We start from the raw sequence: 110,350 nt of genomic DNA, 5'->3' as shown, positions 1-110,350 counted from the left end.
TCGGTTACTTATGTGATATTAATTAAAAAGTGTTGTTTGTTATTTATGCGATTATATTATCATTAATTGGGAGAGATTGAATTTTTTTCTAGAAGTAATGTTCGAAAGTTATGTTTACCTTATTATCCAGCGTCTTAGTAAAAGCTCGATTTTCAACAAATTTTGAGCATTTCAGGAAACTGTGGATATATTTCGTTAAGCTAAAGCGTGTGCAAAAATATTTTTTTTATAGTTATTATTTTTGAGCCAATTATTATACAATTCAAAACTTACAGGCAAAGAATAATATTAAATTATGTTATGTAATAATATATTAAATTATTCTTTTTTTCTGAACTAAATTGGACAACATCGGTGAGTAAATTAATATCTAAAAATAATTAATGAAATTCTATAACTTTTGCGTTTTGTTTTAATCAAGTAGTTATATAAAAGAAAAAATAAATTCAAGCTTTAGTAGAAATGTGATTATTACAAGTTAAGAAATATTTTTTAAAACGGAAATTGTCCGGTTGGTAGAACAAACATAACCTAGAAAAGATGCTGATAGTTCAATTTAACAACTAAAGAACACTGAATATTTTTCTAGATGGGCAAAATAAAGACAATATTTTAAGTTTGCTGAACTAAGTGTAAGAATACTTGTACACGTAAGACTAAACGGGGCGATAAAATCTGTATCGATGAAAGTGAAACTTTAAATAGTGATAGTAAAACAAATATTATGGAGACTGCCTATGTTCATTTACAGAATTTCCAAATTGCAAAATTAATTTTCAAAGAACCAATACCAAGAAGCGACGTAGGGTGATAATTTAGTAACGTATATTTTTAACGAAAAACTGCAAATGCGGAATTGGTGGATAGAAGGGGGCTTGTGTTTTCACCCAAATCAGATCAAGTATTCTGGTTTTGCTGCAAAATATTTAGTAATGAGGAAATTGCCTTAGCGAAACCAGGTACAAATGACTTCAGACACATGACGTTAATATAAGTGTAAGTCGGTGAACGCCATGGCTTCCAATTTTTACACACATACATTCGTTAGAGCCAAGTCACAAGAATAAAGTCATATACGTCACACGAAAATACGACTGTGTGTTGTTTTTGCTTCTACCTGCACTGCAATAACGGTTATTATCGGGAAATCGGCATATTTCGACGGGTTTATGCAGAAGTCATAACAATTTTACACGTATGATATATTATTTAAAAAATGTAATTAGAAACTTTGGGCAGTTTTCTTTGGTTTCGTTCCAACAAGACTATCACTTTCTTATGATACAGAAGAAGAAGATTGACAGTTCATTTTCAATTTTTAAAAAGTCATTATGAAAAATCGCGAGAGTACCGAATCTAAAGACAGTTTGCTGTTAACTAATACGTCAAAAATTCGTACTGCAATAATTTTGTGAATGCATTGTCTACGTATGCAGATGTATGCGAGAGAGAAACGATACATGTGCGTAAGAATATTCGTTGTCTCGCTTGTTCTTGTTGAAGCGGCAATGCTTATTTTAAGGTTTTTCACGTGTCACATCCGGCTATAAAAATAAATATTTCAGTCTATTTCACACAAAATAAAATATATGTAATATCACAGTAGCTTGTGTAAGTCCAGCGTCTGTGTGTTTTGAATAAAAAGTGGAAGATGTGTTGTTCACTTGTGTAAGTATTATTAATCTTAGTTTTATACACATTTTTTAAGCCAACTTATTAATTTATGGGGTAAATTGTAAAATTTATTATTATTTTCTTTAGCGAATTTATTTGTTTTTGAAAGCAAGCTTTTAAAATTTATCGTTGCGGCAATCAATCAATTAAACGTTAGTGCGTTTAGTAGCGTGCAAGTGCAGTATTTTTTCCAGAAAAGTGGCGTCACATAGAAAATCACCCATTTTTAAATTTTAGAATTATGGAAGCCTATTCATAAAAAAATGGTAAAGGCGAGCCGGCTCTGGTAATAATCATTTCATCGTTTTGATATTCTATATTTTAACATGTCAGGCACAAACGTGTGTATAAAAATGCGTGGGTTAAAATTCAAATTGTTATTACAATACCCATCGTCACAATCTGGTCTTGAGGCATCTTCGGCGCCCCATATATTTTTTATAAAATTAGTACATAAAAAATAAAAAATCTTTTTATATGCTTGAAGGAAATGAACTAGGACGTGTTTCTTCCTTCATTTCCTTTACAAACGATGACTTGTTTGTAGAAGAAGTAGATATACACGGTAGCAATGTTGTAGAAAAAAAATATGATAATGAAGCGTACAAAAATAACTGTATTATGTTGAAACGTTTGAATTTTAAATGTGTACATATTTTTGAGCGTAAATTCTAATTAAATATATGTACGTTATGTAATTTTTTAGGGTGGAGGCCATTGCCCCCACTTTTGATCCGCCAGTGCATTGATGGATCAATATTGGTGGTTTTTCCGGTTGTATTTTATTCTACATATTATTATACGTGGGCTCGCTACCGCGTCCGCGAAGTTCTCGCTCGTCTTGGATCAATTGTCCTTGACAATTTTTGTATCTCCATCAATATTAATTAATATCTTTCTAGTTTACTTTTTAATTATTAAATTAAAAAGTTCAAGTACTTAACGATTTTTAACCGATAACAAATCTCGGTTTTAAATTTTAAAACGTATTTATGTTACAAAACGTTAGCCACTTTCACAAACGTCAGGGCCAAAACAGAACAAGTTCCAAAGCTAGTAAAGATTAAGTAATGGGCACACTTATTTTCCGTTTAGACCAAAAGCTCAGCTGACGTTTGTGGACGAGCTCGAGATTGTTATTATTTATCGTAATGGAATTTTCAATTAAAACAGGTCTTTTTATCGGTTTAACTGGCCGCGATAAAATCAAATAAGCCATTATATAACCGCATTAACTGTATTGTAGAACCTGGCGTCGAGATCGAACAAGAAACTGTCGACTGCCATTATATTGAAATTGATTCCACGGTCAAAGTAAATTTTATTTTAATTATAATCAAATGTATTTTAGTATAACGACTGATTTTTTAATCAAGAATGAACTCGTCAAGATGGAATGTGATCATAAGAGCTTGGAAAATAATACCCCATTGGACGGTGAAGTGGAAATAGGTAAGTAAAATATAAATAGTTTATTATATTTTATGTGCTTGTTTATGTACACTTTTTTAGAAATGCACGACGTCAAAGATATTCTTGCCGAAAATGCATTACCTTCGTACTTAAGTCATCCGCTGGATCGTGATTTGAATAACAGTAAATATCGCACGTATTATAACAAACGAAGACCCCGAGGCCGAGATACTTGAACGCACTGGTATTTACAAGAGAAAACTCAATTTTATTTTCTATGGAAATTTTAAAGAAAGACATTTTACTTTTCAGATCTCGTCTTGTGGTCTTCATATAATAACACGTTTTGTATACAATATTAACAATTATGTATTTTTCAGAAACACCTAATATTAAAATCGATGAGAAAATAGAAAATAAAGAAACGAGTCTTTCCGTCGGTTTTAATAAATATAAATTGGAATGCGATAAATGTGGAAAATTATACAAGTCCAAACATACGTTAATACGCCATTTGAATCTTCACAGCGGCTTCGATAATTTCGTATGTAACATATGCGGAAAAGAATTCAAAGTGTACACTTACCTCGTACAGCATATTAAGAATATCCACTCCGGCTCTAATAACGGATGCGACAAATGCGGAAAAGCGTTCAAGAGTAGGCAATATCTTCTGAGTCACATGAAGGTTCACGGCGGCTCCGAGGATTACCAATGCAACAGGTGCGGAAAAGCGTTCAAGACCAAATTTTATCTGACTCAACACTTGAACATGCATTGCGTCGTTTCCGAATGCGGCAAGTGCGGAAAAGAGTTCAAAACTAGACAATGCCTCTTATCGCATATGAAGGTACATAGTGATACCTACCGATTCGTGTGCCACTTATGCGACAAGGTGTTTAAAACTAAACGTAGCCTAGCCGGACATAATAAAAACGTTCACTCCGACTCCGACCCGTTCGAGTGTGACAAATGCGAAAAGGGATTCAAGTCTAAAAACTACCTAGCGCAACATAATAAATTTGTTCACTTTGATTCTAAAAACTTTGAATGCGACACGTGCGGGAAAACGTTCAAAACTAAACATTGCCTTTCGAAACATTTCGACGTTCATAATAATTTTTACCAATACGATTGTGACAAATGTGGAAAATCGTTTAAAACTAAACATAGTCTCTCCGGACACAATAGAAACGTTCATCCCGATTCTGACGTTTTCGAATGCTTAGACTGCGGAAAAGCGTTCAAGTCCAAAGATTACCTTTCGCAGCACTATAAGTTTGTGCATCTCAAATCTAAAGGCTTCGAATGCGAAAAGTGCCAAAGAGCATATAAGAGTAAATTTTATCTTTCGCAGCATATTAAGAATTTTCATTCTGTGGAAAATTTAGTATTAGAATAAAAAATAAATATGAATCTGTTGACATATAAATTATAATCGTCGAAATTTATTATCAAAGGAAACACATAATTATAAATAAATCTAAAAGATAATTTTTATTATTTATTTCAAAATTTTCATTTCATAGATGATTATTAAATAAATATATATTTTGTATATAAACAAATAAAATATTATAAAAATGATGGCTTTTTATATTAGCTAGAATTACTTTTAAATTACATAGAAAAATATATATTTCTATATGCGTCGATGCAGTTGTAGTAATCGTTTTTTTATGCATCGCTGTTTCGATATCAGCGAAGACTACTATCGTGTAAATGTTAACAACCAGTTAGATCTAGAATCGAAGGGGAAAACGACCGAAGTTGGAATGCTATTTTCAAATTCGCTTTTGGTAGCGATTATATTTTTGTATATACAGGTATAGTTTATTGGAAATTTAGATATTTCATACTTTTTGGAGAGGGGAACGATACTAAAATTTGATAATGTATTGCTAACTGTGCGCGATTAATTTTTATTTTTTATTAAAATCGTTTTTTGGTGTCAAAAAGAAAATGCGGGGCCCGTCAAAAATCTTAGAAAAAGAGAAAAAATAATAAAATTAATGGTAATAAATATTTATTCGACTATAACATTTATTTCACAAAAACTTTGCGCGCTTTTCCACTAGTAAATTCGGATATTATTTTAAAATATATAGGTGGAAGAAGGGAGAACTTTGAATTTGGTTAGAAATATGCATGTCATTTAACTACTAATTCTAATGAAAGCAAAATATTTAAAAACGATCCCCTTTTTCCCCCCACCTCTCACTTTGGAAAAGATAAAATGACGTTCCGTATTCTAAACCAGAAATTATGGAGTTATCCTTTAAAGAAAATCTAAAATAACGGTGTCGAATCTATCGCGATAATATTTTTTTAAACGTCATTTCGGTAAAATCATATCTAAATACATTTTTATTAGTAAAAATATAGTTTAACTGATAGGCGCTAATGAAATTATATGCTGCTCTAAAATGTCTATGAAACTCAATTTTGTGGCAATTATTGACACTGATTGAGCCGCTGTAATAGTATTTTATTGAGTATTTATACAGTTACGTGTTAAAAGTTAAATGTGTAAGCGGACGGTGCACGAGGCACGCACCGACATGCGAACCCGCCAGAGTTGCCACGAGAAGAATATCCATCACGCAGTGCTACCAGAGTGTTGCCAAGTTTTGCCCATAATAAACCTAAATAAATACATATATAAATAGGCCCCCTATCCTACTTCGGCCCTAGCAAATTACAATTGCGAAATTCAACTAGGAAGAGAGAATGGGGGCCTTGGTGTTGCTGCACTACACCCGGTGAGGTTGGTGGAGCTGGTTTTAAAAAAGAAAAATAATTAAACGTTGGAGGCACAAAGGTAACAAAGTCGTGACGTATCGTGGGATGTAAAGTGACGATAGGTGACGTAGACGTTGCGGCGGTGCAGGTCTCAATTATCAGGCAGCTTACCACGCGCGTGCTTAATTAAATGACGCGCGTGGCGGAGTTTGTAGATTGGGGCGCAGACTTTGTTTGAAAGGCTTCAGGGGCGCTGCTTCTGGGAGCACATCTAGGGCTCCATGAGGCGTGAGGGCGCAGCTTTGAGCAGCGCTTAGCGTGTTTTTCTTCAAGCGGCGTGGAACCAGCGTAGACCCGGGTGGCGTATAGGTCTCCAAGGGGCGCGAGCAGAACGCGCATGTCCGGGAGCGCGTTGGGGGTTGCGTGTCGCCAAGTTTTGGCCATAATAAATCTAAATAATACATATATAAATTAAAGTTCAAACAACATAATCGAAAGAACGTCGCATCTCGCATATTGCTCCATAGTTTGTTTACCTTTCAACATTATACTAAATTTTAAAAATTTTATGACGGGAGGTGACAGGAGGTGGAGTATGTTTTATTAAAAAATATAAGTATAGAGTTGCCACGAGAAGCGCGTTCGTTACGCTAATGCTACCAGAGTGCCGTCAAGTTTTGGACATAATAAACCTTAATAAATACATGTATAAATAGGCTCCCTACAATATGATAGCTATCCTTACCGATACTGGCATAAGAGTGATGGTCAAAGTATATTGAAACCGAATTTTGTCAAAGTATATTAATGCATAGAAGGAGCACCAAGCGCAATTTAGTGTGCGGATAATTTCGTATCAGTTTGTAAAATGTATTTATTTAAAAATATATTGTCATAAGAAGAAGAAAAGAAATAAATGGTCGAAAATATCGGCGTTACGGGCAAAAAGATACGACGAACGAAGACCGTTTGACGTTCGGCTGCTCGATATAAATAAAATAGGATTTGATAAGATTTGATGGAGGCTGCGGTTACCAATCTCGAGAAATCGGTCAATTTTCGTTTAATTTTGGTTGCATTTTTTCATTTGGTCTTTCAGACTACAATTGTTATGATTTTCGACATCAGGTGAAGAAAACCGACGAAAGACTGGATATGATGGCCTGGAAGATAGATACGGTAGAGCGGCACATAACCGAAGCCGACGAAAACCCCGACGACTCGGTGTTGAGGCTTTTGGAGTCCGTCACGGAGGTAAATCAATGTAGCAAAAACGGAAGCATAAAAATGAACCCATTATTATTGGTGCAACAGGTGCGGAACGACTATCAGAACTTACGACGCGAGATTCTCGAAGTGCAAGAGCTCCAAAAGCAGGTGAGCGACCGTCTGCGGAAGCAAGTGCGCCAGGTCCAAGGAAACTTCTCCCATCTGAAGGAACGCATCGCGGCCGTGCCGCACAATTGAACGTTGCTCCTATTCGTACCTTTACCACGTGCACAATAATTTTTATATGCAACATTTTGTAAACTGTTACTTCCTATTCACACTTTACATGTGAAACTTAGGTTTAGTCAAATAACAATATCACAAACTCATCGCATGATTATGTTTGCTTTTTATTTTTTAACCTTACCTCTTAGCGATAATTCAAAATACATTGTATTACGTGTAGTTTGCATCTTCCCTTAGACTTAAGCCACAAAGAGCAATGATATAACCACATGTCTGATCTATGTATAAGCATCGTTTCTTTATTACATATACAATAATACGGAGCTTTCCGTTTTCTTAGTATTAAATCGCTTTTTATTCCATTTTTGCAATATCGTACGTTTGTCAATTCTTTTCTATAATATATTAGGATACGTTCGGGTCGACGTCTTCCAGATTCTGACTTTTCGCTCATTCTCTATTCTTTATAAAACGCCGGTAAGTCTGAATGAGAGCGGAAGACTGATTGTTCAGTGGATTTTTTTACTGTCGATTTTCGACAAGGTGAGTATAATGGCAAGTTGTTTTTCATTTTTTATTTTAACTTTTACTATTATTTTTAATTTCTCCTATTCGCTAAATGTCTGTAAATTATTAAATATAATTTCCATCGTATCGATGGGTTTATACACAATTGCGTTATTCGTATTATCTATATTATACTATATAGTTGGCGAAAGTTGTGCTGTCGATTGAGTAATCGTAAGAATTTGGAGACAATAAGATTAAAATCGACGCACTTCTAATTTAACTGGCAGTTTCACACGATACAAAACCTAACGAGAACGAATCTGGAGAGCGGTATCGAGCCCCGACGCACCGAGGTTAATATCAGTATTGAAACGTATCTTATAATTATCGTATAGTTAAGTGTATTAGTTTAATTAAGTGGAAAACATGTCTGATACTGTGTACTTATATACGTGTAAGCGTAGCTAAATGTGTGAAGCGATCGGTTTTAGTATCCGTATTAAATAGGATATTCGCAGCGATCGCCGATGTCCGATGCTAAATTGATCGCAATCGATGATCGGTTGCTAGTTAAAAGTTGACTCCGGCGTCGACGATCTGTTGGGATATCCGCCCTTATTGCGAGGGATTGCACTTTAGAAATGTAGAACTAATCGCTACGATTGGAATATTTCAAAGTATCCCAATTGCAGCGCCTATAAAACGGCAATTCTTTATTATGCATGAATAAATATAACCAACGATATCGGTTCAAAAAATTCTGGTTCAATTAAAGAATTGCCATAGTAATATCAATGTTAGCGCATCCCAAAACTATTCTAAACATTAGTCGTTGTAGTTGTTGAAGTATATTTCCATAGTGAAATTTGTATCTCATATATACTGTTATGTACTCGCATATATACACACACACACACAACACAATACTAACCTGATATATTTTATATTTTAATATCTATAGCTGTTATTCGGCAATTTTTAGAGTACATCGTAAAACGTAGTACAATAAGTTTAGGTTAATTTAATCGAAAGCAATTTTCGTATATAAATTCTTATACATATGTTATGTAACTTATGTGCCAAAATATATGTTAACTAAACAATAACTCGATGCCTAATTATCGTGATAAGGAGCACTATTGTTTTTTAAATAATTCAATGCAACTAGAATTAATTTATTCTCGTAAACGTACGGAGTAGATCCATTCGTTTATGTTTATCTCGAAACTATTCTACGTTCCTATCGTACCATCGATGAAGTAATATGACCAATTGTAATTTTCGCTCCAGTTGTTTCTGTGTATTTTGTTATTAATTAAATACGTTTGTGTTAGTTTCAGTGTTTCATTATATCCAATTTTCAGTTAAAATACAAAATTTGCCAATATTCGGACGATTATCGGCGAAACATTTCCTCCAAGCGGTGGTGAAGCTAACGCAGGTGATGATCCTCAGGGTTCTTGTGGTTGTCTGCAGCGAGTGTCAGGATGTAGTTCTTCTTACGGCGATGGTCGCTCGGGAGTTCCAGGTCGTCTCTTCGCGTCTGTCGATGGGTCTGCTGGTCTCTTCGGGTGGCTGCTGGTGACAGCCTTACTCTCTGACCGTGTCTCTCCCCATCGGAGTCCGGGCTTATATATTTTAAGGCTATGTGCAGCGATCTTCCAGCCAATCGTTGCAGTCGCTTCGTAGAATGGTGAAATATGTCTACGCCTTTAGAAAGCTACGTTCGCTCGTCCAATGTCGTATTGCATTTTTCGGAAATGTCACGGATGTGGTGATTTATGATATCCGTGACCGTTTCGTCTCAAAGGGATTCTCTTAACGACGGAGAATATTTACTATGAGCTCGTGTTCTGTGCGGTCTCACAAATCCTTTACCCTAATATGTTATTTATCCCCATTGCTAATGAATGATCGTTTTTGGTCACAGTCATTAACGCGAGTTTAGGGTTTGAGACAATGACCCTTTCAAACGTGGTCGCTACAGTAGTAAAATAAATCAGACCCTTAAAACGTTGAGAATCATTGACTTTTAATATAATTACTATAAATGCAATATAGAATAATAATAAATAAATATCAACAGAATTAATTATGAAAAAAATACGTAAAATTAACTTATTACTCAAAGAGATAAGTAGTGGATCATTACAGTCGTAAGCAAGTGTATGAAACCAGGATGGATACATTGCGAGGGTTACTAGATAATGTTCCGAAACCCTAAACAAAAAAGTCTAGAGAATGTAAGTGTGTTGTACATAGCACCCTTCAGAAACTTGAAGAAATGCTTTACAATTTATGCATAACTTTCTACGAAAACATAGTATTTGGGGAGGATAGGGGGCATTTGCACCGGGGTCCTAAAATACGATTTTATATTATTATTAAAAAAAATATATAAAGAACAATTTTTCTTTCATTAAAAAGAAATTTTACTGTAATTTAATGGTATATTTTCAATGTTAGCATGGTAAAGGGTTAAAAAATATTTTTTTAACTCCCCTTATATATAGTGGAGTGACTTAATGATGGTCTCATAGTAATCATATATTTTACTCTCTGCAAATATTCTTTGTTCTGTGGTTACCATACAGTTGTTTTCAGCGTTGATCTACTATCTTTTAGGTCTTAAACGCGTAAATTTACTTAACAACTATAATACAATAAACAACTACTACCTATGTGGTTATTTTGCTTTACTATAAATTTTAAAATTATTTGCGAAAAATAATTGATGGCAAAGTAGTATTGGTGTATGACATTTGATTGTATATCAGCTTATGTTAATTGTTATGTGTTATTCATATGAGGGGAGGGGCAACTTAGTTTTTGTCTGCAACATAGGGCCGGCTCTGGGCATATCAGGATTATTGGCTTCCATTTCAAATTACTTTCTTGTGAATAATACAATAAATAAACAAAGGCTCTGAATACCTTGTATTTTCACAAGCTTCATATTTTTTTGTTATTTAATTGTCTATTGATGTTACTCACAATGTGCTTAACCTTTCTACCTAGCAACTGTTCGGTAAAAGGCTAATAGATTGAATTATATATACATATATTTTCTCGGAACTCAATTAATACACCATCGATTAGTGGCTTTAATTTATTAGTTAACAAGAGTTGTGAATATTGTATTGAGTGCTTAGTCTAGTAATGACATTTATTGTATTTTTTTAGCACCAGCATAATGTCATCGCACAATAAACATAATGCTTTGTAATTAGCGATTCCAACTATTCCTCATTATCAACTATTCGAATATCGAATAGTATAACTTAAACTATTCGAATAGTTTCTGACTTATAAAAATAATATTTAAAATTCAAATTTATCGTTTAATTTTGTTTAGCTTCAACATTCTGTACAGAACGACATACAAATAAATAGATAAAATTCAGTTTTTGACAGTCCTTTAAAATTGCAATTTTAATTTATACATAATATAAAATCAAACGGCAATAATTAATTCCGCAGTATTATAATATTTAAAATTTGCAGCTGCATCAAATTACTCAAACCATACTTCTGCAATTTCTGGCATTTCTCGGACGCTAGACAAAGGAACATCCGCTCCTGAGATAGGCGTTATCGCCACATATATTCGAATTGGAATCTCTATTTGTAATATAATTCGATAACAAAATAATTCACACTCTACTCGGCTTTAGAAGCATGACGTGCGAAGTACACTAGTCTCTTCTTTTCTGGCTTTGACAGTGACATGGTGAATATCCACGGGTAAATCACAAAAAGCGTTACACTGGGAAGAATAGATGCATAACGTAACAATGGAATGCGAAGCAATAGGAGCACCACATACAGTCATATCTCGCAACTCCTTAACTCGACGGTTCGCCGCATCGTTACGGCGCATATTTTGAAGACGTAAATAAAAGATTGGTATCTGTGAATCGTGTGATCCACTACGATTTTCCAAGAACATCTAGCATAATCCTTTCACTGCGGCTGATATTTTGCGCGCCATTTCGAAATTTGTTAATATGTAAGGGGCATCTATTTGTGCCATATTTTATATTATGTTCAATAAATTCAATTAATTTACAGTCTTAAATTATACCAAATAAGCAGATTATTAGGTTCAAAGGTTTATGGCATCTTTAGGTGCCCAATGAGTACTGGCGATTTTCTTGATGACGTCTATAGAAACCATCGGCAGTGAAAGTGTTAAACAATAGAAATGCAGTTAAAAATTTAAATAAAAAATTCAATCTTTTTAATAGTATATATTTTCTTCTCAACACTGTTTTTACATTAAACATTTTTTATATAAACATTACGGAATGTAATATGAAACTGTTGTATATATGTAATAATAATAATAATATTAATAATAATACAACTCTCGTAATCAGGCTTATATTAATATTTGTGTATAATGAACACTCGTCACGGTATACAAATTATTATTAATAATTTCAACATTTCTACTCAGACGTACATTTATTATATAATATTTATATATATAATAATTAAATCGCATATATAAAGATTCAGCTATAAAAAAATATCACAGGCAAAATTATTAACGGAATTACTATTGAATCTTTATGAAAAAGTTCAACTTTGATCATATCAAAATTGACCAAATACACCGAGAATTTAATATATAATATTTAGCATTATATATAATATACAATATAATTAACAAACCGTCAAATTTGTTGTTAATTTATTTAGAAATTGCGCTTAAATCTCACAACCAGATATTTACTTGAAAATTACAATTTTTAATATATTTATCCAATAATAATAAGCAATTGGGTGTATTGTCCGAATGTCCGATTATTCCCGAAAGGAATAGGAATGCGTATCGAATTTTATTTTAAAGTCAGAATGAACAATTTAATACAGGAAATTGGTCCCATTTGCAAATGGAATGAAATAAAATCTAGTGATTAATGAGTGAATGATCTTTAACAATATATTTTTTAATATATTCGAAGCGATTAACATAAGCAATCTTATCGAGTCGTAAAGCTAAAATTCTAAATTGCAATAATACGACTATCATTAAACACGTGGATTGTAAAAATCAGACTTCTGTAAAAATACTTTAGTTATATATACAGAAAGGTGAAAAAAATATATATATTCGTTTATCGTGTTTCGACAAAATTTTAATAAAGCGTGTCAATCAGAAAAGTTATTAGAAAATATTATGGCAAATGAACCACTCAATAATTTAATATCATGGAAACCTCATTATGTAACATGAGATCCATTCTTCGCTAAATAATATTTTATATGATTTTAAGTAGCTTTTAATTTATTATAAATACATTTCGATGATTTTTCAAAGGGTACGATGCTAATTATTTAATCATAAATTAAATTTTTAAATAACAAATTGGGCACATTTTTACCTTACATCTGTTTTTATAAAATATAACAATATACTTTACTTCCTGACACACTATATTTAAAATACTTTTTTGTACCGATTCTGTATATATATATTCATATATATCGCGTTGTCATGGTAAACTTCTTACATGATTATTGTACGTACGAATACGCAAAAGTAAATCACAACGGAGTATTCTCCAGCTTTTTGTTAATAAGGCAAGACTTCGTATCGCAGCTTGCGTCGAACTTGGATATATTCTTCTTGACGATAGACTCGCCGTTTTGCGCTAGAATAGGACAGTTGATCCTGAGATTCGCGAGACTCACGTAATTAGACGAGGACGCGTCGTTCGTTAGCGACGGAATGTTTTTGAAATTATTGCACCTCGCCAGCGTCGGAGGATTCGATTCTTTACTTTTGATCTCCGGAATGCATTTGATCGGCGATAGACGCTTTTCTCTATAGCTGTACCGTCCGACGCCGGCGATCTCGTCCGCTTGGTGATTGTGTCTCCTCATCAAAAGAGGCGTTGTGGACTTATTTTTGATTTGATCTTTCGAAGTGTCCGACGACCATAGGTTGACTTTGGGCGGTTTGTAATTCGCGGGTTTAGATTTTATAGTCAAGTTATTAGAAACGTTAGGCACTTCCGAAACAGTCGCATGGCTCAAGGTGTACGGTTTAGTTATAAAAAATGTACTTTTCCCTTTCTCTATATTTTTCAAATCTTTCTTTGAATTGCTATCGGTTTGGTTGTGATTGAAAAATTTAGTAAAAGAGTTATTGATCGACTTTCTGCCAAATTTGGGAGACAGTAGCTTCTTGACGTTGAAACTTTTATTCTTTTCATTGTTATCCGCCGGTTTAGATTCAAAATTTTGACGCAGTTGTTTAACAGTGTTCGTAGGATTGCTCGGCGGATTTACAGTGTAAGCTTTCGACTCGTTTTTGAATATTCTTTTGAAGGATTTCGGCGATAAAGGAGACGGTTTTATGTCGTCGGACGTATCGTCCGAATCGCTACTGTAATTTTTACTTTCATCCGCACCTTTATTTGCGATGGAATAATGCCTACTATATGGCTGAACTTCCATCTTCAACTTTTCTTCGGTCTCCAGCTCGGAAACTGATTGATTTCTTAAAAAGGAAGGCGTTTCAATCTTTTCGTTGGTGATCATAGCGCAGTTCTGACTCTTCGACTTCAACACTTTAATTAACTCTAAATTAGGCTTTTTAAATTCGTTGTACGGCTTAGCGGGCGAATTGAAGTGATCGATCTTTCGCGATTTATTCTGAATGTTGAACTCGTCGTTATTGAGTTCTTCGACGGACTGTCTTTTTTCAGCTGTCGCTTCATTTGTGATCTCGTTCCTTTTTAAAATGATTGGATTATCTAGCCATTCGCGTACGTCGTCCACTTTAGTGATACTGATAGTCTTGTTGTCCGTCGTCAATATATAACCGGGCGGAGTGAAGCTGAGAGCGTTTTGACTCTTACTCAAAGTCGATCCGGATAACGCGGGCTTATTTGAAAGGCAAAGATGACTCGCCGATATGCATTTGGGTCCTAAGCCCCTCACCTTCCCGTCTTCAATTGTCGGTTTCGGTTTAAATTTCAACTTCTTCTCCAAAATATCGCCCGATTTAGACTTTGAAAGCGATAAATTTACTTCGTTTTCGGCTTTGAACTTTTTGCTCTCGGACGGAACGGTCGATTCGACATCGTCCGAAGCTCCGTCGTATTGTTTGATATCTATCAGCAAATCGGAGGGTAAAGGCTGCTGAGCCGACAGATGCATGTTGAGAGATTGCAGCCAAACTTCCATGACTTCGAACGGCGGTCTTTTATCCGGATTGAGATTGCAGCATAAAAACGCTATGCTGTACAGCGGCTCCGGACATCCGTTGCAGAATTTATCTCTAAATAACGATTGATTTAGTCCAAAATCTGAGCTACGAGGTAAGAAATCAGGATCTGCGTGGACTCTTCCGATGATCTATAAATGATAAATAAACCGTTAAATCGATAATAATATTAATTCTTTGATTAAAAATAAATATAAACCTCGCATAAGACTATTCCGAATGAGAATACGTCGACTTTCTCATCGTAAACGTTGCCTTTCATCATTTCCGGAGCCATCCAATATGGATTTCCAACCACCTATCGAAATATAAGATTTATAAAATTATTTATTATGAGATATTGAAGATTCAAACACTGACCGTATATCGCTTTTTTCTTTCTCGCGCCGAACCTCTTTGCGAGCGTTCGAGACTTCCGGAAACTCCAGTTCTTTTGACTATCCTTGCCAATCCAAAATCGGCTACGATAACAGTTTTATCCTATAATAAAATTATAAGTTATGGAGCATTATGTATAAGTTTCCTAGCGCTAGTAAATCGGAGACAGCATCTAAAACATTTCAGATGTTTTAGATCGAATTTTTTCCTTAATCTGGTGGCTATATCATTCGTCGTTTTCTTTCGCGTCTGAAAAATACAGATATCTTCAGTCTGTATCTGCTAGTGATATCTCCACATGTGAGATATCACATCTATTTTCTAGCAAACGGTTGAGGTGCAAATTCAACGTTGGATTTGTTACGAGTGAATCAAACTAAATGCAATACCACAACTTAATAAGATTATACGAAACTCTCGGGAATAGTAATTGAAGGAGAACGTTAGACTTTGTAACTCATTTTTACAATTTGCCGTCTCCGATTTTACACAGATAATAATACCTCTCGAACTAGACAGTTGTGTGAATTCAAATCACGATGGATAATATTCATTCTATGTAAATATGCAAGTCCGGCTGCTATGTCGCGAGCGTAACCGGCTCGTTCGGCCCAGGGTGGCGTTCTCGGAGCTTCCAATAACGATCGCAGAGTTCCACCGCCTATGTACTCAGTCACCAGATGTAACCTCTGTTCTTTATATAGAACGCCGACGAATCGCAGAACGTTCGGATGCGACAACGATCTTAAGACTGCGACCTGCAATTTAAAACACAAACGTATTCGAAAACTTGTAACGAAAGGTTCTCGTTATATTTAAAATTAACCTCTTTTAAGAAATTCTTCTGAGCGTCTTCGTCCACCCTATACAGCTGTTTGAGTACCATGACTTCATTCGTATCTCGGTGAGTCACCTTAAAGACTTGACCGAAAAAACCGCTACCCAATAGTTCTCCCTGGTGAATTGAAATATTATATTAAAATAAGAGAGCGTTTGTCGTTAGATAAATTATATTACTTGTAAAAGATCGGCGGCTCTGAAAATAGTCGGAGGCGGCCTCGGATCTACTCTGAACGATCGAGTGCGCGCTAGATCGCAAAAAACACCGCCTTCTTCGCAAGATTCCGAATGTTCGCAAGCAGATCTAAAACGAGAACAAAGAATTAGTATATCGACGAATTTTACGCTCTATCGTTTGAATATAATTTTATCAACCCTTCGATCAGCTGAGACATGCTGGAACTCCGTTCTTTTTCACCGAGCGGAGGCGGATGATGCGATCTCGTCAAACCGGCTTTGCGCCACAGTTGACGAGCTCTTGCACCGGGTACGACGTTACCGTCTTCGACCCGCTTCTTGAAAACCCTCTCTCTTCCGCCGTTCAGCACCGATCCTTCGGTTAGGTTCTTCTCGATCGCTTTCTGCACTTCGTCGATCGTGTCGCTATTGTCTTCTTCTAATTTTACATCTTTGCAATTTGTCATATTATCGTAGACGCAAAAATTATCAGAGTTTGAAAAACCGTTCACGACAGACTGATCAGTCTCGTCTTTTTCTTCGATTTGTTTCTTGCTCGAATTGTGCGGATCGTGTTCTATAGTTAACTGAAAATAAATCATTCATTAGTACTATATATAGATCAGTGACGGTGGGTCCATATAAACAGTGGAAAAGCAGCTTTTCTTATTTTATTTCCTGAATTAAAAATACTGTTTAAATTAAAATTTATTAAATGGAAGCCTTTATGTATATTAAAGTGAATATATATTCCATAGTGAAAATATACTTTCGACAACTCTGTCAGTGAAAGCATAACACACAATAGACTAATAAATTCAATGCTCAAAGTCAACTCAACTGTCAAAACTTAGATTTTCACCAGCGTATACCACTGGAATTGTATATTCGTCTATAATAATATACATCCATTGGCGAAACTGTATTCGGAATATGAATTCCCTGAAACGTCAGTGAAAGTATACTTTCACTGCTAGTATGAAATCATTGTAACATTATAAAATTTAATTCACTCAATCGCAATATTCTGAAGTAATAATTTATTTAAATTATATTATCAGTATCATCCGATAGAACGCGTATCTTACACCAAGCTTATGCTTAAGAGTTCCCGATCTGTGCTTCAATTATCATCGTCGCGTATTGTATTGTGTGCGTTCATTAGGCCTGCACTGGGTACCTAATTCAACAGCGATTTCCCCGTTGCATTTATTACTGGATATGACGTTTACTATTTTTATCCACAGCTTCCCCCCGAGTCGACTTAGATCGTATCAAGTATGCAACTTACTTGTAAAACGGTATCGGAGTAACATATCAGATTTTCTATTTGGCCTATCGGTTGATCTTTCACTGGCGTTCCGTTGATTTCCAAAATTCTGTCACCAATGTGCAGTGCCATTAAACCGCACGATACATCGACACTACAATTTAATATCGTTGTTATTCGTACATAGATATAATATTAAAATGCATTACATTATAGCAATAAACGAGCAGTTTTAACGATTAAAGCTTTAAGATATCAGCATTACATTATACGGTTTTGTAGTAAGAAATGTTAGTTAAAATGTTTTTATAATAAATTAATATTTTTAACAAATAACTTATTGACGAGTTACTTTAATTAGATGTACAGTAGACTCCCCAATAATACAGTAAATTGGGGACGTGCTATTTGGATGTTTCTTTATTTGTGAGATGTGCCAAAGGGAGGATTCTCACCACACGTGCCTGATTCATATGTACGTATTGCAAAAAATTGTATGAGTATTTTCTAGTACACACCCAAATAGCACGTCCCCAATTTACCGTATTATTGGGGGGGTCTACTGTATAAATGAGTTTTAGTCACCTATTCTCTCTCTATAAACGATTATTTTTAAACAGCTCTTCGACTAAGAAGATTATAGAAGGCAACAAATTAAATCAACATTGAGTCAGAATTTTATTAACAGCCTAGTCATAATTATATTATTTAGGATTAGAATAAAAATAGAATACGGTCAGTATAAAAGTATAGGACGATCATATGAATAAAAAATATTTTAATGTTTATAAATATAAATGGGCAATAAATTATTTATTTTATAAATATATTATAAAATATCTCACTCGCCTGTTGGACATGTTAGGTGCAAACGAGCATTGGTCAGAACAGTGAACACCCCATGAATAACTTTCAAGGAATATATTTAATTGAATGTAGGATGCAAAGGTATTCACAGCGAAGAACAAGAGAGATTAATCATGTCCGGGATGAAAGAATGCCTAAGGTCATATACAGTGGCGGCCACCTAAATAAGACACTTTTTACAAAATCATTTTTTTGCTCGTAAATGTTTAATTACTGCGTAATAAAACATGGGAATGGAAAAAAAATTGTTTAAACTTAAAGGGACACTATCAGTGAACAGTTTGATGTGCTATACCTGATACATCCCCCTAAACCCTTGATTTATTACCCTTGCCTTTCTGTAAAGTCAAAACGGCGTATTGTACACATGGTCACTATTCAAAGGGAATTATCGTCTAATGGATAATTTTTGCTTTTATTTTCATTTTGAACGCCTTGATATCGATTTCTTTCATTATAAGGATTATTTAAAATAATTTAAATTAATAATAAATAGTGTATTTACCTAGAATATAATTTTAATTAAATAATAAATTTATTATGGGGAAAAGTGCACATTGTGATCCTAAAAAACGAGAACTAATTGTGGATTTAAAAAATGACAAAGGTCGGTCAGTGCAAATAATATCAGAATATCTAAAAAAATCAAGATATCAAATATATAATGCGTTAAAACATTTTGAAACACATAAAACCTGTGAAAACCTTAAACGAAGACAACGTCAAAAAAAACTTCCACACTTGTGGATCGAAAAATAATTATAATTTCCAAAGAAAATCCACTAAAAACTGCTGTAGATATTAGAAAATAAGTAAATCAATTAAATGAAAGTGACGTAAGTGTTAAAATAGTGCGTAGAAGGCTGTGGACCAGGATTATACGCCACCATTGCTCGACGTAAACCATTAGTGAAAAAAAACAATTGCATATTACGCGTTAATTTTGCTAAAAAATCATTTAAACTGGACAATATTAGGCTGGAAAAATGTTTTCTTTAGTGATTAATCTAAGTTCAATAGAATAGGCTCTGATGGAAGGCAATATTTTAGAAGATATGTAATCGAAGAGTAGAACCCCATAAATATCATAAAAACAATTAAAGGAGCTGGTGGAAGCATTATTTTATTGGGTTGTATGTTTTGGCATGGAGTCGGTCCTATCCATTTAATTTAAGGGATTATGAACCAGGAAGTATATGTTAATTTTATGGAACCCGTTATGCTGAAGATTTCGGGTCATTGTCCTGTTTATCAATAGGACAATGACCCGAAACATATTTCACGTAGGGCAAAAAAATTGTTAACAGATAATATTATGAATGTTTTGGAATGGAAATCATGCAGCCCTGATCTAAACCCTATTGAACACTTATGGAGACCTTTAAAACACAAAATTAAAAATTCATTTGTCACAAATTTAAAATAAATAAATTAAAATGTAAAAAACAAGTGGGAACACAAATACCCCCCCCCCCCTCCCAAATGACGTCCCTGTTTACCTTTCATCTTCAGTAAATATTCGACTCAAAAATAGACCTTTCTGTTTTAGAATCATTAATTATTGGCATATTGAGATTCGTTGTGCAAGGTTTTCCTCGTACAATTATGAGATACCAATATTCTGCAAATTGAGACCTTTCCTAATTGTTTAAATGTCTGTAAACTGATGTAGGCGACACGTTGAACTTTTGTATCGTTAATCTTGGACCTGCTTTGATGGTAGCCCTAATATCCTCACTAACAACCTGCTCCTTTGTAGTTATACAATGTGAAAATTCTCATGACAACATTTGATACTTTCTAAATTGAATGGCATCTCTGCCCGTTGCATTACAGATGTCTTGTCGCATTATGACCGAGTTGAAACTCATAAAGCATAATAAAGCTCAACTGAGATCATTGTTGATTTAGATAATTTATAATTGAAAAAAATGATTCTGACCATTTAATACAGATTGTGGCCGCTTATATTCTGACCCAAGAAATACGAGCCATTATAAAATAAAGTGTCAAAACAGACTCATTTTTACATCTATTAAAATAATATACGTGAACGACTATTTAAGCATGCTTAGCGGAACATCCTCGATTTATGAGCGAAAGCTTCTAATTTAATCGATATTAAAATGAATATTAATTTAAAGGTAAAACCTTCACTAAATGTTAAAAGCGTCGGTTATTGGTATTAAATTATTTAGTTGTTTCATAATTTGAGGATTGTCCGTATACGAAATGCGAATTAAAATACATTTTGACATAGAATACGGATGCAGCGCATACACAAATTTTTTGTACCTATAATTGGCGATATGAACGCAGAAAGACAGCGTCGCTCGCAAGAGCGACCGGGCCAACGCAGCCAGTTTGCCTTGCATCGCGTACAACAGTCTGCGAAATTGATTTCTCATCAAAAAGTGCAGTATTTCGACCGTTCAGTCGTTAGTCGTTAATGGTTGTTACGGACGGTTAAATAAATAAGGTCAGTTTAATAGTCTCACTGTTTGATGGTGACTCCGCGGTGAGGATCAGGCGTCAGGCGCAGGAGCGGCACTGGCGACGGACGGTGCGGAGAACGTCCCGGAGCTCTCGGAGGCACTTGGACCAATCGGATGGCGTGTCGGTTGAATTCGCTCAAAGGCCTCATGAGTCTTTCGTAGCAACCTCCGCTGTGAGCGTTGGAAATATTATTAGTTTGTTTATAAATAAACGTTTGTTTATAAATAATATAACCAACCAGTATAGCTTGGATCTTTCGATCAGAGCGTACGCTTCTCCGTCGCCTATGAAAGTAGCGCACAGTTCGCATCGAAAACATTCGGGATGGAATCGATGGTCGCCAGCCGCCATCACCGGGCCGGTGATTACCTAGCGCAAAAATATTACGTAAAATATGTTTAAATAGAAAAAAACGTTTTAAACTTACTTGCGAACATTGTTGGCACGATTGTCCGTATTTAGTCCAATAGTCGGTCTGGCAGAAGAGCAGACCGTCTTTTTCGAAATACCAGGAAGACAAGGCGACGTCGCAAGCGCAACATCTGCAACGAAAACGTCGAGTTATGGGGTGCAAAGGTGCAGACCGAAACTGATAGTACCAGTACCTGAAACAGTCCATGTGCCATACTTGCTCCAAAGCCGATATATAATCTTCGTCCGATAAGCGATTCAAACATCCCGCGCATTGTCCGCCGCCACCACCGCCGCTTTCTGGATACAGAAAGTAAAAACGATTGTGACTAATTGTGACTCGCCCACGCACTTTGCGCATTTCTCTCGTAAACCGAACGATAGTGAATATGCGCCGCTTTCGACAGTCTACCAATTCACAATCTACAATTTGCAATTTGCGCGCGTGCCTTACCGCTACTTTCGACTCCTCGATCGTTACTATTCACGTCTTCGGTCATTTCGAGCGCGACTCTCCACCATGTTGACAAGCCCGACTGTCATGGCCACTGTTGCCTGTCGCGACTCGCGATTATGTCAAAATATTGCATAACTGTTGCGGCGCTTAAAATTAAACAGATATAACTAGTTGTCATTTAACTCGATTAACTTCCACTAAAAATATTTTATAATAAATATAATACAGAGAGATATAACATTTTGTGGGGTAATACTGAACAATTATTTTTTCTAAAATCAGACTGGCTTTTGGCTTTAACGTCTGCGAAAGTGGCCAACAACGTTTTCAAATTCAACACTTACTCTTTTATTCCCCAAGCATCTGTTAAAATCGCAATTGTTATTCAGTGTTATTAGGGCCGAATTAAGATATTTAGAGACTCAAAGCACTTGAAAGATATTGCTACTTCTAGAGTATGTTTATTATAGTTGAAAAACAATCTAGATATATTTATTTTATGTGAGCTATATATCTAGCTAGAAAAAATACGTTTTGAAAAGAAATAACCACAATCTAAAACATTATATTATAAGATTAATATGTCTTGACAACTTTTCGTCTCGGAAAGAAATATATGCGAAATTTTCTCAAAAGTAGAATAAACCATAAATTGTAACGTGGCAATGCTTATATAAATACTATATATATATTTTTTTTTGAGGGGGAGGGGGTACCATAAAAATATGACATGATACGTCATTAATTATTTGTAATGATATTTTTTCAACACGAAAATACTATTTAATTACAATTTTCATTTTTTGCTGTCCCACAAAGCGATCGCCGAAATTTTCAATATATATTTCTATATGTGTGTGTCAACATAAGTATGCTTTTAGGTGTGCTCTAAATCAGATCTTTTTACAGCGGTGCTCTGTAAATATTAGTAATATTACTGCGAGGGCCCCGAATATTAAACAAAACTTCATATTTGAAACTGAAACTAAAGATACAAATCTTTCATAAAGAGTTACAAAAGTCGTGTGTGGCCTGTTTATATTTATATATAGACTTTTATTATGGTTCAATCCTTTCGGAGTAAAAAGGATTAGTTTGAAATAAACACAATTCCAATTATAAATCAGATCGGACATTTATAATGCTGACTAGGACTGGCTCTGGCGAGTGCGGGGCCCTCGCAAGAGTAAAGCCCTAGCCCCCCCTCCCTTTAAAAACGTATACATTATTACACCATCATTAAAAGAGTTTTTTGCTTTCGCTAGCTCCAAATCTACACTGTAGCAGAAACTTTTCTGAAAAATATAGTTTGCTGCATCAGTTTCTTCTTAAATTCTGCAATAATTGTACTTCTTGCATCTCCATTATAAATATTAACCTCTTCACTATGTAAAATAGTATAGTGTCACAGAAGAACCTATCACTATTTTTTAATACTTTTGAGTGTCCAATAAGAATCAGATGATTGTAAAACTCCAATCCCATTAAATATTTCTATCCAACTATGTGGTTCGCCATTTATGATTAATGACATGAATTGATTTTGCGTAAAAAGAGCACTATATGCTTCTTTAGTATTCGCTGGTTAACACTGTGAGATGTGCCATGATATAGTAATATAGAAATTAATGACATTCAGTATAAATGGAAAACGTACAGTAGTGGCAAAAATAATGAATTTTACTTAATCATAATTCTCATTTAAATCAAATCATTTTTAATAAAAATATCTATATTGAAAGCATCTATGCTTTCATCCAAAGCAGTTGAAAATGATTTCAATTTAGCACACTTTTTACTTAAGCTTGTTTTGATGGAATCCGCTATTATTTTGATTCATAGAATAATAATAGGAAAACCACGTGATCTTTTTTTTCTTTCGAGATACATTAAGTTTGTAACATATTGCATATATTTTTTTATAAATGCACTTTCATTCATCAAGTCGATTCAAATATCATAAGAGTATTTAAATTATAATTAACGATTAGCGGTAAAAATATTAAATTTTGATATTGTATTTTTTATTTATAAAGATATAAACACAATAATCCAAACATGAAAAATAAGGTAAAATAAAAGATAAACACAGAAATACAATAACATCATTGTTTCATCATTCGATTCATGAACATCCTCAAGTTGTTAGGTCCTGCGGTGAGACTGTTCCAATTGTTATGATTACTTCCCAACTGAAATTAATATAAAAGTATTTTTTATTGTATAATAAATAGCCATTCGCAACGTCGTGAGATACTTACATAGTTACGGACCCACTTTGATATATGATTGGTGTAATATGAATTTTCAAACCGAGAATCCACCATTATAATTGCGCCCCAATCGTCTTTATGCCGTATGCATCTACCGACAGCTTGGTTTAAAGCTCTAATTTTATACAAATTGAAATTAATATTTATTTATAAAATTATAAATTGCAAGTATACAATGTAACAACCTATATGCTTGAATTTGCAACCAATCCCTTCCTGACATTAAGCCTTTGAGTGTCCTAAAAGCATCGTTGTATTTCATTTTGTTATCGACTAACGAGTCTTTCACGTTTGGATACGGAATGCCGACCTAAATTATTATAAAATATTGCTTAATATTGATATTAGCTATTGTTAATAATACTAATTACCGTGATAACTGCGCGAGCTTGATGATCTCTAAAATCCATTCCTTCCGAGACTTTTCCTCTATAAACGGCAAATAATAATCCGCCTCCGTCGTTATCTACGCATGCATAATATTCCTATCGAGTTGAATTAATATATTAAAATATCAGTTAGAAATTAATAGCATATTATATTTTAAAATCATTCACAGTCATAATTTCACCGTGCTCTCTCATGTTTTTACTTTCAGTAAAAATGCTCTTTTCATTCTCGATCTCGTCCCACATACCCGTGGTTCTCCATCTAAAAAATTATATTATAAATAAATTATAACGTAATACTTGTATTAATATTCCTTCAATATACATACCTATTTGAAAGCGTGTCTAATAATCTGTACGAAGAGAGAAAACACAGCACTCCGTTTGGCACATTTTTGCAAACCCACAGCAGCATCTTTCCCAAAGAGTCTTGCCATTGAACTCGACTAGTGTTGGCGTAAGTGGCTTCCATTTTAATATCGTTAGGACCGAAACCGACGCTTCCGACCCAAACCTGATAATAAAAAATGAGCTTATAACTCGAACGGTGGGTTTACGACTCGAGCGAAAAATTAAATAACCTGGTCTGCCGATATAACGTGATTCGTTTGAACCGTGATCGGAAACTCTGCGCTCAATTCTATAGGAAAACTAGTTATCGGAGTGAGAGTTCCCGAACATAAGATCACACTTCGTGCGTTTTGAGAAATCGAATTGAAGACGATGGCCGGATTCAAACATTTTACGCTGAGACTCATCGTCGAACCAGAGTTTGTTTTCTATAAGCGTAGTTAAAAAATTAGTAGCTATGTCAAAAACGTGAATATAATATTATATATACTTTTTGTGAAGTTTTAGATAGCCACTGAGATGAAGATCTGTATTCAAATTCTTCCTTTTTCACAAGAATCGATATGTAATCGTCTAAATATACACATTTATCTCTAAACACAAAGCCTGAAAAAATTTAACCTTTGTTAAAATCGTATGATTTTTTCATTATTGAAATTGTAAAATGATATTACTAAAAATTATCGCAATCGATTCCAATAATACGCTAGTCGCCGTTGAAACAGTTTTCTTGAAAGCCTTTACTTCTTCGGTCTCTTTGGGTTCGAATCGTTCCTTCACGTCGGTCAGAATGTTTTTAGTTAGGTTAACGAATCCTATTAAAACATGTTTTATATTAAAATAAATTCTTGGAAATATCGGCAATATGCAAAAATGGAAATATACCTGAAAATTCTCTATGGCCAATATTATGGTTGTTCAACGACTGTGTGAAATCTTTTCCTTTCATAGTATATTCCGATTCAAAGTTAGATTTCTTTTGAATGAGAGGTTCGTGATTTTCAAACCTGAAAGATAGTATATTTTCAAAACGATAATAAGAATAGATTTAATTATTGAAACATACCAATCGTGCCAATTTTTGAGATGCACTCTCAACGAACTGAGATCTGAAAAATTGTGGTTGACGAAATGTTCGTCCAGTTTTAGTAAGTCGTCTAAATCACCGATCGCAGCGTCGATGCTTTTCATCTCGAACGTCAAAGATGCCGATTCTCTACAAACGTCTTCAATATTATGAGCTTCGTCTAGAATAATTATGTTGTTCTCGACCTCGATAGAAGTCTGAAATGAAATATACAGCGATCGATTTTCAAGTCATTAAATAAGGCGATTGAACTACTGCCAAAATAGATACTAACACTACTTCTGATGAGCGGGTCTATTATATAGTTGTACGGACAAAAAACTATATCGGCGTTAATCGCAATGTCTCTGGCAGCAAAGTATGCACAAGCGCCGTATTGGTAACCAAGTTTAACAAATTCTTCTATGTCCCACACTAGTTTCGAACCCCTCGATACTAATATTTGTTTTTGGTCGAAATGTTTGCAGCCGGTGCACCTCTGGCCGTTCGAGTCGATCACGGTCTGAAATAAGTAACCGAGTAGTGACTAATAGAGAACGCTGATTTCTAACTTGAGCCGGAGTCGATTTAAACCTTCTTTCTGTCTAAGAGTTCTCTGCACATGTCCGTCTTGTTCTTGTAACTCGGCATTAAGGTTTTGATGCAAGTGTGCTCTCGGCTAGACAGTATAGAGATTTTTAAATTCTTTGCGTACACTGTCTTCTTGAGTTCTTTTATTATTTGTTCCAACTGTTTGTGGGTGCGGGTGCCGAAGTATATCTTTGGAATTCTAAAATATAAAGCAATTAAGATTTTTTGGACGGAATATATGTACATTAGATTTATATACGTACAAGTTGTCTTCTATTTGACAATTGCTGTCATCTTCGGGTTTATCGAAGCGTTTCTGATCGGAGAGGTCGTCATCTATAAATTCTTGAAACTTGCTTTTTGTTTGAGAATCTTCATCGTTGTCGAATGACGTTGACATTTTCTGACGCTTATGGATCTTGACCAAATTTACATCGCCGTCTAGAGATTTAACTGTGAAAAATGTAAATGTAAGAATTAATATAATAAACGTATACATTTTTATTAAAAGATTACAATTTAGTCACGCATTATTTAATGATATGAGTGATAGGCGGACGAGGCTCTACCGGTCGTTCTCTTCCTGTCGTGGTTCGGCAAAAAGTGCCTTACGCTGCCGTCACGTCAATGTTACTTGAGTGCCGCCAAGTTTTAATCATAGCAAAAAAATAAATAGACCTACAGTATTTATATGATATTCTCTAAGAGCTAAAGTAGCTGATTATTAATACATAAAAAGGCTTTTTGGACACATATATAATTAGGAATAATACATAAAAAGGCTTTTTGGACACAATCGTGACGACAAAAAGTTGCCAGAGCACAAACGGCGTCGCATTGCGTCATCATTGTTTCGTCTCGTATGTAAGCCGGAGACGGAAATTACGAGGAAAATGCATTCATGCAAAAAAACATGGCAATCAGCAAATGGATCTGTTTTTTTTATTTATTTTTTGTTTAAGCTTCTCGTTGGTTTTTGCGAATTTTCTCGTCTCTTGGGCTCGACGAACGATCCGAGCGCTAATTAAAAGTTGTAAAATAAATATTGACGATAGAGCGGCTGATAATCGGACGTGCGATCAAATTAAGAGCGACACTAAAAATATGAGTGCAAAAAAATATATTAAATGGTTTAATTGAAAGCATACATTGACATAATTCGAAAGTTTAAACAAATATTGCACCTGTAACATATTTTATATTCTACATCTAGTCTATTTACATACATCCACAACTATTTTGAGAATATATTGTCATATTTTATGCGGTGTATTAATCCTATATTAACCGAGAAGATAAAATACTACGCAATAAATTTGTGCACACCTTAAATTTAAAAATAATGGTTATTATAGTTGTCTTATTTCCATATTGGGCGTTTCAAATTGGCCTACATCAGAGAAAGAGTCGCAGGATGAAAAATTAATTGAACGAAATTTGATAAAAAATAATTTGTGAATATTTAAAATATATTCAATTAGTAATTGGACTTCACTAATATGTATGTTCACGTATTTAAGAAATTAAAAAAAATAAAATATGGATTTTTTTCTTAATTTTTAAAATTAAAAATGGTTTGTACAAAAAATAATTTATAGTTTCTTAATATTAGTTATTTTAAACTATTTGAATTTCGAATAGTAAAGATAAAATATTTGTAAAGTTATGAAGGATCCTAAAATACAACTTGAATAATAAATACAGGTCTATACACATACTTACACAAAAAATCAATTAAAAGTATAATAAAAATAATAAAGAATTGAATGTATCGAACTTTAAATCAGTGCAAAGTTTTATTTTAAGTATACATGTTATATGTATGTATTAAGTATATCTAATACATATAATAAATTATACTTAAAATGAAATATTATTCAATTTAAAAGATATAAAACAATTTATACCACGCATTCAGAACGTCCACAGAAGCAAAATATTAATTTAAATATGAGTTTTTTCTGGAATTTCAGCGATTAAAAACTGCATTTTAAATTATTTTGTATATCAACTATTAATTATTATGGACATAGTAGTTATAAATAACATAAAGATAAGAATATAAATTTTGTTAAACAAAAAAGAGCGCAATTGGGGTGTAGATAATGCAGCGGTACATAGCGGAAAAATATGACTACCTTCGTTTTTGTATTAAATAATATTATATTAAATATTCCAGTATTTCAATATTCGAATTGGAGTCTCTATCCTTTTTTCTAGTTGTAAATTATGTAAAATTATTAATTTATTTATTTTATTGGTCGATCTTATGCTTTTGTACGGCTACTTGTGAGGTTAATAGCTATAATAATATTTTAATGTATTTTTGCCACAACGATTTGATTGTTTAAATATTTAAAGTAATAAATACGCTAAAAAGCTTGTGTAAGATAATAATACATACATATAAATAAAGTTGGATCAAAAAATGATTTCAATTATATTATTATTTGTATTAAAATTGATATAAAAATATTATTTTCTAAAAAAAATATATATCATTAGTAAAAGTGGTTTTATAGCATTTATATTATATTTTTATGGTTTCTTATCAAATAGTGCATATTACAATATTATGCATTACTTCATAAGTTATGTTTATTTATTTTATTAATTTATTAAGGTAATGTCGCTAATTATTTAAACACTTAACAAATACAATCAAAACATATAAAGTAGACCCCCAATAACACGATAAATTGAAGACGTACTATTTGGGTGCCCGTTATTTTATGTGTGAGATGTTTCAAAGGGAGAATGCGCGCCTGATTCGTACATAAAAATGAAATCGAAAAAAAATGTATGAGTATTTTCTAGTTCCCCAACTACATGCACCCAAATAGCACATTCCTAATTTACCGTGTTATTGGGGGTCTACTGTACTGTATAAAACAGTTACTCATCACAAGAAGATTGCTCATACGAATATTACTCACATGGAACATCACTCACACAGTTTAAGGAAAGATACGTTTTTTAAACGCCAGCGACTCACAGGTACGTATTTTGATGATTCTTTTTTTAAAACAATTTTTTTAAAAATAAGTTTACGATTTAATTAAAAAATATTTTTTATTAATTATTAAATATTATTGTACTAGCTTCATTATTCAGTAAACCAAGTACTTTATATGTATTTAAAGAAAGAGACGCGTGAAGAGTGATTCACTAAAAATTCGCTAGCGTTTAAAGGGTTAAGGAAAGATATTTAATTTCAATACACGTTCATTGGGTACAAATTATTAAGACATTCATGACGAATTTTTCAAATTGTAAATACATAAAAAAAAAAAAATAGAATTAAATATTTTGTAGCAATTTGTTCATGTCTAAAAATACTTTTTCCCTTCGATTGAATGTGTATTATTTACATTTATATATTTTTATGGAAATAATAAAATTATTTAAAAATAGTGTATAAATATTAATTAACTTATTATTTCAATCAATTACATTTTTTTGCTTTGTGCCCTGTTAATTTTAAAATACTTGGAAAACATTATTTTTTACTATAAAATAGCAATTTAGTTATTAATATTGAATATCTTCTTAAATCTCAGTATTTATGATTATATTAATTACTAATTATAATAACGATAGATAGGATGGTTATATAGTATTATTTAAATATCTATTTGAGATATTTTGGATTTTATATGTCTATGGATGTTTTTTTATATAGCTATAAATTTGGGAAAAGTATTTATTTAGTTACGTATTTAAACATTGTAAATAAAAGGAAATGCTTGTAAGAAATATAGTGATTGCGTTGAAATACTTTTAATAGTAGTTGGGAATTATGGTGAGAGTTAAAAAAACATTTTTCCTATATTGTAAACAACAATGGTCCTAATTTGGACCCATGTGGTACACCGTGAGATATTATTTTATCTTTTATTTTAACTTTTTCTTTTCTATTTTTCAAATAATTATTAAAGCATTTTAAAATCTTAAATTTCTGTATATTGTTTTGAAAACTTTCTTGAAATTCAAGAAAACTACTCAATGATTTAAATACATATAGACAAATTTATGTATTATATGTAGATATAAGTATCTTATTTCAATGTCATATACATATATTGTTTATATTATGTAATATAATTTTAGACAATAATTCCAGAAATTGAGTTGTTTATATTATATAATACAAGTTGAGAAAATAATTCCAGAAAATCTGTCTGTTGTTCAACGCTGCCGATAAACATATAAGCTATATGTCGTAGAACGTTATTAATTATTATTTTAATAAACACGAAATATATGATAAAACACGAATTATTACTTATATTTTCTGATATAATGCATGTATATCGTTTTTCTCCAGTAATAGTAGATTTTATTTAAGTTTCTGTTTTTACCTATATACCTATGTATATGATTTTCATAACTGAGATTTTTAATATAAAACGCGTTGAGATTGTAAGTTTTGGATAATAATTTATGAAATTTCGGCAGTTACAAAGTTTTTTTTCTTTATTATTTTGTCAGCTATTAAATGTTATCATCATAACTGTTATAAATAACATAAATAATACATTTAAAAATAACTATCTGCGTTGTTGTAATACATAAAAACGATTATGTTTTCAGATTCTACGGTCAGGAATGGCAGAAAAAAATAAGCATTTACAATGTTTAATAATAATTAAGATCTATGTAGTCATAAATAAATCTGTAAACAAACTCTTTTGATCGTATTATAAATATTATGACACGATTAAAATTCATCAGACGCGTACAGTGAGATACATTTCCTTTCGCTCGCTCGCGTGTTGAGTGACGAGAGAGAGAGAGAGAGATAAGGGCGTGCATTACATATGTTACGCACGCCCACTTCTTTTCACTCACTCTCGTCACTTAACACGCGAGCGAGCGAAAGGGAATGTATCTCACCGTACGCGCTTGGTATCCATACGTACAACCAAAATGCGCAGGGCTCGCACAAAACGATATAACATCTTATTATTATAATAATAATGTGTTTATTACTCTTATGATTACAATCGATGTTACGTGTTTGAATTATTTTCTCTGCCTGAAAATTGATCAATTAGCAACTTTTTTTATATTTATAAAAAATAATATAATAGAGAATAGAATAGCAAAAAATATAATAAAATATAAAATTGAATTGAATTGTTGAAAAACAAGTGAATATATTCGGTATTTGAATATTAGAATATTCGGATTGGAGTCTTGATTAAGAGTACGAAATAAATTAACATGACAAAAAACATTTTATATTAATTTTATAAAAAAAAATTGAAAGCCTCTGTATTGATATAAAAAATACACAAAAGCTGAATAATTTATAATGAATAGTAAAATAAATCTGCTAATCGCTAATTTTTTTCTGTAATTTAATATAAATGCAATATAACAATTATTAAAAATACGTAAAATTAACTCACTCTCAGGTGAATATTATCAAATTAACAAATGTGCATAAATTAACTTACTACTCAAAGGATTACGAACCTGAAGGCTTGAATGGGTTAGAAAATGTATATATGATTAAAATCATCTCATTTGATAAATCAATCTGCTGCAGAATATTTTAAGAATTGCAGATGACAAATATTAGATCAAACGGAGTCATCTTGTATAATCCATATATTTTTTTAAATTACATGGATTAACAATATGACGGTAAAACTTATACATACCTGGTGATACGTCTTGCTTTTTTTTGGTTGACGGTCCAACTTTGAACAGCTCATCGTCGTCGTCCGAATCCAAATATATACATTTTTTGACGCTCTTCGGATTAGATTTTTTTTCTGAAAAAAATATTTGACTATAGTAATTTATTGTGGCAAAAAAAAACAATTAACCTTCGCGGCGCCGGCGGCTCGTTTAGAGTCGAAAGCGAAACGAGAGACCGAACAATTCCCAGTAAAAGCGTATTTCTCGCGAAACGGTCCGGGAAAATTCCGAGTTTTTTCACGTAGGTACCGCGACAGACCCGGACCTCCCGCGCGCTTTTAATTTAAAACAATTAGTGCCAGTTTGAAGCCATAAACGCTCACACGCAAACTATGCTCGAATTGCGCTCTTAATTACTGAATAACCTAGTTTTAGTTAGTTAGCGAACGGAGTGGAGCGTTTTGTTCGAAATGTAAGTCGTATCTTACTACAATCGTTGTGACAGCAATATTCATCTATGTCGAAGCTTTTTGTTCATTTTCTGATAAAAAAGAGTGTCTCTCGAAAGGTGTACATTTTTAAATATTTAGTAACGGGAAACAGCAATTTATTATATTTCCAAAGAAAGCTCGTTTACCTCGGTATTCGCAAAACCGAAGTACACGATGAAAAGAATTATCGTTAAAAAATTGCTAAGCAAGTACTAATTACGTATTAGGTGAAAACTTTAAGAAAGTAGATAACGCAAGATTAAGACCTCGCAGAATTAACGCAAAAGTTTTAATTAGACATTTATTTTAATATAATGAATTTCGGTTTAATTTTAATACGTTTCATTCATTTTACGGTAATTGCTATAATATACGAATTAAACGTCTCGAAAGATTAGACTATCGTTCGAATCCGGTAATTGGTAATTTATTTAAAAACTAATATTATTAGCAAATAATAAATTAATAAATCGAAAACCAGGTCGATGGCATTGGCGAGGAACTGGTACATCAAATGTTAGTCAATGTATAGCGAAACATAATGATCTTTAAATATATAAATATAATCAACACTAATTAACTCTTTCCACGCTATGCCTACCGCATGTTTTTTTAACGAAACTAGAGAGAAATCATATAAGTTTTTAAAAATATAAATGTAAAGCATTTCAATAAAATCGTGAAAAATATATATTTTTTTAAATCATTTATTAGTAATTATTAAGTGCAAATTTATTCATGGTTATTTTAATAATCACAGCTAATTCGCCATATTGTTTCAAAATGGCAGCTATATAAAAATATATAAATCTTAATTAAATTAAATATGATTAAGATGGCGTATAATAAATATTAACAAAAGTAGGTGCGTTATAGCATTTATGAGCTTAAAGTTATATTCAAATATCATTCGCTAGCTCTACGAAATAATTTTGAGTGTACTCTAAACATAGTGGTTTTTGTTCGCGTGCACACCGTTGCGCGTACAAACACGTTTGAACATTTTGGTATTCAATCTGAATTTTCAGATCGAATACCAAAATTTACACCTACTAATTTATATTTATTGAATATGTCCTCTCGTGTCTAATATTTTTTAAATGTTCAAAAAGCAATAAAGTAAACAATAATTTGCAAACAAATTTTAACACACACGGAGCCGCGTCAAAGAACTACAATCTGTCCTGTTAAATAATAATGTTTATTGTGAAAGTATTACCTAAAAAATGGGTGCTTTTGAAGGCAATGTTCCGTTCCTTTTATTTCTTATATATATAAAATGAGCTGAAGGAACTTATACTTGAAATACATCAGTATATATATATTGCAAAAAACTGTAGTTTAGTTTCATTATTTGAGGTCGGTTTTTACTTTTTTTATAAATATATTTTTGCTATCCCCCCTCTCCCCCCCTCTGGGAAGGCCTGTTCCTAGTAACTGCAAAGCTTATATAAGACACTGTATAGATGTGTGTCAACCCTGTATGAATCGCTAGTCGGTATTATTATTACTTTTGCACACATACGATTCACTAAAATTAAGTCACATGGAAATAATCGAGAGCCGAAATCAAGTGTGGCGTGGAAAGGGTTAAAAAATGGTTGAACAGTCAATGCGCATAAATAGCATATACAAATTTAATATAAATATAGGCAAAAGAGCACAAAAACAATACACATGTTATTATCCGTAATAAAAGAACAGATATTATCAGTGACTTATCATGATCACGTTCTGGCGAATAATACGCAAGCGCTGATAATTATGCGGCACCCGAAAATGAAGCATATTTGGAATCTAATCTAGATATTTACGTTGACGCGATTCTGGGAATTCGCACTTTGTGTATTTCGCCGGAGATATAATTATATTTATCTGAAAAAATAGCGTAAAAATTCCATCGAAGAAACGATGGTGGTGCTGTTTGGTCCGAAGATGTCGAGTCTGTTTACGACCGGGCACAATGGCGAATCGTCCCTTAGGACGGTGGCAACAGCGTCGACGGCGGTAGGAGGGGTATGGTGGCGAAGCACGGGGTGAGAGGCTTTCGGGGGCGAAGGGCGAAGAGTCAGGTGGTGGCGTCGCCATGGCGACGACGCCAGGAGGTGTCGGCAGTGGCGCCGGCGACCGACCCCTGCGCCCCCGCGCCCCCAATCGATACGGAAACCGAAAACAAGCGGCCGAGCGGGGCGCGCAGGCTGAGGGCGCCGCGCCGTAACTCGCCGGGTAAATAAACTAGATTCGCCCCCTCCTTCATCGCATCGGGAAAATCTTGGAGAAAAGCGACGACTCAAGGCCGCCGAGATAAGAAAGAAAATGGATAAAACATTGCAAGCGAAATGGACAATTATGAAATGATAATCGCTATTGTATTTTTTTGTTCACCTGAAACTCTTGATACTATATAAGGGAAAGTTGCCACCAAGTGATATTATAACTATTTGCAAAACAATGTAGATTATATTCAATATCCGTATAGGTATTCTACCTAGTGAATTTTTGAAGTTGCTAAGGGGCGGTGTCGACAATCTGTCGATGCTCGGCGACTTTCACATGCGAGCTTTCGAGTGCCCTAGACAGTGGCGATCGCGTCCCTTATTCTTGATCATTACGGCCAGGACGTCAGCACTCGAGAATGCTCTTCTCGCACGACTATATTTGAAAATGCAAAGATGTTTTCGGCGATAATAATGAGGAACTGGAAAAAATATACGGAATGGTGCTAATTTATTTTTAGGTGTACATCATAATTTGTTTTAAAATATTTACTAATATAATTATTGTTTGTATAATGGCTATATTGAGGAAATCTGTCTAAAAATAAATGTTTTTGTTGACTTTGAATTTGTGTCACTCTAAGGTGAATCGAATAATGTTATTATTATCGCAACAAGCAATATCCATTATTTTCGAACTCTTAATAGTTGAAAATGTCTCGTATGTTCTAAAAACACAGTATGTACTATCAATTTAACAAGGTCAGTTGTTTAATCAGAGCCAATTGAAGATACTAGTTTTGGGTTTCATATTAAGTAGTAGCAAAACAGAAACAAAAACGATATTGGTAATACCGGTATTATAAAATTAAATACCAGCAGTATCGAAAATTTTTTTTCTAAAGTCCCATTTTTTGTTCCCATATTGCTTGAAAGCAGAAGCGGTTATAAAATAATGCTCATTATAAGGGATCAACCTAAGTAGTGTTATCGGCGTAGGATATCAATGTAAAAATTTATTATGCAGTATTTACATATTGACTGTATTATATAATATTTACATTGACATTTATAGCTAAAATTTAATTTATGTTCTTTTTTACTTGGGTAGAAATATATAATATACGAGAAATATATCTTTCGAAAATAAAAATTATTGTGATTTTCTAAAATAAATATTAAATATGCAATAATTAAAATAATATTATATAAATAAATCATATCTCAATCACATAAATGTTTTTAAATTTATCAGATTTACAATTTTCTACGTATTACTTTATTACAAGGTTCTTTCGGAAAATCGTTACAGACAAAAAATAATATAGGAATATATTTCATAGGAATAAATTAGCTCCTGGTATAAAAAATAGGAAGCATTCAGAAGCGGTTGATCAACAACGAAGATTTTTCTGGACATGTTCCAAAAAGTGCCAATTAGTGCTCGTAGACAACACAATAAAGAATCAGCGTATAAAGTATTCTTAAAAGAACCTGAATGCTAGGAAGATTAGATAAAAGCTTACTATTGTTTGAAATACGAAATATGCATAAACAGACAGACGGATAATTGGTCATGAATGTCAGCAACTTTGATAAATAACTTCAAAGAAAATGTCCCAACTCTTGAATTTTTCGCAAAATTCGCAAGTATATAAACTTAATAATAAAGAAATTAGTTCGACTTTGAATGAATGGACATTATTTTTTCGTACTTCTTAATTACCAATTTTATTTTTTAATAATGTCAATACCGATATTAAAAAATATAGTATTATTGCAATCCCTACATGCAAGTATAAATAAGCTAACATCAAAAGTTAAAAAGGGTTTCAAACAAAAAATTCAAGAGTAATGTTAAGGTTTTACAAAATATATTTCCGGTGTGAAGTAAAGGGTACGATACAATGGATTATTTGTAAGGCCTGGTTCCGCATTAATGTTTGCGTTAGTAAAAATTAAAAAAAGTACTACAGCCTATATAATAAAATGATTAATAATACTTTTTTACAAAATATCCGATCAAGGAGGCTGTGGTCCAAAGAAGACGACGGCCAAATAATTGTATTTTTGTAATAAATGCTCAAAATAATAACGTGTAAAATACGCCGAAGAGAAGTATTGATTTTATTTTACTACTTGATATTTGATGAATAACACAAAGTTAAGTGGTCTAATGATAGAAATCTCACCCTATGTCGAGGCTGGTCAGGAGGTAAAACGTGTTAAAATATACATATATATTACCTATAAAAGGTTTTGTGTATCTTTACTAAAATTTAAATATAGTTAGGAATATTTTTTTTATATACACCAAATAATAAACACTGGAAATGTTGTGCATTTTTATGTCTGTATTTATATTTTGAAATAAACTTTTATAAAAAAAACATATTAGTAGAACGGCTGTCGAATAATACTAGTTTACCAAAAGCAAACATTTTCTTTCAGGGAAATAGAATACATAAATTTTTACGCTGAACTATACACATTTTACACAAATAATGGTTCTCGACATTTTGTTTATGGATAGAGAGAGTTTAAGCTAATGTAGCTATAATATATTTAAAACCCTTAATTATAATTATTCGATGGACAACAACATGCTTTACCCCACAGAAGTGGTAACTAAATTAGGTTTCCTATTTCAGGCTGAGTACAAATTCCATCAGCATATAAAAAATATATGAAATACAGCCTCTAATATGTTGGAATTTATCTTATGATACGTGCATCAATTGAAGAGCTCGAGATCACCGTGTATTGTATAATCACCTAGTGCACAGTACATTAAAGCAAGCATCTCTGTTATAATTGTCAAATAAGGAAACTGACTTACTTCCAATATAAAAGGTCTAAAATGGGTTTCTCGGTAATTTGTACATGAAAGAATAAAAATATTATCCATTTCTATTTCCCACAAATTCATACAAGGTATGCTGGAATATGATTTCCTCGAGTCGCATCGACCTAATTACCACAGCTATCTATCACGGCAACGCCAATATATACCTATATATTGTAGATATTTTTTAATTTTTATGTTAGCTGTTTTACATTATTTTTTTAACAATATTACATTATTTTTAGTGGCAAGAGTCGGTTAAAAAAATAAATTTAAATACAATTGAAATATTATCGAACTAAATATAAGCTTTTTAATTAGTTATCGTTACAAAATAAAATCAATATTACTATAAATATTTGTATATACATAAATATGTATGTAAATTGAACATTGAAGGGTATACAAGGAGCGGATATGGAGCGACAGAGCGCCGCGGTAATAATCAGTAATGAAATATTCAAACAATCAACAGGAAACGGCGGGCAGGGGGCGTCGATTTCTTGAGCGTCGCGTCGAGTGTTTTATTTCCGGTCGCGGGCAAACATGGCGGATTGCGGCTGGGGGAAGAGGAGCCTCCTCTCGATTTTTTCATACGTATTACATACCTCGACCGCCCACCCCTTCTTTTGTCGCTCTCCAATTTATCGAGATGACCGCGACGACATTTTAAAAGGAATAATAATAACAATTTCTATAATGATCCACTACAGAATAATTTCATTTGTCTCTATAAAAAATTGTATATGTGTCAACTTAAAAATAAAATTTAAAAACAAGTTAAAAATTATTTTGAAAAACATTGACTCGTAACTACTAATGAATTAGAAAATATTATTAATGAACTTCCTAATCGTAAAGCTCCTGAAAATGACCCAATAAAGCTTGCAAAATTCTTTCACTGATTGACATCGAATATTTTTAAAAATATTATAATCTCTGTGAATCTTTCCTGTATATATTAAGTAGACAAACGCAATAGTTCTTCCTAAGCAGGGTACGGACCCTACTCTTCATTCTATTGTGATTACAGGCCTATAAGTTTACTATCCGTCGCGAGTTGAATTTGCAAAAAAAAACTTTAACATGTTAATAATTATAATATCTTACTTAAGGAACAGTTTGCTTTCAGATGTTTTCATTCCGCCGCGGATCAACTATATCGAGTTGTGAAATATATTCACAGAGGCTATGAATGTAAAAATTATCATAGGAGCAGTGTTCTTAGACATCGCCAAAACATGCAGACATTATATATAAATTAATTAAATTACATTTTTCAGTAACATTAGTTAAATTGATAAATTCGTTTTTAAATTGCAGAATCTTTCGAATTAAAATTGAAATATTTGTCAACTTCCAGACCCTTGCTGGCGTCCCAGTGCAATTTAAGCATCTCATATATTACTAATATTAAGAAATTTTCTAACTAAGCCGCATAAAAATGATATTATCGCTTTATTCGCCGAATATTTTACATTATTATAAAAAGAGGATAATTTAAATTAGCAGTATAAAAAAATAAAATGCGCATCTATTGTAAGCATTTTAATTAATATATGTGCATTAAAATAAATAATTTGTGCATTAGCGTATTATTAAGCCATAATGTTCCATACGTACGTGTATTTATCGAATCATCTGCGCAGTGAATAAATACAGTTTCACTGATATTGACTAGTGGAATAATAAAGCAGTTGATTGCTACATTTTAATTGGCCTAGTTCGTAAAATTATATTTATACTATTGAAGATATAATTTCACTGTAACATTTTAGGCATTTTATATTTATAATGAAGTAAATATTTTTGCATAAAATATAATGCGTTTAGGCAGTTTAGTGGCCGCTGTAATCGTTTTCCTGGTACTTATTGGTTTAGGACCGAACCGTTAGGGTACTAATCATTCTATTTTTTAAATTGCAAATGCTATTTTTATAATTAACAACTCTTATAAATAGTATTTATTATTTAATAAGTAGCAAATATTAATCATATACAGCATTTTTAATTTTATTAGTAGCACTGTAAAAATAGCAAAAAAATTATTCTCTTTGATATCTGTCAATAGTATCGGTGCATTTTTTGTTTTATTTTATTGAATAATTTTAGTCCATGAATGTTTTAGTGAAAAAAAATATTATGGGCATTACTACGTTTATACTTTATTATTTAATAAGATAGAGTTTATCAAAAGTAGGCAATGAAAAAGTTTGTCGTTGAAAAGTGGGCGATGAGAATCTATGAATTTATTTAAATGATATTTCATGATTAAATGTACACAAATGATAAATAAAAATATAAATTATTAAACTTGTTTAGACTGATTAATGTTTTTATTTTTTATATCTATTTGTTTTTTAACATATTGGCAATCGTTAGCAGTATTTTTATTGTTGTAAAGGTTGATTTTACTAAAGTCGTTAAAGTTGGAGATGGTACATTTTGAAACGACTGGTAAATTGTATTTATATTTCAATAATTCAATTTAAGTGTAAGTTATCAGACAGGTAAACCATTCAAAGAAGAGAAGTGATTTTAATTATAAAATCGATAGCAGTAGAAATATTTTTTAGAATCTTTTAAGATTCGTACATAATTTCCAAGGAATCTAACAAGGCACTCTGCGCACTCAAAAAGGGATTTTGAGCTTATTAAATAATAATAAAAATGTCTTGCGCCACTAAGTCACTCGGTGCTGAGATCAGTGGCGTAGAAAGGATTTTGCGAAGGCGGCGGGAGAAGCGTGTTGTAAAAAAAAATAACGAGAAATTGAAAAAAAAATACTATATAAAATCTACTGCGGTCCTATTTATTTACTCAAAATAATTAAGCTTCTTTCATTATAATTTTATATCGCTTATTTAGGGTATATCATGTACTCATTCTAGATGTTGGGTACACTACCTGAAAAAAAAACACACCCAAGAATGCAATGACAAAAGAAAGAACGCTTGTCCTTGTGAATATTATTTAATTAATTGTTCACTATTATAATTCATTTTGATTCATGATTTTAAGTTTTTCTGTTATTATCACGGTCGGCCGTAGTTAATTTATTTAAAGAAAATATGTATGTAAGTTTAAAAACAAAATCATTTTGAATGTGTACCATAGATACAAATTCGCACGAATTTTAGTAATTTAACAATTCAATGTAAAATGGTTGGGAACTATCAAATCTTTTTATAATAATAATAGATTGATCCATGAGTAATTAACGAAATAAAATACTCGAATTTTTAGCACCAAATCATTAAAAAAGGCTTTAGGAAATAGAAATTATATTGGGCATGACAGATGCCTTTGGACTGCAATGATAAAACTATATTGGGTATGACATACATGCCTTTGGAATTCTAAGGGTTAAATTCTATTATAATATATTTCCACCAAATGAGCAAATACATTTTTATTAATATTTAAACAAAAAATTACAAATTTAATCTTCGCGTTTTTAATTATATTTTTAGATATTTTGCCACCTCCAAGGAAGGGGGTTTGGACACTCGAACACCCCCCTTCGTTACGCCACTGGGCGAGATATCTCGCGCGGAGTGGGAGTAGTGGGGGTGTCGGCGTCGTCGCCCGCTGACCAATCGGGCGACGGCGGCTCCCCGTCTGACCAATGGCGACGCTCGACGGCGACAATGCGTCTCGCAACAAGCGACAATCGCGCCCGGAGACCCTTCCGATCTTTATTACGCGCACACTATACACACTTCCTCGTTTTACTGCGTCGCGCTGAAGATGGTTAAAGTTATCTATATATAATATATTTTATTTCAATAGATGCACATTTAAAATTAGAGTTCAAACTCTGATACAATTTATGTTAAATTTTGGTTTGCGCAATAATCAGCAACCACGATAATTCATAACATATGGTGATAACTATTTCGGACAAAATTTTAATGAAATTTTTTTTCATAAATATTTAATGAAGGAATTATTTTTATTGAACTTTGTCCCATACGATAACTAACTAAAACCATAATAAATGGACGGTACAATTTGGTCACATGTTTAAAAAATTAAAAACTCCTTTATACAGACGGTCTTTGCTTTTTACAACATAACATATAATAAAAATGTGTGGTAAAATGGTCAGAAATATAAAAAAAACAGCGTCAAACAATTTGGAAAATGTTAATTCTATACATAAATATTCTTAAAAAATGGTGAATTTTAAATTCCACACTAAATATTATTTAAAATTATTTTCATTATTTCTTTACCTTTTTTAAAATATAATATTTGTTTTTTTTGTAAGCTACGTTATAAAAAAATAACATTGATCTAATTAAAAAAAGTATACTACATTTATTAATGAAATAAAAAGATCTCTGATATAAAATTATTTGACATTTTTATAACAGTGAAATTATTTCATTCATGTAAGTACATACATATGTATAATATATAATATTTGATACATTTATTTCGTTGGATATTTTATTATTAAGTAGTCTGTTTCTAAGTAGCTTATAGTATAATTTTAGTTGTTTATATACATATTGCTATATTACAACTAGAGGCAAAAAATATTTGATATTTGATCTGTTCAATTATCTTGTAGGTAGGTGGAAAATAGATAAAATAATAAAGAATAATTTTAATTTACTCTAAATTATAAAATACAAATTTTAGCATATAAAAATATTTTATTTGATTGAGGTCTGTATTTTTTGATTTTAGTTAAATTTTTAATTAAACGGTCAATAGTTTTATCAATTAGTGATTTATTTTTTTAAAAATCTGTTTTTAATATAAAATAAACAGTAAGTACATTTGGAACACTTTATGCACATATAACTATAATAATCATACATGACAAATAATAAAATATTATTAAATTTCTAAAATAAAATATTTTATTACACCTATACCTAATTAATTATTTTTGATCATTTATTTTTCGACTTTGCAATGACATTCATTTTAAAAAATACACTAGTATAATAAACTAATTGAAAGATTAATACTTTTTTTTAAATAAAATTAAAATATAATTTAATTTAAGAATGACTTTAAAATAAAATTGTAATATCACTCGAATAAAGCAAATAGATACATATGTATCATATAAGTTAGGTATGTAAAACATTGCGATTCACCAAAATTTAATAAAAAAAAGGTATCAGTTAATTTATGTATAGGTACATTTGCTATCGAATTACTGTATAATCTCATTTAATCACGTAATAAGATTTTCAACTGTCGAAGCCATATTACATTATAACCCACCCTTTTTTAATGAACAATGAATATAATTCAATACGTAAATATATATTTAGATATATGTATGTGTGGCTAATATTTTTAATGCACGAATACCGTATAAAATTAATATTGAACATATGTTCCATATACCTACATTTACCACTGTAGGACTTTTAATCAAATATTTATTACTAAAACCGAAATCCCACATTCGATACACCTCTCCGCGTCCAGATTGAATCTTTTCAATTTTTTTCGATCGAAAAAGGGTTCTAGGGATCGGGGGAGGCGTAAGAGGAATAGAGAGGAAGCTCGGCATTCATTCGAGCGGAGTCTGCGGCCAGAAGAACGATGAAAAGAACGAGGACGAGGGGACATCCGAGAGTCGGGAGAACGAACGGCCGACCGGGAAAAATGAATCCGGCGCGTTTTAATTAAGTCGAGTGCGTCGGGGCGCCACTCGACGCCCCCCGAGTGCGACGGCCCACTCCATTTGCATCCGAGTGGCGCACCGCGGAAACGAGGAAAGTCATTTTCATTATTGTCGTCGGAGGGAAATGCGACAGAAGCTGTCGATGGCGGGTTTTCCACCTCGGTCCCGATCGAGTGCCATTTGAGTTACGTTTCTTGGTTTTCTACTTTTTAGGTTGAGTATACCTACGTTTTGTAGAAATTTTAACGAGAAAATATCTACAATATCATACGAAGAACTTACACTTAACGGCGAGAACTTTTAAAATGTAAGAAAATTATAATTAGATACTTGAAAACAAAATATTCGAGCATGCTTATTTGAACGCTGGAGGTCGAATCAATACGATCTACGCTCCTTTAATAAATTCTAAATATTATGTTGGCAATGAAAATAGTATTGATCTCTGCTAATGGCTGATTTATTCTACGCCCTTCAAGGATTCTAGAATATTTGACTGCGTCGCTACAAAAACGATCTAAATGAATCATATCGAAAGTCCGACGCCGATCGGTTAACTTTATAATCAGCTGAAGAGGAGTTATTGAAATAAATGGTTTCTAACACCTAGACACAATTTCATTATATATCATAATTTGTGTAGTTTATTCACAATACACGATAAGAAAAACAGTATATACATATTTTGGGGAAAGCAGGGGGGAGGGGGGCATTTGATTCACCTACAATTTGACCAGAATTAATTAAATATTATGAATCTAAAGGAAATATAAATATTAAATAAAAATTTAAATGACGTCCCTGATTCTAAACCAGAAATTATCAGGTTAACCCTCAAATAAAATCTAAAAACACAGTCTCAAATTAGGGTTCTCAATTACTAATAGTTTTAAATTATTCGAATATTGAATAACAAATAGATGAAGTATTCGATTATTCAAATGTATTTGTGGTCTTAACCGATATTAATTTAATTAAGCAATTAGTGCAGAAAATCAATTAATTGCCCATAAATATTATTTAATTAAAAAATAATTATTGGATAGCAATAATGATTTAAATATTCATTAATTACTTTTTTAATCATTGAATTAACTATTTTGCAAAGCACACTTGTTATAATTTAATATAAGATGCGCTGAGAGTCGAAAAAATTTAGGAACCACTAGGTGAGGCCAAAAAATTTGCTATTAAATTGGCTATTGATGTTACTCACAATGTGCTCAACTCTTCCAGCAATTGTTATTATTGAAATAAATCTGTTTTCCCGGGTATATTTATTAAGCTGTAACAAAAATATGACTTAATTAATTCACTATCGGTAAATCGTATTACCGAGAGAGAAAAATAGTCAATACCGGTATTGAAATTATTATTTTAATTTTTTGACCTACAAATTAATCCGAGTACTGCTCGCTTGATTTACCATGTTTATTGATGAGCAAAACCAAAGCATTCGAATGACATGGGAACTAGTGTTTCGATATATTTAATATTTTTATTTAAACACCTTCATCAATTACAAAAGAAAATATTTTTGAAAATTCGGGCGCAAAATCTTTCTTCTTTTAGAACAATAAATCTGGGACAACCTCGACCGTTTCTGGATACCTCCTAAATTTTTATATCAGGGGTATACAAATTTAGGTAATAAAATGTGTTACTCATTATTTTTTGGCAGCTATTTTATCCAAAATAACCTTATAAGAAAGGAGTGCGTTAAAAATTACTCATCTATTAAAAAAATTTATGATTGTGATATTTTTGTGATTGAATTGTGATATATTTGTATTATTTTTTTAATTATTGCACATTTAATATTAATTTTAGAATATCGCAATAATATTTATTTTCTAAAGATTTATTTTTCATATACTTATTTATTTCTACTCATGTTTTAATTAAATTTATGACTGTTAATCTTTATAATAAATAATATGTAAATACTGCATAACCATTTTAGTACCAGAAAATTTAGCCTAAAATATGCGATTTAAAAAAAAACATTTAATTGTTACAACAATAAAAATATTTTTTTTATATTTATTTACTTAAAAAAATAAAATATAAAGCAAGTTTGATTTAAAAAAATACTCATCAACACATTTTAATTATTACTTATTTTAATTAGTATATCGTCTACTACAACCTATTATATTTTTAGTTATCAACAGAAATAAATAACATTCCAATGAAAAAATTAATAAAAAAAGATATCGCGCATTTTTTTTAAATAAGTTTTTTATTTAAATTAAATTATTGAGACTTACTTATTGATAATATTTAACACCAATGTTAAGTGAAGCATATTTGGGTAAAAATATGTCTGAATGGAAAAAATATGTGTATGTAATACTGTTTTTGTTTACACTTCGCCAGCCATCCCTATCATAAAAAGGCACGGTCATTTCTCTGTTACATAACAGAATTACCATGAAATGCTAGGTATCGTATGATTTGTCTGAAATAAAGCATAAAGGATTTTTCGTATAAGATTTGATAGCGAACGGAATCGAGAAAATGACACAGTATGGCATATAGTATATATTCAAGGGCAAACGGTTGACGGAAGCCCACCTCTAAAGAGAAGCTAAATCACTATGTAAAGAAAAAGAGTCTGCATATAAACAATATTAAGTCATCTGCATACAGAAGAATACTAGAATTGGTATCTGCTGTATTTATGTCATTCATAAATAATGCGAAGAGCACATATATTATTATAAAAAATACACGTCCTCTTGAAGACCGACAATCAATCAAACGCCTGCAATTATTCATTCTCCGGATAGCATTATGGACTCCGAGTTCTTCTCTCTCTCCCTTCCTCTCAATAGACGGTAATAAAGTGTGTATGTGCGCCCAGAGCATTGAATTTCGAGTGGCGTAGTTGTCCCATACAAAAGTCCCCCCAGCACTTAGGAACGAACGCGAGCACCGTCGAAGAGAGAGGGGAGGCGCAGGGTTCGTATAATAAGTCGGAAGCCCCCGACGGGGGGCAGGGGCGCCATTAGCCGTATCCATTACGTCGGGGGAAAAATTCACCGCGAAATGACGGCGGGAGTCACCAAATTAAATCGCACCACGTTTTCGACGTTGCGAGAAAGAAAGCGGGGAGGCGGGTTGTAAAAATTGTACGCCGGCAGGTATAGAAAAGTTGAAGAACGCGGAATAAGCGTTTATGATGCCCATATATAACGTGTAATGTGTTGCAGATGTAGCTACTTCAATACGAACGTATAGCGAACGACTTCGCAACAGCCAGCCCGCGAGCTAGATTAGAAGCACAATTTCAATACGGCGATGTGGCGCTTCTCAAAGCGCGGCTCGAAAGCGCCGAGTGCAAATTCACAAGCAAACTAATGTAGATAATATCATATAATTCGTGTAAATAGAGAGCAACTGGGAAACGAGAAGGTTTGGTAGGGTTGGCACAACGAAGTACATTTACGGAAAGTCGCCTAAGTCCGAACGCGGACACAGCACCTGACGTATATGACGTATATGCTATTATATTCACTTTGGCAATCCAGAACAAAAATATATATTTTTTTGTTATTTTAAGTTGTTTTTGAGAGAATAATTAGTTTTATTGGTAAACATTAATAAATATCCGACTGTTTGACCAAATTTACCCAACGTTTACGTTTCAGTTAGACCAGTGGTCGGCAAACTTATTAGCCAAAGAGCCAAATATGTACATTACAACGGTTAAAAAAAATTGAGAGCCAAATCTATTTATTAATTTAGCAAACCTTTATTATAATTTTCCAAATCAACACAAAGACGTTTGAATTTAGAGCTCCATATTTCCTTATTTTTTAAATCGAATGCGCGTGGATATTTGTGCCAGAGCCGCACTTAAGGGGCCAAAGAGCCGCATGCGGCTCCGGAGCCGCACTTTGCCGACCTCTGAGTTAGACGACTATTGTGCAAAGAAAAATTGCACACAGCAAAAATTCTGATTTTACAGAAAATTCCAGGAATTAAGTTGCGCTTAAGAAAACTAAAAAAATTTCAATTACATATATTAATTGATATGGTTGGTTACGCAGTAAAAAAATGTAGTGATAAAATATAATGTGAAGGCATAATTTCAAGCGCTTCTCAAATGTCACACCAAGAACGTCATTTCAGATTTTCTCCAGGGGGGAGGAAGGGTGCAAAAGTTGGCCAGTCAGTGGTCGTTTTTTTATAATTCGATTTCATTAAAATTCATAGTATTTCATTTAATGACACGCATTTTTCAAGCCAAATTCAAGAGGGCCCATCTTGTTTAGAATCTACGCCAAAAGCACTAAAATCATGCCGTAACACTAAAATAATCAAAAGTTGGTCATTCAGTGGTCGTTTTCTTTAATATTTAAATTTCATTAAAATTTATAGTATTTCATTAAATGACATGCATTTTTCCGCCCAAATTAAAATCCAAGTCAAAAGCAATAAAATCGTGCCGTTACAGTGGAAACGCTCGGTTATCTAGCATTCATATTATGACTTTTCGTAATAATATTACGACTTACAATAAGTGAGAATCAAATGAAGCATCTCTAAACCAAATTTTAACCAATAAGAGAGCGCAAAAAACAATTATCCATTCTCAGAAGTAAAAAATTCACGTCAAAAGCAATAAAATCGCCCTCCTATTGCCCAAAATTCGGTTTGAATATTCTTTAATCAGCCCTTTTATATTAGAAGTGCATAGTAATATCGGTAAGGATGGCTATCATATTTTTAAAACATGTAATATTGAAATCCAGACAATCTAAGAAGCAATATGCGAGAAACCACGTCTGACTGTACTTCTTCGGCTTATTTTCCACTGAGAGTTTAGTCGGCTTAGTTTTTATTTTGTACTTGACCTAATCACAGTTCTAAAACTATAATTAGTTAAAGTGTGTAGGTTAGTTTTTGGTTTGAACAGAAATGAGTTTTATAGACATTTTAGAGCATCATATAATTTCACTAGCGCCTGACAGTTAAATTATATTTTCGCTAGTAGAAATACATATCTATTGGTGAAAATGTATTTGGAACTCACTAGTGAAAATATAACTTCACCGAAAAATATACATTTACTGTAACATTTATACTACATATCATATAATCATAATACTAGCACCTGCCAGATTAAGTATATTTTCACTGGTAGAAATATATATCTACCGATGAAAGTGTATTCCGAAATGATTTCACTGAAATGACATAATTAAAAAAATATATCCGGGATAGATTCGATTGTATTTTAGATATTAGAATTTCTGGTTTAGAATCATTAGGGATGGAGGGAGGCAAAAATTCGCCAGTCGAGGGTCGTTTTTTTTTGATATTTCGTTTTCATTAATATGCATAGTATTTCATAAAAAGACGTGCATTTTTCTGGCCAAATTCTGTTTATGACTGTTTTGTAGGTATTTAAATAACTATAACTAATTTAAACGCGACAAATATGGGTGGTCCTGACAATTATTAAATCAGGATTACTATTTACTTGATGAACTTTTCAGATACTGATTATTGGACGTAATTAAAAAAACGCAGGGGGTAGATAATAAGAATTTCGAATCCTGAAACCTTCAGTTGGTTAAAAAACTAGCTGTGGATATATTTTCATACTTGATGTAAAGTGTTATTTTATAATTAGTACACTTAATTTAATAATAATAAAATAATAACACAGTACAACAAATCAAATTAGATATTACTTCTTAATAATCTTCTAAAAAACAATTTTACTATATTATTCCAGTATAATACAACTAATTTACACACTTAAATAGCTAGGATATAAACGATTATTTTCTAAAATAACCCTAATAGCCTAATCGTACATACATATGTATTTTCAAAAGCATGACATTTGACACTTAGAACACAATAATAGGTTCAAAACTTTAGATATCGAGATAAAAATATTATTAATTAGTCTCTATATTACATAAAAAAATATAATTGTCTAGATAAAATAAATAAATTGGGCATTAAATTTCAGGAATTTGGTTGTATTGTATGACGGATTGAATATTTTTCTTTAATAAACATCCGACTTAGATGCGCATTGGTATTAATTTTTAAGAATCTTTGTAAAGCTGACAGCGACATAAAGCACGCACGCAACGAAAAAGGGCCTCATAATAATATACCCTTGTACTTCAGAACGCGAATTGACAGGCCGATCTGTTAAATCGATGAAGCGATTAATGCATCCGTTCAACCCGAAATCGAACTACCGCTTTTTGAGTGTGAGTACCGAAAAGAACACACGCAATATGTTGTAAAAACATAATATAGCAGGGAGTGTATATAATTAGTTTAAATTAAGTATTCCATAACTATTAACCATAGAAAGTATTTTTAATTATTAGTATAATTATTTTAATTTAAAAAGTATTAGTTCAATATATACAACGTTCTAAAATCGATTAAATGTTGAAACACGTTAATATCATAATAGATATCGTCCAATTTATTTTTGGATATTTTTATGACAACGATCATGTAATCTGCACATAAATATAGTAATCCTATTTTTAATACAACATGTTATACATGCATTGTTATTTAACTGGGCGAAAGTTTATACTCATTAACATGATCGAGTTACAGTACCAAAGTTACGTATACCTCGCGTATGTATTATATAATGATGATACATATACAAAATTGAATTTAGACATTTGAGAAGTACGCGTCCTTATCTAAAGGGACATCTAGGACGATTTCGAAATAATGAAAAGTTTCCACACAAAGTATCCGATCGTGGGTTATTGTGTAGGGTCAATGTTGTGTAAAATTTTGTGAAAAAAGTAACCAACCGAATTGTATTCGGACAGTATTCTAAATTAACTTTTTATTTTGTTATTTACAATAATCTTAGAATCTTATTAATGTACTTTTACGAAATGAAAGCTTTTTATTATTAAAAAATAAAAGTAGAATCATTACCTTTTTGAAGGATGTCCTCCTTGAAGTTCTTTGTCGAGCGCTGTTTCGATTTTGCTCTGGAAGGCTTCTGAGGCGACTCATGAAGACTCTTATATTTTTCTAGCAGTTTTGCGCTCACTTCATCTGCGAACAATGTAAAAAATATGTTGAGAACCACTGCAGAAATCCCACAATTGAACAGTTTAGATTTCCACGTAAAATTATACCGGCCGTGTTCTACTTCTTGCGTTGTACAAATAAGTCGGACGAATTACAAACATATCGTGTTACACGTACACAATAGAAACACGCAGATATATGTATTTAAAGAAACCGGTAGTTCTCAACTTGTCATATTTTTCAAAGCATAAAAGCAGAAGCAGTATTAAAAAAATTTTATTTCAACTATATTTGGGTCGAAATATTTTAATATTACATATAGTCTAGTTAATTTATACATATACAATATTTAAGATATTATATATTTTATTTATATTTTTATGAAAAGCTTGTTTTCAAATATAATTTTAAAATACACAGTATGATCGATTATAATAAACTAATAAATCAATTTTTGATAGTAAAGTAGTACAGTTAAATTTAATGCATTTTTTTATTAAATATTTTTATCGTAATAATGTATGTATATGTTGCAGTGAGTGTGTCCTTTCCAGTGAAAGTATAATTTCACTCAACAGGCAATGTGTCGCCCTACTGTCGTGAAAATTCAATTCGACAGTTGCGAAACGTCAATTTGCTGTTCACATTCAAACTTAACCTAAACGAATAAAACATGCTGGGTTTAATTAGGTTTGAGTTTTTAACATTTTTTTTAATATTAACGGATATCGCTCTTCAAATATTTTTTAAACTAAATTCATCAGGCGGTGATGGTCTATACTCTATAGTTATTTTCATAATTTAAAAATAAGTACTAATCTGTTAATTGGTAAACTGTCTGAATAAAGTAAAAACGACTAGCAAAACAATGTTTATGCAAGTAAATAATTAACAATTTTTATTCTACTTCGATTATATCTTTTCTTATAACACAAAAAGAAATTTTAAGATTATTTTTGTAAAGCGAAAAAAAATAAAAAAAATAAAAATGAATAAATAATGTTATTTAAAAACGAGACCTCAGTGGAAAAAACCATTGAATCTTTTTAAATAAATAAATAAATTACTTGTAAGGGAACGCCAATGACGTATTAACAAAAATCCCAGATTTTTTGGTGTGATTATATACACCTACTGTAAGTGCGAAACATTTGCTGTTCAAACCCAAACCTAACTTAATGAAAGTTCTAAAACTAATTATAATTTTTATACTTTCATTAGATTAAATCGTTTAGGTTTGGGTTTGAACAATAGGTACAAATAGCCAATAATTCGTACATATCACATCCTATTTTATTTATTTATTGAATTAGATCATCTAGATTTTGATAACATCACTTAAATATTGAAGTTGATTAATCCAGGTAAAAGCGCCATAGCGCCATTTTTTAAGTTAGTATGATATCAGTGATTAATACGCGAAAGATTTGGGTTCGAATCCCATATGATTTTTTTGCGTTTTTCAATTTATATCGTATTTGGGAGATCAGAATTAGGTATTATTATATACTTATAATTTCAATCGATCTCGCAAATGAATATAGTGATTACGCATCAAATATGCGTAAAAACATTGTTTTTTCAAAATCGTTCATATTTTAGATGTTATCGAAATGGGAGCGGTAAAATGACCAAAAAGCGGTGGCGAGGCAGTATCGGTTACAAAGGAGGTCCGCCGTTTTGTTTCGTGGATGGGGTGAAATTAATACGGGCAAATCCCCGAGGCGGCATAACGCCGACGCTTCAATGGGGTCTCAGAAGTACCCCCGAGGGGGCGAACAAAGCAGCGAGGCGGAAACGCGGACCACCGTTTAGGTGCAATGTGTTGCGCCAATCAAAGCTTCGAAAATAATAGTAGTTAAGTACCTACGACTAATAACAACGATACCCAGATTAAAAGCTCTCCAATTAAAGCACCAGTTGGCGTTAGAATTCGCTATCGGGTTTTCGCGATATTTTGAGCGATAGTATTAATAGACAGGGACGTAATTTCAGCTTTTTCCAGGTAGGAAAAAGTTTACCAGTCAGTGGTTGTTTTTTTAATACATCCATTTCATTAAGATTCATAGTATTTTATGACATGCATTTTTTTAGTTCAATTAAAATCCACGGCAAAAATAATATAATCGTGCTGTTGCAGTGAACACGCTCGGTTATCTAGCGTTCATATTATGACTTTCTATAGCAATATTACGACTAAAATGAAGCATATTTAAACCGAATTTTGACCAATAGGAGAGCGCAAAAAACAATTATCACTTCTCAGAAGTCAAAAATCCACGTCAAAAGCAATAAAATCGTGTCGGCGCCGTTGCAGTGGGAACGCTCGTTACCGAGCGTTCCCACTGCGACGGCGCCGACACGATTTTATTGCTTTTGACGTGAATTTTTGCCTTCTGAGAAGTGATAATTGTTTTTGCTCTCTCCTATTGACCAAAATTCGGTTTGAATATACTATGATAAGTACTCTCATATCAGAAATTTTGCAGTAATATCGATAAGGATAGCTATAATATTTTTTCCCCTGAGGGTTGAGTTGGCTTAGTTTATATTTTGTACTTGAACTAAAAAGTTCTAATATTTCAATTGCAAAATGTCCATATGCTTATTTTTGTTTACATTTAATATTTGAAACTTCATATGACTCTTGAATAAAAATGTTTTTTAGTCATTGCAGTAAATGTAAAAAATAAATGATAAAGAAACCACAAAAAATAGACACATAAGACGTCGCACTTGATTATATGTATTTCGAAACATTCATGGCATCGATTGAGTTGTAATTTTGTCTTGACGTTTTATTTATTTGTGGCCAGTATTTCTGTGCGCTCGCAGGTGGTCCTCCGCATCAGCAAAACAACAAACAATTAAGCAAAGGTGGACGTTTAATTTGGGAACGTCGCCGCCGATGCGGTTCGGTCGTAAAAAGCGGTTTGGAAGTCATAAGTCATCTGTAAACGATGACAGTAGTCATACGAGCCGACTCGGCATACGACTCGCTTATTGCTGATTATTAACCCGATCGTCGAGATAGCGAACCGCGGGTATAGGGCGGTGAGGAAGTACCGACTCAACCGACGCGAGGAGAAGCCTAATAAATAATCGACTTAATATACATAACACGAGTGTGCTTTTTTGCTTCGATTACGTTCGATGTTCAGCAACCCTTTCTATCGACATGCATCGGCGAAGATGTTACAATAATAGCCATATTTACTATGTTGTAAACTAGCATAGTTATGTAGGTGCACACGTAATGCGAATCTGCATAAAACGATGCATTATAGTCACATATATGTATATTTATTTAAATTAGATTTAGACCATCGTGACCTAACAGGTTTCCCCAATGTGTCACGATGCTCAAAAAACAGTAAATAGTATTATTACAATACATAATAAAGAAAAAATCATAATATATTAAAATTATGTGATATAGCCAGGACCAGCTCCTCGTAGCTGACATTAAAAAGATCAATGTGCAATGCCAGCGTATTAGAGCCAGATGGCCACAGCCATAGGCGATTTTTATTATTTCAAGAAGATACTATTTTTCAGAATTGCTCATTTTATTGTCGTTAAAGATGCAGTTTTTGCGCTCTACAAGTCAAATGCATAAAATAACATACGATGGTTATTTTCGAATGTCGCGGTTTTTCGGGTCGCAGTGTACCGATCGCGAGGCAACGGGTTAGGTTTTATACGTTGTATATTTGGGCGCTCTCATTACCAATTCAATTCGCCACGATAACAAAAAAAAATGCCCAAACATGTCATAAAAATGTCAACGGGATGTAAAGGTTCAATAAAATGCGGCGACAAACAGCGATTGGTGGCGATGTCGCCAGAACCCCCGACCCCCCGATCTAATTCAATTTTTAGATGAGGATTTGTCAAGATTTCGGGGTAACGACAACTTTCACGTTCTGAAATACAAAGCACGAACGTTGTAAAAAAAGATAAACACTCCGGGCAAAGGGCGCTCAGCGCCGGCGGCGAATCGAAGATAAACTATTATTGTACTTTGAAGTTTAAAAATTGAATGGAATATAGCAAATCTGGGATTACATTCTATATTAGTAAGAGCATTTTTTGTTAAAAACTATTTAGGTTTAAAATTACAAATTTTAAAAGCGGCGAATAATTCAATTCATGCAAACAAATTCTAAAACATATGCACAATGTGTATATAAAAAAATAGTTTGCATGTTGAAATTTTATAATTTGTAATTAATGCCATGTTGCTTTTGAATTAGTTAGAATGTTCCAAAATGTGCTTATTGAAGTTAAGCTTGGCGTCCATATAAACTCAGGTATGTAACGCTAGAGATCTATTTTATATGATTACCCTGGTAATTTTGGATAGCCGGTTGCAAAGCTTGTCTACGCTTTGTAAAATTGACTGACTCGGATTTATTTTGATTCTATTAATTTTTCTGCTTCTTGAAATATTTGTTTTCTATCAATCGTAACCTAGCATTAAAATATAGCAGAGTTTAAATTGTATAATAAATGGATGATCGTTAAATTTTTAACATTAGTATATATCAATGAATGTGCATTATCAGTGAAAATATATTTTCACTAGCATTTTAGTGAAATCGTATCGGAATACATTTTCATCAGTACATATATATTTTTACTAGTAAAAATATTTGACAGGCGTGAGATGTCTATTTAAGTGATTATATTTAAAAAAACTTGAATATGTCGATTAAAACATTGAAAAGATATTTAGTTCGAGTTATTGAAGTAATTATTAGAATAGTACTTATTTTTTTTTACTATTTCGAACCAATACAAGAACAATAAAATTTTACCGATGTATTTTTAATTTAAAATTATAAAACTAGCTTTAAACATGAATAGAACCTGATGAATTTCGTTTAAAAAAATACTAAAGGCAACACATCACCAGTTAAGGTCAAAATGTTCAAACCCAACATGAACTAAAACTAATTATAATTTTTAAGCATTCATTAGCTTAATTCGTTTAGGTTATGTTTAGGTTTAAACAGCAAAAGTACGTTGTGTAACGGTCAAATAAGTTTCAACGAAAGTATTACGACATATCACATGTTAAGGGTAAAATATTCTGTACGTACGTGTAAAAATACAGTTTCACTGATATTGAGCAGTGAAATTATAAATCTCAAGTACTGGTTAAACCTGGCCGTATCATTTAATTGTTTCTATTTATAGTATTAAATCTATGTGTACATTTTTAGTATTTTAAAAACATTCACCTTTAATATTTCTTGAATATCATATTTCTACAACTAGTAAATATATTTTTATAATATTTTTTACAACATCGTGTTACCTAATTTATTAAGCATATATACTATTTTTGTCTCCTAGTCTTTTCAATACTCCAAAAGTATATGTAAATAAGCACTCCAGGCGCAAAAATAAATTAAAGTCGGGGTAGGATAAGCAACAAAATTCATTATGCTGAAGACGCGACCGTTGACGACCTTCAGAGATTATAGTAACAAGCCAACTACTCGTGGGTTCTATGAGCTAACAATTAGATGAATATGGATAGTGAAACATTTCAAATACCAAGGTAGTTGAATATTAAAGTTCGCATCTAAATTGATAGAAGCCAAAAAGTAAATATTATGAGTAGACATTTTTAATAATTTTTAATGCCTAATTAAAATATTTCGCATAATACTTTTATGATTTCAGAATATATGTCGCAACTGTGGTTAATTTTTATATTTATTTGTAGCATAGTAAGGGTTAACTCACATATATTAATAGTTATTCAAAAAATTATATTACGATGGTAAAAAATACAGTAAATTCCATTTTTGTCATGGGACCCGGAAGCAATGTTTTCCCAGAACCTGGGTTCGCTCTCGGCGGCCCTGGGTGTATGTTACAAATTCTATGGACTATGAGAGTCTAATGACCGAATTCTCTCAATCTTATGAAGAGATCGTGAACTTCTCTCAAATTTCATATGGAAGAAGATTAAGTACCTCAAACACATGATCCGTGGTCCGAAATATAAGTATTTTACAGAAATAATAAGAAAAAATGGACAGAAAGAAAGAAATTGTCTCGGTTTCGAAACATACGCACATGGACGGGGACATTAAAAGAAGATTTTTGTATTCGTCTATTGTCACATACGGTCTGCACCGAGCGCTAATTTAGGGCAATATGAACAATTCCTGTATTATAGTTTGATTTAACGTTTTTTTTATTATTAACATAGATACACTATTACTTGTGTATAATATCACGCCGATGCTGCGGTAATTCTGAAGGCCAAGGATCTACATTATTGACAAAATATATTAGTGATGATTTACTATGATAATATAATATTATATTCATTAGGGAAAAAATATGTACCTAGGTGCACGAGCATTTAAATTTTCAGCTCTAATTGAGTTTCCGATGATGAAATCCCACGACTCGTTGACTTTCACCCCTCGCGCACACACAAAATCTATTTCAGCGGCGTCATTGCCAGTCCGAAAAAATCCAATTTTCATTTCCTCTCGCGCGTGTGTGTGTGTGTGTTCTGTGTGGTGGCACAGTGTCGCAAATCGGGCGCGGGGCGGAAGCGGGAGAGTGCGCAAACAAAGAGCGGTGGCCCCGGGCGGCTCGCAAATCTAGCGTCAAAATTACAGCTGCTGTTGCAAAACACACCCCCGCCTCCACCCCGGCGGAATCGCCCCCGAAGCCTCCACCGACGCGGCGAGCCCACGCCAGGCTTCCAATTACGCGCCCCACGGCGAACACACCACTTATTTTGCCGGAAGGAGAGACGCGCATCAGCTTCAAGTGACAGCACACGAAACAACCCTAAGCCTGCCACCCCCTAGGCCCATCGTTCCCGTCCCCCTTCGCATCACGCAAGCGGAGCCTCCTGAACGTCGAAAGGTTTGAATAAAAAAAGAAGGCGAATAATCGCCGAGGTACGCGAGATTTTGCTGTGCGAATTTTGGATAATGAGGCGCTTGAAATATCGTCGAGTTTCGAGATCATCTCGAAGGTGGAAATGAAGAACGAATTACTGTATTTTTTCTTCTTATAAGTAACGTGAGTAAGTCTTGTTTCAGAAACTTTGATTGTCAAACAGCTTGTTGGCAGTTTGATTTGCCCGCTGCGGCTTAGTGCCTGTCACGCTGTCGCGGTTGAATTTGTATAATGCGTATGAACGTTATATTGATAATTATTTACAGCTGTTTTTTCCTTCTCTAATTTTTATTATTATTATAAAGAATTAAAAAAAAACAAAAATGTTCAACGAAAAATGGGAATTAGTCTATATTTCGGTCAATATTGAAGAGAATGTTGCTGTTTTGTTGTTTAACGTGATTGACTTTATCGAACGGCTTTTCAAAATCTGTGTATATAGCGTACACTTGTACACAATAGTCCAATGATTTCGAAATAACGTTAGAAAAACCAATAGGTTAGTGACAGTGGATCGAGATATGCGGAAACCATGTTATATTATAAATATATAAGATATAGAGTATAAACGTTTGAAAATATTCTCAAAGTCATTAGGGATTATTTATAAAAAAATATTATATAACGTGCAATACATACAATAGCGATTAATACGTGTCCGAAAATCAGAAGATTCTACAATATTATGAAGACAGCCAAAATCCTAGTACAATTTTTAGCATTAAATTTAAATAATTTTAATATAAACATATTTTTTTTTAGTATATATAATAGAAACATAAGTGTTTCGGAAAATATTAAAAAATATGGCTTCTTAGTAGAAAATCAAAGTAGTATTTAAAAACGAACGAAGGAAATTTGAGAATGATTATTGTTTTTAAACTAGTGAAAACTGTATTAGATAAAATGGTTTATAATAATTATTGAAAAAATAGCAAAAATATATTCTCACAGAGCGATCGTATAAACAGCAAAGTTTTTTTTAAATAAAATGTCAATTTATGTACAAAACATTATCACAGCACGGGTAAATTAATTTACACGTCTAAGAAAATATCATTCTTGCATAGTTTATATTATTATTTGAATAGCTTTATTAATTTTTTTATAGTATTTGGATTATAGGCAAATTCTATTCAAAAAGCAAATATCAATATTTTTTCGGGTAAATTTATGTTGAGTATTTTATTCGTATACTTTTTTGTAATTTTTATTTTTTATTATAAATCGGACCATCGTGACTTTACAGATTTCGAATAATAATTATGCAATTAAACATTGAAAAAGGAACAATTACACACACCTAAAATAGAGGAATGCCTTTTCCAGAACCTCCTAGCTAGCGCTAAAAACATCATTGTGTTTTATAAGCTCGTTGAGAAGCTGGATGGTTCAAGAGCTGGCGTTCTGGCCGCGACGGGTAAGAATAAGGGACGCGATCACGACTCTCTAGAGCACTTTAAAGTCACCGAGCTTTAATAATATTGAACTTAAAACAAATGTCATGATAATTTGTAGAAAGTTTCATTTTGAGAAAATCATTTCCTTTGAATTTCCATATTAAAATAATGATAGGCACTAACTGTATAATATCAGTATTATATAAGATTGCTAGTTTATACTTATAGGAGTTTGAGAATTTGTGGATTCGAGCAATTTTCAGCCCTTTAGACTACTTTATTAGAACGCAGAGCAGGGGAGCTCAACGAGCGGTTCTCCGTCGCGACGTTGGGGAGGAATTAATGAGGGAAGCTTTGGCACTCGAAAACATTTTTTACTCCTTGAATTCTAAAATTGCGAAAGTGCGAATCGCAAAAGTGTATTCTTGTTTTAATTTTAAAAGTACCTGGTTTATTAATAAATATCTGAAGTATATTACGTACTGAATAAACACGAGCAAACCGTAATTAAACAATTGTTTCTGATTAAATTTCCACGCTTCGTAATCGGATACATTTTACACTTGTTGATATCATACTTCCACTAAATAGTATCATAACGCTATTATTCTATTTATATTAATCGGAATAAATAAGTATAGTTTTCATTGCTGGTAGTTTTAAATAAAAATAATAAATACTACGAAACTTCAGAAAAATATTGTTTGAAGATCTCCGAAATTACCGCAGTAATTAATTGTAAGGAGCTCAGAAGTACGCTTATTTCTGTACTGGCGTTTATCATTCGTCCGATCACATGCGCCATTGATGGTAATAGTTTTTTCGCGTGATAGAGGTGACAACGGAACCGCAAGTAGAGGAATAATGATCGTAAAACACACGGTTATCTGTTGATCGTGCGACGGTGTTATTAATTCGCCTCGGAGGGTTTCCGTCGCAATGCGACGCACTCGAAAGTAGGCCTCCGGTCCCTCAGACGGTGGCGTCCCGGGGTGACCGGGTGGGGGCGGAAGCCCTCCGAGTGGGCGGCGGGAGTGGGGTGGCGTTGCCTAGCGACGGCACCGGGCGTGAAGGCCGACACGCGCGGGGCGGGCGGCGCACACCTAGGGGCGTCAGGACGCCACGCCACCTGGACACTGCGCCGAAATTTATTTATTAATTTTAGTCATTAAAAAAAAATTGTAACAAAATTTCTACCTTCGCGGCCCAAAAATAATATCACAACTGACAGAGCCGTAGCAATGATTTTGGCGCCCTTGTCAAATATGAAATATGACGCCCATTTATATTTTTTTTTTAATAGCTAAATAGCATAAACATAATTACATAATTCATTTTATTATGAAAATTATTTATTGTAATAAATTCAAGTACAAAATTAAGTTTTTTTTAAAGAAATAAAAATAGAAAAAAATTACTATATATGTATTGGCAAATTATCGTATATGTATGCGTGCCAAGAAACTATATAAAAGACTGAACGATAAAATTAATATAGTTTTTATTCTCAAAGACGCACATTAACCGTAGAGTTAATAGGGAGAGGGGCAGACGGGGAACTAATACAAGTTTAACTATGTGATTTCTAATGTTTGAGTAAGATAATTTGCAGTCCACGACCTTTTTCAAATTACTTAGAACTTTATGTAATATAATTAATCTATGTTTTTATAATATATTATAATTTACTATTCACTTACATATGTGTGTTACGCTCCGAAACGTTAACAATATGTTACAGTGAATGTAAACTATTTATTGAAATTGTATTTTTACTAGTAGAAATATAATTTCACTAATTTTTTCAGTGAAATCATATTCGAATACATTTTCAAAAGTGGATTATAGCATATTTGTTTATTGAAAATATCATTTAACTGATGATGAAATATCATGCTGCTTTAAATAAGATATAAAACTTAATTGTACAGATATATTTAGTGTTTTTACCCAGCCATAATTTAACGGAATTACCGAAATCCCCTTGACCTAATGAAATTTCTAAAACTATGGTTTTAAAACTTTCACTAGTTGGGTACTGTATTTAATAAATGGCGTTCACAAATTGAACATCACTGCTTACGTCGTTCAATTTGACAGTTGTGGAACGTCCATTTGCTGTTCAAACCTAAACCAAACCTAATGAACATTCTCAAGCTAATTATAGTTTTAGAACTTTTATCAAGTCAAGTCCAAATACAAACTAAGCCAACTCATCTCTCAGGAGAAAATAAGCGGGAGAATAAGTACAGACAGACATCGCATCTCATATATTGATTTATAGTTTGTCTGTATTTTGATATTACACTATATTTAAAAAAATATGAGCTATCCTTACCGATATTACTATGGACTTCTAATATAAGAGGGCTGATCAAAGTATATTCAAACCGAATTTTGGTCAATAGGAGAGCGCAAAAATAATTATCACGTCTCAGAAGGCAAGAATTCACGTCAAAAGCAATAAAATCGTGTCGGCGCCGACACGATTTTATTGCTTTTGACGTTGATTTTTGACTTCTGAGAAGGGATAATTGTTTTTTGCGCTCTCATATTGGTCGAAATTTGGTTTAGATGTGCTTTATCTGATTCTCGGTAAGCAAGCGTTTTCACCGCGATGGCACGATTTTATTGTTTTTTACCTATATCAGGTAAATATTATAAGTAGATATTTTTAATAAATTTTAATGCCTAATTAAAATATTTCGCGTAAAATATGATTTCAGAAAATATGTCGCAACGGTGGCTAATTTTTATATTTATTTGTAGAATAGGAAGGGTTAATTCGTACCTACAATATTATTATTTATTCAAGAAATTATATTAAGATGTTAAAATATATATAAAATGCCATTTATGTCATGAGGCCCGGAATCATTGTTTTCATAGGGCCCGGGTTCGCTTTCGGCGGCCCTGTACGTATATGAAAAATACTGCATATCACACGATGGGTCGTAAACGAAATTTAAGAAAGAAAATCAACATCATCACATATCACTTCTGACGCTGATGACGTCTTTAGCCTAGGCCTTTATTTGGACGATGTTGCTCTGATTCACTGAACAACTTTAGTTTTGTGTTGAGACCCTCAACGGAAGCAGACCCGCCGATGTGAAAAGCTACAAACGATTTACAAACTCATGAAAATTACCCATTACGAATTCTGTCTGTTGGTCTGTATTTCTAAAACATAATATATAAATACAAATGAAATAATGACTAAACGACGAGAGCTGCTCTGTGGTGGTTGGCGTCAAAAAGAGAATGGGATAAAAACCACCCAGATTTAACGGATCGTCGATGATGAAAATTTCATCGTATATATATTTTTCAGCGCAGTGTTCTCGGTGTGCTCACTTTATGTACACAAGTCCAAAAGATGTTCACGCTGTGTACATATCTGGGCTGTTACGCGATGATGCCGGGGTCGCTCGTGTACCGCGGGGGCACCTGCCAGCCGCTGCGGGGTGGCGGTAGCTGGCTGCTTCGCCCCGGGAGGGTTAGGAAGTTGGAAAGCTGGCGATGTCAGCCGAGGGGCGAGCGCGGGGCGGAGGGGGAGGCGCAGGCCGAGCGAGATGAACACTTGAGGGATGAAAACAGAACTGGGGGGGCGCAGAGGGAGGACGGACCCTCCGTGATCGATACGGACCCCAGCCGCGGGGTGAGTGTTTGCCTCTGCGAGTGGACGATATTTGAAGTGGGGATGCGGGGATAGGCCACGGCCAGGACAAAAGGACCAGATAAAGGACACACACACACACACATAGCGCAGCGGAGAATCTCGCCCGAGTCGTTATTCTGGGTTGATCCGAAACCGGCAATTTATAATGGGGGATGTTCTCGAGTGGATCGATATCCGATATAGCGCCAGCCAGTCGTTCGTAAACTTTTGCTTTCGAGGAGCAAAAATTGATCCCCGTTAAAGTTCAGCTTTAGGGATTGTTCATTGTTCGAGTAGTTACTATGATTCGAATTTCGACGAAATCTGTCGATGGCGATGTAGGTATTGGTTGAAATTCGAGATTGATGTAAGCATTGCGGTTACAAAGAACGGTTCTTGGAACTTTTACCTTTGAGTTTTACATAACTTAGCATTATTAGTATTTTTCTAGCACGAAAGTTTCATGAAACATATTACTAAATTATTTTAAGTTAACAAAATTGGGTTACAATATTTTTTTAAGCTCGAAAATTATTATTGAACATCATTCGAGCCATTTAATATCAGTTTCAAAATAAATAAATTTATTATAAAAAATTGTTTTAAATTTTTCGTTGTTTCCAATTGAGTTGCAATCAAAGTTTATAAATAAATAAATAAAAACTTTTGGATCCCCACATATCTATTTACGGAAAGTCATCGAAAAAAGAGTAATGAATGATTTAAAAAAGAGAAAGCAAAAAGTTAAAATAAATTATGCTTATTCCAAAAATAAAATAATACCTCACGGTGTACTATAAGGATAAAAAATAAGACCATTGTTGTTTATAATATAAATTATTAATATAATTAATAATATAATAATATCTGTTTGCAAACGACATTTTAATGAATTACAAAGGTAATAATTAGAGTATTCAATCGAATATTTGATTTTTCGGATTATTTTCCCGAGTTTCAACTATATGAATATTTTAATAATTGATTAAAAACTCTAATAAAATCGATTATACTCTCATGAATTTTTTTTCTCATGAGATTTGGAAAAATCTTAGAATAAAACAATTTGCATATTTGAACAACACATGTAGTCGTTTTTTATCTCAATATACTCGAGTGACTAGTCCCACTCCAAAATTCATGGTCCATTATGCGCATTTATTTTGTTTCGAAATACGAGACAATGAGACGCTTCTTCTAAAAAAAAATGGTTTTACACCTTTGAAAATAATATATGAATAATGTTAATCGGCGGTATCTAATATGTCCAAAATTCGCAGAATTCATTCGTTAAACGAAACAAAATGATGGATAGGCCTACCATTTATTATTGTTTAACGCTTATCTCAAAAACAGGTTAACGTCGCAATTTTTGTTCATGTTACGATTTTGTAATTGTTGTTTCAAAACGCAAGGATTTTTAGATCGAGGTTAATTTATTTAATTTATTTACAAATCCACATAATGCAAACACCGATAAGGATTCGATTTTTATGTATATAAAATTCGTTCCAAACATTATTAGCTATTGTATATATAATAAATTTGATAAAATATATAATAGAACAATGAAAGTAGTTTTAAATAAAAATATATTAACTGGTCGTCAAAGTATGATTGAAAGATTAGAAAGGTTGGATATTCAAGAAATATTGAAGATAAATATTTATTTATAAGCTAATACTAAATCACAAGAAATAAAGATGTACATAGATTTAATAATAGAAATATATAATAATAAGAAAACGAGTACGGCCAGGGGAATATTGTTCGGAGGTGTGAATTTCGTATAATATTCCTAGGATAATCAGCAAAATTAAAAATGTAGCGGGTTTCTTTAATGGAATAAAGAAACACGTGCAGTACTTTTTAAAAAATACGTTATAATATTAACGTCTTTTTTATTTTCTGTTTATGTTTATATTATATTTAATATGTATGTTTTAAATATATTATTATATTAGCTCAATAAATTTAAATATTAATATTACCAGTCCATCAAACTAAGATCGATAGTATAATGTCAAAATTTAAGCATTCATAAGAACGATATTATTAGGCGATGTTCAGAAATGTACTGTTTCCTTAGTTATTGCAATTTTTTAGATAATATTTCTGTGCCTTAATAAATTATAAGAACAACGCAACAATTCCAATAAAGCTGTGCAAGACAATGCCGCGCCGACAAAGCCGCGCGGAATAAAACTAAAAAATGAAATGAAATGAATTACATAAGTTATTTTTGAAGATTTCAGTGGCTAATTTTTATATTTATTAATAGCATAGAAAAGGTTAACTCTAACCTATTACTATTTGTTCAAGAAATTATATATTACGATGTTAAAAAATTTACAAAATGACATTTTTATCATGAGGCCCGGAATCAATGTTTTTCCAGGGCCCGGGTTCGCTTTCGGCAGCCCTGTAGTAATACACGGATTCAAAGAAATATTTTACGTTGACTTCTCTGAACTTTTTAAAAAAAACTTCAAAGTTTCAGCTTAGAAAAACTCATTTACATTTAGAATCGTTAAAAGCAAAACGTTTAGAATATTCAAATACCCGCATCTAAATTATACTTTATTATTTGCACCTTCTCGGTAAAAAAAAATAGCGAAACCCATATTTCAGTTTTTCATTCGTAAGCGACCTTAAAAGCTTTGCGTCGAGCTGCGGCGTCTTTCGACGCATTTTATTTATTCAATCTGATTCCAGTTGCTCTCGAACGTTTTTCCGGAATCGCCCCCGAACCGACGAGCCCCGAGTTTAAATAATTTAGAAACGCGCATCTGCGCTAATCCTCTCGCCATTATCATCTGTCCCTCTGCGCCTTTTTACTCCCTCACTGATTACGATTATTGAAAGTGGGGCTTTTGATGGATACCGGTCCGCATTGCGCACGATAAGCTCGGGGGTTCAAATCCCAAACGTGCGTCACCGATCCCTATCTAAGTATAAATATACATATGCCATGTATGGTTTGAGATACTCTACCTCCCGAAAGTCCGAAACCCTCTTCGTTTCCGAATAATAATAACTTATTCATGGAAACGCGCGTGTTGAGATTCGAGAAGTTTGACGGGTCGCCGAAGGGTTAAAGGTGTACGTTAAGCAATTAATGAGCGGATTGTGAAACCTTTCAAAGATTTCGATCCTTCGCAGCTTTGAGATGAGGTGTGATTTTTGGTCGTATTTATCGTATAAATTAGTCTTGTTTACAAAATAAAGGTATCTTAATTTTTTAATTGCTTAGATTTATATAAAACGCTTTATTAAATATGAGTTTCTATCAAAAAATAGTATTATTCATTAGCGATACAAAAACCAAATAGACCCCCGGCGACAAGCCCCTTATATTTAAATCTGGAAAACCTTCGGACAATATAAGTTTATACAGACCCATTAGTTTACTACTAATATTATTCAAAGTTTTTGAAACTATTATAATTTAAAGCAAGCAAAATCTTAAAACATGTACGTGTACATACATCTACATAGGCAAAATAATTCAACTGGGAATAAAACTTAGTGTTACAAAATTATTTAACGCTTATATGGATATAGGTGATTCAAATTTAGGTTACAGATAAAAATTACAAAAGCAGCTTAACCCGAAGATAAAATTTACCCAGTCAAAAATATTGAAACGCATCACGTGAAAAAAGATATCTTCTGCCAGATATATAATATTTCGGCAGATTATGGTTACATCTGAATGAGACAACACAATAATCTAAAGACAGGAAAGATTTATATACTAGCTTTGCCCAGGATAGATAAAATTTCATTGAAAAATACATATATATATATAAAAGTACTAGTAGTAAGTACTTTGTCGGTGATAGATTTTTAAAATTTTGATAGTAAAACCCAAAAATTTTTTTATATTTTCTATGCCAAGACAATTTTAAACATATTTTAATTAACAATTATTTGGAACATGTACTAGTATTGGGTTTTAACAATATTATAAGAGAACGATAAAATAATTCTAATATTAGGGTTTTTTTGTTAACTTTTTTATTTTACCGTTAAAAGCATTTAAAATATTTATAAAACATTTAAATTAAAAATGTTATTTAAATTATGAATATGGGCATGTCAAGTATAGCATTATTTTTCACAAAAAAAAAATGTATTATTTTTTTGACCAGAACGATAGACTAGTAATATAGTCGGTGGCAAAAAGTCGAAAGACCTGGGTTCGAATCCCATATATTTTTCAGTTTCTATCATATCTGGAAGACTAGAATTAATACTTATTATATAATTATATTTTTGATCAGTTTTCCTGGATTTTCCTAATCTCACGGATGTATATTGTGACGATTAATTTTAAATCGAGTTAGGTTGTACATATTAGGCATCAAAAATATTCTAGCAATGAGTTTATTCAACTCTAAAATAATATTATATAAGTAAAATAAAAATATGAAATTTTGGTTAGAATTTAAAATCGCTAAATAATAAAATAATGAAACTAAATAAAATCACAAACAAAAACGTATAAGAAAAATACTGAGCTATTTTAAGCTGAAGTATCAATAAATATACACCTAATCATTAATTAGAATTTAATTAATTAATTAAAAGTATATCAATATATATATATATACGTTGAATTTTTAACAACAAAATCGACTATATATTAAAAACGAAACACTAAGAAAATAAATGGCAGATTTTACATGTACTTATATACATATTACATATTTTATTTATATATACATATTTTACATGTACTTATATACATATTACATATCTTATATATATACATATTTTATTTTCAATATATTAAATATATATTATTTTAATGACACATTAATGCTGACTTTCAAACTGCTATGAAAATTAAAATAACGAGCTATGTATATGTTACAGGAAATGTATAATATATAACCAGTGAAAATATATTTTCACTGGTATTTCAAGGAACCCATATCGAAATACATTTGTAACGGTAGAATATAATTTCACCGACAATACAATTTAAATTTATTTTTCCCAATACACTAATGTGTGCTTTAAAATAAAAATTATAAAATAAACTATAGAGCTTCGTTTCAAAAATACTTTTGAAAATATATTAGGATATGATTTCACTAAAACGGTTAGTTATACTAGTAAGAATATTATAATACTTCACTAAAAATATACATTCACTGTGACATATAATGTTTGAACTATTTTGTATAAAAGCCATGATGATGCATTGGTTTGGGAAAAAGTCATTTGGTTTTTACTGGTGAATATATAATTTCACTGAAAAATACAGCTAATATATGTATACTATCTATTTATACTAGAGTACATATTTTTGTATAGGATTTTTTTTATTAATTATGTACATACGTCAATGAGACGTTTCCTGAAGTAAATACATTCATATTAATATATTTCAACGTCACTAGGTTAAGCTACGCTGGGTTTACATTTGCAATTTAGATTGTACGCGTCCATATTCACCATAGTTTGTGTATATACATTTGAAAAAGTGATCTTTTAACTAGGATGTATGTACATACATAATCTCAGTCATGTTTTATTTTGTATAGCATTAGAACATTACACTTTTTTTCTCAGCCATTCGACCCGACATGTAAAACCTATTTTTTTGTTCCTCGGCGACACAAAGGCTGCATTTCGCCTTATTACGGAGTCCTTTTAGCCGGAGAGTCCCTTTCGCAACCGCACACACACAGAGAGGATGGGGATAATGATCCTCAGCCGAGCGCGGCGAGGGTCCTCCATATTTTAATTTAGCTGAGTGAAAACCTCATCTGACACACGGGCCCTTCGCCCTTCGAAGACCACTACCACACCGAAGAGTACGTACAGACACAGCCTCGAGCATGGGCGACGCGTGCGCCCTTAACCGATGGGACAATATGAAGTAATAATAAGAATCTATGCTGCGACGTCCGATTGTGAAATAAAGGGAATTAGTTGTCGTTTAATATTGTCAAAGGGTAAGTATTTCGGCATTATTGTGATATCGAAAATGTAAGCAGGGGGGTGGGGGGGAGAGACGGGGCCCGACCCGCAAGAATATATGTATAAAAAAATAAAAACCGACCTCAAATAATGAATCTGAACTAAAATACAATTGTTTGAGATGTATGTACTGATGTATTTCAGGTATAAGTTCCTTCAGCTCTTTTTATACATACAATAAATAAAAGGAGCGGAACATTGCATTCAAAGCTGCATTTTTAGAAAATTTAATGTATTTAAAAAAATAGTTTTTTGCTTTCTCACTGTAAAATTCACCGTTTTATTAATGTAAGAAAATAGATAATCATGATATATTAAATAGCATCAATAGAAATAAAAAAAATACATATAACATGTTTCTTCAGGCAATCCTTTCCATTCACGTTGATGTACAATATATATTACATACACGCCGTTCTGTAAGCGAATAATAATATCAATTCAACGTGCGTGTCCAAGCGTTTGTGAATAAAATTCACACGTATTCCTTTCATTCTTTTCACAAAAGTATTATACATTATGATTTTTATAGGACGGTCAGATACTCTTAATACCTAATAGTAATCTACCGATTTATATATTAAAAGACGTGTAACAATTGCAACGCGCACGGCAGGCACTTGTAACATTTGCCCAATATCGCCAAAATTTAAGTAATAAAGTAAATGGAGGACAAGAGCCAAATAACTGTGCAGCTGGATTTCAAAATAAAATTTACTAAGCATATCGCCAAACTAAGGTCATATTTACGGCTCTAAAACCGATATTTAATATAAAAAATAAACGGCGAATTCGATCGGTAATTATATACGCTTGCTAGGGATGGAGTAACACTAGTATTTAAAAATGATAATATTAGTATACAATACACTAACTATACTAACATCAAAAACTTATTTTTAAACACATAATAACCCACTAATATCCAGAATCAGTGTCTACGAAAAGACCAAGCTTAAATTTTAGAAATGAACTTGAAATGCCTAAACACATCTTACTTTAGAGACATTATTTAAATTGTCTTAAGCTTATTAATTTTAATAAATAATTTATGTATTTTTTATTTTACTTTGTAAAATGTTTTTGTAGTTTTTCTTAAATTTATTTTCATAAGTTTATATTTTTTATTTCATTTTCTAAGCTAGAAAATGGTTATTAACCAGCAACTTGTACTTCATTTTAATGTATGTATATACAAATAGGTATATTTAATTTTGTGATAAATGTTTAGATACATAAAAAATAATGCAAAAATAAATATTTACATAAAATTCATTTAAAAGTTTTGATTTTTTGACATTCTTCTTTTTTAATCTTAAAAAATTGATCTATGTTTTATATTTCTACATTTTTTCTACAACATGATATCATCATTAGTTTTTTGGGCTATCCTATATAAAATTAACCTGATGTTGATTAGTAAACAATTTTTTTTGCTGAATCATTATTTTTGCGGTTTTTCGTTGTAGAAAGCAACGGAAAAAGTAGGTGTAGTAAATTGCAATCATTAATTGTACAAAAATAATTAAAAAAAATAAGTTAAACAGATTATATATATATATATATATATATATATATATATATATATATATATATATATATATATATATATATATATATATATATATATATATATATATATATATATATACATATCGACTGACTGCGGATTGTAAATAAAGATCAGTTCAAGGTACATGACCTCTTTTCAAAAGATTTTAGCCTAAACACGCCTCATAGCGATTGCGGTCCAACTTTTTCAAACTTTGGACGTTTCTGATTTATTTTCCGCGGCACGGATGGAAATTAGCACCCACCCGGCGCCCGTGGGCGTCATTTGAAGGGAAGAAGTGGGCGGCGCGGTTCGGGGTGGCGCGTCGTGGGCGGACAGTCGTCGAGTGGGGCGTCTGGGTCACCCCACGAGGCGACCAAACGACTACACTCGACACGCTCCGACGACCCAACCTAATAAACCCTGCTACTATAGCCGCTACTTACGTTGCCTTCTTCGGCTTAGTGTAAGCCGCACGTGAGTAAAATATTTTATTTAATAGTGAGAGATAAATCCGTAACTTGCCATCTCTTAGTATGAAGTGTTTCAAACTTTGATAACATTATTTTAAACTCTGAACAGACTGGTCGCAAAGTGTTACTATCACGCGAAAACGCGTGAACGGACCGTAATGTGTTAAGAGTTGTGGCACCAACGTAGCATATGTAAATATACAGGATATGTATAAATATGGTGTTTGGAAGATTGTCATGAAAGGATTTATACACGCAAGTATCCTATAAATATTGGCGATTGTTAAATTCTGTATTAAAACGTTTTGGATGTTGTAGATAAGATAATGATATGATGGTGGCATGCAGTGGCGTAGCTATGGTGGGGCGGCACTTGCTTGGGGGCGGCATATTCGCGATGGAATCGTCTAGTGTGGTTCTTAACCCTGAATAAACTAAAATTTAAATAAATCTACGAATAGCAAGAGCTTAACAATAATCAATTTATTAGTCTAAGAAACGCTGATTTTATGACCCTGCAAAAAAATGTATAGGGGGGCAGCAATTTTAAAGATTGCCCCGGGCGGCACATACCCTAGCTACGCCACTGGTGGCATGCTCAATTTTAGTCAATACAAGAAATGGATTTTAAAAACATATTTTTTTATCACATTAGAAACAAATCCAATAAAAAAATTTGGGCCTTTAGATTTAATTAATAAAATACAACAAAACTTAAACGATAAAAATAAAAACTTCAGCATTTTTAATAGACTTAAAAAAAAGTTTTAACAAAGTAAACCATAACATATTATTTGAAAGAGAAATTAAAACATATTTGAATAGTAGTACCAACACTAAATTAATTAAAAAGTTATTTAAATAATAGACAACAAGTAGTTAAACGGTACACAAAGCGAATGTAAGGTGGTGAAGTGTGGAATTCCACAGGGTTCTATTTTGGGACCATTATTATTTAATCTATACATAAATGATTTATTCCTATGTAAACTTGCAGAAAGGATTCAACTGAATGTTGATGATACAGTGCTAATATATAACTCTAAAACATAGAGAGATTTGATCCATATTAGTGAAACGTACTATATGATATTTAACGATAAATTTGATATCACAATCACTGTAAATAAATCTCTACTTATAAAAAGTAATAATATAAAATACGTCTGTCTACTTTTAGATTATTTTTTTGGTAACCATATTGATTATATAATTTTTTTTTTCAATGTCAAAATTTTTATAGATGTTTCAAAATACATTATCTACAAATCTACAAATAAATATGAATTAAAAATTTTTAGGTTTTCTAAAATAATGCCATATTTTTTTGTTAAAGTTGCCTTTTAGTACTCACACGAAAAACATTTATATGAAATATAAAATTTTTCCCTATAATTATTCTAACAAAATATGAAATAATAATGGTGACCAAAAAATGTGACAATTTAGAGCAGCATATAATTTCACTAGCGCCTAATATATATCTACTTCAGGTATGATTTCACTGAAATGCCAGTAAAAATATGTTTTCACTGTTAATACACATTCACTGTAACATTTATATTGCATCCATGCTTATAATTTAAATTTTATATACTATTATATTTAATGAAAATTGTTTTTTCGACACATAGTATGTCTTCTGGCAAAGTTATTTTTAGATGCGCTATTTATCTACGAGTAAATAAAGATTATTCTTTTGTTTATATTATCGATCGCAACGACAGCTCTAGCGGTACGCTACCTTCTATGGTTTATGCGGTTCAACGATCGATAATCGCCTGCGCATGCAGCGTGTCGTCGTTGCCTGATTATTATTTTATATTAGTAGTAGGCATTAGTGAGAGTTTAAAAAGAGAAAAAAGCTAGGAAAGTTAATGATATTCACAAATAAAACATTAATTTATCACGAAGTTGAAATAAAAAATATTTACGATGCCCGGCGGCGCAAATAAAGTTTCAGCAAAATTGAATTTTATTGACGTCTAGGTGCTGTCATTCGTAAGACGGAAAATCACAAAAGACAGTATTACTAGGCAATTCGTTTTTAAGAACTGTATGGCCTAATAAATGAAATCAATTTTCAATTCCTAAGACTAAATTTAGCTAGTCTAATGAAATAAAAATATTTATAAATTTATAATTCAATGTTTCAAAATTTATGTATTTATTTATTGAAAATATTTATCGGTATTTTATATAACATTTATGGTCCGTTGAAAAGGATTAGAGCGCACGTTGGCGTTTTCAGGATACGGTTTATTGAATTCCAGTCCGAGTTCGGGGGTCTCGAGTGTTTAAGGGGTGTTTTGGGGGAAAGTGGTGTGAGACACACAAGTCAAGATTACAAGGGCGCAAAACAAGACCGCCAACCACCCACCTACTCTCTCTCTCTCTCTATCAAACAACTCGAAAACGACGTCGACCAAGATTTAAGGATTAAAACTTAATTTAAGTACACCTGGGATTCTGTGAATATCTAATGTCAAAACAGATTAGTCATTTGAAAATAAAATAGTTTATAGTTTAACCTTTATAAGTCCACAGGCATGTATGTCATGCTCAAAATTTTTTGATCAGTTTGTATCAGCCGCTCAAAACTAAAAAGTTTTGTTTTTAAATTTACGTACATATTTTCTTTAAATGAATTAAATTACTGTGTGTAATTCAATTCAATATTTAGACTAAATCTTTGAGAGCATTAAATTCAGAATAATGAAGTTGATGTTGACGAATCAATTGTCATATATTTATTATTTTGTGCTCTATTACAGGTCTATAACATCGCGAGGATTAATTACGCTAAATGTTTTATTTTAATCAAGTGTAGTCCTTCAGTCGTATGATATATTATTGCTATACATTATTCAGCTGAAGGATAATATATATTAAAGGTGATACAGATTCAATTTCTGAACTATTTTTTACAAAAAAAACACAAATTTAAAGATGACTTATATTCTAGAAAATTGAATGTATTTCATTAATTATGAAAAATAATATCGATTAATCGGCCACCTCTGGACCTTTTAGTAGCAGCCTTAAACGCATGATTTATTGATCAAAAACTGTCTTAGCTTCTATATAATATAATGAGTTTTTTGTTAATATTAAAACCGATAATTATAACGAAATAAAATTTTATAGATACGTTAAATTTATAAATAGTGTGTATAAAATCAATATATTGTATAAAAATAAGTTGTGTTTAAAGCTTGAAAAGTTAGTTGCGAATGAAATCATACATATATTATTAGTTGCTTTAAAGTTCTAACTATTTTAATTTACATTTAACCTTTGAGTTTTTAACCGATAGATAATATATGAAAATCGTATAATCTAAATAAATTGTACACAATTTGTTGTATTTATATTTTTAATTTTACCGGCATGATTAAAAAAAATGTAAAATTCGCACGTTTGAGAGCCGCTGATAAAACACGAGCGCGCTAATTGAAACGCCTCGCGCGAAAATTGGACTTGATCAATTGCTCTCCCTGTCGAAACCATGCGTTATGATTTTTTGGGACAGTTGATTTTTTTTAATAATAAATAACGAAATATGAAAATTCATTCCAAATACCGAGAGGATGCTGGCACGACAAAATGGCGTCTAAAACCCAATACGGAGGGGTGGCGAAACGCCGAGGGGTGGATCATCGCACACCTCCGAAAGGGTGTGTACACGATTGCGTACGAACTACCCTAAACACAAACACTAACACACATAAATACGTATATCCACAGGGAGTGACTGCAGAGGGTTGACTGTATTTATACACAGTATAATATATCCACCCTTGCTGCGTTGTCAACGGTTTAATTAAATATTTCAGTCAGTGATTCCGAAAGGGGGTTGTTAGCACCTGACGTCGAATCGGCGAATGTCAGTAAATTATTATTACTTGCCGTGTTATTCTGAACTATTGTGCAGTAAATTAGCGACGTAACGCTTCCGATGCGCGAAGCACAACTACTGAACGTAAACGTATGTATATAAACTAAAATAACATAAATAGAAAGACGCAATTCAGCGATGTATACAAAAGATAAATGTGCACCCATACAAATAAAAGTTTGTGCGTTGGCAGCACGGTGTTCAAAGAGTAAAAATTGAAATAAAACATATTAAAAATTTAATGAAAATTTACCAGAAACTTTTTAGTATATTAAAAATATGTATAAAATTTTTGATTAATTGATTTTATTTATTTGAAAAAATTCTCATAGTAAAATAATTTATTTTTACAATGAAATCCAATTATCTCAGATTTCGATTGCATACAGATGATTAATCTTTAAAGAGTAAGTACTTCTAACATCTCGTCGTATGACTCACGGTTACAGATATATAAACAAAAAAAGGTAAAAAAATATTTTAAAGACGAGAATTCGACGAATGAATCAACTCTCTAACCGCCCTGTTCGAACAGAAAATTTCACATGATCTGATTAAGAAATAGTATCTTTTGTGACGAGAGGGAGAGATAAAAAGCGGGCGTGTTCCCCGCGGGGAGTATATAAAATATAATAAGTAAGAAAAAAAGAAGATTCGAAATGCGTATCATCGTCGTATTATAGAGACGGGCCGCGTATTGTTTAACATTTTATTTGTTTATTTATCCGCCGCCGCTGTTCAGTTGCAGTTGTAAGTCGTTGCATTGTTGTCGGCGGCGTTTTTTACCGCTGGCAACATTTCAACAATGGCGGGGCCGATGCAAAGGAACCCATCCATCTGCGAAATATGAAAATTATTCGCTCGCGCCAGTGAGTCTTCACCTTTTCCTCTCTCTCGCTCTCTCTTGCTGCCAATTGTACAATGTTATAAACTCTGTTGCAATACCAACAAATATAATTGCACTTAATTTATTTTTATCATTGCTACACTAAAAATTATAAATTTATTAAGGCTTCAATAAAGAATTAACGTTTGTTTCTTTATATTTATAAGCTGAGTGCCGTAGCAAAAGGGCGCAGCGACAAAATTGGGCAACACAAAACAGCGCAACGCATATATATAAGAAAACATGAAAATCGAAAAAATAAATATTAAATAAATAATGCACAAGAAATATTCTATTTGTAAATCTATTTGATTGATACATTTTTAATTCTCAATATGTACATGTATTATTTTTAAAATTAAATATTTAGTATACATTATTCCTGTTTTTTTATTATTATTTTTTATCCCATAATATTTAATCAATTTAATCGCAAGTAATTTGAATATGATATTTTCAATCACTAACGCGTAATTTCGATTATAGCAAACAACTAAAAGGAATTCGTTACAAATATTTTTAACTTATGTATTTATTCAAATCAGGTGTGTTTTTGACTTTATTTAATTTGCAATCGTATGATCTAATTTAATTATTTGTGACAGCAAAAGTTTATTTTAATTGAAGAAATAAATTTGTTTTTTTATTCACACTTTTGTTGACAAATTAAAAATAAATAGAATTATTTTTAATTTTTTTTAATTAAAAATAGTATTAAAAGTAAAGCAAAAATTAAAATTGAAAAAAGGTTCTTATTATATCATTATTCCAGTTTTAATATTTTTTTTTTATTTTTTATATGCGTTGCGCTGTTTTGTTATTGCACTATTTTGTCGGCGCTTTTTTGTCCTGCGCTTTTTTGATGTAACACTATAAATTGACCTAGTGTTTTAGTGAAATGTATTATGTCGGATGTAATAAGACTGCTTTGATAAACAAATTTTTATGTATGCATAGTTTAAGTTTTCTGTATGTTGTGCAACGGTCATAAAATGCTAGTTAAAAAAGCTTATCTAATTATACTTCTAACTCGTTGAAATTGGTCGTGGCAGCAAAAAGTGAATAGGCACTGCAACTACCTAAGACTAGTCATATGCATAAAATCTGATACACAGCACCCAAATCAACAACTATCGTTTTAGACTTGCTTCCTACAACACATGGAGCACCTCTATTTTAGCTCTCCAATTTGGAGAACATGAACTCGAACCGAGTTCAATTGACGAGATCAAGAAAACAGCTGCTTCCCTCTTCACGTCAACTTTGGTCCAGCTTGAGTTTAATCCGCTTTGAAGACCACTGAATTATTTGGATAAAAGGACTTTACTTTTTGCACAAATATTCATTTTAAACAAAAATAACTTATTGTAGCAAAACAAACCATATCTGACACAAAAATACAGATATTAATTATAAACAAATATATAATTAATGACACAACTAACATGAAATTAAAAAACACAAAACACTGTTCTATTGTGCATGCCAAGCATTCACATATATCTTGGCTAAAAATAAAGAAACCGTTAATAAAACTCGGTGAAAGACCACAACTGTACAAAATCAACGAACTGTTACTGTACACAGCTATTTAAAATATAATATGGATGCATAGAATTTTCATTCAGGATACGAACTAAAATTTCATCATAAAATAAATTTAAAGATTGATATGCATAGCATGTTTTGTGACTTACAAAATATATAATCTATTAAATATTATTTTAGAATCAAAGAGGTACATGTCATATGTGATATAATACTAAAAATAATTGATTTCTTTGCGCCCCTCTTTGATGTTATTATCTACTTATTAAATATTTACATTCATATCTATATCGTAAGGAAATTCCTATTAACTAAGAACGCCAAATTAGATTCGGGGCGAGTCCCTCGGTCGCGGCGGATTAGAAGGATCCCGGTTTTAATGCCCTCTCGGCCCGGCATTGATCTGATCTTCTGGGAGGTGGGATTTAGTTAAATTAGCGACCCTTCGAAATCTGGCCAGGCCTTTAATGACGGAGAACCGATTCGGTCCCTGAGGGGGGAAGGAGAATGATGAATATCCGAACCACCCGCCACCCCCTATCCGAAGTACGTGGATTTTCAAGAAAAACAATTAGTGTGTAGAGGTCTAGGAACAATTTTGGGACCTTTTCGCGTCTGGAGGCAATCGAGCGGTATCGACGTGGAGGGTGTGGGCGCGGGGTGGACGTTTAAAACCATTTGTCCCAGGACTGTGTAATTTAAAGCGAAAGAGGGACACGAAATTCAATAAAGGATCCATCGGGGCAATATGGCCTACGGCATACGTGTCCTCCGCTCTACGTGACGTCGCATGAAAGGGAGTGACCGGGTAATTGAAAAGCGCTTTCGATACTACCATATCTGTACGTATACGTGTAAATACGCGCGTGTGTGTTTTTGTAAAAGAGATATTAAATTTTGACGTGAAACGTCTTTCCAGGCGTTTTAATTCAAATTCATACGTACTGCATTTTGTCACCATTGTTAGCACAAACTGACCATGAAATCAAGATAAACCTCGCACCCTTTCGTCGAATCTTATCCGTCAATCAAAAACACGCTCCGAGTGTTCATTAAAAATCGGGGTTTCTCGTTCCTTTCATTATTTACACATCCAAAGCAGACACAGACGTAAATGATCCCGGCCGTTTAATTTTTTTTCATCATCCACGAAAGCATTGATTTCAAACGAACAAAACGTATTGAATTCTGTCGTTGAATACCTGCGTTTGAGTTGTAAAGGATTAATACGTCGCCGGGCAACGGGATCCAAAACAGACAAGATCATCGTTCCTCGACAATGGGCTCAATCGGATAAACCGAAATAAAGAATGGGATCGTCTTATCTTTGTTTGCGCATGTCGCTCGATTCATACAAGTGCGTGGGCACAATGCGATGATCCAATTCCGGGGCCAATTGTCCCTTTTTAGGCAGGGACAATTGAGCACATCGAGCACGCACGCTTGCGGGAGACATTTTTTTTTTGGAAAAATGGGAACGATTACCGACTAAAGCGATATATTATATATATATATCAATGGGAAGATCTTTGAATTTAAAGCGAAAGATTGAGCAGATCGATCGATTAGAAACTATATAATTATATATTTTGCATAGTCTGTTCGCGAAGTTTAATTTTAATTAAAACTGCTGCTAAAAAAAAGACTACAACTCGGTATGCTCAAAAATTATTACCATAATAAATTAATTTTAACAGACGTACAATTACACATTATTCGTATTAAAATACAAATTAAATACTAATCATTGATAAAGTCCATAGTTACACAATATTAACTGGGTATTTTTTGGAAATTCGGCTATTACAAAGTGTTTTTTTCATTATTTTGTTAGACAGTTAATACTTGTTATGGCCGTGCTAGTTATAAATAGCACAAAGATTAAATAATAAATTTCGCAACTCAGAAAAGAGCACAAATGGGATCTTGTAAAAAATGACTTGACTCTAACTATTAGATATAATAATATATATGATATCAATACAAATTAATGTATGTATATATATGAATCTTATTTAAATGTCATATGTACATATGACAGTAAAGTATTTTTGAGTTTTGTGTATACTTTCACCAGATAATGTATGTATTAACTAGTAAGTGTGTTGGCAAGATACATCGTCAATGAACGAAATTTGACAGGCGAGCGTGTTTGACAACCAACATAATCTCGAGCGACTAATCCAATAAAAAAATAAGCGTTGGTCAGAACAGTGAATACACCATAGATAACTTTATGCAACGAATCTATTTAAAATTATAAGTATATAAATTGACAAGATTAACTTTACATAAATGGTTTAAAGCAGTGGTCTTCAACCTGGTGGTCTGCAAACCGCCGCCGGTCCGCAAGAAATTATAAAAAATTAGAAATTATATTAAATTTGCTTGCAAAAAAGCAGCAGCAGATGTCGCATTAACAAAAATTGTAATTTTATAGCATTAAATTAAATAAATTATATTCTATCCAACATTGGTTTTTATTTTGGATTGACGCCGGTCCGCGAAATATTTTTCCCATTTTCGCCGGTCCGCGGATGTAAAAAGTTGAAGAGCACTGGTTTAAAGCACCTATTAAATATATAAATTATTTAATTTTGAATGCTTTGACAAACACCGAACAGTGAGAATATACAAAAACTGGTATTATTATTTATAATTTTTTTTGTGTGATTAAATAATATGATTTGATAGTGCATACACTGACTAGTTTATGTATGCATTTTTGAAATTCACACATTGCCTGTAACATTATTGAAAGCAAAGACATTAATACTATAAAAGCAGAAAGTCTCGGAATTTTCACGCTGGCTATACATGTCATATGTCGTAAGTTTTTATTAGTTAATATTATAAAATAGTATTGAAATTACAATTTTTTTTTCACATATACCCATTATTAACTTGAAATAAAGATTACTATTTACAGCAATTATTATATATACATTCGAGACCATGGCAGGATCATCACTGCCGAAATATAGAATCGTAAGTTCTTATCATGATGAATCTCGGTATTTGAGTAATATATATGAATGTTTAAATTTTTACAATGTTTTATAATTACTTTTAAGTTATATTTTCACTGGCGTTTCAGTGAAATCATATGCGAATACTAGATAAAATATATGCTGCTCTTAACTGTCGTTAAAACTAAATATGACAGTTACGATTAATTCATTTTGGGTTTGGATTAAGTTATTGCATTTTATTTTGTCGAACGATGAGACGTTAGAATTCTGTGAATCTCTGATGATGTGTTTGTGAACAATTACTGTTTCACTGAAACTGAACAGTGAAATTGTAAAGCAATACAATGTATTCTATGAGTTGGTGAAATTGTATTTATATTAGTGAAACTATAAATTCACTGTAAAATATACTTAAGACAATATAAATTGCTTTTATGAATAAGTGGTCTCAGATTATAACCAATTTTGTTGTGGATTCATATCTTGTGATAATTAAAAAAAATATGAAATTTTATATAAAAATAATATTAAAATTTTATTTTATACTATTATTTAATGTATTAATAAAATCTAAAATTATTTATTAAAATTGATTAGTATAAGGTTTTGCAGGAAAGGGAAAAAAAATAAAAATAACCGAATTTATCCTATAAAACAGAAAATACACGCGTCTGTCACAAGAACTTCTTCCAAACGGCGAACAGCAACAATATGACATTTGCACGCTGCGCTATTTTTAGAATTTAAATTTGAGTTAAACAGCGACGTGCTGTCGACCGATTACGTGCTACTGCAATACGGTAATATAAGAGACTAAACATATTGTATGGCAAGATACAATATTGAAGCATATATTTCCAATATTACATAATTAGTTATAGAGTAAGAATGTTTTAACAATAAAATATATAAAGTATGAAACCTTTCTAATAGATCGATTTACTTTATTTGGTACATAAATAATTAAGCAAATGTACATAAATGGCAAAATTAATACAATAAAAAATTTCATTGAATTTAAATAGTATTTTTTAAGGTATTGATCCTTTTGGTGGATCTTATCTTCAGGCATGTTGCACAAGTGCTAAGGCACAATACGTCCAATTGTATGTACTTTTTGAAGAGCTGCGGATTGAAATATATTTCTGATCGATCTTTTGAGACTGAGGCGATCGATAGGCGCAAACAGGAAATGAACAAAGGCGATCCTTGCTCTGTCAGGACAAAGGACAAGTGGCCGCGGGCGCAAACGGAAAAAAGACGAACGGGATTATGATACCAAGTTAGAGACGTTGTCTGTTTGCCGCTGGAAAATAATGTTAAATTTGCGCAGAGCGCGCGAAGGGGTATTGAATTAGGAGTGTAGTACGTTTTGCGAAAACCGTCGTTTAAAAAGGGAAAATGAAGAATATTTTGCAAGACAAGTTTAATGGGTGAAAAATTATATTTTTAAAAATGCAAGACAACTTACGAGTTGTATGTATATAAAACTGATAAGAGCGCCTCTTAAAAATGGTGACAGAATTATAGTGAAAACGAAAATTTCGCCTTACATGTGTGACATTACATTTCTATATAGATATAAAAGTTGAGGAATTTACGGAAGCGGCAATTATGGTTTAGGTTATTGTATTTTCCGAGGAATTCATCAAAAATGGTTTGCGATCGATGCTATTATCGTTCTCATTGAAAGGATGCTGACGGATGAGAGTTGGTGAAAATTGGCCCCGATCCCCGAGCGCAACACAACGGCCGGCTCCCCGCAGAGGAAGTAAACAATTTACATCACAAAGAGATTCGCCGCCATTATTGTGCAAACAAAATGAAATAAATTCGTTATGCGATTGTGGGGGGGCGAAACGCAACGAGCGGCGCACCCTCGACCGCCGCTGAGCTGCCATCGCTACGCGACGTTCGATTGGACAGACATAATTCAAAGAATGATATTAATGGCATAAACAACCATTTTCATTTAAAAAAAAATAGCGCGTCATTCGAAGAGACATTGTCATAATCCGCAAATGTATGGAAAATATAAAGTGACTCCTATAGATAATAAGGGAAACAAATATATGACAGAGAATTATAGGTCGATGTCGACTTTATCAGCAATGCGAATTTTTGGCTGAAACAAAGGTTCCTCTCTATCCACATCCACCTTACTCTCCGAATTTAGCACTATGCGACTTCTGGCTCTGATAAAAGAAAAACGTTTTGCCACCATTCCCGACATTGAGAGGACCACGACGAAGGAATTGAAAGCCGTTCCGAAAGAAGCCTTCCAAAAATACTTCCAATCATGGAATCAACGTTGGGATAAGTGCATCGCTAGTCAAAGAGAGTACTTTGAAGGAGATTAATTCAAATTTGATATAAGCGTATTACTTTGTTCGTAATAAAATTATTCACCGTACTATTTGATCACATCTCGTATATTGTATATATTGTATTATTTAATACCTACTTATTGCTTAAATAATGTTTTTTTTTACTATTTTTGTGATATATATTCTACTCATTAAATTATATATTTCCATACACCAATTTTTATTTATGTACTATTCTTTCATATTTTATAAGGCATAAACCTAAATAAAATCATATTTTTATAATTTGAACAAACACATTTCATTGCTTTTAGAATGTATAATATGCTAGCAATTAATTGCTGGCAGTGTATTGCAGTGAATAAATATTCCTAGGCTCATAAAATATATGCAAATTTTCCAGTACATCAGACTTATTTTATTTATGGATTTAAGGTGCAAAACGTCATACGTTATTCTAAAGCTTCGATAACTGTATCAATATCTATAATAAAAATTCTTAAAAAGTGATATATTTTTGTCGGCCATTTTGATCATCGACGGGGCTTCTCTTTGCGGCCCCATTCAAGATGGCGATGGGCGACGTGTCAGTCAGTCACAGGGCAAACACAAAAGCGTCCCTTTCTCCTCTCTATATTTTTTAACAACGCTCGCACACATACGCGCGCGCACAGGGGGCGAAAGTGATTGTTTCGGCACCCCGCCGTTTTAATAAGCGGCATTAATGCCGCCGTGTGTCGTCAAAGGACTTTAATCGACCCTCTTAATATGGCGCCCTTATTCGAAACGCAAACGACCAGCGAATCTCAAACGTGCGCGCCCAATTAATTACCAGAGTGCCGACGCCGGCTAAAGCGAAATTTTCCTAGTCGCTTTTTGTACATGATAAAATGAGATGCGGTCGAGTTTTGTAAAAGGGGAGGGATTGGTGCATCAACAAATGCATCAAGCAATTATATATGCTTACATAAATATGCATATTGCTATTAATTTTAATATATCACATGTAATATTAGGTTCGATCTTAAATTAGACTCGTTTATCATAAAATATAATATCTTTTTCAAAAGCTGGTTTAACCATTATTAAAAATACATTAATTTACCATGTATATACAATATATAACAACTATATAGCAGATTTTTGATGTAATTATAAAGAATTATTTATATTCAGTATTTATACTAAGAATTGACCAGTATTTTGGGGTTCAAACTATACTTATACAATTTTGATTGTTGATATATACTTGGAAGTGAATTGATTTGGTATTAAAACATTCGAATTAGTGTACGTAGAGAAAAAGATAAATGATTATACATATGCAGTAGTTAAAAAAATAGTCTATAAGACTAAATACGATATTCAGTAATACACTGCAGCATGAATATTTAACTGCATTAAACGCTTTATAAATAGCAATTATGTGTATGCTTTGGCAGTCATTAAAGAAAAAGAAAGGATTATTTTTTGTTAAATCGAAATTCATAAATACAATATTACATTTCTACACAACAACCGACGAATAATGCGTATGTAATTTACGTTAGTTAAAATATCAGTTCTATATAAACTTTTACAAAAAATAGTCATGATCGCGTCCCTTATTCTTGTCCGTCGTGGACAGAACGTTATCGTTTGAGAACACTCATATTGCAAGAGTCTCGAAAGCACGAGAACATCTAACTTTTAAACGAGCTTGGATGTTTTCGGCGATAGCTATGAGGAGTTGGAAAAAAATATGTGAGATTGTGCTCATAACTGTTTTTTTTTTAAATTTATTTTTAAATGTTATTTGTATAATGGCTTTCATGACGTTTTAATAAACTTGAGTATTGTGTAAAAAATGTACTAAAAAATCATAAAAAAATAGTAAATATATCAAAATTTTTTTATGGAAAATTTCAATTGGTTATATATTAGAAAGCAATTATTTAATCAAGAATAATCGATCTAATGTCTTCACGTTTCAAAATATAATAACACGAACATGATACATGTCTGGTTTTCGATAAGCGTTAAACGTGATAAACAAAATAAAAATAAGCAAAAATAAGCGTTAAATAAAGACAAGTCGCTCAAACTGATTCGTTTGTATATTTTAAGCTATAACGCAAATCGAATCCATTAAACAAAAATATTTTGTTTAATGGATTCAGGCAAAACTGGACAGTTTTATTCTGAACATTCGCAACAATCAAAGGACGCGTAAAAATAAGTATTATATAAAGTAGAAATTTTATGATTATATTAATAAAATCGAAATATTTTTAAGATGTAAATAATTATTCTTATTAGGGTGGAATTGTTGCTATTGCTTAATTACAAAATAGATACTTCACACCAAAAAACTATTTTAAATCAAAACATTTTTTTAATAATTTGAAATACCAAAAAATAGAACAGTATCTCACCTTTAAACTATTTCATTTAATTACATGTTATTATTTCTTGAGTCAAAAAAACTAAATCTATTATTATTTTTATTTTAAAATATATTTTGAATTGAAAATCAAGAAATTTTTATTTAATTAATTTAAATAATAATATCAATAATTAACCAAAAACCGAACAACTTTAAAAAACAGACTAAACCTAATTATATTACAATTTGTAAAAATAATACATTTTGAAATTAAGTTTTATTTAATTTATGAATATGTATAAGATTTTAATAACTTCAATTGTGAAAATAACATTTTCTTAATTGATAAAAAAGTTTTAGAATTACTAACCGTTAAGGTAGAGTTCTTCTTTATCGACATTGAATTTAGTGGTTTCGCTACTCTCAGTGAGATGTCGCTAGTAAGTCAAAATTTTCACAGATGCTTTTACTATAGGATTGCAAGACAATGTAGATTTAGAAGTTTAAAATAAAAATAAAAATATTCGATATAATCAAAAAGTAAAAAAATCTTAAATATTAAAAGAGAAAAAATATTTGTAAGATCATACAAAATAAAAACTTAAGAAATCACTATTTTTATTTATATGTCAAGTTGTTAATTTCTACAATATTGGATAAAATTTGAATGAAAGTGAAATTTTTCACATATTTATATAAACGTAGTTAACAATACAATATAAACATAAATAAAGTTTGTCGTTTAATGGAAATAATATATATTCATATATAGTATATATACGTATAGAAAAAAATTCGTTATATTTTATATGTATTTTTTATTTAAAAATGTAATAAATAAATGTTTTTTAAAATTAAAAAAAATTGCAAAATTTGGTTTTCGTAAAAACAGTGTGATACATAAAAATACTACAATATATCACAATTAAAAAGGATTACTATTTATATGTATTAGTTTGAAATATCGATTAAAACTATGTGTATGTAATCTTTCATCGTTATTTTTTAAATCAGATTATTTTTATTTATTATTTATCATGATTCTACCACATAAATTTGATACATATTGTATAATCTATTTTTGTTTAATTGTAAAGATATTTACGAATAAAATATTTACGAACAGCTTCACTCGATAGATGTCTATGGAAGCCGTATTTTTCATAAAAAGTATTTTTTTTTTAATTAAAATATTATATTATGTTGCGTATATCAGGAACATTCGTAATTTGACTATTAATAGGTTTGTAAAGATTTATCTCGAAATTATTATTGGTTCGTCGAAAGTTCACAATGTGAAAAGTCACTCGGCTCAATTTTGCTGAACTTTAATATAAAACAATGTTATTTTTCGACTATATTAAAAAATGTATCATTAAGAAACTTTATGTGCAATAATGTAAAAAAATTCAGGTGCAACATATTTATAAAATAAATCAATGTCTCAAATCGTATTTTAATCAAAACGACGAGAAACTGAACCAAAAAGAGACTGAGTAATATATTAATCACTGGCCATAAAAGCTAACACATTTTTATTGGGCACATGATGTAGACAAAGCATCTCTACCCAATTTCCTTTTTTCGAGAGTACCTCACTTAGTTAATAAATAAGTCACAGGTCAAAATTAAGAATAATATTAAGGTCGATAGATATTTAGAATTATACAGTGCTAATCGATATGAAGAAAAATGCGTTAAATATAATACATTAAGAATAATCATAGGTTCCACAAAAAATACAGGAAATTGTCAGAATAGTATTTGACTACCGTTATGTTTTTATTTGTGTATTATTATAATACTTTATTTTTTATATTTTTCAGCTATAAACAGCTTATTGTATCAAATACAAAATCTAATTTGACAAAGTAAAAGCTAGAATAAAATGACAAAAACGTTTTAAATTAACTTACACATTGACTGATAAATCTTGTTATCTTTTAAGTATGCCTCCTTACTAAAAAGATAACAAGACAAGTAATATAGTAGAAAGTCGGAACTTGAGTAATAAATAATATGTAATGTAAAAAAATCTAAAAAAATTGCACTTGAAAAAATAGTTTTATCAAATGTTAGTATTTGTATAAGCTCCAGCTTTATGACATATATGAACGTATGCCTTAATAAATAAAAAATCCAGCTCTCCCGAATTTGTTATACCTATGCTGCATTCTAAGACTAATCAAAATTTCCCACAAGAAAGACATTATACATGGCCTACGAGCGTCAATGCCTAAAGTTCGCTTTTGCGCGCACAAAGGCGACCTTTGACCGAATCGATCTACAACAGCGAAACGTCACATTTCATGAGACGAGAGACTGAGAGCTGAGAGACAATTAACGTCTGGATTTACGCCGAAACGTCAAACAATAAACGGTCGGACAAAGGCGGCGCCGCCGCCCACGCGCCCCCGAAAGCCTCGACCCGTTCGCCACTCGGTAGCGAAATCGGCGATTACGACTTTCGCTTTATCGTTAATTATATAAAACGGCAGGCAGTTGAGCATATGGAATTTTCTTGAGAACTAGTATGACAAAACTGGCATAATCTCGGTCGCTTCGGGCGGCTAGGGGCTACGTCCCCGAAGTTAAATTGCGATCCTAATCGCATCCATGCCGCCGGGACGTTTGGAATGTAGAATAATAGACGAGTATGTTGGGTTAATACATTTTGATTTAAAAACACTGTATTTTTTTAAAGATTTTTATTGCATGGTTGACGAACCCAAATCGAGCTAAGCGTTCAAGCGAATTTTCACAAATTCAATCATGTTCGATTTATGAGTTTATTTTCTTTCAGAATTAAATTAATTATTTCATCAATAAATAATGTATAACTGATTTTAATTTAACGTTTAATTGGTAGTATAAAATCTTCAAACTTTATCTTTAGGAAAAATTCAAAACATAATTTGTACAAGTACTGATAAATTGGATGTAAATATAATTAAATTACATTATTTAGTAAATATAGCACCTACGAAGGAGAACTATCTGATAATTTAAAGATTGCTACTATTATAATATACCTAATAAAAAATTAGTACAAAGCTTGAGGAAATGAGACAAATCAACATGGAAAATGTTCGACCCTGCGGCGGTCACAGAAATAAATATACATTTTGATAGTATAATTGTATTTCACAATTTTACTGGTATTTGATCGTCGTATCCGGTATGTGCACCACTGGTCTATGCAGGACCGCTGAGAACGACCTAACATGACAAAAATGGCATTTTATATATTTTTACTATTGTAATATAATTTCATGAATAAATAATAATATATATTTTAATTTACTACTACTAATATACATTCGTTGAATATTTCCTCTCATGTAATTTTTTTAAGAATTCTAAGAATTACTGATCATTTTATTAAATAAAAAAATATATTTAAGGTGAAAAAATAATGATATAATTAAAAAAATATTTTTTAACAAAATAAGAAGAGAATTACAAAAATCTGATTGGAATACAGATAACATGGATGTTAATATGAAAAAATATTTATAATAATATTGTGGATTGTATAATAAAAAGACAATTTTCTTGAGTTTCAATAGAGCTTTCGAAATAATAGACAGAATAAGAATGTTGAAGAAATTATAGAATATGTATAATATAAGTGAAATAGTTTTAACAGGTTTTATTAATTATTTAAAAAAAAAGCAAAAAGTTAAAATGAATTATGCGTATTCCAAAGAGAAATTAATATCGCAGGGTTCTAAATTGGGACCATTGTTATTTATATTATATATTAATAATAATGTAAAAATGTGTAAAATACATCTGTTTGTGGACGACACATTAATGTATTGCATTGGTGATATTACTGAATAAGTTGTAGATCATTTAAATATTGAATTAAGTATAATATGATATTAATATGGTTAAAAAATAATGTACTTGAACTAAATGAGAATAAAACTAAACGTATGTTATTTAATGATAAAAATATGTTAGATAACAATATAAAAATAGTTATAAATATTTAAATGAGTATCTTTAAAAGAAATTCAAAACATAAATTGTAAATCAAAAAAAGGACTGTAAATATCATTAAAGAAACACGGGATGTAAATTACATTATTAAGAAAATGAGAAAGCCTGATAATTTAAATATTGCTACTATATATATACATAAAATAAAAAAAATACTAAAAAGGTTTAGGAAATGAGACTAATTAATATGTTGCTTTGTATGAACAAGGTGATGAAAGAAATAGCAATCAAACAATTAAAGGATTTCATTGTTTCACAAAACATTCTGTATACAATCTAGATTCAGAGAAAAACCTTTCACAGATACTGCATAGTATAAATAGTGATAAATTATTGGTTGTTGGGCAAGGATACTAAAAAAATCATTGGAGCAGTATTCTTGGATTTCAAGAGAGCTTTTGAAATATTAGACAAAAGTATAATGTTAAAGAAATTAGAGATTATTTATATAAATTAAATAGTGACAAATAATTTATGGTTGGCCAAATTGGCTGGTTTAGAGGCCCTAAGTATGTACTTAAAAACAGTGCCCCCAAAGTAAATTTAGTTTAAAAAATACCTAGACATATTATTTTTTTGTGAATATTAAAATATAATAAATACATATTGAATAGTAAAAGCATAATCTAGAACAATGAACGTCACAGCTTCCAAATTGTACACACATACATTCGCGCGTACTAGAGCCCAGTCACAAGAATAAAGTCGTATACGTCACACGAATATACGATTGTGTGTTTTTTTGTTTCTACCTGCGCTGCAATAAAGGTTATTATCGGGAAACTGCAGCGTATCGGCATAGTTTGCAGAGTTTAAATGAGATCGTAAACTTTTACACGTATAATATATTATTTAAAAAATGTAATTAAAAACATTTCAAAAATTAAAAAAATATTTTTGTTATATAGTGATACAAATTATATATATTGTATAATAGATATACATTTACATACATAGAAAATATACATATTTTAAAATACAATTAATTACATTTAAAAAATAAAAATTCAAAATAAAATCACGGTTAAGTTGGAAGTCAGTTTTCTTAAAAAATAAAGTGTTGATTGTATTGATTGTAAAAACTGATAACTACATAGCAACTTTGAAATGTAAGTAATTTGTAAGTATCTTAGACCTATTTAAATACCACATCTAACTAATTCCCGTTCTTGATCTTCTATTTACATATAACATGTATTATGCTGCGATATTGTGCGCGATTAAATACATATTTAGAACACGACGTAAAAAGAGGATCCATTATTAAATTTGAAACAACGATAATACGACAATATGCTAATGGGCCACCGATGAACCGCAAGGCACGCGAAACTAATAAATCTTCATTTTTTCGGTGTGCCGAAAGAACGAGAAAGAGAAGACAGGATACAAAGAATAAAAAAATAGCCATTTATCCATCATGGAAAGAATTGAAAGCCACACACACATATACACACGATCGTCGTTCCGGTTTCAACTATACAAATCTTCCGTGTGCGCCGTCTTAATGCGATCACGGAAAAAGACAATAGAACTAAATTATAAATGACATTTTCGAATGAGCAATCTGTCGCTGAGGCGGATTAGCATACGTAGCAGTAGCAGTAGCGGTGGTATCATCGGGGAATGTGACTGAGGGGTAGACACAATTACCGGTATCGGTTACATTTTTATACGTCTCCGTTTATAATAGCTGCCTGCCTGCCTTGTGCCTTGTGTGTGTAAACTCTACAGCCTTTCGTATACAGGGTATGATGTAAAATTACGGTCGTAAATAACAGTTTATCAAATGAAATTTTTACAAGAAAATTGAAAAAAATATCGTTTAACAGATTAGATATTTTGACAAATATCGTTTTATTACTTATATTTTATGGCGAATATTAAAAAAAGAGTTTTTAAAGTCAGACGCGCGTTAAAGTGCATCGAGACACGAGCCACGAGCCGCTGAACAGTTAAGGGCCGATTACATTAGAGGGCGCATCACAACGAGGTGCCGTCGAAAGCAAACTATAATCTCTGGACAGCAAGGCCCAACTAGGGAACCGAAACCGATGAACTATTTTTTTGGTCATTTTAAAAAATGCCAAAAACCTGCTTTTTTAATCCGGTTAACCGGTTTTTTATGATTATTTTTAAATTAAATAAATAAAATTGATTTTTAAAAAATATAAATAAAGCACAAAATTTGAGAAATTAAATTAATTTTACAATTTTATATAACGTGGTAGACTTTTTAAAACCATTAAAGGTTGGCATTAAATAATTAAGTAAGAATGATGTTACAATTTAACAGACGAAAGGAGTAAATAATTTTCTATTAAGCAGTTAGAAAATAATGAAAATACAATTAATTGTAAAATAAAAAATGCTTTAACTTATAGAATATTAGAACGACGAAATAAAAGTTTAGTTTCCTTGTTATAATATTTACAAACCGCGATTGTTCCTAAAACTTAACTCAAGTATATATTTTTAAAGCTTCCATAATTTATTATGCAAATGATATTACAAAAAGATTTTTTATATTTATAAGATTAATCCACAAAAATTAAACTATAACGGGTTTCCTAAATGGAATAAAACAACACATTCGTGCATTAAGAAATAAATTATAATCTTAAGTATTTTTTTTTCTGTTTATGTAATATATTATATATAAGTTTAGTTAAAAGTTGTTTGATGTAAAAATTAGCTATTAAACTAAATAAATTAATAAAATAAATAATATATTTATATATATTTTAAAATAAAAATTTAAAACATGTGAAATACCTTAATTTTTTGATGACGGTTAAAAACGATTACTCGTTTTTTGATTGTAAAAAACCGAAAACAGTTTTTTCCAGACGGTTTTATGGAACCCTGAGGTCCAACCAAATTTAAGAAGCAGTTCTCAGGGATGATCTTTATTAGCAACCAGACTTTTCCGTCAATAGAAATCATGTTAGAATATTTTAAAATCCTTTTAGCTGCGAAATAGAAACTTTCTCGCCAGAACTTCAGTTGAAAACGATTAATTTACAATGTAATGACATTTTAAAAGATAACTTTAAAAACTTTATACACTATTGGTTTTTATTCAAATCTTTCACAGTCTGACTTACAAAAATTGAATCATTTTACTCGCGCAATCATTTATACATTTTTCACTACATATATTTTTTAAATAAGTGTGTGAACATATTTTTTATTAAAAAATATCATGAAAATTATACAATTTGTTGCTAGTAATCACTTATTTTTTTAATTTAACAAAGTGTTTTAATAGTGGTTTTAGTCTGGATCACATAAATGTAAATATTTTGGCGCACAAAATAAAAAAATATATAATATCAACTCCTACAATATAATGGTATTAGTTTACTGTGTGTGTTTTTTGGATAAAAAGTGGAAGCTGTAGCGTACGCTGACCTATCGACTTTACAAGTGATGCCTCAAAACTACTTTTAAGCGTTAATTCACATCTTTCATTGAAACGTGACAGGTGTATGCTCAATGCGTTAGAACGGGGTAAATCAGACATAAACAATACCTACAAGTAAGTATTAACCACCAGACTGAAAGTTTAGGATTCAATGACAACTATATTATATATTAGTTTACACACAATCAATTAATGTAACTATGCACTTTATTTTTATAAATAAAAAATTGAGTCTGATGCGGGAACTCGAACCTGTGGCCTCGAGTTTATCAGTCTAGACTTACGGACTACGTTATTTGTTGTAATAATAATGTTTTTTTTTTTTATATATAAATATTAAAAACAAAGGTTGATTAACACGCGAACTATGTTAGTGCGACATCCGTAACGGAGTAGCGACTCGTAGATAAATTACTTTAAAGTCCAACGGCTCCTACTAATTGACGGTAAATTTGACAGGTGAAAAACGCACGATAGACATAAACACATCAACAACACGTTGATTAGACAATACGGAGGCATTAAGTATCTATAAGTTCTGAGAACAATGGGTACGTGGGTGCAATTTCAATGACACAATTTATTTTCAGTGCGCGGCCAAACGTCACACGAAAAAAAGTTATTTACATACTAACGTTTCTCACAGATTTATTCACAATCAAAACTATCCATATACGCGTTGCCCAGACTTATAAGCGTAATGCGACATTCGTGCGCAGAAGACATTAATTGACAAATGCAGATTCGAGGGAGTTTTTAAGCACCCCTAAAGTCTCTCGGTGCCCGCAAAGGGTTGTCACAAAAAAAAACACAAACATCGCCTGTCAATATGCTAATTTTTATTCATTTTTCCCCTTTCGGTCGCCTTCGAATATATACTGGTTTAAATAGATCGACGTTCCTAAGATAATACAAGAACGATCGAGTGTTTAAAAAATGTCAAAATATAAATACATAGGGGTTATATTGAAGATAAAATACTATCCATACATTTAACTGTTTTTTACTTCAGATATCGTTATATCTAGTAAAAATATATATTAAATAATAATATCATGATAAATTTAAATCGATTTTTCTTATTTTTTCCGGAAGCGTTCTCGAGCGCTGATGTCTTGGCCGCGCCGGGCAAGAATAAGGGACGCAATTGCGACTATCTAGAGCATCGCCCATTAACAAATTGAAAAAGTGTTTAATTAAATTGTTCTTAGTATAAAGGTACTATCATACAAATGTTGTTTAAATTTATTTGAATAATCAGCGAGTCGATTCTTAAACTTCCTGTATTCGAGGCAATTTAAAAAAGAAGAAGTAAAACACAGTCGAGGGATATGCGAGACGGCGGCGTCGGTATAAATCAGTCCGGTTTAATGCTCATTTAAAAATGATTGCGTGACGCAAAATCCATTTTTTGGTCGCCCGTCACGCCAAACGCCGATGACAGACAATAAAGTATAAATGGGAATTAGGCATTTCGGATAATGCGATGATCCGTCGCGGATACCATCAATCAACCCCACCGACACAATGCCACCGCCGCCGCAAGACGGTCGGTGGCGGCGAACCGAACACTCGGCCGGCGCTTCAGCGGGGGTGGCAGCAGAGGGGGTGGGACTTTTAAGTTCAAACTTACAGACTGGTGTTTGAGTTGATAATTGAGCGTTAAATAGCTATTCGCAGCGAGCGAATAGCTTTTATACGCTGAAAGTTTTAAAAGCGTCGAAAATTTGGCTATGTAAATTTGGTAAATAAGGAACATTGAATCTTCTCTACTCATATTAGCAGTATAACTATTTTAGTTTCTTGCCCAAAAGCAAAGGTATACTTGACCTACTACACTTAATAACTTGACGGTGAACATGAGTTAGTTGGCATTTAATCTGGATCATTTCTTTATTGATTATAACGAAATATGTATAGGATGGGTTGATCTTAATATTTTTAAAGCCTTTAGCTTTGCTAAGCAAGAGAAGGAAATATTTGAGACGAAAATATTTTTTAGTTTTTACGTCTCAAAATCATAAACGAATTTTCCCGATAATTTTATTTTATGATTATTAAAAGTCATATTACTTTCAGAAAAAATTAACAATATAATACTAAACATAGTTCAACAGGCTGCAACTGAACTTAACATAGTTCACTAGCTTTAATTGCCGAAAAAATAAGCCTATTTGTATTGCAGTTTGAAATTTTTATAAATTTTACTGCTATTTTATATTAAATTCTTCACTATTTTTTTATAATTTCATTTACTAGGCCAGTTAAAATGTATCAAAAAATTAGTTAATAATAATTTCACTCGGCAGTATCAGTGAAAATGTGTTCAGAAAAATTGTATTTATTCAGTTAAACTGTACATGTGCGTTTGTAACACGTGTCGCCCTACAACTTGAAAGTAATATTTAATTAATAACTTATATACTGCTCCTAACTTTCTAAATGTTAATTTGCTGCTAAAAACCAAACCTAACCTAAACGAATTAATCAAACCCAACCTAAGCTAATGACATTTTTAAAATTAATTGTAGCATATAATTTCAATAGTGCCAATCAGTTAAAAAAAAAATTGACCGAATATGGTGAAGATTTGGGATATTTTTTTATGTTTGGCTATGTTAGATGTTTTGCTAAATAAATTATATTATCACTGGAATAGTATCGTTATAATTTGAAGCTTTTATTAATAGTTATTTTTAAACGTAAACTTATAGACATATTATCAGGGTTCAAGTGTCATAAGTAACGAAGATCAGTTTTATTTTATAACGATTCGAATCTTATGTTAAAACTAGTGTTTTTTAGTGTCTATTGTGTCTATGATTATACTGATTTTGAACACTTAAAATGTAAATCAATTGTTTGATACGTTTTAAGTGGTCGAGTAAGGGAAATTATATTTATATAGGGATAATATAACTTCACTGGTAATACACATTTACTGTTACATATATAAACAACCCGAACAAACTTGTTTTTAAATAACATATCAACACTAGTACTGACATCTCAGTAGTATCATAAACCTAAATTTTATTGGATGATACAATTTTTATTAAGTTTAATAGTATAGTTCGAATCTTTGTCTAAAATTAATTTTCGTAATAAATCATTACAAAATATAAACCATAGCACTCGATTTAGCATTTAGTTAAAAATTTAATTTTATAAATCAGATGTAACTAAGAATTATTGATATTTTGTCATGATATAGAATTTTTAAGCACCCCCATAATATTTGGTACGAAAAAAATTTTTTTTTTGCAAAATGGCGGCCAATTTTAAAACTTAAAGTATCATAACTTCATGGGATAAAATCCTACAAAAAAGCGTGTCGCACAAAAAATGTTCAAAAGCTAAATCTGTATCTAAATAAAATATAAAAAAAATATTTTTTGCTTTCAAACAAGTTTTATGGTAAATTGATCGGACCCCCATACGAGCTTTTATGCGACTTGCCATATAGTTGACGGTGTTATTTCGTTCTTTTTAAAGATTAAGATTTGAATTTTTGATACAGAATAGAGCTCTTAATAACATTTATGATATTGGCTAAAAAAAATATATCTCAAAAAAATAGTTTTTTGCTTCGGACGATCGGCCTACCATATAAACGTTTATAAAACTTTCAATATAGCTAAGGTCAGAATTTGCTTCGTTTTACCGACTAATGAATTTGAATTTTGGTGAAAATGTAGAATTCTTAAGCAGCCTGTATGTGTAATCCTAGCAAAATCTAATATATTATTATTAACAAAAATGTAATCCTACAAAATCTAATATATATTTGCCCTATTTGCAAAATAGCGGCAAATTTTATAACTTAAGCACGCATAATTCGGTTGGTTAAAATCTTACATAAATATTTGCTAGATATAAAAACGTTTAGCAGCTAAACCTGCATCGAAATAAAATATAAAAAAAAAAGTTTTTTGCTTTAAAACAAGTAAATGACTCAAGTCTAAAACACTTTTAGTCAACGAAGGATATTTTAGAATTGTTTTTATATTCTTTTATATATTTTTTCAAGAAGGGTGAGAATGACGAATCGTAAAAAAAACTACTGAAATATTTACTTCCCATTTAACTAAAAGGGTGACAATCGCAACCGATGTAAAATGCTCATAGGTATACATACATATACTACATACACGCAGATGTATGGGAAACAAGCCAGAGTGAATGAGACAAATCGACGGGGTGTCGGCGATTTGTATCGAATTTGCTACAATGCGACCGATAAATATTGCAAGGGTGTTGCGGCGTCTGGGAAGAAAGGTTCGAGGGGACGAAACGAGAGGAAGTTTCAGCGGTGAGGTGGTTTCGATCCTCCTCCGGTCCGGAAAACGACGAAGGACAAAAGCCAGGGGGATTCGAAGTCAGAGCTAAGACAATCAATAATTGATAAAAACGTGGACAAGACCGGTGTGGAATTTTTCAACATCTTCGACAACTATCATTATAAATAATCGTTTCTCAATAAATATCTTTACAAAAAATTGAGGATCATTTTAAAACCGAGTGGCATATTTCTAATGAGCGTTTTCGAATAACTGAAAATATATTTAAAAAAATATCACACTAATGTGGTTCTAGTAGACCCTACTACGCTGAAGGATAGAGATGCGTCACACGCTGCTCTCTTCGAACCGGTTGACGGATAATAATAAAAATATTAAAAATAAATACATACGACCCTTGGATTACAGCAGCAAGGGTTGACGCGGGGAAGTCGGCGACATTTGCATTAGACTCCAATAAAATCGAACAAGGTACGCCACTGCACCGTTTCAATTCGGCGTAGTATCCGCCCCTGGAGCAGCGCCGTAGAATTAATACGACAAACTTACAGGCGATTTGACAGGCGAGCGTCCTGTCGTGTCACTTTCGGCGGTTGTCTTCAATGTCACCGCGGTTTCGGACCGGATTGATAAGGTCAATTTGACCCCAATCCAGTACGGAGAGGGCATAGCAAAGCTTAATTAAGACGTTGATCTCAACATATACTTATTAGTTAAGTATGCGTATTACCAGTGAAATAAACAAAATTTGGCCAATTAGTGGTCAATTTTATATTTCAATATCATTAAGATTCATAATATTTCATTAAATGGCATGCATTTTTCAGGGCAAATTCAAGGGGGAGGGAAAAATGCTCCCACCTGCATTTCCTTAAATGACGTCCCTGAAGAATATTGTACGGAGGTGTGAATTTGAATGATAATATTCCTAAGACAATCCGCAAAAATAAAGATGTAGCGGGTTTTTTTATAAAATATATTATTTTTATATATACTGTTTATGTTATATTTTATATAAGTATATGTTTTGACTATATTTATTTAGTCTATAAACAATTAGCTAAATAAATTAATAAAATAATAAATAAGTGGATTGTGCTAAGCTGTTTAAATTTACTTGATATTCTAACGAATAAATAGATATTCTAACAAATCGTTGTTAAAAGATGTTTCTTTTTTTGCAAAAAGATTTTTTTGATCTTATTAAATTTACTAAAAAATTGTACCGCAACACGTTACAGTCGTAGAAAATCATTAAGAAAATCAAACTATGGATCAATATGTGAGACATCGCGTCTCACATATTGCTCCATAGTTTGTCTGCATTTCGATATTACACTATATTTAAAAAATATGAGCTATCCTTACCGATATTACTATGGACTTCTAATATAAGAGGGCTGATCAAAGTATATTCAACCCGAATTTTGGTCAATAGGAGAGCGCAAAAACAAGTATCACTTCTCAGAAGGCAAAAATTCACATCAAAAGCAATAAAATCGTGCCGGCGCCGTCGCAGTGGGAACGCTCGTTTTTATTGCTTTTGATGTGGATTTTTGACTTCTGAGAAGGGATAATTGTTTTTTGCGCTCTCCTATTGGTCAAAATTCGGTTTTGATGTGCTTTATTCGATTCTTACTCGTAATATTGTTATAAAAATTTCAATATAAATGCTTGATAATCAAGCGACTGAAAATTAATTACATGGCAACACTGAGCAGCAAAGAAAACACGTCTAATTATCAGGTAAATATTATGAGTATATATTTTTAATATTTGTTAACGCATAATTATAATATTTTGCATAAAATATGATTTCAGAAAATATGTCGCAACGGTGATTCATTTTTATATTTATTTGTAGCATAGAAAGGGTTAACTCGTACCTATTATTATTTATTATGATGTTAAAAAATATATAAAATGTAATTTTTGTCATGAGGCCCGGAATCATTGTTTTCCCATGGTCAGGGTTCGCTCTCATTAGACCTATCGATATCAGATCAGGCTAAGTAAAATAATAATGGTTCGCCACGCGAGAAAGTCTGAGTAGCGCTGTGCTAAGATGTAGTATTTCCGCGTTTCTTCGAGGCAACTTCCTTCCCCCACAATCGTGTAACCGAACGACGCATACATTTGCCGGTCGGTTCCAATTTCGGAATACATTAGGTGCCAGGATTGGAATCATCGTGGGCGTGACCGCAGACCGTGTTCAAGTGAGAAACCGAAGACTGGGAGGATCCTCTCGGCGAAACGAGCTCGCGCGAAGGACGAAGAGGAGTGATGAATGACAAACTTTCGATATCCTGCCTCTCGACTCCGGGGGAGATTATCACCGAAGGGTCGCGTTTCGTCACATAACCCCTTCGCGACCGCGCGTCGAGAATTCAAATAATTTACGATAGTCGTAAAGTTCGGGTTTTAGTCGGCTCACTTTGTAACGTGAACGCTTTTATGGTCCCCGTAAAGTTATGGCTCGATTTGTCCGTCGTTATTTTTATTATCTGTGTTATTTTAAAAATTCAACGCCACAGTTAATATTAGCACAATATAGCATCCTTGTGATACAATATAATTATCAGCAACGAAGAAAAATAAATACTGTGTGCGGCTAGTAGTACATTCTTAAAACAACCAGGTCGCATATTATCAATAATAGCACGAAGCGAAGTTTTTACGTTTGGAAGATCGAGTATGATACTTTAGGAAAGCATTTATTAGTTCAGTCGAACAAAGGAGATGGTTTCTCGGAAGCGTCCGACACAACTAGCTTTAGAATCTTGCCGTGCGAAGCGACCGTAGCTGACAGCGTTCTGGCGAATTTCGCCAGCTACTTTGAATAAATAATTAGCAGGCAAGACACGAACGCCCGAGACATGCTCCAGAGACAATTATGATTTATGCAATTCGGCGAAATTGCGACAATTGCGAGGCGGGTGCGTGCAGCGGAGGCATTCGTTCGATCGTGTCACATGGCCGGGAATCGACTCGGTAACCTTTCGTGTCGCAATAATTAATTTAACGACACAGCGCTACCAGATATGGTATAATTTTATTACGCGAGCGGCCGCGCCAGAGCCATGCATTATTCTAACCGAGTATCGCAGACTTTTCCGTCTGCGCGGCTTTCCGCTCAAAATGACAATTTTAAAGTGTCGTAAATTAAAATGCGCTAATGAGTAGAACGCTATTGTCGCGAGCGACATGCGATCTAAGCCATACATAGCGCCAGAGTTGATTCTCCTAACATTTAACCCTTTCAAAACGTCGAAATGAATAGATTTAACATTACAAGTAAAATTGATTCACAAAGTCATCGACAGCTACTTTACTGACACTTACGGGCTATTTCATCGTCCTTGGGATCTAGAAAAACATTATTTTAAATGTTTATTTCAGTTAAAATATACATTTTCAGTGTATAAAAACGATCAGGTTATGATGATAAAGATCTATATAATCGATTATAAATACAATGACACGAATAAAAGTAACAATAAGATGTGAGTATAGACTCACACACGCGCACGTACCCAAACGCGCGAACAAAATACAGCCCGATAGGGCGTAATATTATTATTATAATTATATGTATAATAAATATCCGTACGAATGCAATCGATGTTACACGTCTACATTATTTCATGTGCCTGAAAGAATCAATAACTTATTTATATTAACACTTATACGTATAAAATAAGACTAATTAATACGATGTTTTGTATGGAAAAGGTGATGGAAGAAGTAAAAATTGAACAATTAAAGGATATTAATATTTCACAAAACATTGTGTGAACAACAATCGGGATTCCATTGAGACTTAATTACAAATAGTAATCAATGATTGGTTGTTGGTAAGGATACGAACAAAATCATTGGAGCAGTTTAAGTACATAAAAGGGATGTAGATTAAAGCATGACAAATGTTTTGAAATATTATGGTGTATACTGTGATGTACAAAATAAATCAAAAATGGCTTATAAACAAGCAATAAAGTTATTGTACATTGCAATGTGCACTGGGTCTGAGGAGGTTAACTAACAATTAACGCAAAAAAACGAAATATATTGTATTTAATGATAATTTTGATATCACAATCACTGTAAATAATTTTTTAATTACTAAAAGTGATTTATTTTTATATAATTTTTAATAATCATATTGATTATGTGATATTTTTTTATCTTTGTCAAAAATTTTATATATATTTTAAAATATATTATTGTATAAGACTAGATTAAAAATTTATTATGCACATATTCATAGCTATTTAACATATATTATATGTAATGCGTTTGGGGATTAACAATCAACAATATCTTTTTAGATTTGATAATAAATATTTTACGTGTATCTATTATATTTTTTATAGATACGAAGAAACTGGTCTGTGTGGGAATCAGCAGATTGCAAAAAAATACAGGGACCTTCCACAGAGTTACGATATAAAATGTACCTATTGGCGAAGAAAAATCTCGTTTTTTCGATAATCCAAAGAGGTTTTTATCTTAATATTTTATATAATGATACATGTTTGGGTTTCATTCATTTTTTTTATACTTTAATTAAAATTGTTAATTGAGAATTATTGAGAAAATCAAGAAGAAAAAATAAGGATTTTCATATTATGAGAAATAAAACATATCGAGAAACCAGAATACCAATTTACATGTATAGATCGGATGCGTTTCTTCAGAAAGATGCGACTAATATTTAACTTGACATATTTGAAAACAAATTTCTAACAAACACAACGACACTATAGATCATTGTTTCTCAAACTTCTTCAGGAATTTTAGTTTTAAATATTACTGACCAAAGCAGAAAAGAACACGGCTTTTCAACGAAATGGTCCATTCTAAATTTTTCATGCATGACATAAGGTGGAAGGGGGGACATATTTTATTTTTATTACTTTATATTGATAAAAATAAATATTTAATAAAGTTCAAATTAGTCTCAAACAAGATGTTTTAAAATAATATTTTTACCAAATAATCTGTTAAATCTACTTTTATTTTTTAATATGTATATGTATATTTTGGCATGAAATGAAACATTTTTCGATACTTTAAACACACTTTTTAGCAATCCTAAAATATGTTAAAGAGTTACTTTTTCAAATACCTCGTCTAAAAATTCAATAATACGACAATCTTTAAACTTGCAAGAGAGCAAATATCGCCTCTAAACATTGCGACAATTGCGCCACTTTGAACACAACCGCCAGCCCGCATCAGTTACGTAGCGACGGTGTGGGGTACTCGATGTCCCCCCTAAGCCGCGTCCCGCCAAAACTGTCAAATTAGCGAATGCGGGAATGCATTTATAATTTATTTCCCTAATCACGGATGAGTCTCTCGTGCCGTAGGAATATTATCAAATCACGCGAACGATTTTGCCAGTTTTAGCAAATAACACGGCTTCGGTGACAGCCGAGAGACAAAGTTTACAGAAGGCAATAAAACTCGAATTACCTGACCTTCATTACCTTCCATCGCATGAGAGATAATAAATTAAATATTTGTCATGAACATAATGACATTGGCAAAATTTAATCAAGCGGATGTGGAATAATAACACGCTAATTTAATTGCATCGTGATAGCCAATCGTTTGTAGATTTATTCAATTTATCATAACGATGTTATGTATGTGAATAAATATTTAAAAGGTAATATAAGCCATTTCCATACATAGTAAACGTTTGTATAAGACAAGGGATTCCAAGCCATCCAAAAGTTTCATATACCCTTAGAGCTCACACCGGAGACAATTTATCATGTCGTTGGAAGCATTTTTTAAGCACATCAATTACACGATTTAAACTCAAACTCTATTTTTTTCTCGCATGCTAGATATATATCAGGGTGGTAATAAACAAATATTATAATAAATAGTATAAATTTAATAGCATATTAAATTAGTTACAAATTGTATTTTAATAACAAGCAAATACCAAATAAAAAGAGAATACTAAAAAAGACAATTTATTTGTAATATCTAAACTCTATCCATATTGATGTAATGATAAAAGCCTAACATAATTAGAAAGAAGATCATACGAAAAATTATATGCATATTATAATTATATCAAAGTAATTAAATTGTGATTCAGATATTATTAAATATGATATTAAGAAATTTTTCGGTGTAGTTTAAATAACTGAAGATGATCTAGCATTTTTTTATTTATTTATTATATTTATTTACTGCTAAGAGTGTAAGCGAATTTATTTAATTAACTGGAAAATATTAATTTTGATTCCAATGTTAAAAATCACTGAGATATAGAAAATATGTATTATATATACAATATAAATAAATTCATAAATAAATTACTAGTAGTTGCTATAAGATTTTGTTATATTATTTTGATATTTGAAATAGAGAAAATATAAGGCAGTTGGAATTAAAAGTAAAATATATTTGACTATCGAAACAATTATCCACTTTCAGAAATTTCGCTGTGTGGAATTTTTGTGTGCGCAATAATCCGGTCACAATAATATGTACAAATTAAATTCTTTTCAAAAATATTTATGTGGATATGTAAATATTTTTTGTTTTAAAATAATTATATTTTATTACTAAACTAAACTATTTTTTGTGTTCTTTTAAATTCCTATTATTAAAACCACGACTGTGGAGTCGTTGGAAATTTTTCCCGACTCCGACACCGACTTTTGTGCAAGGTCCGACTCTGACTCTGACTTTAAAATTTCGAATAAATAATCTTACAATATTAAATGAATTTTCAATTATTTTCATGTAAATAACAACAAAGCAGAAGGAACAAAAAATAATTATAATTATTTTTTGACTACTCACATACTTAATTTAATCAATAATATATTCGAAAATCCGTGATTCAAAGGAAATTAAATCTTAAAACAAGAATTGCTTCATGTTTTAAGAGTAAATTTTCTTTGAATCACAATTGTTTCATCATGTTACCAATTTAGAATGCATGATGCACGACGAACAATTAAAAAACTATTGATCGGGGTGGAAAGCGTTAAAAAGGAGTCGGAGTCGGTCCAATTTTTACGACTCCGACTCCGCTTACAATGCTCCGACTCCGCAGCCCTGATTAAAACGTTAAGCTATCCATAAACATCAGGAAAATATCAATTAAATCTATTCTTCAAAACTACTTTTAAAAAAATGTTTATAATATAAAGATGACTGTATTTTTTTTTGGTTTTCACTTTAAATAATTTTTCATGGATTACTACATTATTTATCATATATTATTAAACATTATCATCTTTATTCGTTTTTAAGTTTCGTTAGTAAGATAAACATTTATTTAAGGTTCATGCTTAAAAATCAAAAGATTATATTAAGAACTGCTCTGTCAACACATACATTTAAAAATATCGGAAGGCCAACGAGACTTCACTATAAGATAATATAAAACCATAACTGGTATAAAATAAAATAAGCTGTAAATACCTTTCCGCTTCTTCTGCCATGCTAACGCCGAACAGAGTAACGCCAAAGTCTTTCCGGAACCCGTCGGACTCTCTAACAAACAGTTTTGACTTTTTGTGATGCCTTTGATGACCTAAATAGTCAGTAAATATGAAAGCAAATAAGGATCTATCATAATTATAAATAAATATTACCTTATCCATTACAGCTATTTGAGCACCGTACGGTTTAACGGGAAATATAATAGACACTCCACCGATTATTCTAGTGTGAACTTCTGGCTCTGCGGGTTTTGGAGGTGGTTCTGCTTTTGTCTTCACCGGCGAGTCTTCTATGCATATTACTTCACTGGTTTTCATTCGATTATTCTTAACGGGAGACGAATCAATCTTTATTTCAATATCTTTAAGTATACTCTTTTGATCATCTGGTTCGTCCATGTTTATCTAAAAGTATAAGTAATAAACAGATTATAATATATTTTGATCTTTAATTTAATATATTTTATAACACTAATTAAGTATAATTTGGCTTTAATGGTTCATTGATATGATAAACATTGTTAAAGCGGCACGCTTTTGAAGTTAAATAGCAATTTGCTTAAAAAATGTAAAAAAACAAAAGTATAGACTTTTGTTTGTTTGAATATATTTAAATTCAAAATATAAATTATTATGGATATATTCGTTATGCACGAATTACAGTCGGTCAACTTAAGGCTTATGTTAGTTTTAATCCAGAATAGTGTCAATATTTACAAAATATAACCTATTTTTACAGTGAATTGAATTTGACAGATGACAGACGGTTATTGAAGTGAAGTCGGCCGCGGATTATAACAGGCGCTCTACCCAGTGTCGCCAGTGTAAAAAACATAAATATAAACACTCGATTAAATAAAAATTGTATTTTTAATTTATATGCTGCTAATGCTTGTGAATATAGTTTTTAAAAATCAAAAGAGAATTTTTAAGTTTAAAATTAAATATTTACCTAATGTTTTATTAACTAATTAGCCTAATTAAAATATTTTCTGTTGCAGAAATTTAAAAATAAATTTGATTCTATGATATTACCTTGCACTTCCAATAAAATATTTGTAATTTAAAAACTTTTCTGTAAAACATACATTTTTGGGTTACCACACAATCTTACTGAAGCACGATAAATTAAATATAAAAATGTTTAGTTAAATAGCTCAAATAAGTTCAATACATTCAAGTAATTTACAGCTTTAAAATTCATTAATCCTTTCAACGCCAAGCGCATGATATGATGCGCAACTAAATCTACTGTCTAACGCCAAGCGCATGATATGATGCGCTCGTTAAAACCTTCGTTTTTTAAAGAAACGGAAAGGTAAAAGTTGACAATATATGTTTTAAAAATCAGTTTGAGTTCCTAGTAAACGATTTCAGTGATTTTATTTATAGAATTTGCGATGAAACAGTGGTATATATAATTATAAAGTCACGCCTTAATTTTAGTCGTTTGTATTTCGCGCGCGGTTTCGATCGTGCTTCTTTAGGCCACTTTTAGGGTTAGCACAAACGCATCGCGGAAATTCGTTTTTTTATACTTTAATTTATGAATCGAAATTAAATTATGTCATCAATATTTCAATGATAATTGTGATTTGTAAATACTTGTGAATATATTTATACGTTATTTCGACTGTTTTAATATTGTCAATTGTTTTTGTGGTTGGTTTTTATTGTTTGTAATAATTAAATAATAATAATTATAATTACTATTAAATACTTATTAATAAATATAAATAAGATATAATTAATAAAATATCAATATTAACTCTTAGTAAATATTAAATAATAATAATAATAACAAAAACGATTCCTTGTCGTAGAATCATTTTATTTTACTTGTTCTATTATTTTATAATTTATTTGTAATGTGTTTATTTATTTACATTAAATGAATACCATCGTGACCTAACAGGTTACCCCAATGCGTCACGATGGTCGAAAAGTTTATTATTTATTGTATATATATGTGTGTGTGTGTGTGTGTAATATATATTACATATTCCACCTGGAGTGTAGATATGTTGCACTCTTGCCGGTCCCAAGCCCGGATAAAGGAGGAGGGTTTCTATTATGGAGCAAACCAACCAACGTGGATAAATCCAAATAGTTATGAAAAAATCACAAAGAAATAATAAATCCACCCCGATTCATAATGACTCTAGACGATCGAAATCTAGGTAAACGATTGGACTTGTGCTGGAATGTGCAATATTACAACCAGGAAAAATGCAAACAATAGCGGAAGAAATACTAAAACTCAAGATATATCTAGAAGCCCTACAAGAAATTAGGTGGAAAGGCCAAAACCGATCACCGGTTGTAGTGCCGTGGAAGAAGAAGAAGAATATGTATATATTATAAATTATAACATCGTATCTTGCTATCAAGTTTTATAATTTATTATTTTTATATATAAAGAAATATGACAACCTTCAACAACAACCAATTGCAAACACCATTGATCAAAAACAAACGGTTTGGTTATTAGGGTTATTTTTGTGTACGATATATGTGATTTTGTATGCATCAAAGAAATCTTGTCGATTTGTAAATTTTTATAACAGGATGTAGGTCAGACGAAGAAAAAATGCGTTGCAGATTTATATATTAAAATTGTCTCAGTGTGAGCATGACCCTGTTTGTCGTTCGCTTGTATAGTGCCGCGCGCGTACATGTGTGTGTAGGTGTGTGTACGCGAGCCAACACGCGGACCGACCAATAGATTTAGTTTTGTTCACTTTATATTTCCAACAATACGACTAAAAATGTTTGTTTATTGATATAATTAGAATGTTTAAATCATGTTAACCATACATATATAACTTTAAAATATAAAAATTGAGTATTTTGGCTGTAATGATGTGTTAAACAGAGTAAGTAGCCAAAAAATTATATCGCTAAAAACGCATGGCGTACAGCGAGTAATTAACAATTTACCGGTCGGCGGTCTAAGGGTTAAATAACCACATTATTAGGTTCAAATGTCTGACACCTTTAGATCCCATAAAACTTTGAGCTTAATAATATGGTTATTTATTACAATTAAGGACTGTAAATCACTTGAATTTATTTAACCATTATACTTTTAAAAATATAGCATGAATAGGTGCCCCTACATATTAACAAATTTCGAAATGGCGTGCAAAAATATCAGCCGCGGTGAAAGTGCTAACACCATTATTAATATATTAATTAATATTAATTTAAGATTTAGTTTTTAATTAAGATTATATAGACGTCAGGGACGACATTTAGAGAGGGGGATGTCTATATAACTCAATTTGACGGTTGCGAAACGTCTATTTGCTGTTCAAACCAAAACCTAACTACACGAATTATGAAAGTTCTAAAACTAATTATAGTTTAAGAACTTTAATTAGGTCAAGTCTAAAATACAATCTAAGCCAACTCATCTCTTAGAAAAAAATAAGCGAAAGAAGAATTAAAAACGAATGTTACACCTCGTATATTACTCCATATTTTGTCTTCACTTTGACATTATGTTTTAAAAATATTCTAGCTATTTTTACCAATGTACAGATTTCTGATATAAGAGTGTTGGTTAAAATATATTCAAACCGAATTTTGGTCAATAGAAGGGTGTGAAAACAATTATCACTTCTCAGAAGTCAAAAATCCACGTCAAAAGCAATAAAATCCTGTCGGTGCCGTCGCAGTGGAAACATTCGTTACCGAGCGTTCCTCGTGTATATTTTTAAAACAGTGTAATATCGAAGTGCAGACAAACTATGGAGCTATATGTGAGATGCAACATTTATCTGTACTTCTGTTTGACAGCTGAGTTGGTTTAGTTTGTATTTTGGATTTGATCTAATGAAAGTTCTAAAACTATAATTAGTTTTATAAAAATAAATTAACTAGTTGTAAAAGTATGATTGCTTGGTATTGTTGGACGTTCAAGAAACATTGAAGATGAATGTTTTTTTATTTATATATAAGTAGGAAAATAATATGTGTTTTAATAAGTATTTAATAATAAATAAAGCTGCATAATAGGACTACCAACCTTGATATTGATCTGTGGTAATCTACATGTATTCAATTTAAAAACTCATAAATACGAAGTAGAATATTCCTTATATGTTATGATTAAAATGAACATGTTGCAACTTAATATATTAAATAATGAAAATTTAGTAAAATATTAATTTAATTATATATTTTTGTAAAGCCAGTTTTTGAATATATTTTATAAAATTTGTAGAAAAAAATGTATTAATTTGTGTCACAATCGGATATGTGTCACAATCGAAAAGAATCACAATGCGCGAATAACTTATGCTGCCAATATCGAGTAATGGGCTCGAGTTTTATTTTCATTGCGAGAATATAGCTTGTATGATGTCACAAGAGGGTGTCTTACCCCAACCGACACAATAAAATGAATTAATCCGCCCCTCTCGCTAAACGGACGGTCCCCTATTGTTATGCTGAATGTTGCAAACTAGATACGAAGCCGCAGAATTCGGACCGTTGCGAATTCCGAAACGTTTAGTCCTTTATGCATATAGAAGAGTAGTTCCTTTAGAGGAGCTGAGCCAACTGACAATTTTACAATGATCTGACCCTTTAAATTATAGTTTGTGTCAAAAGTTAGTCGATGCGAAGGACTTATATTTTAGTTTATTCATCTTAAAAATTCACAGATTCGAACAGTTTCGCATTCAAGAACTTTTTTTGAAAAATTTATAAGTAAGAAACATATCACGAATTTAAAGTTAACATGCTCGCATATATTTTAAAAAGCTTCAGTCTAGCTGGCTCCCTGCTTTAAGATCGAGAGTTTAATCAATAATACATTAACTTTTATCATGATCGAGAATCTAAGCTCGTAATTTTTCTGCCTGTCTTTTACGTGCACATTTCAACTCCATTTCTATCCACAACATCCCAAAGTTCATTGTGAATCGTAGCATGAACGCGTGATTGTCGCGCCGCGCCGCCAAGTCGATTGTCATTCGCAGCGCAAAAGTGAAACATCAATCCAGTGCGAATTCTATATGTATGTATGGATGAGAATACACACACATATACGTTAGTGTTTCTACAACGTTTTATCGTCGGTCCCCGGCAATAAATAATGCCTTAACGACCCATCTTTCTTCCACCCTCACTTCCAAATCACACGCCTCGGCTGGTCCGAGTCTTGGGTCGACTCTGGAATCGACAGTGTCTCCTCTTGTCATTTAATTATTTCTAATAGCAACATTCTATGCTTACGCCTCTATATATGCTTTAAAAGTAGTATAAACTCTTCTGAAAAGATTTTTAAATAAATAATTAAAATATATATTCGAGTGAGGCGTTTGCATATTGTACATCATAAATAAAAATATTTAATAAACAGTCTAAATAACATTTTTAAGGTTTGTACGATAAATTGTTAAGTGAGCTTTTTATGAGATTGTTCACATCAAAGCACAAAGACGGTGTATGACAGTATACGACACAGCTTCCAATTTTTATACACATACCTTCGCGCATGTTAGAGCCGAATCACAAGAACAAAGTTGTACATGTCGCACGAAAACACGATTGTGTGTTACGCTGCAATAACAGGATAAAATGCTAACAGGTGTTTTTTTTTAAATAATGAAGGTTTCGTCTAATTATTTTATAACATTCGATGACAATTGGCGTAGCGTCTATTCAATAAATTATTTTTTCAGTTGCTGAATCATAGTATTGACAATTTGTCAATGCTGTACGACTTTCTGCTGCGAGATTTAAGATGCAATAGAGTCGCGATCGCGTCCCTTATTCTTACCCGTCGCGTCCAGGACGTCAGCGCTTGGAAACTTTTCTTTGCACGAGTTTTACCATCCAAACAAAAATTTTATGATTTAATATTAAAAAATATATATATAAAATTTTTTCCTGGGCAGTAGCGTTCAGTCGTAACGGCCCTGCACATAAAATATATACATTTGTGGGGTGACCACGCATTAGCGATCATTTCACGGGCCATTAAATGTCGCGGAATGTTTCGAAGCCCCCGCCGACTTTTGACACCATGAATTATGGTCTCTGAAAATGTCGCTAGCTTACTTAAACGGAACAATCTTAACGTTTACATTTTGTGTCGCAAGCTTTACATTTAAATTAGGATATTACTCGATATTCTCTGGAAACGATTTATTGATCGGCTTTCAACACGATTAACTTATCGAAGATGTCAGTGAATTGAGCACTTACAATATGAAAGTAGTAGGAATGAATACAGTAATATTTCACAATCTTTCTCGTAGAAATAAAATCACCGTTTTCACTACGCGTTTTCCACCTCAGACAAAATAAAAAAGAACACCTATTTTTTCCACCCGAAATTGACCACTATTTATCTTTTTTTCTTCCCTCTAGTTAGATCCGAACGAGGGCGGATAACTATCGCGATGCGGGTTGAATTTTTATCCTTTCCTCACGCAGGACTTTCCGCTCGACGTCCTTCTATCAATAATACTAATTTTGTCCGACCGACCCTCGAGGGAAAAGAAGTAAGAGAAGAAGAAAGCTAAACTTTTTTCTTTCCCTCGGTAATATGAAAAGTGAGCTAAGGCATCGGTCACGGGGCTATTCTACCGTGTGATTTTTCGCAG

General features: G+C 32.0%; 4 protein-coding genes across 7 annotated transcripts; 2 read left to right on the top strand and 2 right to left on the bottom strand.

The window, feature by feature from the left end:
* The first annotated feature begins 2,694 nt into the window (after positions 1-2,694).
* On the top strand, positions 2,695-4,584 carry LOC148232622 (uncharacterized). Of its 2 annotated transcripts, none has more exons than XM_088191799.1 (5): positions 2,695-2,847; positions 2,921-2,988; positions 3,051-3,126; positions 3,187-3,331; positions 3,400-3,540. In XM_088191799.1, exons 1-4 carry the CDS (start codon positions 2,826-2,828, stop codon positions 3,321-3,323), a joined length of 303 nt encoding a protein of 100 aa, XP_088047925.1. In that variant the 5' UTR covers positions 2,695-2,825; the 3' UTR covers positions 3,324-3,331; positions 3,400-3,540. The 2 variants fall into 2 exon arrangements, with proteins under 2 accessions (XP_088047925.1, XP_088047924.1); XM_088191798.1 differs by having other exon boundaries at positions 2,697-2,847; positions 3,187-3,270; positions 3,468-4,584.
* A 2,054-nt stretch (positions 4,585-6,638) lies between these two features.
* LOC148232621 (uncharacterized) lies at positions 6,639-9,127 on the top strand. The gene is made up of 3 exons (XM_088191519.1): positions 6,639-6,880; positions 6,958-7,083; positions 7,144-9,127. The coding sequence occupies exons 1-3, from the start codon at positions 6,848-6,850 to the stop codon at positions 7,294-7,296; spliced, it is 312 nt and encodes a 103-aa protein (XP_088047645.1). The 5' UTR covers positions 6,639-6,847; the 3' UTR covers positions 7,297-9,127.
* Positions 9,128-12,647: 3,520 nt separating this feature from the next.
* Positions 12,648-22,080, bottom strand: LIMK1 (LIM domain kinase 1). Of its 2 annotated transcripts, XM_088191516.1 has the most exons (14): positions 21,928-22,080; positions 21,668-21,773; positions 21,490-21,604; positions 21,301-21,431; positions 21,065-21,232; positions 20,862-20,954; positions 17,721-17,853; positions 16,628-17,016; positions 16,430-16,556; positions 16,239-16,367; positions 15,916-16,170; positions 15,395-15,514; positions 15,234-15,332; positions 12,648-15,165 (listed from the first exon to the last, which is right to left on the bottom strand). In XM_088191516.1, exons 1-14 carry the CDS (start codon positions 21,971-21,973, stop codon positions 13,348-13,350), a joined length of 3,729 nt encoding a protein of 1,242 aa, XP_088047642.1. In that variant the 5' UTR covers positions 21,974-22,080; the 3' UTR covers positions 12,648-13,347. The 2 variants fall into 2 exon arrangements, with proteins under 2 accessions (XP_088047642.1, XP_088047643.1); XM_088191517.1 differs by lacking the exon at positions 20,862-20,954.
* Positions 22,081-23,937: 1,857 nt separating this feature from the next.
* On the bottom strand, positions 23,938-104,507 carry LOC148232619 (Fanconi anemia group J protein homolog). 2 transcript variants are annotated; one of them, XM_088192591.1, is made up of 19 exons: positions 104,458-104,507; positions 103,884-104,135; positions 103,711-103,822; positions 50,403-50,525; positions 32,270-32,383; positions 26,864-27,053; positions 26,604-26,799; positions 26,305-26,532; positions 26,010-26,227; positions 25,829-25,950; positions 25,618-25,758; positions 25,434-25,549; positions 25,174-25,371; positions 24,922-25,106; positions 24,761-24,854; positions 24,575-24,688; positions 24,389-24,513; positions 24,192-24,318; positions 23,938-24,122 (listed from the first exon to the last, which is right to left on the bottom strand). In XM_088192591.1, the coding sequence occupies exons 2-19, from the start codon at positions 104,127-104,129 to the stop codon at positions 24,036-24,038; spliced, it is 2,736 nt and encodes a 911-aa protein (XP_088048717.1). In that variant the 5' UTR covers positions 104,130-104,135; positions 104,458-104,507; the 3' UTR covers positions 23,938-24,035. The 2 variants fall into 2 exon arrangements, with proteins under 2 accessions (XP_088048717.1, XP_088048718.1); XM_088192592.1 differs by lacking the exons at positions 32,270-32,383; positions 50,403-50,525; positions 103,711-103,822; positions 103,884-104,135; positions 104,458-104,507 and adding an exon at positions 27,117-28,785.
* Between the last annotated feature and the right edge of the window lie 5,843 nt (positions 104,508-110,350).

Source organism: Plectrocnemia conspersa, unplaced genomic scaffold (genome assembly GCF_051122295.1).
Source record: "Plectrocnemia conspersa isolate PC_06_02 unplaced genomic scaffold, ASM5112229v1 ptg000009l, whole genome shotgun sequence".
Classification (NCBI taxonomy): Eukaryota; Metazoa; Arthropoda; class Insecta; order Trichoptera; family Polycentropodidae; genus Plectrocnemia; species Plectrocnemia conspersa.
The sequence above is the reverse complement of the archived record's forward strand: the minus strand, read 5'-3'. Positions and strand labels throughout refer to the sequence as shown.

What these genes read in the sequence shown, in the direction of transcription:
- LIMK1 (XM_088191516.1), bottom strand. Translation starts at nt 21,973, where the DNA reads ATGACCGAAGACGTGAATAGTAACGATCGAGGAGTCGAAAGTAGCG. An exon ending in ACTCCGATACCGTTTTACAA is followed by an intron (nt 17,017 to 17,720) that starts GTAAGTTGCATA and finishes ATTTATTTTCAG; the next exon opens with TTAACTATAGAACACGATCC. An exon ending in AGAAGAATTTCTTAAAAGAG is followed by an intron (nt 16,171 to 16,238) that starts GTTAATTTTAAA and finishes TTTAAATTGCAG; the next exon opens with GTCGCAGTCTTAAGATCGTT.
- LOC148232619 (XM_088192591.1), bottom strand. Translation starts at nt 104,129, where the DNA reads ATGGACGAACCAGATGATCAAAAGAGTATACTTAAAGATATTGAAATA. An exon ending in GGAGGACATCCTTCAAAAAG is followed by an intron (nt 32,384 to 50,402) that starts GTAATGATTCTA and finishes TATTTTTTTCAG; the next exon opens with AAAAAAAATCTAATCCGAAG. An exon ending in TATCTAAAACTTCACAAAAA is followed by an intron (nt 25,372 to 25,433) that starts GTATATATAATA and finishes CTACGCTTATAG; the next exon opens with AAAACAAACTCTGGTTCGAC.
- LOC148232622 (XM_088191798.1), top strand. Translation starts at nt 2,826, where the DNA reads ATGGAATTTTCAATTAAAACAG. An exon ending in GGAATTTTCAATTAAAACAG is followed by an intron (nt 2,848 to 2,920) that starts GTCTTTTTATCG and finishes ACTGTATTGTAG; the next exon opens with AACCTGGCGTCGAGATCGAA. An exon ending in AAATTGATTCCACGGTCAAA is followed by an intron (nt 2,989 to 3,050) that starts GTAAATTTTATT and finishes TTTTTAATCAAG; the next exon opens with AATGAACTCGTCAAGATGGA.
- LOC148232621 (XM_088191519.1), top strand. Translation starts at nt 6,848, where the DNA reads ATGGAGGCTGCGGTTACCAATCTCGAGAAATCG. An exon ending in TTACCAATCTCGAGAAATCG is followed by an intron (nt 6,881 to 6,957) that starts GTCAATTTTCGT and finishes TTTCGACATCAG; the next exon opens with GTGAAGAAAACCGACGAAAG. An exon ending in TTTTGGAGTCCGTCACGGAG is followed by an intron (nt 7,084 to 7,143) that starts GTAAATCAATGT and finishes TTGGTGCAACAG; the next exon opens with GTGCGGAACGACTATCAGAA.